Source organism: Tripterygium wilfordii, chromosome 19 (genome assembly GCF_013401445.1).
Source record: "Tripterygium wilfordii isolate XIE 37 chromosome 19, ASM1340144v1, whole genome shotgun sequence".
Taxonomy (NCBI): domain Eukaryota; kingdom Viridiplantae; phylum Streptophyta; class Magnoliopsida; order Celastrales; family Celastraceae; genus Tripterygium; species Tripterygium wilfordii.
This window is the reverse complement of record NC_052250.1, coordinates 4,561,034-4,698,913: the sequence shown is the minus strand read 5'-3', so window position 1 is coordinate 4,698,913 and position 137,880 is coordinate 4,561,034. Positions and strand designations below refer to the sequence as shown.

Sequence of the window (137,880 nt, the reverse complement as noted above, 5' to 3'; positions counted from 1 at the left end):
TACCTTTTAATCAATCTCTCACTCTAACGATAGTTTTGAAGAACTCTAAAGAAGAGCATATGCTAGAATAAGATGGAGGTAGAGCTGCCACTGGTGGAGAAAGCCATTCCAAACTTAGGCACCTAAGCAAATGCAAGTGAGGCTACAGGTGTCACAAGTACTTCGAAGCGAAAAAGAAAAACACCGATGTCTAGGTCTGTAGTGTGGTATGATTTTACAAAGGACAAAACCCGTGAGACAGCCACTTGCAATCATTGAAGGATTGTATGCAAGAACAACTCATCAAAGAATGGAACATCCACATTGAAGCAACACTTGACACGATGCCCACGCATACCTAGGCCAAGTAGTCAACAAACTGAATTGTCATTGCAAAGCAATCAAGCAGGAAAGGGGGACCTTTCAACATGGAGGTATGATCCGAAGGTTGCACATGATGAGTTAACTTGCATGATAGTTGAATGCGAGTTGCCTTTCAAGTTTGTTGAGCGGCCACGATTTAGGAATTTTGTGCATTCATTGAATCCAAGATTCAATGTGCCTTCAAGGCCAACTGCTAGAAAGAACGTTGTTGATCGGTATGAAGATATGAAGAAAAACATGATGCAGGTGTTCCAGAACAATGGATCAAAGGTTTCTTTAATCACATATGCATGGACATCAGAGCAAATACAAAACTATATGGTCATCACTGCTCACTTCATTGATAGGGGGTGGAAGTTGTAGAAGAAAATTATCAACTTCGCCACAATTAAGAGCCACAAAGGTGAGGCTATGGGTAGAGTAATCGAAGAATGCTTAAAAGAATGGGAGATCAAGAAATTGTTTACTATTATGGTGGATAATGCTAGTGCAAATGATAATCTTGTCAATTATTTGAAGAGGAGATTTGCAAGTATCATGCTAAGTGATTATGAGCATGTGAGATATGTTACACACATAATCAATCTAATTGTTATGGAGGGCATGAAAGAATCCATTGCATCAATTGATCGGGTTCGTGCAGTTATTAAGTTTATCAGAGCTTCTCTTGCTAGGATTCAAAAATTCAAAGAACGTGTAGAGATGGAGAGAATTCCAAGCAAGGCCTCATTATGCTTAGATGTGTGCACTGGGTGGAACTCGACTTATTTGATGCTAGATACTGTGATACGGGACTACGAAGAGGATTCGCAATCTCGTATCTAAGATAGAAGAGAAATTATGAACAACTGGGTTGACAAGAAAAGTAACTTGATTTTGTTGAAGAAATCCTCCGGATACAGAACTCACCACCGAATGATTCGACACAAAGTCAAGGATCTAGTGATGAATGGATTCGATACAGAAACACCACGAGTCCACGCTCATTATCTAGCCTAATCGTTGATACAGAAGCACCACAACGATAAAACTAGGGTTTTGGAAGTTTTTCACAACCAAGGAAGAGAAAGCCTCTCAATTTTATTAAGCACCAGAATTCTAAATCCCATACAAACTAGGGCCTTTAAATAGTTGCGAAATAAATCCCCACACATTAGGTTTAGGAAAACCTATAAAAAAAACAACAAAAATACCAAAATTCGTGCTAGCTAAAAAAAAGGAAACAAACTCGAAATAAAATAGGACGCAACATGACAAAGTCAATCGTAGGCTGATTTGGCTCGAGCTACCAAAGTTTACCTCGAGCTAAAACACACAGTTCTCACATGAGCTGCTACTGACGCAGATTTGTTATGGATCCGACGTCCGCGTCATTCTCCTCCACTTGAAAAAAAAAACTCGTCCTCGAGTTATGATTTGACTAAAAAGAGTTGTCTTCTCCATGATACTCAAAGAGAGTCGATCCTTTGAAGTCTTCGAGTCCATTGGTTGAATTTGTATTCTTCCATCCCAAAGAAACAAATATTTCGAACAACACAATCTGTTCAATATACTCACGAACTCAACAAATTCCATAAAATTTGGATGACCCAAATTCGTAGTTCTCAACATCAACTCCTTGACAATCTCTAATATTGAGGCGCTAATAATGAAATTAGAATCCTCAACCCCAATAAAATCAACATGTTGCATCTCACACTTTGTTGCCAATTTTATAGAATTTTGAGACTGGTGAATAATATGGTCTTCAATTGAACCTGCATCTTCAATCACAACAATTTGTCATTATGGTGCAGAAGTTCTTCTCTAACTTCTTCTTCCGAATACTCTGCATAAGCCGTCTCCTCCCCCTCTAGGATAGTAACCACTCGTCGATTTGGGCAATCCGACGTAATATGCCCAAATCCTTGGCACTTGAAACACTTCCTTCCCTCCGGCTTATTGATAGGCCTTTGGAAAGTCTTAGAGGAATTAGCTTGTTCTCTTGGGACCTCCACCATTTTAGAAGTACTTGGAGGTGTAGTGTTGCTGGAAGAACTCGTTGTCGATCTAGAATTGGACGGTTGATAAGGTGTTTGATATCCGGGTTTGTGACCCCTTTGTTTTTCTACCTTAATAGGCAACCTCTTCACCTCAGTGTATGTCCAATAAGGTTGAAGTACCACCGAATCCGCAATCTCGACCCTCAACCCCTTCAAATACCTCGCAATAGTTTGCTCATCTGGTTCGGATATGTCACACTTGAGCATGAGATGATCAAACTCCCTTGTAAACTCTGCCACAGACTTTTCCCTTTGCCTCAAGTCATACAACTGCAAATAATTGTTGTGCATGTATTCTTCACTCAAGAACATCCGTTTCATAACACTCTTCATCTTTTCCCATGTCCGGATTCGCTCCTTGCCTTGCCTACGACGATCTCTCTTCACATTCTTCCACCAAATTGAGGCATAACCTTTCAATCGGATGGCCACAATTTTTACTTTCTTCTCTTCGGCATACTCTTTGTAGTCAAATATGCGCTCCACTGTATGCAACCAATCAAGGAAGGCATCACAATCAAGCCTTCCATCAAATTCAGGAAGCTCAATTTTTACATTATCAAAATCCTTCCGCCTACGGTCATACTCAAAATCAAGATCGGGTTCGTCAAAATCCTCCTCTTCACTAGAAGAATTTTCAAACCCCCTTCGTGGCCCCCTAGGCCGAAACCTAGCCGGTCGCTCCTCATCAAATTGGGGTTGTTGGTTCACTCGTCCCATTGGTCGTGGAACCGGCCCGTGGGCTATCCTCAACGCGGCCAACTCCCTCCGTAATTCTTCAATCTCAGCTCTCAAGGCGGCTTCGTTATTGCCTTGCGCCCATGTACATCATTCCTTGGATTAGCGGCTGCATCATCCTTCTTGTCTTCGGCCATGGTTCTTTGTTCTATGCGAACAAGTCTCTTACTATTAGTTTCTCTTCTCCACATAAACAACCTGAACAGCTTCGATACCAAGATGATACGGGACTACGAAGAGGATTCGCAATCTCGTATCTAAGATAGAAGAGAAATTACGAACAACTGGGTTGACAAGAAAAGTAACTTGATTTTGTCGAAGAAATCCTCCGGATACAGAACTCACTACTGAATGATTCAACACAAAGTCAAGGATCTAGTGACAAATGGATTCGATACAGAAACACCACGAGTCCACGCTCACTATCTAGCCTGATCGTTGATACAGAAGCACCACAACGATAAAACTAGGGTTTTGGAAGTTTTTCACAACCAAGGAAGAGAAAGCCTCTCAATTTTATTAAGCACCAGAATTCTCAATCCCATACAAACTAGGGCCTTTAAATAGATGCGAAATAAATCCCCACACATTAGGTTTAGGAAACCCTATTAAAAAGAGAACAAAAATATCAAAATTCGTGCTAGCTAAAAAAAAGGAAACAAACTCGAAATAAAATAATCGGCTGATTTGACTCGAGCTACCAAAGTTTGCCTCGAGCTAAGACAAACAACTCTCACAAGAGCTGCTACTGATGCAAATTTGGCTCGAGCTAAAACACGCAATTCTCACATGAGCTTCTACTGATGCAAAACTTTGTTATAGATCCGACGTCCGCGTCATACTGCTATGAAATTTGACACTGCATTTAAAAGATTCGAGGAGTTAGAGCCAAAAATTACAAGTGAGGTTGCGGTGGAAGGTGGCATGCCTAAGCAAGAAGATTGGTGGAATGTGAAAAGATTGGTAACTTTTCTTCAATACTTTTATCAGCTTACTTTGAAGGTTTCTGGCACTTTTTACGTTACTTCGAATCAATTTTTCCATGATTTAAGTGTACTCTTTTATGTATTAAAAAAAGAGATGAAGTCTTCAGATGATCCTCAGATGAGCTCGATGGCTGATAAGATGATTGGAAAGTGTGAGAAATATTGGGGAGGAGGATCAAATAAACTAAACATTTTGCTGATTGTGGTAGTTGTGTTTGATCCAAGGTACAAATTGCAATATGTGACTCTGGCTTTGAAAGAGATGTATAAAGAACAAATTGCAATGGAAGTGGCTGAGAAGGTGAAGTCCACCACATTCAAGTTGTTTAATGAATACCAAAATGAGCAATCTTTGCAAAATCCAAGTCGATTCGAGTCTTCTTCAGTAGCTAGCATTAGAGATGAGGAGCAAACGACTGAAAATAGAGCAAGAGCTATATATTCAAAAAGTTACAAACAGTGGTTGGAGGTGGAGAAAGCCAAACTGAATTAGATAAATATCTAGGAGAAGGTAATGAAATTGTCAAGGATGGTGAGGATTTTGATATGCTGACTTGGTGGAAGATTAATTCTGTTAGGTTTCCTGTCCTCTCGACTATAGCCCGTGACCTCTTGGCGATTCCCATTTCTACTGTGGCATCTGAATCGGCTTTTAGCACGGGTGGATGAGTTCTTGATACATTTACGAGTTCCCTCACTCCTAAAATTGTTGAATCACTTATTTGTGTGGATGATTGGCTTGGAGGTCTACCTCTTCTTCAAACATTAATGGTGGTGGAAGATTTGGGATCGCAAGAGGCCTTTGAACAAGGCAAAATAAATTACACTTTATTTTTTATGACTGTTGAAGCACTTATTCATGATTATCTAATTGTTGCCTATGCACTTTATTTTTGATTACAGAATTGGCAAAAAGCAAGAATAGGGTTGGTAGTTCAAGAGCAACCCAGCCTCGAATGTGAAGATATTTTACAAGTACACTAATTTAGAGGATCACTGTAATGAATAATAAGTTCTTTCTTAGTTTCTTATGCTGTACATAGTACATTAGCAACTTTAATATTTTTATTCTTAAGTATATACTAATGTTTGTTTCAAATTTATAATTAGGTGGTGGTCCCGTGCCTATCGATTACCATAGCAATGGAGTCTGAATGTGTGTGATTGTTTTTAGCTTTTCATGTTCTGGACTTTGGATTAATCTAACATTTTGAACTATTGAACTTAAGAAATGTTTTCATGTTTAATTTTTGTGATTGTTTTAATGTTTTTAATTGTCAAGGACTCAATGAGTGAAGGATTAGTGGATTATTGTAACTCTGTAGTTGTAATTCATTGATTACCTTCTATGTTTGTCTGTTTGACTTTTGAGTGAAGGATTAGTGTTCTTCACTTCTTAATGTGATTTACTAATTTGTTTATTTGCATTTGAAATGTTATTATTTGAGAATTGAGGAAATTCAAGAATGTATGTTTGAGAATTGTGATTTACCAATTTGCATTTGAACATGTGATCAGTGATTTCCAGTTTCCACAGAATGCAATTTGCATTTGAAACAGATACATAATGTAGGTAACAGTAGCAGACTAGCAGGTTCAGAAATTCATAAATACAAATAATTATCCGGTTTAAACAGACAAAACCAAAAAGCAGACCTAATTTTTCGATCCGGCTTAAAACGGGTTGTATAGATTAAACGGTTTCGTCCGGTTTATAAAAAAGAGCAAACCAAAAATATTTGATTTGGTGGTTTCCGGTCTCAAACCGAACCGTCAAACCGAACTTCCACCCCTACTCCATTCTATGCCTCAGGCCAATGGGCAGATAGAGGCTTCAAATAAGGTGATCATCTCTATCTTGCAGAAAACCATCGAGGATAATCCCAGAGCATGGCACAGGATACTACCAGAGACATTATGGGCATATCGCATATCCAAGAGAACAAACACTACAACCAGCCCTTTTGCTCTCACTTAAAGGCATGATGCAATGCTACCTATGGAGCTAGTGGTTCTTTGAGAATCATGAAGCAACATGATATATCTGCTAGAGAATATTCAGAAGCTATGAACATGGAGCTGGAACAATTGGATGAAAGCAGGATAGAGGCTTTGAATAGGATGATAGTCCAAAAGAAGAAGATAGCAAAGGCCTACAACAAGAAAGTGAAGAAGAAAGTGTTCCATGAAGGCCAAATGGTATGGAAGGTGATCCTACCACCGGGAATCAAGGACAGAGAGCTAGACAAATGGTCTCCAAATTGGGAAGGACCCTTCAAGGTCCATAGAATCCTCAAAGGCAATACATATTGGCTGGCAGACCTAGATGGTCAGCCACACAAAATATTTATCAATGACAAATACTTAAAGCCATATTTCCCAAGCATTTGGGAATCTACATTTGTAATGATATAAAAAATGTAAAAAACAGATTTTTTAGCCGTAGCCATGAGCTAGCCTTAGCGGCCGCATATTATGAATAAAAATATTAGATGGCCACAGGCCACACAATAGAAATTATAGATAAATGATTAGCAATTATAAAAGAAAATATCCGAAATTAAGGCCAAATAATGGCCAAAGTCAACTACTTGTTGAATAAAGAAGCCAATACAAATGGCAATAAAATTATTTCTAACCAAGGTAAAAAGGGCGAAAATCCAAAAATCAAGTCAACATATGTTTCAAAGCCGATCAGGTATTTAGATGTGCTTGAAGGCGTGCTTGAGTTAGCTGAAAATCTGAAGACCAAGCTTGTGCATCTGATAGTTGTTACTTGATGGAAGCACCCAGTGTATTGAGATTTTACTGAGCATCTTGGAATTTCTCATGCACCTGGTTTCTTGCATCATATTGCTGCAAAATCTTATTTTTCAAACATTTGATCTTGAGTTCTAAAGCCTCAATTTCTTCTTAAGCAGCAATGATATAATTCTGAATCCCAAGGTCTTCAACAGCCAGATTTTCAGAGTTGGCAAGTAAAATTTCATAAGCAGCTCAGTCGTTAGATAAACCTTCCAACTTGCTAGATAAAGCTTGTTCCAAGGAATAATCCTGATGGAAGGTAGTTGGTAGATGATGCAAATCATGCTGCAGACGAATGAGCCTACTTTTACTATCGGGAGCTATCTGAGGATCTACCAGCAAAGTATTCACATGCTTTAAAGCTTCCTTACCATCTGCTTCTTGAACATCTGGAAGATTTTTCTCAAAAAGCTGAACCAACCTATTAGTAGCATGTTGTAGTTCTTCCTCAGTAGACACTTTACTAGAAAGAGGAGGTGGAGTCAAGAAGGAGAAATTCAGACCTGCCAATGGATTTACCACGCTGGTTGGAATGATGGAGGTAAGCACTTTAAATGATGTTGCTTCCTGCATACATAAAGTATTGTCATAAGTATCAAAGAATTATTTGTGGTAGCAAAATAAAGAAAATGAAAGATATCAACCTGAGAAGAGAGAGGAGTAACTGAGCCAGAAGGTTGGTTAGAAATTTTGGGAGTGACAATTGGCTTATCTGATGAAGGAACTCCTGTATAGCTGGTGGAAATCTTTTCATTCTCATCTCCAGAAGCTTCACTATCATCATCTCCTGAAATTGTAACAGGCTCTGAACTGGAGTAGAAGATCGTTCAGATCTTCTCACAGCCACCACCTTCCTATTGATTTTTGGCTTCTTCTTGGGGGAGATTAGCTCACTTTTAATGTTCAATTTTCTAAGAGGAAATTGGAATAGCAGGAATAGCTATACAGTATGTCACCATATCAGAATCTCATAAATAGACAAACAAATAGAAAAAGAAGTGAAGAAAGCATACCAGGTGTAACATCTACAATGTCTACCTGAGATTCAGTATTGAGAGGAGGAAGCGGATCAAGTGGAAGCAGACCTGTGTAATACCTTTCCCTCCAAGATAGATAGTCAGAAGTACAACCATGACTAAATGATGGTAGCAGCTGAAATACAAATCTTCTCAAAGCATTATTATTTGCAACCACCTGGTTCTCAATCCTTTCTCTGGACTGAATACTGGTCCTATCTTCTCCAGGAGGGTTGTAATGGGAGAGGCAATTAAGAGGTACATTTTGGGTATAACCCAACTACCTAGCACAAATTTGAGGATTGTAGGTCTCAAAGCAACAAGTAGGGTTCTTGGGGTTATCAATATTGGCACCTTCATGGAGGTATTGGGGTGTAACAAGATTGGCCCAAAAATCACGAAGGATATGGTCCATTACCATAGATATGATAACTTTGGAAGATAACAATGGCATCAAAGGACCACCAGACAAAGTATCAATAAATAAGAAATATTCAGAATTAGGTCGATCTGAAAGCAAGGATAAGAAAAAATTGAAGATTTCTACAAAAGACCTATCACTGGTGCAAGCTAAAACAGACTGCCCATAAGAAGTGAATTTGGCAGGTAGTCGATAGCCAGAAGCACGTAAAGCAGGGAAATAAGTAAACAACCAGGGCTGAAAAATCCAAAGGCTACCAGAAAAATGATGGTAGTAGGGGGTGATAAAGAAAGACTGTGATAAATACGGCCTCTCCATCCCAGATGTGGTTTGGGCCGAGAACGATGTCGTTCCAATAGCGCTAACTCATTTGCACGGTTGGGAAGGAGTTCTTCACGAGAGAGTGGTGAAACGCTTGTCATCTTCTCGATGGAAAGATGGGAGTCAATGGGAGCAGTATTTGGAAGGAAGGAAGCCATCGATTGAAGAAGAAGAGAGGAAGAGGTCAGGGCTTTCTCAAATAAATGAAGAAGTAAAGAGGCGTGAAAGATTAAGAAGCAACAGCTCAAATTAAATGAGGTAAGTGAAGAGTTTGAATTTTAAATAGATTTTATTTGATAGTAACTGATATTTGAGAAGGATTTGAAGAAGGGCCGAAAAATCAGCTTGAAATCCAACTTTGAATAGTTGAAATTCAAGCTGGGGGGGGGGGCAATTGTTGGCACCAAAAATATGTTGGGCCTAATGGGCTTAGAACATGTGCAAGGCCCATTGTGCTATCTATTATGATTTGGATTGTTATGGCCCATAAGCCCATATTATTAAAGAAGAAAACCCAGTTGATGAGTGTAGTAACCGGTTTTCGTCCGGCCAAAAATATTAATGAAAGAAAAATAAAATTATGAAATCCAAACTTGTTTCTTTGCTTAAAAACCCGTGGACTCACACACTCAAAATTTAAGGCCCAATTCTTAAGTTTTGACCCAATTACAAAAAGCAAAGCCCTAGAAAATATCTGGAGAATGAAAAAAATAAATAAATTAAGTGGAAAATTAGAAAATGAAAAAGACCAAAAAGGGTACTCATCTTGGTTAAAAGGAGAGAAAAAGTAGGGGCAAAAATGAAAATTGAAAGAGATAGGGTTTTAGTGGAGAGATAGTTGCATAATATAAAGAGCACACCATAGGGTTTGAGAAAAAAAAAGGAGAGAGGCAGCTGCACAACACAAACAAAAGGGAGAGAGCAATAGAAAGTAGCCGCCGGAAAGAAGAAAAACAGAGGAGAAGAAAAGGAGAGGAAAAAGAAAGAAGAGAGAGTAAAACAGAGGAGCTGCACAACGGGGAAACAAAACAAAAAGAGAAAAATCGCAGAGAAGGAATCTGCCACAGAGAGGGACCGCTGGGAGAAGAAGACTGACGGGAGGAGCTAAGACGAAAATCGGGATTTATCTCCTGGCAGGACCGTCTCTACCATTTTGGAGGCCCTAGACAAGTTAAGAAAATGAGGCCCCCATCCCCTAAAATAATTTTTTTTATAAATCTGAAATCCAGCATATCTAATAAATCCAAAATGCAATATAATTAGTTCTTGAATACACATAAATTATCACCAATATCCAATAAATTAAGCAACTCAAACTTATAAATTTATTACATTAAATGAAACCAAATAACGCTAAACCAAATAACTCATGGGGGAGGGGCCTTACTTGTACGGTTCGGATTTGATTTGTTACATGGCAATCAAAGTTATAGGTCAATGAATTACACTTTTTAATTTTTATATATGTGATAGCGTGTCATTTTGTATTTTGGTTAATAATCTTGTTTTCTTAAATAACAATATATTAAGATATTTTTTTCTTATATCAATTGACAAGTACACTGTACTATCTGCACACACCTAAAAAACTATACAACTTAATAAAAAGTGAGGCCCCTCCCCATGAGAGGCCCTAGGCAACTATTTGTCTGGCCTCCCCAAGAAGCCGGCTATGTCTCCTGGGAAGGTAGTAATTCATCCCTCTGAATTTGATTTCATTTCTTTGTTGTGCCTTGCTTCTAGTTTGCACTGGTTGACTTTCATATCTGAGGTAGTAAAAAGCTTGCCCATATGTCCATCCTTTCTTTGACTCTATGTTTATGAGGATATTTGTGAGTTCATTTCTGTAAATTTCTGGAAATATATTTGCTATACCCCTGTGTGCCATTCTATGCCATTGTGCTTAAGTCGGGTTCATATTGTGAGTATGTGTTTGTTATCTAGTGATGATGAATGTTTGAGACTCTGCCTTTTGTTTGTGATATATTAATTTGAGTTTGATTTTAACTATGTCCGAACGTGTCGAAGTTTATAAGTTTGATTTGAATGAAATATGGTCTTTGTCAGGGGCGAAGCCAGAACTTTAGATGAGGGGGGTCGTAGTGATGGACAACGGATTTTATACCTTTGAAAGTACAAAAAATAACACTAAAAATAAAATTTTTATCAAATATGATAAGTAATATTTGTAACAGGTCTTATTGTTTCAACCATGAGTATGATTTTTTATAACAAGGGGGGTCTAAATTAAAATTAGTATATAAATTAGTATTATTAATTTTTTTTGAGGGGGGTCAGCTGACCCCCCTTGTCTCAACGTGGCTTCGCCCCTGGTCTTTGTTATTCTTTGATCCGAATATGTATGTGTGTATATAGGCACTGTTTAGGATTGTATATAAGTATATGATATATGTGTTTATATGTGCCATATGGGTGATATGTATACGGTTTAGGTTTATGTATATGTGTTACGGTGTGGGTTTGTATACAGTATGTTTCTGTATGTGTAGGTGTTTGTGTGTGTATATTATATAAAGTATATGTGCGTGTATATATGATGCGTTTGTTGGTATATATATGTATATATAGTTTATGTGTATATATATATATATATATATATATATATATATAGTATGTGTGTATATGTGTGCAGGGTGTGTGTGTATATGTGTGCAGTACAGTGCGTATGTATATGTACAGTGTGTGTATGTGGGTATAAATACCGTAGGTTTGTGTGTATATATTGTATGTGTTCATATATGTATATGTGTGTACGCCTATGGGTAAATGTGTATATTTGTACATGTGTTTATATATGTATAGGTAGGTATACATGGTTTGGAGATGAATATGTGTATGATGTTATCATATATGTTTATATGTGTATGTGAATCTTTAAATATGGGCTTGGTTTGATATTATGTTTGGATATCCATTTGACCCCTTTTTTTTCTGTTTGCTTGTTGGACTTTGGTCGAGTGATACCACTTTGGCCGAGAGGCAATTTAGATGACTTGGGCTAAAAGACATACATGGAGGAATTGGGTTGGATTTGAACATTGACCTTCATGGGTTATATTTGTATTATATTTGTATTTGTTCTTTTATTATTTTTTAGTTTGTATATAATTGTAAAATATAAACCTTTGTAATAGTGTAGTGAAAAATAGTGAAAATGCATACATAAATATTTTAGGGTGCTAGAAGCATATAGACATTAGGAAATGATTTTGTGAATGATGATTGCATTAGAATGCATGCTTAGGACTTTGAATTCTCACATTATGCCATGATGCTTAGATGTATGCTAGGCCATGTTTGAATGCCATGAAAATAAATGTAACACGTTAGTTTTAGGACTAATCCAAGCCGTCTCACTTTAATAAACACACCAAGATTAATTTATGGAACCTCTATGTTTTGTTTAAATACCAAGGAGCCTTCAAGATATTGGGGTTCCATTGGCATTCATCCAAAACATTTGGATTTCGTGGACCCGGAAAGCAAATATGTTTTTAGGGATTAGGAGAATTTATTTAAGGACTCAAAGGTGGGTTTAAAGATATTTGACCCATTCAATGAGCCATAAATGGATTCTTTCTTTTCTCATGAAGAACGTAATTGTAAGTAAGGCTTGAATTGAACCTTTTTCATTAATTGTGTGCCTTTTTGGTGCATCAAACGAGTTCCGAAAAATCTCTTCTCCAAAATCCATTCCAATGTTCCTATCCAAATAGCCTCTTTTCCAAATCATCATGAACATTCGATGTGTGATTTTTCATCCAAGACCAAGTCAAATATTTTTGACCAAGCCAGGAATGGTCATAGTGATCCCGTGTACCTTTTTATCAAAAACCACTTCAGGTGGAATCTTTCATTAAACATTTTTGGCCAAGCCGGGATCCCGTGCACCCCTTTTTATCAAACACCACTTCAAGTGGAATTTTTCATTAAACATTTTTTGCCAAGCCGGGAATGACCATAGTGATCCCCGTGCACCCTTTTTTATCAAACACCACTTCAAGTGGAATTTTTCATTAAGCATTTTTGGCCAAGCCGGGAATGGTCATAGTGATCCCATGCACCTTTTTATCAAAAACCACTTCAAGTGGAATCTTTTATTAAGCATTTTTGGCCAAGCCGGGAATGGCCATAGTGATCCCGTGCATCTCTTTTTAAAATCAAATCTTGGTCTAACATTAATGGAACATTTCCACCATTTGATAATACACGATTTTCCGAGCATATGGAAAACTCATCAAAACATTTGGGACATGCAATTATTCCTCAAAACAAATTAGAGCCAAATAGGAAAACATTTTTGAAGGTAACCGATTTCGGGAGTTGTGGGGTACCTAACACCTTCCCCATGCTTAATAGAACCCCTTACCCACTTTTCTCGTAGACTAAAATGGATGTCCAATTGCATCCTAAAAATCAATTGGTGGCGACTTCATTGTTTTTTTCATGCCGGTTGCTTCAATGAGTAACTACCCAGGTGGAGTTGTGCTGGAAATGGCCCATGAAAAGTGGACGAAGTTGTGACAGTTACCACAAGGTGGTCCAGGTGGCAACTTATGAGAGAAGTAAGGAAAAATGGTATGAAGGGGTGGTAATGGCTTTCAACTGACAAGAAATGACACAAATGAGAGGATAACTACAGTGGGATCATGGTTTATGGGGGAGAATTTTGTGCAAGACAAAGGGTATAAAAGCGGGTAGACAGACAGAGATGGGACACACAAACAATCAGTCAAACAAACAACAAAAACTCAAGCCCAAAGGCACTTTCAAGCTTCCTAGCATTCCAATTACTTTCCAAATTCCTATCAATTTCGAGCAAATATTATGTTGTTCATTCCAAATTCTCTTGTATTTATTTCTTGTCAAGTTTCAATGTTAACTATCGTTGTGTAAATTGTTCTTGGTATCTATTTATTCTTTTTCTAATCTCAACAAAACGTACTTCAGTGGAGTTGGGGAGCCTAGCACTATTGAGGTCCCAAGATAGTTCGTTCAATTGTCTAGATAAAAGTCTTATTTACATTTGGTGCATTTCATTCAAATTAGTGTAGGAAACTATAAGCCTTGGCACACATGCAAATCATCATCACCTTGGGCAACTTTTTGGTGACAACAATTATATTTTTTTCTGAGATTTTTTTGGCGATTATCAGTCCACATCAGCATTAGACCTAATGGTCAATATGCCATGTAAGATGTTTGACTGATCAGATTTTGTGTAATATGCCCGAATGATGTAGTTGAAACAAATATGAACTTTGGATGACTGAGTTGAAACCTTTTCAAATTGGAGGACTGAGTTGGAACAATGGTTATCTTTCAAAGACCAAAAGTTCAATTAACTCCATGTAGTTATATAAAACCACACCATAAGTGTTGGCTACAGCTAGGGCTCGGCATTGAGCAGGGCCGAGTCTCGTCGACTTTTTTAGGCCAAGGCTCGACCCAGGCCTGGTTTAGATCTTCGGGCCTCGAGTTGGGCTCGGGCTGGGTCAAATTGGGAATATAAGGCCCAGACTCCGCCCGGGCCTGGGCCCGAGCCTGGGCCGGGCTTAGGCCTCAGGCCAGGCTCTGGCTTAGGGCCTTGACTTTTTTTGACTTTTTTTTAAAAAATACATATTATTTACAATTGATTAATGCCATAATTGTATTTTAATTTTTATACAGTTGAATAATATTTTATAGATGGTGAAATATATACGTATTATGTGTGTACATATATACATATACATATATATATTATATACATATATATATATATGTATATAAATATATATTACATATATATGTATATATATATGCAGAAAGTGCATGCACTGAATGCATATGTATATATATATACAAATACACAGACAGTGTGCACTGTCTGTGTATGTGTTTGTGTGTATATATATATATGTATGTGTATATATATATATGTATGTATATATGTAATATATGTAAATATATACATATTATATATATATATATATATAAATAAATAATGTCGGACTTGGCTCGGGCTCGGGCCAGGCCAAAATTAGCCTGAGGTGTCGGCCAGGCCCCAAAAATGGAGCCCAGGCCCACCCAGGTCAGGTCTACTTTAGGTCCGGGTCGGACCGACATTGACCCTCAGGCGCGGGCCGGGCTCAGGCTTGGGCCTAGGCCCGCAGGCCAAATGGTGAGCCCTAGCTACAACAAGTATGGGCCACATGCTCATCGTGCTGCTTAAAGAGGAGTCACTAAACAATTTTGTTTACGGACGTCTGTGTGGATACTTATTGAAGTGTAAAAAATGATATATCTATATAGATTTGTTTCAAAACTTGAATTTATTAATATATATATATATATATATATACACATATATTTCAAATATTGATTTTATGAAAATTGATTGCAATAATTTTGAATGTGCGTAAAGAAAACAACGAGAACATATTGAATTTATTAAAATTGATTGTCATATTCATATGATTCCATTAATATTTTTTCCCGAACGCCTTATGGGCAGTGAGTGAATTAGAACTACATTTTATACCCTAATAGCCTGTACGATTTCTCTCTAATGGCCAATAACAAAACATGTATTAGTACATTTATTTTTTTAATTTTTTTGTGAGTATTAAGAAGTGTGAAGTTTTTTTCAAAAATTATTATGTATATTAATTAAATATATATCTAATAATTTATTATGTTGAACCGTTTAAAACCTATCCAACTTTGGTTGAATAATTGAACCATGAATCAATGAATTTTCCGATTCGATAAGAAAGTGAACTATTGAGGTATTAACATCATTGTGACTCTGTTTTCAATTTTTTCGAAGGACAATGTAAGAGACCCCCAAAATATGACCCTCAAAATCCCCTAAATCTATGTGACATTAAAATATCCATTAATTAAAAACATACGTATGACCCACTTCACATCCGACACTCCACTTTAAATGACGGTATTTTGAGTCACTTTTTAAGAATCTCAAACATTATCCTTTTAAGAATTTCTTGGCAAACCCATTTCTTCTCTCATAAGGTTTCTCTGCCATTGAAGAGCGCTACCATGGGTATACCAACGTAGTCTCGTCCCAACAGCTGTTTGGAATTTGTAAAACCCCCTTTCCCTCCGTTATACTCTCTCCCTCTATCTCTCACTCACACAGCCAGTCACACTCGCATTCTCTCATGAATCTCCCATGAATTTACCTCTTATTAACTTCCTCTCTGTTGATCCTCAGAAAATGGCATTGGGATTTTCTGGCGGAGGTACAGAATTTTATAGCGTAAGCAGATCCATCAACACCGCCATGCATAGCAATGTCTCTCAGTCTCCTTATTCGTCCCAGCTCTCACTCAACAGAGAGCAACAACATTAAGGGTGATCAGAAAGCGAAAAGCTCACCGATTTCCAATCACACCAGACATACCCATATTGAAATTTCACACCAGAATACATCTCCCATATCACTCTGTCTCCAATATTGAAATTTCACACGCTACCACCACACATGAATATACATATATAGATAGATATAGATGGCCAGTGCAATGTTGGTTTTTAGTTTCTCTACATGCCGACTCTGTTTTTGTCCCGACAATGATCTTATACGTTTTGCACCGTGGGTTTTGCCCGCACACATCTCAAGGTGTGTTTTTCACCCATGCACTTATCTCAAAATGGGGTGTAAAACACATTTTCATGGGTGCGAATACCCCCTCCCTTCCTCTATCCAACACTGGAAAACCACGATTCACACAGCAAATCACAAGTGAATGAACTGAACAAAATGGAAACAGCAGGTCCAAAAGCAAATAAGAACAGAAGCCAGAATGATATAAGACCAATACAATTCATCAGCAGCAGCCCCCAAACCATGTTGGGGTTTCTACACGAATCCATTAACCCAAACGACCATGGGAAATATAGTCTTTATTCTGTGATATTAAACAAAGAGCAGGAGAGCATTGATTTAACAATTAGAAGCATGAAATGAAATGCTCCAAGAAGATGATATACTATGTAGCAGAAGGCAGTCTTTAATGATGGTGATCCTGGACGTAGCGTAGGCCACAATACTTGCAGACAGCTGGTTCCTTCAAGTCGAGGCATATGAACTCAATTGGGTGCCCAAGTGCAGGATTAATATCTAAATCCAGAAAGTGGAACAAAAACGCCACAGGATGTATAAACATTCAGCTTAAATAAACAATTTGAATAGCTTGGTTAGAAGTGTTAAAAGGCAATAAGAATGACTCACCTCCTTCACAAGCGGCAATCCTGCCCTCAACCTTGATGGGTGGAACTTCGTTGATCAACTCCATTGGAGATTTCTTGCTTGTATCCTAAGTGTGAAATAAATGCTTATTAATTTTTTGTCTTCCTAAAACAGATCTCCCAGCAGGAGCAAATAAAACTATTTGAATGACAGAACTCACAGAAGAATCATTCAAGACAACAAAAGTTACTGAAACCACTAAAAAAACATTCAGAGACCTAGGCAAGGAAAAGAACAGTTGTATCATATATACAATTAAATCTCTCAATTTATCAACTGGCTGAGGAGAGATAGAAAACAAAGGTGGTACAGACCATGGGATTTAAAATTTCAGTAAAAAATTTGTACTATTTACAATGCAGCAGTTCACAATGAAGGGTTAAGAAACCATATGTTACTACAATTTATTTCAAAGGTTTGTCAACGATTGTTACAACATAGGCTCGGAAAAGGAATCACTTCACTGAAACTTCCTAACATTCCCAGCATCAAACCAAAACCGAACACCATGTCTGCTTTATTTTTCGCCATAAAAAAAATACAGGGAACTTACTAATCTTTCTCATGGGAACAAAAAATCCCATTAGACGCACCTGCTCAACGGATTCTAACTGGGTTAAAGTCATGTAATCACTGCTCTATGTTTACTGATATATTAAGTATTTGGTCAATAAGGACGCTATCTATTAAGTATAACATATCTTCCAAACACAAATATTCAATCGTTAAAAAGCACATCAGATAATAGACAACAATAAAATACCGTCATGAATCATGATATAAAAATGACATGAAAACAAAGAGATCTCCTTTCTTCACAGTAACCAGCACAGGTCATACACAGCCAATCCATCATTAGCAAATAGCAATGTAGCAAACAGTTACACAAGGCCAATCCAGTACTTTCACGTGAAAAAACTGTCATAAACAATAATCAGTCTATGAGTACAAAATGTGGTCACAAAATGTGCTGTCATCTATGATATACCCAAAAAAGGAAGACATTGGCAGAGAACAGATCTCAGGAAAGAAGTCAACCTCCACCCTAAAGCAGTTAATGACCTGGAACAAATTTTAATGAGGCATATGGGAGTACTGTAAGATTGGGAAGGGTGATGAATGAGCAATACCAGAGAACAAACAGATTCCATATGCAAGTAAAAAACTTTGTACTAAGGCCTAAGGGCAATGTAAAGTTACAATTTTCATAGCTCTCTATTATAAGTAAACATAGGCAACATTTACGAGTTCAGCAAAAAAAAAAAAAATTGACCATGTGTTTTAAGTTTAAAAACAATCAATTTAAAGTCTAAATCTTACCAAAAGGTTAATAATCTCACATGGACATTCTTACATCACATGCTTTACACATTTAATGGAGGTTCCCCATGACATATCTGAATGCATGTAAACAACCCCATGAGTAGGCCAACAGTTTGATCCACGAAAACTACATGGGACAGGGAAAGCGGAAGAAACTTTTTCTTGCCTAGGAAGAAATTATTTTCACATGTAACAGATACAGAGATATTGTCAATGCAATATTATTTTTTCTCATGTTAACACATTAGCCACACAAATGTAGCTTGGAGTGAAACAATTTTCGGGTGTGTCTATATGTTCTTGTACTTTCAACAGATTATTATCTTTGAGTGTCTTAGCCCCCCTTGTTACCAGGGTTGTTTCACATTGAGATAGGTTCGTGCTTCAATATACATCCCCATTTGCCAAACCAAGTCCAAGCTCCAATGTGTTTTCCTTTTTCTTTTCATTTTTGACGGGATGTGTTCAAACATTCATGACAGAAAAGTGCCAGAATTGTCAAATATTTTTCACTTTTTCCTCCATCCAAGTATAATTAAACTATTAAACGTCTCTTTGATATGAAATTAACTGAAACACATCCAAATTCACTAAGTCTAGCTAACAGTTTCGATCCCTGTAAGTGAGAATGCACATTTCCATTAGCTTTGGCGTTAAGGACAGGCAATCTAAGATGCATGCTGATTCTCTACTTAGTTAACCACACATCCAAATCATAATCACCTCCATTCTCTTTACATTCAAAGAACTTCTAAACTGGCGTTTTCATTCAAACAAACAAAAAATTCTAAACTGGTGTAGCTCCTTCTATAATTATTATGCTATTCCACTTCCACAAGATGCGACATTCAGTAATCAAACAAGAAGTGCACCCTTGAGAAGCACAAGGGGGTCACACGAACTGTTCTGGATTAGGCAAATTACACCTTTTGAGGACAAACAACTCGAGGAAAGATAATTTCATTGTCAACCTAAAAGATATAACATACACTTCAATGTCCGTCCTTGATTCATGCTATCAACTGTCTCCTTAAAGTTGGTTCAGACTTCAGAGCTCTGTCCTCCCCACTTTTCATTAAATCTCCATTCATAATGGACATGAACTAAGCTTGATCTTCAGGAAAAGAGAAATAAAAAATTCTAAAGCATACCACATACGCTATCTCTTTCTCTAATAGATGAAAGTAAAGGAAAGCATCAGATAATGAATAAGAAACATTATTTGTAATTTTGTACTATCTCTCTTGGTAACTAAAATTGCAAGAGACAGAAAACATCTCTAAACAACCCTAAAGTATATCAATTTTATGACAAACTATTAATTTTATCTAATGTCATAAATGAAGATAATACCATAGAGATATAACCCTAAATCCTAAATGAATTCCAAATTCAGCCCCAAAAGGGATAGAGCAGTACCATCCAAACCACTGAATCACAAAATCTTAGATGAAAAACAAGGAGTAAACCGTGTGTATATAAATCAAAACATATACATAAATTGCGTTAGCTTCTCTCTTCTATCTTCCATTGACACTGAAGGAAAAGGAACAACGAGGGACTCATACCTGCATCCATTTGGCAGTGTGGTTGCTGATTTGACCGGGAATGAGGCTCAGACTTCTTGTATTTTTTCTCCCCAAATTTGATGATGTGCGTAGGGCTCGCAACAGACTCAACGCCATTCTGGTTTGCTCGAGATCTTCCGGGACACTGAGAGACGATGTACATGAAAAACAAGTTGCTGGCCTATATCGTTTTTTGGGTACTGGGCCTAGAAAGATTCAGATGGGCTTAGGATGGAGGGCCCAGCTCATAAGGCATCTGTGAGATAAATTCAAACAGACCCCTACATTTTACTTTTCGTGCATACACACCCGTTTGAGGGGGCAAAAAAAAACTTCTGGGTCTTCAGAAAAAGAAAACAGATATTTATTGCTTCTCCCTCCGTCTTCAAACGGCTTACACTTCATCACCAGCATCCGCCAGACCACCTCCACTTCCTTATCAAATTTTCCCTCCAAAGTGTTGGTGTTTTCCAGGTAAAATCCATGATTTTCCCACCAACCAAACAAGAATTAAGAGCATGAAAAATGGACTCCCTCATCTTCAAGTCCACCTTCCTCCCTCCTCCACTCCCAAACCACAGAACAAAACCGCACAAATCGTCAAAACCACCCAACAAAACCCGTAGAATTATCATCTTCTCGTCGGTCTACCGGGACCCTTGGTCTCTCAGTGACGGAGACCCCGCAAGACCAAAACCCAAATCCAAAAACCCCAAGCACCGACTCTCCGACGACGACGCACGGCGAATAATCAAGAAGAAAGCTCAGTACCTGAGCGTGTTGCGAAGAAACCAGGGACCACAGGCTCAGACACCCAAGTGGATCAAGAGAACACCCGAGCAGATGGTGCAGTACTTGCAGGACGACCGGAACGGGCATCTCTACGGGAAGCACGTGGTGGCGGCGATTAAGACTGTGAGGGCGTTGTCGGAGAGGAGAGGAGAGGAGTATGATATGAGGATGGTGATGAGTAGCTTTGTTGGGAAACTGACCTTTAGAGAGATGTGTGTGGTGTTGAAGGAGCAGAAGGGGTGGAGGCAGGTCAAGGACTTCTTCGCTTGGATGAAACTGCAGGTAGGTTTTCTATTTCTCATGAAACAAACAAGCAGGGCTTTTAGATAATGCACTCGTCTTGTTGAATTTGACTTCCTCTTTTCCCAACTCTCTGTTTGTGTGTGAGAATGTTATTGGCTTATTGCAGCTGAATTTTCTTTCTTATTTCATAGGTTCAAATTATATAGTCCATGATACAATTTTCTGCCCTTGTCTACTGAATGTTGGAAGTTATGTTTTTTGATAGGTTGCTTTTAGTATTTCATTTTCAATAATAGATTTTTGAGCTAGATTTTACCATGTGTATAATTTGCTATTTATAGCTTTTGAGTTTTATGTTATTCTAGTTTGTTTCCACTACATATCAGTAATAACTATATTAGATTTTTATCTGGTGCTATCTCAAGAACTTAGTTTGAGTTCGGCATTTTAGTTTTATTATGTAATCTATAATCCCTTTTAGAATATATATATATATATATATATATATATATAAGTGATGTGAAATTAGCTTCCGCAATTTAAACCTCCATTTGTTGTTCCCCCAAGTGTGGGAATTTGTCAGAGTAGCCGTCGGATTGTCCAGCCCACACTTGAGAGGGATTGAGAATATATGTAAATGATGTGAAATGCCCCAATCCAACATGTTAACTTATTGTGTTGATTGACAAAGTAACTAATCTAAAAATCACGTTAAGAGACCTTTTCTTTTCCAGAAATGGTTTGTCTTGAGTCATGTATGATTTTATTAGAAATGATCTTGACATGAATCTAATTTCTTTGTCCTTCATAACCATAGATGTGTTACTTTTTGTTGTGATTCTGTAGTTCTAATGCTTTCAAAATAATGGTGGAGATTTGATCATATTTTTCTGCTCTCTGAGTACCTGAAATTCAGTGCTTTGTACTGTTTTCTTCCATGTCATGGTAATCGATCTGGTGTATTGACAGACCTGTGCTTGAAACAGTTTAGCTATCGCCCTAGTGTTATTGCATACACAATTGTCCTGCGTGTGTATGGGCAAGTTGGAAAGATCAAACTTGCAGAACATACTTTCTTAGAGATGCTTGAAGCTGGATGTGAACCAGATGAAGTTGCTTGTGGTACCATGTTATGTTCATATGCTAGATGGGGACAGCATAAAGCCATGCTATCATTTCATTCTGCTGTACAAGAAAGGGGGGTCATGCTTTCTGTTGCAGTTTACAACTTTATCCTGTCGTCTTTGCAGAAGAAGTCACTCCATGGAAAGGTTATAGAAATATGGAAGCAGATGGTGGTTAATGGAGTGGCACCTAATAATTTTACATTTACAGTGATTGTCAGCTCACTTGTCAAGGAACATCATTACGAGGAAGCTCTCAGGACTTTCAATGAGATGAAAAATCTTGGACTTGTGCCTGAGGAGGTAATTTATAGCCTGCTTATTAGCTTAAGCACCAAAACTGGAAATTGGGATCAAGCACTCAAGTTATACGAGGACATGAGATCCCTTGCAATAGTTCCTAGTAACTTCACCTGTGCTTCACTTCTAACTATGTATTACAAGATTGGAGATTATTCTAAAGCCCTCTCTCTCTTTTCTGAAATGGGAAGAAACAAAATTGCAGCTGATGAAGTCATTTATGGTTTGCTCATTAGGATTTACGGGAAACTTGGTCTGTATGAAGATGCGGAAAAAATGTTTGAAGAGACGCAGCAGCTGGGTATACTTAGTGACGAAAAGACTTATCTAGCAATGGCACAAGTCCATCTTAACTCGAGAAATGTTGAGAAAGCTTTGGATGTTATTGCGTTAATGAAGTCTAGAACTATCTGGTTATCGAGATTTGGTTGTATTGTTTTGTTGCAATGTTATGTTATGAAAGAGGACTTGGAATCTGCTGAAGCTGCATTTCAGGCTTTATCTAAGACAGGATTTCCTGATACTGGTTCTTGTAATGACATGCTCAACTTGTATGCAAGATTGGAGATGACAGAGAAGGCTAAGGATCTCATTGCCCATATACGGAAGAATCAGGTCGGTTTTGATTTGCAGCTTTTGAAAACAGTAATGGAAATATATTGCGAACAAGGTATGCTGAAAGATGCTGAACAGCTGATAGGAGAGATGGCTACGAATAGATCATTCAAGGGTAATAACTTCATTCTAACATTGCATGAGGTTGTTGGTGGACAAAATAGCCAACATTCAGATTCTGAGGAAAATCCTGAGGCCTCCAGTGAATTGGACACCACAGCTCTTGCTGTAATGCTTCGATTGCATTTGGCTGATGGAAAAACCACTAAGACAGGAGATATATTGAAGCTGTTGCTTGAGACTTCTGGTGGCTTGTCAGTAGTGACTCAACTTGTTAGCCGCTTTACTAGAGAAGGCATGAATCCTTATGTTTCTCCTTCATAATAATGCATGTTAACTCTGCTTGGCGACATATATTAACTGCTAACATTGATCTTCTATGTAGGTGACATATCTAGAGGAAAAACACTTTATGATCTAACAGTCAAGCTGGGGTATAAACTGAATGATGGAGCAGTTGCTTCTTTGATCAGTTCATATGGGAAGCTACAAAAAGTGGAACTGGCTCAAGAGGTGTTTGCAGCATATGTAGATTCTCCTGCATGTGGGAAGTTAGTGTTTAATTCGATGATTGATGCTTACGCCAAAGTTGGTAGATTAGAGGAGGCATATTTGCTTTACAAGGAAGTGATTAAAAAAGGGCATGATCTGGGTGCTGTTGCTATCAGCATAATTGTGAATGCTTTGACTAACTGTGGTAAGAACACAGAAATAAGTAAACCAGTAGGCAGTACCTTCCTTTTGACAGTTTTAGGAATTCATCGATTCGGAGTAGCTAAATAGTTTCAGTAGCTCAAGTAAGTTTAACAATTAGCTTCAGAAATTTTAGATTTTGTTGCATGTTTTCTCACCCAACATTGTTTGCTGTTATTAGGTTTACTTTCTCGAAAATTTGAAAATATGATAAGTAGTAGTATGGTTTGGATTTTAACTTCCCAAATCATTGTTTTCTTAAAAAAACCGTTTGCATTGGTGGAATGCATTTTGTAGCCAAAAACTTGTATACTTTGTTGGACTAATAACATTTCACCACAGCATGTCTAGATTTCAATTTCATGGTCTATGAGCTGGTACAATTTATGGGAGTTCCAGTAATCTGAGAAGTAACCTAAAATAAAATTGAGGCGCCCTTCGTTTATAACTGAACAACATCAAATGTTTAAATGCTGACACAAACATAAAATTACAGTGAATTAGTGAAATATAGAAATTTTAGAAGTTCTCTCATAATGGTTATTGGTTGAATTTACAGTTATTTTTGTGTCAATGATAATTGTACCTTCCTCAGGCAAACATCAGGAGGCACAGAATATTATTCGTGGTACTCTCCAAGATGGTATGGAGCTGGATACCATTGCCTATAATACCTTTATCAAGGCAATGCTAGTAGCAGGTTGATATAGAACTTATACCTGAGATACCTTTTCTCACTACGTGAATTATGTGTTGACATTCAATGTGATGATGCAGGTAAATTGCATTTTGCAACCAGTATATACAAGTGCCTGCTTTCTTCAGGATGTACTCCATCAATTCAGACATATAACACCATGATTAGGTAAGACCTGATGGATTAGATGTCACAGTTAGACATGCTGCTATGTATACTAAATAATTATTAATGCAGTGTGTATGGACGAGGTAGAAAGCTGGATGATGCGATTGAAATGTTCAATTCTGCTCGCAATTTGGGTGTCTCTCTGGATGAGAAAGCTTACACGAACATGATTAACTTTCTTGGCAAGGCTGGTAACCATCTAATTCTAGTTTCCTTACAGCCAACCTATTTCCTCATAGGCCCCATACATAAGATCTGAATATACTGATAAGTTGTCCTACCTCTATGAACAACAGTTTATGATTGTGGAATTGAAAAAGAAATTGCAAAGTTTCTGAAGTATCCTTTTTCAGAGGAACTTTAGCATAATGTTTTCTTCCTTATTTTTTTACATTGTAACCTAAAGAAGTGAACAAAAAAATTCATGGCACTTGAACTACAAGTTTGGTTATGGTTCGTGTACTTCCAGCCTTTTTTTGGGGTAATGAACATTTAAGGAACATCACTATTTCTGGCATATTCGGCTAGTCTTTGCATTTGATAAATTGCATAGGTACATGAAAGATGGTTTCAGATACTGTAGCCAGAGTTCCATTCGTGGTGATAAATGCTCTTTGCCTATTGAGGGATTTACACAAATTTGAGACAGATATAAGGCTTCTTCGCTGCTTTGACATGGTCCATAGGCTTACTAGTTCGTGTAATTGGCAGGTAAGATCCATGAAGCATCTCGCCTCTTCAGTGAAATGCAGGAAGTGGGGATAAAGCCAGGGATGGTATGCTCACATGAATCGCCAGAACATAAGAACTTATATATGTTTTCAGAGATCTGAACTTAATAAATTTGAGATTTATTGGAAAGCATTGCTACTTTTGAAAAAAATTTCCTTGGCTCACATGAATCACCATAACATTAGAACTTATATTATGTTTTCAGAGATCTGAATAAAATAAATTTGCGATTTATTGGAAAGCATTGCTACTTTGAAAATTTTCCTTGGCGCCATTTGCACATGAATTTATCTTGTTCACGCTCCCTTTTAAAGTGGGGTTCTTAAGAAACATTTGAATTTTGCATCTAATTAGGGTTTGACTGCTCCTTTTTTCATGATTCAAATTAACTTCCAATGAGTTCTTTAAGTTTCATGTAATTGTTAATCTTCAGTTCTTCACCTTATAGTATCACTAAAATGCTTATACCTTATGTCCACTTGAGAAATGCAGGTTAGTTGCAATATCATGAGCAATGTATACGCAATGGTGGGACTCCATGGTGAAATTGAGAACCTATTTGTAGCCATGCAAAGAGATGGTCCCTCCCCAGACTCATTCACCTTCCTCTCCCTCATTCGAGCATATGCGGCGAGTTCGAAATACTCGGAAGCTGAGGAAACCATTAAGGTTATGCAAAAAAAAGGCATTCGTCCTTCTTGTGGACACTTTAACCACTTGCTCTCTGCTTTTGCCAAATCAGGCATGATGGGGGAAGCGGGGAGGGTTTATAAGGAAATGCTGACAAGTGGTTTTAGTCCTGATGTTGCTTGTAATCGGACAATGCTAAGAGGCTACATGGACTATGGACATGTAGAAGAAGGCATCAGATTTTTCGAACAGATCCAGAAATCGTTACAACAAGACAAATTCGTCATGAGTGCAGCTGTTTACTTGTACAAGTTTGCAGGAAGGGAACTTGAAGCTGAAGCTGTTCTGAATTCGTTGAACAGTTCAGGTGTCAGGTTCCTGAACGACCTTCAAGTTGGGTCGAAAATAAAACTTGGCTAGCATGTAACAGAAACTGGATATTTGTTACTGTTACATAGACGAGTGGAAAGGCATTCTCACCATTTGGGGATGGACCATCAGCATCTACCAAAGCAGCAAGGTGGATTACTAGTCAGTGACTTTACATGAGTTTAAAGATGCATTCTGTGACTAGTAACAGACACCGTTATTGAATGAAGAGCTGAAGCTGCAATACTTGGTCGATGTAATTGTTATTTGATAATTTCGTTGTAAATATCCATGTAAAATCCCCTCAACTTTTGAGGGTTTTGAGCATTCATATATATTTTGTATCTCGACTAAATCGTTATATTTGGAATGAAAATATTTAGCTAAATGAGTATGAGGAGTTTTTCTCTTGTACAGGACTTTTAACCCTTCCTTTCCATTGATTCTGATTGTTGTTGTTGTTGATCCGTTATCGGACTGATAGGAACCTTGGTTTAGGCTCGTGTCGTTTGTGTGCTTCCATTATACCAGCTGGGCAAACTAAGTGTAAGTCGGTTAGTCTTGCTAGTATAAAAGCGGCAAATGTAATATGTAATTGGTAGTTACGAAATTTGTTACGAAATGAACATCCCGTTCTTCACAACTCTGTGTTTCTTTGTGTTCCTTCTCTATATTTTCTCTTCACCATTGTTGCTAGGTTAAGGTTTGAAACGGGTTCATAACAATTGGTATCGGAACAACTCGATTCTCATTGGAACCTATTGTTCCCTTCCTACACAAGCCTCAACACCGTATTCTTGCAATAGCCATAGAAAACAGACTCACAGTGATTGAAGAAAAGCTAGAAAAACTTCGAGAGTCGATTGTGAAAATGAATTCGAACCTAAAAGCAAAGTTCATTACAGGTTTCGATCTAGTGTCTCACCATGAATCAGGTATAATTGATGAAACCGGTCGATCTGAATTAGGGCGTCGCGGTGTACATCGATTCAATGGACAAGTTCAAAGAGGATCTCAACAACGAGAATCCTGGAAACAAAATGGATTTCCTCATTTTACCGGTGGAGATGATCCACTTGTGTGGATTCACAAGGTTGGGAAATATTTTGGATTTTATGGAACTCAAGATCATGAGAAAGTTGTTCTTGCTTCTTCCAATTTGGATTTTGAAGCCTTACAATGGTTTCAATGGATGTACTTCCGTCAACCTACACTATGATGGGAAGCACTTACGGTCAGGGGCGGAGCTAAGATTTTTTGTGAGGGGTGGCAAAAAAGTTCGTGGGGGGATTCGTGTGCAACCCCTCCTAATCCAAGTGATTCATTGCTGCTTGTGAGAATAGAACATGGGTTGCTATAGTGGCAAAACAAAACATACTGACAACTAGACCAACAAACATATTTAAACAACATGTGTACACTAATATATATACTAAATATTTTTCAAAATCCAGGTGGGGCAATTGCCCACCCTTGTCCCTATGTGGCTCCGCCCTTGCTTATGGTAGCTTTTGTGTAAGGAGGATGGACTTGGTGAATTTACAAATCCGTTGGATGCGACGTATAATGCTGACGATGAAGAAGATGTTGTTTCTGATGTGGACCTTTCAACCTTGACCTTGCATAGACTCAATATATGGAAATGGAGAACAAACACAGAGAAAATATGAAAATGAAAGTGAAATAGAATTTCTTTCAATCAGTAATACCACCAAAAGAGAAATGTTTTCCCTTTCAAAGGGAACCACAGTTCACGTGACACCCACATGAACAGTAATACCACCAAAAGAGAAATGTTTTCCCTTTCAAAGGGAACCACAGTTCACGTGACACCCACATGAACAGCTGTCACATCACTATATCTGTTATAACTTAACTAACTACTAACAAACTGAATTACAAAGTATAACAGTATTTGCAGAAAGACTAATTTGCCCTTGAGATCATATCAGCTTCTCTTCAAGATAATGATCCGCTGATCCTAGCAGTTCTTATCGAGGAATCAGGATGAGTTCCTAATTCTAGATCAAACTGATGCACACAAGATGTTTGAGGTAATTCCTCAACCAGTTAATGATATGGTTGGTTGTTCATATAAGCTTAAAATGAGAAGGAAGTCACGAAAAACAATAAGAAACTAGAGAATATTAATTTTTTCCTCTTACTCATACCTGTTGCCGAAAAATTAGAGAACATTATACTTGAAAAACCTGACAGTAACTTTGTTGTAAGTATGAGTGGTGGTATTGCTTGCTTCTGTTCTTGATGAGGATGGAAAGTTTAGTTCGCAATGCAAGTATAAATTGTTGAAACAACCAGAGAAGTCATTGGATGGTCTTGTGGACCTTGTTCAACCGATTATAGCTTTCCATATGAAGCACAATGCTGCACCTGAAGCTGTTGACAACATGTTTGATCAAAAGTCTTTTGATCCCGGAGGCTGCAAGACTTTGGGAAATAATTCAGGTTATTCCTCACATAACAAATTCTATTAAAGATTGGAATGAATCAATTGATTTCCTCCTTGTTGATGGAAAGGATCAAAACCAACCACTACTTCATAACCAGGTGAACATGTCTTTAATCTCTGAACATGTCTTCAAGTTGTTTCTACAGCACCATCAATTTCATTGGGCAAAAGATTCCAAAATGGGGATCATAGAAATGGTAGTTTCTGTGGGACATTATTGTGAAAAATCTGTAGAAGGGATGTCTCAATACATGATTTACAAGGTCTCTGAGTTTCGTCCTAATGATTGGAGTCTTGGAAAGAAGCTGATTTTGCAGGGATGTGAACCTTTGCCAATAAAGATATGCTTGACCGGCTAGAAGTTCCAACTTACTTGAGAATTCAATCTATCCATGATATCTTGAACAGATAGTATATTTTATGTCTAACTCAGCTAGATGGCCATGTGATACTTGGAAAAAAATAATCAAGCTTAAGGAACTATCTACTTGGGAGCTGAAAAGCTAACATTGTTGTCATGTTTTTCGCATAAAAATTGGCAACTTGGTGAGTGGTGCATGCTTAAAATTCCAGATCATAAGGGTGTGATTGACCATTTGTTTCCTGGTATCTCTAGCCATGGGCCCTTTAAAGAACAGAAGAAGAAAGGGAGAGGATTGATGATAGAAGATCTTCAGGAAATCCTTGTCATTGTGGGTATAAAAAACCTGGTTGTTGTTATGTGGAAGGATAGTAGCCACACCTTGGGGCTAGAATCACAATCTTTAATCCCTATAAATATTGTTAATGGTCATGAATTTTGGCTTGAACAATTTGTGGTGGAGAGGGGTAATTGTGTTGAGTCACCTATTTTGGGCAACCAAAGATTAGGAATTATGAATAGTGCAAATGTTATCGTAAGATGTAAGCCTTTTGTTGCGAGTAACATGAATGGTATGGGGCAAGAACTCATGGAGAAAATTGATATTGAGAAAGTAAACCAGAGTTCTTCCAATTTTGGTGACAGTTATGTACCCTCGTTCATTAGGATGCTAGGGCTAGACCATGATCCTTTTGACAGTGAGCATGCAATAGTGGCATTTTGGAAGTATTCAATTAGAGAAAAGACGTGCATTGATAATGTCATGCAGTTTAGTGGATAAATAAATGCTCTCCTGCCATTATTAGTTAAGTCTTTGAATGATGAAGACAAAAGTGTTCAGGAAGCAACTGGAGGGGTACTGGCAAATTTGGAATTGACCACCTCTACTTACAATGTCATGGTTGTAGCATATGCAATTCCAAAACTAGCAAAGTTTTTACAGCGTCATTGTTCTTCAACGGTTATTACTGAGATATATACTAATTCTGTTGAAGCTAAGATCCCTACAGTTCTTGATTATTTGGAAAATGTGTTTGAGCTTGGCTGCAAGTTTCTAGTATTTGCTCACCATCATACCAAGATTGATTCAATATATCATATTATTCTTAGAGTTGGTTGCAATGGAATTGATGGTAGTAACCCACCAACTTTAAGGCAAGATTTGGTTACTGATTTTCAAGAAAAATATGCTGTTAAAGTTGATCTGTTATCAATCAAAGTATATGGATTAACTTTAACGGCTACAAAATTATATGAGATGGTGCATCATCATCAGAGCTATCTTAGGTTGTTCATTGCAAGAAGACTACAATGGGATATTGTCCAGAAAAGTGTGAAGACAATAATGGTTTGTCCAGAAATTCGTCTCTCGTAACAGCTGTTATTTTTTAAGACAATAATCGTTTCTTTTATGTTGAATGAGTTTTCTCCATTTGCTGGTTTTGTATTTCCTTGAGGACAAGGAAGTTCTCAAGGGGAGGATATTGATAGGAACATTGGTTTAGGTTCGTGGCGTTTGTGTACTTCTGTTATGCCAGCTGGGCAAACTAAGTGTAAGTCGGTTAGTCTTGCTAGTATAAAAGCGACAAATGTAATCTGTAATATATAGTTATGAAATTTGTTACGAAATAAAGATCCCGTTCTTCACAACTCTGTGTTTCTTTGTGTTCCTCTCTGTATGTTCACTTCACCATTATTGCTAGGTTAAGGTTTGAAAAACGCATTCCATCACAATCACAACACCAATAAGTTTAGATAGCGGAAATAATTTTGATTCTTCCGAGTTCATCATAATGAGGATCGATGATTTCCAATAATAAGTAGTCAATTTCCTTATTCAATGCAGTTCATATTCTTTTTGGCTGTTCTTGATCATCGTTGTCATTATTGGTAATCAATGATGTACAAATCTGGCTTGTCTTGCAAACGTCTTAGGCTTTGGTGTTGCTTGTGAAGATTCGACTGAAAGATGAATAAACATACCCTATAGAGTCTTCCCAAGGTGTTTTCCTTGGGAAAGACACTTCGATGCATAAATTAGTAAAGCGGAAAGAAAAAGGTAAGAACTCTTAAGATCATAACTCTTAAGAAAAGCACGAAAGTTGTGTCTAAATCAATTTACTTGACCGGAGTGTCCTTATATGGTGATGGATGTCGTGCCTAGAATATACATATATTAGGTACCCCTTTATATGCATTTTCTTGCCATTTTGAGTGAATTGAGAATTGATATTGCCTAAGTATTCCATTTGTACACATTTCAAGTGTTCGAGGCATGCATCGATTGGAATTGATTCTCGATTGATCAGGCCTCCTGAAGTAACTTTGAGGTTTTGGAGACAACAACAATTTTTGATCAATAGGAATCACTATTCACATCATAGCAAATTTCCTTAAAAAGTCCTAAATTTAAGTGGGTCCAAACCAAAACGACCACAACTTGTTAGAGAAATGACATAGGGGTTTGGGGGTATAAAAGGGGTAGAAAATAGGGTTTTCTCTCATTCTCTCCCATTTGGGAAGAATCCTTGAATGCTAGGCTTAGGAGAACAAGAGGAGGCAGCTTTGGAGCTTGGAGAAGAAGGGGATTTCAGGGGGTGTATTGATTTCTTTCTCTAATCTTTGTAACAATGACTGCTATTCTTGATTATATAATGTATTTTCACTCTTTAAGGAATTAAATCCTCAACTAGGGCTCTAATGGAGCCGCACCTTGAATATTGAATGAACTTGCTTTGTGATTATATATTTATCTTTCTTATTGATTGTCTATGGTTGTTTTTAATGCTTTTGGATGCTTGATCACCATCCGAATGATTTGTTGCCTAGGTTAAGAGCAGAAGGAGATTCCTAGGGTTGCTTCTCAGCATAGACAACATAGGTTGCATGAACCATAGGAATATAGGGGCATGGCCTATGAAATCACTACACAGTTAGTCCGTAAATCTTAATGAGTCTTTGTCTCTTTAATCTGAAAGGGTTAGGGATAAGGGCACTTTGGTGTAACCAAACATGGAGCATCAAAGAGGATAGGGAAACCGATTTTCAACGATTGAATAGGGAATTAGGGATTAACGAATCAAGAGAAGTTTATTGGATAGGTGGTGGTGACATTAGGTACCCTAATGCCTTGTCTCCTTGATTTATTTGTTAATTGCTTTTAATTACTTATTTTAGTGTTAATAAATCAAACTGACTCCAATCTTCCATTCTCCATTTAGTGTAGGATTTGATCTTAATTAGTATTAGATTTAATTGTCAATACATTCTTGTGGGATGATAACTCTACTCATTATTTTATTACTTGAAGCGATTCATATGCTTGCAAATTTGACCAACAAATTCTTGGCACCATTATCGAGGATTGAAGCAATTTTTATTTGATATTAATTTAGGTTATTTCTTGTGCTAATTTGGATTTTTCTTTGTACATATATTTTTTTTATTTGTTTGAGTGTTTTATTGGCCTAGTTATGCTACTTTTGTGTAGGTGGTAAGATGTAGAAATTTGAAAATTGGGGTCAGAGGCCATTTTCAATCGATCGGAGCCTCTGCCCGATCAATTGGTGCAACAAGGAAGATTTTCTTTTTTATTTTTCAACCATAGCAGCTCCTGCACCACATGATCCAGCACTTCAACCCTTCTCGATCGCCACTCAGGTCGTGTTGTTCCTTACCTCCCTCTTTTATACCTATTGTTTTAAACACTGAGGACAATGTTCGTTTCAAGTGTGGGCGTGGGAATCTAGGTTTCCACTCCTAGGTCTTTACTTTATTTTGTTTGTACAAAATAAAATTCTTGACTTTAATGCCTTATGCCATGTCATTAGTGAGTATATTTGGATGAATTTTGTGATCTTTGATGCATTGATAAATCTTGTTGTGGGCATCTACCCAATTGAGTTTTTCCAATCTCGATTTTAGTTTTATTCATTATGCCCTTTTGAATGTGGAACACTTGTTCGTGGAGTATGAATTATGACTTGACTTTGACTATTTGTGGTTGTTTGAGATCAATTTGATTCTAAGTAGCACTATCTGAGAAATGAAAAGGAAAAAAAAATAGAAGAAGAAAAGAAAAATATATATGTTTATAAATAATTGGTTTCTTTCATGCGTTTTCTGCTAAGTAACCAGGCTTCTTGCCTAGCAAGCAATGAGTTTCACGTAAAAGGGGAGGAAATGAATGTTAGAGTACCTTGGTGGCTAGTTTAACCTCGTAGCCTTTTTGGCTCGAGCAATTAAATCCTTTGGGGTGTCTCAACACCTAGTGCGCAAAGCCAACTGGATTGGGAGTCATTGGTCAAAAAGACATTACATGAGTCATTTAGAAACATTAAAGGGGTTGAACATTGCACAAGTCACCTTTGAAAAGAAAAGAGAAGGAAAAAGAATGTATATGAGAATGAAGTTTGAATAAATGTTCATTTTGTTTACTTTTTGATTCTTATTGTTCTTGGAAGACTGCATGACCTTTATTTAGTTCATTTTGAAGCCAAAACATGTAAGTGCATTCCATTATGTGCATCATGAATGACATAAGACTCTTGAAGGATTTCTTTTATTCGTTTGAGTGCCCTAATACTTTGTTTGTTAGTGTGGATAGGGTTACAATTATGAGTTCATTTTATACTCTTGTCGATGACATGACTTGACATTGTGGTAGCATAATGTTTCTAGGTATCATTTTTGATAAACCCTCAAGAGACACAACTCCTCCCACTAGAGACACATTGGGGTTGAAAGGCTTGTGACACATGCTAAGTGTCATCGTGAGTCCTACGAAAGTATCATAGATTAGTTTCTTATTTTGCATTAGTGTTAGTTGTTTTGTTTTTCATTTGAGCTTCAATGAAAATCCCTTTTTCATTCTCAATTTGCTCGAGGCGAGCAAATGTTAAGTGTGAGGGTGTTTATTGTGCCTAGAATATACATATATTAGGTACCCCTTTACATGCATTTTCCTACCATTTTGAGTGAATTGAGGATTGATATTGTAATACCCCAAACTTCTTTTTCTTTTAGAAATTAGGTAGGACCAACATGTGTTGAGTATATATATATATATATAAAATGATTAGAAATTAATACCAAGTAATTTGGGGGTGTACGAGAGGTTTTAAAACTGAAATTTTTTACTATAGAGGTAACTGTCCAGACGGCTTTTAAAAGCCTTCCGGACAGCAATAGAGGAACTCAAAACAGAGTGATTTCAGGCATAGGTGTCTGGACACCTCCCTAAAATCAGCACGCGAGAATTTGTTTTAAAACACCCATTTCCCAATTTCTTTCAAAATACCCGACCTAAACAAACCCTAAACCCCATTTTCTCTCAAATTTCCTCCCTCCCATCAATCTAAGATCATCAACCAAGGTAAGATTGTCCTCTTTCAAGTTGTTTCAAGTTTGATTCATGACTTCTCTCTCTAGCTTACATATTCTTAAATTCCCCACTTTGTTCTATTCTTTCAAGGTTTGAACTCAAACTCAAATCCATGAGTCCCTACATCAATTGAGGCCTAAAGGAAGCTTGAATCTCTTCCTTCTACTTGTTTTTACAACCTTGATAAGTTTCTTAAACCTAAAAGCTAGTATTTAGAGATTGGGTGATTTGGGATTCTAGGGTTTTATGGGTTTTGTAGATTTGGGGGAAAATCTTTAAATTAGATGAAATTAGTGATTTAATAGGTTGATTTAGACTTGTTTATGGTTGTATTGCTAGATTCTATTCTTGATTGGAGTAGCAAGCTTGAGTAGGTGAAGTTCAAGAACTTGGAAAGTTTTGGGTAAGAGAAGGTAATGGGTTCTTGATTCATTGGATTAATTTGTGTTAGATATGTGAAATTGAAGTTGTTTGTATATTGATTGGAGGATGGACTTACCGAATAATAGGTTGGTTGAGGCTGGGAAAATTCAAAGTTGAGTATTGATTTACATAGCAATTTTTGGAGTGCAAGGTAGGGAAATTCCACCCTTTGCTATTCTCTTTGAATATGTCTTCCTATTGAGAACATTTATCCTTCCTCATCATTTATCCTTCCTCATTGTTCATTATGATGCGTTCTCGCCTTAATTGTGCCTAAGGGAGAACAACCCCACTTTGTGTTTTCTTTGTTGTATGATTTGAGTTATATTGCATACCCTACTTGTTCAATCTTCCATTGAGCGTGAATTATTCTTGAACATGCATCATGTAGTATATATATATATGTAGGTTGTATGTATACCCTATTGCATAACCATGTTAGACATGCATTGTAATTGCATAGTAGATGTCGGGTATGGACCCGTATATCTCCTAGTTGTGTTAAATGTGGAATGTGGAATGCAGTTGGGCCGTTCAAGGTTCCTATGAGTACAGGAATGCCAGTGGGCTGAGTCAGGATTCCATATGGGTTCGAAACATCATATGATGATGCCGTTGGGCTGTTCAAGGTCCCGATATGTAAAAGGATGTCGGTGGGCCAAGTAAGGTCTCGTATGGTGTGATTATTTACTTGTGCTTGGTGGACATGATGTTAGCTATCATATTGCTGCATTTGTGCCTTTTTTTAATATTTCAGCTTTATGTTATTCACTTACTTTTTACTATTCCCTACTGGGCCTTTCGCTCACCTTTTCTTTCTCCTATTCCCTCATCGCATGTGAGTCTAGTTCCGGTACTAGGGTCGCAGATCAGGAGGAGGGTGCGTGACATGGATGGACCCCTGGAGAGTGATAGGACTAGATGGTTCTAAACCTTGATTATGTTATTACTATTTTATCGTACTTATTTTCCTAGTTGAGACACATTGTGTGGTATCCCTATTCAATGGTGGGATAGACGGTTGGGAGGGTACTCCGTGTGATAGGGACTCCCGACCAGGTTTGTGGACTTTATGTCCTGACGATTTCTTATGTTTGTTGGATTGCTATTTGCGTTGGATGTTGATTATATATGTTGTTGTGTGGAGAAATGTTGTGTGACTGTTAGGTGGCTTGAGGCTCTGCTTAGATTTGAGAATTGATTGATTGTATGATTTGTTAGGTGGCCTGAGACCCTGCTTAGACTTGAGAATTTAACGGTGTTATGAATTGTTAGATGGCCGGAGGCCCTGCCTAGGTTGTGAATATATTTGTGATTCCGCTGCGTGTTTATTCTAGGTTGGCATCCTCCGTATTATGGGGAGGTGCTGTAGAAATTTTCGGTGGTGTGATGATTTAATTTATTATGGTTTGATTTAGACGATACCAAAAGTAACGCATTCCGGGTCGGGGCATTACATATATTGCCTAAGTATTCCATTTGTACACATTTCACGTGTTCGAGGCATGCATCAAAGAAAGGGAGTGAATTGATGTAGGAATCCTCTTATAGAAGTCCTACATTATTTCGGAGATCGTCATTGTCTTAAACCGAGATGAGCTTCGTAATTCATAGATAGGTTTCTCGGGACAAAGGTAAGCCTTGATTGAGCTCCAAAGAGGAAATCAAACACGCCAGGATAACATAATAAAAACACACCAGGAAATCAAACACACTAAAAGGAAATTGTTCTTGTTCAAGAACGGTTAGTCAAGTATTATGGAACGTGCAGAATACGTAAATAAAAACCAAACACACCAGAATAACGAGGAAACCCCAGTAGGGAAAAAAACCCAAAGTTTATCAAGCGACCAGCCTCGGAAACAATCCACTATATGAATAAAGATTACAAAGTATCTTACCCTAAGACGCCTAAGTACATCAACTATCCAGCATATGTTTCCTAAGACACAATAATTACGTTAGCTGTTCAAACTCTGGCCGCAACCAAAGCATTCATGTTGAGAAGAAGTTGTCTGATACTCCACCAATAAGTGATACACTCCACCAAGAGCTGTATCACACCAGGATTCTTTTTCAACTGTCAAAACATATGAAAGTTATAACTCCGAAGCTCAAAAGAACCTACTTTGTATTTGTGCACAAACTTCGATAATTTTGAAAGTCTTGGACAACAAGTATATATAGCTTCCCTGGAACCCTAATTGCCTTATACTTCAAATCTTCTGATATCCAAGTTTCCTAAGTTGACTACAATTACAGAACCCCTAATTTAAAGGACCTTCCTTAAAACCGAAACTAGGAAACTTACAACACAAGTATTTTTTTAATTAAAATCTAGACTTAGTGTTTCTAATTAAAGATAACTCTACTCTAGTATTTTACAAACGTCGCAAAAGTCCATAAATCTTCTAATCCATGTCATTGCTAAACTGAAATACTTAGACCATGTTTGCCCTTATCCAAAGCACAGTTGTTATGGTCTACATCAAATCACTTGAAACTGTCCAGTAGGATAGGCTATTTCAGGATATATCGTTGCACAAGAATAAGTAGAAAAACATAAGTAAAACATAGATATAATAAGCAATTATCAGACGATGCATGAACACTCAAATTGTCATTACTAGTAAGAGTAAAAACCCCAACAAAGGTCATTGAGATTCTAAATTAGTAATTTTATTTCATCTAGAAACCTATGTTTTAGTTTTATACAATGATAAAACCTTGCTATGTGTTTTTCTTTCTTTCTTTGAGAGCGTTGATAATGATTGGTTGACTACCCAATGAAGTTTACTTATTTTTCTCAATACCTCTTGTAAGCAACTTGATAGGAAGAAAAAAATTGTAGACGGTGTAAAAACAAGAAAAAAATAGAAAGCAAAACAATTTACTACTACTTTTTCTATTCATATATTATCTTTTCCCTGCAAAGACCTTTAAATATGACTATTTTTTGTTAAATATATTTAATGTCCTTATAGTTAAATTGACATCATATATTTTATCTATATGTTTAATCAACATATTTTATAGTTTCACCAAATATCTTATCAGCGTATACTTTAACATATATCGACAGTGTATATTCTGTCAACCATACTCTCTACCAAACGCATCGGTAACATCAAACAAAGCCTAAGACATTTCCTGTTTATCAAATCGGCGTTGCTATTTTCACCCATCTAATTTGTTTCTTTTACCCCCTACGTCATGTCAAATATATAACCATGTCACATCATTTCATGTGTCATAATATGATAATTAAAAGATTCCATTTTATTATAATTTTTTGTGGTTTTCCAACATATATATTCACATATATACATATATATGTAATTCCATTTAATTAATATTTTTGTTTTATTTTTATTACGGCAAGCATAAAAATGTTTCAATATACACATAAATTTTTATTTTTATTTTCATTTCATTCTTTATTTTAATTTTAATTTTAATTTCAATTTAATTTAATTTTTATTTTTATTACTGCAAGCATTATTTTTTGTATTTTTTTATTTTTATGCTTCAATAATTTTTTTATACATATATATGTTTTGATGCACTCATTGATTTTCATTGGTTTCACTTATAGGCTGGCTCTCTTTGTGCCGTACTTTTAGTCTCTGACAAATACCAAAGGAGAGGTAGAAATAACTAGAATGCAGTAGTAAAGAGACTGAAGTTGTGGAGAGAGAAATTTGAGAGTGAAAATTTTCAATTAAAAAGTCAAACTATTTTTGATTTCATGTGACAGAGAGATAGAGGGTGGGTTCCACACGTGAAAGTGATTGGCAAAAAACTCATTTGGTTTAGGTGCTTAGACTTATCTTTTCAATAGGGGTTTAAATAGCAAAAACGATGGTGCCAATAGCAGAACCCAATTAATGTATGGTAAAGCTCCTGTTTGTATCAAGATATTAAAGTATCTTTTTGAAATTGTCTTTTTTTGTCCTTTTGTTATTATTTTTGTCTTTTTATTTTTTATAATAATTTCAATAAAATGATGACTTGATGTGAAGAGAGAGATTCATAGTGTAAGTTTCTCAGGCAAAATAGACAAGTTACAAAATTTAATTGTTTGGTTTTCTATCAAACTTAGATATTCAATGTAATCTCCCACCACTCTTACAAATTATGTAAATTATAACACAATAGTTTCAAAATGAAATATAGAACGAGTACACTGAATGTATGATGCAAGTTATTCTGTATACGGTGTAACCCATGCAGCTGCGTAATCGTACCTGTACCTAAACCATTGAATCATAATGGGAGGCATCGGATAACTCTCTGTCAAGGTAACCTAGACAAAGTGATTATTATTAACGAACCTAATAGTGATAGTAACATGTTCATGCGACGGTGGAGGCACTAATCGCAGTGGCAAAAATGTCAAGCATTGTTCAAAACTAAGAAAATGTAATATGACATTGTAACTTGAAGCAATCAAGTGACCCATGTCAGGCATCGTCATCCAGTTCTGAAGTGGTGCTGGTCTATCTGATTCCCAGAAGTTCAGTGAGTTGTAAATGGAACATGCTCGGAATTGCTCTGTATTGAATCGATGTTGGACAATATTTTTGCTTTTTCCCAAACTAGCTTTTATTGATGTGAACTGACCTTGGAGGAGCTGATGAATAGATGACACTGCTGACTCCAAGTTTGACTGTGATGTGCCCAAGTATCGTTTCAACTTAGAATGTTCTCAGCTCTGTTAGTTATCACATTTCCGAAATGCATATATGTATCTCTCCAGGCGGATATGAGCATCTCCTTATATGACGTCAACCATACATCTTTAATATAATTCACGACCTTGGAGTAGCTTTGTAAATTTACCTCAAGAAGAGATAAATTGTATAAGGTCGCATTTTCGATTTTTGATTCCAATAATGTGTGCCACATGGAGTAGAATGCATCCTAGGATTGCTTGTCTTGAAATGATTTTTTGCAGTTGGCTATAACAGCTCTGTTGATGTGCCATGTACAAATCAGTTTCATCTCTTCAGGAAACACTTGGGCACACAACCTCATCAACGCCAAATCTCTATCGGTGACTATAACTCTTGGAGTAGTGCATTCATTCATGGTTGATCGCAAACAATTCAGTGCTCAAGTATAATTATCCACTATTTCTGATTGCAATAATACAAATGCAATGCAAAATGTCATCTTCGTTGAAGTCACACAGACAATCTCAAATAGAGGCATCATGAACCTGTTAGTTTTATAGGTAGCATCCATCAGTAACATATGCGAGAATGCACACAATAGTTCCAACGAGGCTGGATGTGCAAAGAATAATTCTTCAAGCTCATCTGTCTGAGCATTGATTCGATTAAAGAAAACGTACATGTACTGGTGTAGGAATGACATGAGTTGTTGCATTTGGGATTTATCAGCTTTCTCTACAGTCCGAAACTTCTTACGTGCATTGTATGTGTAGTACCCGATTTTCGTCCGGCTAAAATACCAAAAAATACAAAAAATGAAAAAAACACAAAAATGCAAAAAAACACATTTGTTGTTTAACAAATATTCTCTTTCTTGGATCCTTAAGCCCACAAATACTCATATCTTAGCCCAATTTATACCAACCTATATTCAACATTTGTTGGCCCATTTCATGAAGAACTAATTTGCTTGTGACCACTACCATTTTGACCAATTTCTTGATTATCATTTGAAAGCCCATCACATGATTTGTCAAACCCATTACTATTTCCACCTATACATATATGCACATATATGTATATCTCTCTTGACATCATTCTATGCATCACCATCATTTTAGTGCAAATTGATGTGCAACTCCACTTAAATTCAATGGTGATGGTTCCACTTAAATTCAATGGTGGTGACTCCATTTACATTCAATGGTGGTGAATCCACTTACTTAGTGCAAATTGGTTATTCAATGGTGGTGACTCCACTTATTTTGTCATGGTTGGCCATTCAATGGATGGATAGCTCCTAATTTCCTATAAATAGAGAGCTAGGGGAAAGAGGAGAAAAGAAGAAGAAAACACAAGATAACATTGAGGGAAGGACACAAGACAACATTAAAGGAGAGGAGAAAGAGGCAAAAGGAGAAGAAGAATTAGAGAGTGAGTTCTTGAGTTTTTATTTTCTTTTTTACAACAATTCTCTCACATATTCTTTCTAGAATTTTGTGAGATTAATTGTTGGTTGTGTAAATCTAGCATGAGGAACTAATCTAGGGTAATGATGGATCCACTCGATTGTATCTATATGTGTTCATATGTGTTTGTATATGTTTTGTGTGTATATATATATATGGTGTGACGCCCATTGGTATATGTGTATATATGTACATAAGTTTGTGAGTTTATATTTGTATATGTGTGTAATCATGGTTTGGAGATGAATATGTGTATGATGTTATCATATATGTTTATATGTGTATGTGAGTCTTTAAATATGGGCTTGGTTTGCTATTATGTTTGGATATCCATTTACTCCATTCTTATGTTTCACTGGTTGGGTTTGGTTCGGACTTAAACTAGACTTGACTCCATTTGGATCGAGTTGGACTCTATTTGGGTCGGGATCAAGGAGAGTTTGAGTAATTTTAGGATCTTGTTTGAGTTATTCTTTGTGTTTTATTTTTCATATGTATATTTGGCCCTTATGTTGTGTACATCATTCACATTAACATGTATAACTTAAACATTAATTATTTGGATTTTTTTTATTTATTTATTATAAGTATATGAGTTTAAAATTGCATATAGGTCATTTCAATTAAGGAAATCATAAGTTGATTTCCTTTATTTGGATTATGAACCTTATTTGATTTCACTTATGAATTTGCCATAAGTTGGCAATAAAAGATTAAATCGATAAATGAAACTTTTCCAAATAATCATTTATACCATAAGTTGGTATTTAAAATTAAACCTATCAAAAGTTGGTAGGGTATTTTATCATTTACATCATAAGTTGGTGTTCAAAATTAAACCTACCAAAAGTTGGTAGGGCATTTTATCATTTACACCATAAGTTGGTGTTCAAAATTAAACCTACCAAAAGTTGGTAGGGTATTTTATCATTAATACCATAAGTTGGTGTTCAAAATTAAACCTACCAAAAGTTGGTAGGGTATTTTATCATTAACACCATAAGTTGGTGTTAAAAATTAAACCTACCAAAAATTATAGTGTGTCTCCAAGTAAAAACTATCATAAATTGATAGTAATATTCCAACCTATTTTTTTCAAACATTATCATAAATTGATAAGTGTGTTGAAAGTAATAATTCAAACTTTAACAATTATATCTTGCAAAAAGCAAGTATCCATAAGATAGCCATGAAATTAATTAGGGTAACCGTTTTCAAACGGGAGTTGTGGGGTGCCTAACACCTTCCCCACACTCAATCGATCCCCGTACCCTTTTTTCTGGTTCGCAGGTTTTTTACGGTGTCCAATTGCACCTTAAATCAATTGGTGGCGACTCTAAACATTTTCATCCTCAAACGCCGGTCTGCGTCGTGACCCCGGTTGCGACAGTATGTAGTGTTAATAGTGGACATGTTGTTCGGATCCCTGTTCTTCAACGTATACAAGATGTTTCATGGCTTAACCAAATTCTTAGACAAATCCACCAATATAGCATTTTCAGTGACAGAAAGTCTACCCACATATGCATGACCCTCCATATATAATGCCACGAAATGGTTATGCGTTCCACATACCACACTTACCATCCAGTCATCATTTGTGTTCAATTTCAACCCTTTAACTTTGAATGGACATTCTATTTTTTTTTTTTTGTCAGTTAACCTTGTGGAGGTTTTCTTACTTTTGTAGGTGCCACCACGTTCACATTGTAACAATAATTTGTGTCTCCTCCCAAATCCACCAATCTCTGACCTTTTCGTAACAATAACAAATCCCAAATTGAATCTAGTATTTTGAACCCATTCAATTAGCGATTGACGTGAATTGAATACCTGAAAATGTAATAATTTAGGTATGAATTAACAAAATATAACATATATTAATTTAGTTATGTAGCATACCATGTCAGTGGTAAATTCATTCGTAACATGAACTTCAATATTTTCTTCGCTCGTATCCAGAAGTTCCCCAAAGTTTTTGATGATCCATATTAATGTGGAATCTGCATTAACAAGTAGCTAAAATGAGTGTCTAATCGTTTCTACTAAAATCATACAGATGCCCCTTTTAAATTAAACCAAAAAGAAGATATACTGAGCTCAACTATCTCCAAACTCAGGAAGGACCTCTAGTGATAATGAAATCAATATTGATGTTGCAGGTTGAAGTAGAAGTTTTAGCTGGAAAAGTAAACACTGCTCTTGTGTAGAATAATGTAAATGTTTTTATAGAAGAGATATTAGGGGTTTTATAGGAATAAAAATATTAATTTTAAAATTGTAATAAAAAAATAAGAGTATGGTAAAAAGAATCTCTGAAAAGTAAAATGAATATTTGAAAAGTAAAAGGATATCTGAAAAGTAAAAAGATATCTGAAAAGTAAAATGACTATCTGAAAAGTAAATAGAAGCTCTGAAATGTAAAAGGAATATTTGAAAAGTAAAAAAAATCTCTGAAAAAGCAAGTAAAATATACCTAACAAAATTTTTATCATCATTAAAAATTAAAATATATGATTCATGCGCATCATTGAATAAGAGAAGTAGTTGCGGGTCCCTGTAGTCAATCTACTGCAAGGCCCGCAGTAAGGCTATTAAAGCCTCTAAATTTTTTTTAAAAAATGCATAAAAATGATAAAGGTAATGTTTGTAGTGTTTAGACGATTATTGTGTATTCTTTTAGGAGGGAAAAACTGATTTGTTGACAAAAGATTAATACAAATATGAAATATTTTCTACCATTGGATCAAACACCTATTTAACGTGTTATTATTTATCAATGAATTTTGTTTTTTTGCCTTAAAAAAACACATGATGTTGATCTATACACTAAATACTTTGTATTTAATTTTTTTGATAATTTAATAAAATTTATTTAGGCCTATATTAAGGCTACTGCAGGGCCTCCGAACTCAAGGAATAAGACCGCACTGACTCAACCAATGACTAAGAAACCATCCTTTTTTTTATTTTCTCACTTTCAAAATAGTGTAATAATTAGAAAAAATGATGTGTCACTTCCAAAGGGGGTGTAACAATTAAAAAAATGAGTGAAAATATCAACACCCTTATCAAATTGGGGCTAAAAATGTCATTGCAATTGAGGACACCTGTTGGACATTGAAGTCTCCATTAATCAAGCAACAATTGACTAAGCTCCTCCCTCATTCTAGGGTCAATGATACAAGTTGTAAATTACATTCACACTTATCTAGAATCATGGGATACCATACGTAAATCATGTGATATAATTGTACTCTTGTGTTCTATATATACGGGTAGAGACATAATAAATGTTATCAAGATAATTACTACATCTCTCATCTTGCCCTATCTCTCCCCATTATTACTCTATAAAATCGTTCATCAATGTCCTTATAAGTAATTTGACATCTTATGCTTTATGTCTAATCAACATATTTTATAGTTTCATCAAACATCTTTTCCGCATATACTTTAGCATATATCGACAGTGTATATTCTGTCAATCATACTCTCTATCAAACGCTCTGGTAACATGAAGCAAAGCGTAAGATGTTTCCTATTTATCGAATTGGGGCTAAAGATGTCAGTGCAAATTATGTTTATTTATGCTACAAAATTACAAAATATACAGTCAAAATGTTTTTATATCGATGCCCTATACATGTGGACACCCTTTATTGGAATCGTAAGGTCAACTACTCAACTGCATGTATTGACAAGTCATATCCTCATGACATCAAGATAAGATTTGCTATTAAGCTTGCGAGCAAACAAGCCCTTAAAATACTCCTCCACCGATACACGCTTAAACAATGCTGGTTTGCCTTCGCCAATCAAGCTGAGTGCGGGTCCCACTTCGCCGTCATATCTGGGGGAGTAAAAGGTGGCGATGGAAAGTCTTTCTTTCTCAGAGTTCACGGTCGCTCTGTGTTCAATGCTTCGATATGTCCCATTTGTTATAATCTGTCATGTAAACAAACATGCAACGGTAATAATAATACTATCCTGCATTAGATAAAGTTATATCATCTTTGCAACAACAAAACTTCATGGTCATATATAATTATAAGGATAAAATACAGCAACACCCTCTTAGTTTAATTGGCATTGCTAATTGTGACCTTAGTTTTCAAATTTGAAGGTCAGATCCCTGAAAAGTTAAATTTCTCTTCATACCTTATGTCATGTGACTGACAAAGTAGGCATGTGAGATGAATGTGTTCTAGGTTTTCATATACCTAGCAGACCCTTTAAGTTTTTGTCAGAAATTCACACCCCAAACAACCAATTATATTGTCCGCTTGGGAGTTCCGATTGCAATGGATGTATCAGATTGCCCTCACGGGTTTGTTTCCCAACAAGTAAGCTAATTAAGACCAACTCACCAAACTAGAGAAAATGCCTAGTTCATTGTTAAGGGGTGTGCCTGAATTGTTACGACCACATAAACCACACACCGTTGGGTCTTTCAACTGATGTGGAATTCTCAACAGTTTTTCTAATTCGTTCAGGCGACCACATAAATACGAACATAGGACTTCACGTACTTAATATGATAGTCAACTAATGGATCAGATTTAAGAGAAATTTTGATTGGTTATGGAGGTTTGACTGTCAAATTTAGAAACCAGGCGATTGAGTTGGCAAGAGTGATAAACTTAGAGGGTGTCTATGCATTTTACCCTAATTATACTATACCCTAATGAGCCGTAGAAGATTGCATTTCAAAACTAACTAAAAAGAGGTGGGGGGGAAGAATAGTTGTCACGATCAAATTTGATTTTTAAAAGCAAACAAATTTGAAGAGTTCACCTCTAACATGTCTCCAATGTTGACAATAAAAGCATTAGGAAGAGGTTTGACAGGAACCCACTTGCCATCCTTTTTAACTTGGAGACCTTCCACTTCATTGACTTGTAGGAGGATTGTGAGAGCTACGGCATCCGAATGGGGAGTTAACCCAATGACTTTCTCTGGTTGTGGACATGGAGGGTAATAATTCATCCTTATTGATTGATATCCTTCTTCAAAAAACTCTCTCATTTCCTCATCTTTCATGTTTAGTGCTTTTGCCATTAATTCCAGGATCTCCATTGCTTGATTCTTCACCTCCAACGAGTACAACTCCAAAGTGTCTCTGCATAAAATTTTGAATTGTTAGTGTTAAAAAATAATACAAAAATGATAAACATTCCAACAGTTTGGTATCCCACTTATCTCAGCTGCTGAGTTGGACGCATAAGATTCAACTGAATTCGTGGGCTCAAATTTAAGTGAATTTTGTATGCTCCACATGTTCCACATGATGCATATGAAATGATATGCGTACAACTGAGCAATTGGAATAATTGGGAAACCTATGATTATTGAAAATAATATATAATAACATATATGGATACAAAAATATGAGGAGATATTTTGCATGCACATTCAATAAAGCTAGAGATAGAGGTACAGAGAATTATAACCTTAGAGGAAGAGGAAGGTTTGGGAATAAGTGGGGTTTCCTCATATAAACAGGTAGAGTGCCCAAGAAGAACATGTCCCCCCAATCCAGCTTCTGCTCTTCAGACACGACAAAAGCTTGTCCAAAACCCTCGACTTCTCCAGGCGACTGCCATAGTTTCTTCTTCTCCTCCATCGGAAGGTTGAACAATTCTCTAACCTCTCTCTTTATTTTTTCTAGTAGTGAGGTTGTCACACCATGGTTCACCAACTGTGGCAATTAATGCATAAAATGTGAATGATAATATTCACCATTAAAAATCATTTTAAAAAGAAGCAAAACAATTCAAGATATCAATTCGGCAATCACCTTCTAGAGACACAATAGGTCACAATTTTAAAAATTGCTATATAACTACTTCTAGGGGACATATACCAAAAAATATATCCAATTTCATGCCACAAGAATTGACCTTGCACATTTTTTTAACCGAGAAAGCTCTAACTCAACAATCAATTTGTGATCCCTGGACCAGTTTTAAACTCAGGCATAACTACCACAACCTGCATCACGATTACATGCGTTTTAGACCAGACCGAAACCCATGCGGGTAAGTGAGTTGAAACCCTTTAAAAGTGGGCTACAAGACCCACAGAACCAGGGAACCACTTGAAAATAGCCCAACTAATTTTGAAGTCCCGACCTCAGGTACATTTAATACTTAAGTCTGCAGAGGTAACCATCCAGACTATCGCCTAGTTGTTTGATCTATGATAAGATGATACCTTCTCATTGACATTGACAGCCACAAGAGTTGTTAGTAGAAGATTATAAGAACCAGCAAAATTAGAAAACGATTTTCTTGTCTTTTATATTTGTTTTGTCATACAAGAATTATATATTAACATATTAATTACATCAAAACGGAAAAAGACATTTTTTACCTTTTCATTGAAGCATAAATAAATATCCGAGACAACTATATATATAAATATTAAATTAACTAATCATAACAACGAAACAAAGTATATTAATCATACAATATAATGATAAAAAATGATGAGAAAACGCTTAAGAATTTGAATCAGCTTAAGAATTTGAACCAGATTCAAGACCCCTCTTGTCAATAATAGTAATAAAAGAATTAATAAAATTAAGCACATAAAAAATTTGATGAAACAAACCATGTATACCTGAAAAAATCCCCAATTTTTACAAGCAAAATGGAGCTTAGCCAATTCAGAATCGTTGAACTCTTGAGAATGCAAGCGTTTCATGTCGATGACCGGAATTTCAATCGCCGGAACATCGTCGCCGTTGATGGGTGCCAGATCTTGGTGATCATGGCGTTGATATCTTGGAGGAACCGTCACAAGGGATTCTTTGGCCAACTCTTGAACACAAGGCACAAGAAGAGAGCTTCCCAGCTTGGCCACATTTGGTTCCATAATATCTGCTTCAACAAAAACACAAGTGTTTATATCTGGGGATCTATATGTCAAAGTTGGCATCTCAAGACCAATATATATATACACAAATATGTATACAAGGGATATCCTCTACCTAACCTATAATTAATGAATAAAATAAATTAATGGTGTTAAGAAATTAAAATAGAAGTTCAACGTTGAATATATTACCTAATTTGCCATACATTTAATGGCGAGAAAATTCAATGGTAAAAGGAAAATAGAAGGTCAACAATGATTATATTGCCTAATTAAGCCATATATTGATCATAAGAAAATTTCATACAAATTTTATTTTTTTTCGTTTATCGGTTTTTAAAAAAGTATAAATAAATTAGCATCTAGAACTAATTATATGATTCATACCATACACTTAAAAATTATAAGATATTTCCTTGAGGATGAGACAAAATAATTTTTTGCCACATATAATTAATTTGGTTAATAATATGAAATTTTAGTATTACCAATTAAAATATTTTCATTTGAGATTATAATGTGTTTTTCATTTCTTCGCTCATAATATTTTATTAAAAAACTATTAATTAAGGATATTAATGAATTTGATATTTACGTGTTGTCAAAACTTAAAGCTTTATGAAAAATTTCACTTATTGTAAAAATACTGTGAAACCGTGCAATATACATGATTATTATACTAAATAATATAATTTTTTATTATTTTTAACTGAAAGAAATATTATGTATCAAATTATGAATAACACCACTACAAGAAAACAAAATTTTTGTGATGGAATTTGTTCGTCGCAAATGATATATTTTTGCGACAAAAATTCTAACAAATTTTCGTCACAATGTTGGTTGTAATTTTTGCCACAGAATTTTTTGTCAGAACTAATTTCTGTCACAAAATTGGTTGTACTTTTTGTGATGGAATCGCAAATTCCATCACGAATTGTGACATGAATTCCTGCCAAAATAAAATATCAAATACCAAATTAGAGAGAATCTAGAGTAACTATTTTCTCTCTTAAAATATTTATATTCTTACGAAGAGTTTTATGATAAATATTTGTTATCATATTTGAACCGTTGACAATATGTCTTAACATGAGTTAAAATAGCATATTTCATTATTTTTATATATATATTTTTAATTATTTTGAAAGAATACTACAAAAAGATTGGATAGTCATAGTTATAAGAAATTTGAATTGCAATAAGAAAAAATCTATAGAATTTTGATCAATTAAAATTTTTAAAAGTAGTTTTTAAAGTATAGAGATCTTATTCAAACCCTAGGTTTGTCACACTATTAAACTTTAAAGAACTCATTGACAACGTTGGTTTCAATATTAATAAAAAATTCTTAAAAGAGTGTTAATAAAAAGTGAAACTACTTTAATAAATTTAATAATTTAAGGTAATTATTGTGCATTTGGCCTAATATATTCTTCATAATTTATATATTATTGAAATTTATATACTGAAAATTATTTTTCAATTATGGTTTTCAAACTATTTGTAAGATTAAGTTTTAAATAATCTAATCATTTAAATTAAAAATAAATAAATAAGGATAGAAATCGCCAACAAATGTTTATTAAAAGTTATATTTAATTAAATTAAGATTCTTACTCTTTCTATAAATTGAACTTATAATATTTAATTAATTATTTTAGGGACACATGTCAAAGAATTAGGTATTCAAAAAGTACATATATGACAAAAATAGTGTTGGGATGGTAAGAACTCCATTCTTAATAACTTCCCATGCGCACGGACCTGACAGGCTGAGTTTAGATCTAAATGTCCAAAAGATAAATCTGTATGATGTCATTTTCAATTAACAAAAAAAAAACCTTCATTATATATGATTCAAGACAAAATTAAAGAAAAGAAAATTTTTATTTACACCATAAAATCTACTAAGTTTACACTATTTATTTTATATATATATATATATATATTCCTGGTTGAAATGACAAATATACCCTTTATTGAAAATAAATTTTAAATACGTATTACTATATTGAATTAGAAATTTATAAGTTTACACACCAATTCCCTAAAAAACATTTACAAGGGAAATTGTAAAATCCTTACTAGAAAGAAAATTCTCTCAAATTCCTACCTAGAAACAGCCCTAATTTGACCTATTTTCCCTCTTCAAGGGAAATTGTAAAATTTTGCCATAAAGAAAATTTTGCAAATGAATGGTAGTTTAAATTATCCATTAAAAAAATTTAGTATAAACTTATAAAATATTAATATAAATTTATAGAGTTAAAATAAATAGTATTAACTTAATAATCAATGTGTCGTGAATAAAATTTCTCTAAAGAAAATCGTACTTTGAACATGTTTCAGTTTGACCATGTACGTGTTGTACAAAGTCCAACTTTTTTTTTCTAATTATTAGCAACTTTCGTCATAATGACGTACATGATGACATCATGTTAGAAAATAATCTTATTTCATGGATATCATCTTCATTTTGGACTTGTCATGTTTTTCCAGAAGACTCCAGTTCGTATGTGTACATGTTTAATAAAGTGTTGATGGATGAAACAATAAAAAAAAAGTTATCTGGCGGAAGGTTAAGGAAAAACAATAAAAAAGCTTTAGGTGCATGAGCGGGGACGGAGCCAACATTTGAGGTGGTAGAGCATTGATTCAGGGGTAACATTCTCACAAAATTTTTGAGTTATTTATATGTCCTATGTTAATATCGAGTCCATTAAATATAACTTGATCAGCAAGACTAGAGTCATTATAATTGAATTATATAGATTATTATATATTACCAAGAAAACAAGCAAAATAAAAATACATTTCTAATTATTAGCATCTTCCGTAATAATGACGTACATGATGGCATGATGATAGAAAATAGAATGTTTTCATAGATATCAGCTTTCATTTTTTACTTTGGCATGTTCTTCCAGAAGACTCCGGTTCGGTTCGGTTCGGTTCGGTTCGTACGTGTACATGTTCAATAAAGTGTGGTGGATGAAACAATAAATAAGGATGAATCTTATTTGCACCCCATTTTTTGCTAAGTACACCTCATTCACCCTTTGAAAACACACTAAATTGGGGTGTACTTAACAAAAAATTGGGTGCAAATAAGATTCATCTAAATAAGTTATCTAGTCGAAGATTTAGGTAAAAAAAAATATAATTAAACAATAACAAAGCTTTAGGTGCATGGGTAGCTACGTAGCCAAGATTTAAGATGAGGGATACTCGCTAGGATTTAGGGGCAGCATCTTCGAATTTTTTTTCTTGATTATTTATATATTGTTTGTTAATATCAAGTCCATTAAATATCACTTGATTAGCAAGATTAGAGGCATTCTAACTGAATTATATATATTATTTTATATTAATAAGAGAAAAAGAAAAAGACAAATATATTTTAGAATCACTGGTTTTTGATTGTGGTTTACCGTATGCCGCCCAACATAAACAAAATAGTTATAAAAAAATACACGCTGCTCAAGAGGTTCGCCATCTTACCCTCAAACCACTCATTGGTTTATGTATAAAATGTAGACAAATATAAATGTACATAGTAAAAATATTTTCAAAATTCAGGGGATACGAGCCCCCATTGATTCTCTGTAGCTCCATCCCTGTGCATACGCTACGATTATATAAACCGATTCACAAATTATATAAATCTGGTCTGGAAACCGCACAATGCGTAGTAATAAAAAATTTAATTTTTAATAAATACTATATATAAAATTAATTTATTATATATATATATATATTATAGGTATAAAATTATAATCAAATTATCTATGTTTATAGAGTCCAAATATAATTATTATATAAATCACATATATTTTTTAGAAAAATTTTTTGACTAATTTTTTTCTTAGCTAGTCATATAACGCCATGTATAAACTATAGACATCTTTCTAAACATAATACTTTGTATACATAAAAAAGCTAAGCTTTATAATTATATATTTTAGGTCTATATTTTTTAAATTTTAGTACATGCATTGGTTCTCAGTATTTTTTTTATTTGCATATATAAGTATGTGAATTAGTCTAGAAAACTTTATAGACTTAATATTTAAATTCTTTTAAGATTTTAATTGATTATAAATTAACGGCACTTCCTTTGAAAGCGTCATGATTATATTTTATTAAGGACGCTTCTCTCTGAAATCAAAAGTGATAGAGATTCCAGAAAAAAAAATCTCAATCATCCCAATAGTGAATGTGTTACTATTTGGTTCAATCATTAGGTTTTATGGGATCTTACTACATCAAAACATTGAATATTTTAAGTTTATATCCGATGGTGTAGAATTATCATGTCTTTTTTATGTTGAATTTGATTTTTGTTTCTAACAAAAAATATATCATTGTGTTCGTTACGATGAACACTACATATTTATGATTTTTAAAAATAAAAATTTTTAATGTTAAAAAAGCTTATTACAGTGGGGCCTGCTGTAATTTTATTACAGCAGGCCCCGGGCTTCCATCTAGTGTGCACCGTACGGCAGTAAACCAAATGATTGAATTTTCCAAAGAAGTTTCTTTTTGACAATTAATGTTATGAAACACAGGTTTCTTTATGACAATTAATGTTATGAAACACGGGCCGCGTTTTCAACCTTTCTTGGTATGAAACATGTTGAATTTTCAGCATTCTTTCGTGGATGGTTTGAAAATGCCTGCTTTTCAAAGCAATAAATATCAATATTGTCAACCGAAAATGTAGTCAATTGAAGCCTTCCAGTCAAAGATCCAGAAGCTAAGCTAGTAATCAAACGGTATGTATGATGTCACACATACGAAGACGATCCCAATTTCCTTTATTTGTTCATTCAATAAAATACTAAATAGGATCTCTCATTGCACTCTTGATTTTAGTGAAAGTACTACTGCAACTGATAATTTTAGGGAAAATTAGTGATAAGTTTCTTCATTAAAAGTTTTGTTCCAATAAATACACTACAATAAGTTTTGTTCCATAAGGTCCATTAAGTTTAAAAAATATTTCATAAAGGACAAAAAGTTATAAATATTTATTTTATTGACATAAATACCATCATCTTCCCCATTTGACACTCAAATTGAATCTTCCTTTTTCGGTGACTATTCCGACCAGCCAATGAGTAGGAATGGTGCGTCTAGGTGTTGGTTACACTCCCGTGGTGGTTGCTTGTGGCGGCAAAGTCTCTGGTGATCAGATCAGACACTTTTCTTCACTGTTGGCCACAACTTCAAAGTCAAAATCCAATGGAATTAGCAATTGATGGTAGCGAATGACGGCTCGGGATTGGTCGTGGTGCTCCGACGCTTCATTTTGGTGGGTCGGCGACCTTGATCGGTGGTCGGACGATGGTGGTCCACCATTCCCACGACTGGTAATTTGTTATCTGTTTCGACCTGCACCTATTGATATGTTATATGTTTCTAATATATAATATCTGTTTCTATATATATCTTATTTTTATAGTGGAGAATGAAAATTTTGTGTATAAGATGTGAGAAGTTAGGAAATCATGATAGAAGGGCATATAATATTGCCATCTTATTTTTTGTGACTTTTTTTGATTTTATGATTGTATTTATGAACATATTATGATATATAATGAAATTCTGGATTGTTGAATATATATGTTATATGTAAATTTTTAGGCAAGTGAAACTAATTTGGTTTAATTTTGTTATGTTTTTTAGACAAATTTCAATTGAAAATTTATGACAGATGAAATAGATAATATTTTGGAAAAACAGATAAAATTTCAACATATCCAAAATTGATAATATATAAACAAATCCATCATAACCAGAATCAGAAGAAAAAAATACAAAAAATGAAGAAAAATAATGCGCCTTATCATATGTAATTGCAGCATATGCAAAACAGATATAATATTAGCAACTCCAAAATAAATAAAATATCAGATCTGGTGATGACAATCGAATGATGACTTTTTCATTTTCATTCTCTATTTCTCTCTCTAGATCAAGAGCTCTGCTTTGCAGATTTGTCTTTGTCCCAAGCAAAGGAAGAAGAAAAACCTCAATTTTAGTCGCAAGAAAGAAGAAGAATAAACGTCGATCTATGTTGCAAGCAAAGGAAAAAAGAGAGAAGAAGCAATGAATGAAGAAGAGAGGAGGCACCGATCAAGGAGCCTCCTCTCAAGGAAGAAGAAAGTGGAAGAAAGAAGAACGAAGGAGAGTATTTGTTGCAGAAAAGAAAAAAGCAGAAGGAAGAAGAAGAAGAAGAATACGAAAGGAGAATGTATGTATATGTAGGGGCATTTAAGTCACTTAATATCATTTGTCCTCTTTCGTAAACTTTTTCTCAGTTTGTCCTTATTGGAGTACAAATGTTGTATTTTGTCCTTCTATCTAATTTCCTAAAAAATATTGATTCTAAGATATGCTGTAATTTCACTAATGACAATGTCCGCATAAAGGCTTCGTTTGGTAGATTTTGTTTGCTTTCAAAGTATGCATCAAACTATGGTTTGTCGAGGAGATTTCCTGACTCAGGAGTTTGACAAGTACAAGGCTCACATTACCTTCTTCTTTGCCTTCGTCAAAAGGAGTAGGTTGAAAGTTGTTATGTGATTCCCTTAGTGAAGGTGGCGGAGAAAGGTCTCCAGTTGGTTCACCTATTGTTGCCTTTTCCAGTACTCTTTGTCATGATTGCATGTAATTGACACTTCAGGTCCCATTAAGTGTGCCAAAAATATATTGGTTATCCTCTGCTCTAGACAACAGATCTTACAATTTTGACTGTTGGAAACATGAATTTTATGGATGTCGATGATGAGTTTGCAGGTCTGCCAGGGCTTGCTATCAGGCCAAAGGATTTGATAGGATTATTGTAGGATTCTGCATCGAATCTGACCTCTGCATCAAACGAACTATGTGTAGTTAGAGAACACAAGGCTGTTGGCTCGAGGTTTGCCTTCTGGAAAAATGACATAAAATGCCTAGGGTGTCAATCTGGAAAAAAAAGTAGGAAATAGAAAACTATCACTGGAATGAAAAGAGCTTCTATTGAAAGGAAATAAAAAGCAACATATTGCTAGAATGCATCAGCATCTTCATTGAAAAGGGATACATCTTGGGATGTAGGCGTGCTTTACAAGCTAAAATAAGACATAGCTACAGGGGTTGAAAAGATAAATTTAAGAACTAGTTGGCACAGAGCCATGTTAAATAAAAAGATAAGTGGACGGAGTCATGCCTAAGGAAACAAATAAATATTGAAGAAGCTGGGCCAAGTGATGGGCACTTCTTCTGTTCTCCTTCAAGTATTTGTTGTGGTACATCATGAGGATCGTGGTAAGACCACTTTCTTGTTGCTGGATCTAGCGACTGGGTTAGTGGACTTCATAACCGCAACCATCTCCAAGAAATGAGAATGATAGCGGCATCTCTCTAGTCGTGTTTCTTCTTCAAGGAGGAAATATACTCTCTTGGAAGTCATGGAGTCTCCGCTTCATAAGTTTTCAGGCTTCATGGTTGAAATATTGGAACATAGCTAACAATAATCATCTCGTTGTTGCTTCTACACGAAATATCGTGTAAAAATATGGCATTATGAGTTGTGGAGAACGAACGTGGTTTGAAACTCGTGGAGTCGTGCTTCAGCTAGAAACAAGTTTGAGAGAAATCTGGGACATTCAACTAACAAACTTTCATTTCTCCAGGGCTCTCTTTGATATAATCCTGCTAAAATCTCGGTAGTTATTCAACAAACCATGTTTAAAAAGAATTTATTTTGGACAGTGGATCTTGGACAGTCTTGATTTCTGGGAACTAATTCCTACATTTCAGGTCAACAACCAATTATAATCCTACAAAATGAATAACAGTTGGAAATAAATTTTCCTTGCCTCTGCCACTTGTCATCGGGAGATGGCCACTCTTTGTGCACTATGGGACCCGCATTGTCATATGTTAGTTGACGTGTAGGGTTAGATTTGGTACAAAACAAAATTATAAACACACTTTTATACCATATACAATTTCCTCCAACGACCACTAGTAAAACTTGCATTATTATATTTGGTCAAACATTTTATATTATTTATGGGCAAATTTGTCAAAATCGGGATCTTACTTAAGATCAATGGAAAGCTAGCAAGCTCGAATCATAAAATTGTAAGATTTTATAAATTTTAAAAAATAAATAGAAAATAATAAAATAATTATCTCTATATAAATAATAAATATAATATAATATTTTATAGATAATAAAAATAACAATACGATTATTATTTATTTACGGACATGTCAATATATGTAATTTTGAAGACCTCCAAAGAGTTATGAAAAACAAGATGTAAAATCTTTTTTTTATTACAAAAATGGGGAGGCTCGAACTCCAGACCTCTATGAGTTACACACATGAGTATCATCTGATCTACTCGTGTTTCTCACAAGATACAAAATCTAAAGCACAATAATCATGTTCCACGCGAATTATCAAAAGGAAAAAAAACACAATTCATACAAATTAATTTATAGTGATCGACGTCTGCAATTTTTAAAAATTCATGATCTAAGTTTATGAAGGACAAAGAAACAAGAAAGTCCATCACCACCGTCTGATTTAATTGAGGATATATATAGATGATGATGCTGATCAGTCACGCATTTTTTACCCTCTGACCAGATCAGGACCCACAATTCCTTGGGCTCTTTGGCCATAATTTGAGTTACAATTGATGGATACCCAACCCATAAGCCAATTTACCCATAAGTCCATAACTAATAAATCCATTAAAGGTAAGATCAGTAAAATTGATAGGATTAATAAGATCGGTAAAATTAGTAAGATCGTTGATAGGATTAATAAGATCGGTAAAATCAGTAAGATCGTACGATCTTACCAAATTTATGATTTTGAATCGATCCGGATCGTTTTGTTGATCCAAGATCATACGCTCTATATCGTGATTTTGACAACCATGTTTGTGGGTATATTATAGGGTCCGTTTGGTAGAGTGGAAAGATTGATTTTCAATACTAGCGGAAAAGCTGTGAAAAAAAAACTGAGCTTAAAACTATAAAATATACTGTGAGTTGTTTGGCGAACTGAAAGTTGAAGCTAGAGGATAAACGATTGAATAAAATTATTAATTTAAACCTTATAATATTATATTTAATGATTTTATAACAGATTATTTTATTAAATTTAATCTAATAAATTTATTTATTATTAGATTAATTTTAAGCATAAATTATAAATATCAAATTTGGAAATTATTTAAATTTTTTTTATCATTACATTATATATCTTATATGAGCTTTTATTATATTTAATGTGTATTTTCATTTTTATAAATATTAAATTTAATTTTATAATATTAATTAGAACAATAAAATATAAGTTAAACTAGCAGTATATTATTATTAGCAAAATATTAAATGTTTCTCAAAAAATTATTTTTAAACTAAATACTGTATTAAATATATATTATTTAAATTGTGGGGCCCACATTAATTTCTGTAACAAACAAAAGATATCATGATACGTGAGCCCCGCAATTAAAAAAATGAAAAAAAAAGCTTTCGCCTTCAGAACCTCCATGTAGGAGTGTAACACCCCTTTTAGAGTGTTACATGGCATAATAAATTGTCCAAAAGTCAACTTCATGATCGTTGACCCAACCACCATAAGCCTTATCGAGCATAAAATAAATACATACAACCTCAATTATTAAACATATGTTTTATTCTTATAATATCTCAAATTTATACAAACTTAATAATAATAATATTCTAAAGTCACGATCATTGAGGCCACATCCTCCTTATTCTTCTCCGAAAGTCTCGAATTATTTTTCTACACGATTGAAACGTGCAGGAGAGGTCAACCCGGCTATATTATCAATTAAAAATATTAAAGATGACATTTCCAAAATACACTTTAATTCAAAAAAATAAATATTCAAAACATCTACAAAATTACTGTTCATGACCATAGAGAGCACACAGAGTAAAGGTTAGTCATAGACTAATCCTTTACTAGGCTTAGTCGTAACTAACCTTCTATCACATTTCTGAATATGGTTTAATCATAGACTAAATCCATACTAGGTCTAGTCGAAACTAGCCTCGAATCACATTTCTGAGTATGGTTTGATCACAGATTAAATCCATACTAGGTCTAGTCGAAACTAGCATCGAATTCAATCAATCGCTTGAGTCTGTATAAAACCACTCATTTGGCGAAATCAATCCCACAACCGGGCCAGGGTTGAGGGTAGCTATGTGCACATGCTAACTTCATAAATTTCCCAAATCACTTCGCTAGATTCTCAAAATAGAATCAATATGTACATGAACAGTTTTAAAAGCATCAATATTCATAAACAAAAAATCAAAGGCCAACACTTTCCATGGTTCAAACTCAACATCATTTTCCAAGGCTTGTTTCACTAAAAATTCAACAATCATTTCCAATCTTGCGAGTAAAGAAATCTATTATAATACCACAAATCAACCATCAAAAATAATCCAAAATTTATACACATAACTCACAAAACGATTTTCTTGTTCTTCGTAAACATTTCTTATGTCATATCGAATTCACAAATAAAGATTCATAAAATGTTTCCACATACTTTTATAAAACATTTTATAAGAACTCATAAAATAATTTATTTGTTATCGCATAAAGGTGCCTCACCTTTTTCGTGTTTACCAAATTTTTAGGCGGGTGTCTTTCCTTTACGTGTATCGAACACCAAATCGGGACCTTTGCCCTCTTGTCTTATATAACCAAAACATAATACAAATATCACAAACAATCCTAAATCACTAATCAACACTAAACATATCCCATACAAATTGTACTAATCACCAAGAACCCATCTTACCAACCCATGCTCCTATCCGATATTCCACCTTGATCACAGTTAAACTTTTCTATCTTAAACCATCATCGAATAATCCGAAACAATTAAAATCATATAACATGTGTAATCCACCTCACCAGAACAAATCCCATACCCTATCACGTTACACCAAACCAAGAAATCAACACAGACTTGCCACTTCTTCTTTTTCTATATATATATATATATATATATATATAATATTATTATGTACTATATCCACAAGTGAGCCAATCAAAAGCTATACACACTACTTTTTGAACTACACACACAATACTGTAACCCTGTTGATTAATATGAACTAGTACCCTCAATTTGAATTAGAATGAACATCACGTACACATGACCAACACAAAACTATCTTTAAATATAAATCAACTCCCCGGTCAGTCATGAAAATAGTCCAAAGAAGCTTACCAGAAATCAGTCCTCACACAAAAGCTTGATCTGAGTCGACTAGTACATCAATGCCGAACAAGTCTATATCAGCAAGCTCTTAGACTCAGCCCTTGAGAAACAAATCCAAGTTCTTGATAGTTGTTACATACCAAACCAATTAAAGAATTCATCGAATCCAAATACTATGCTATCCACACAAAAACAAGTCTTCAAAAACCTTACCTTACCTCCTTCTTAACCCAGTTGCAAAGACCATGAAAACGAACATATGGGCTTTACCCCTTTATTTTTATAGGCCAACCATTCATCACAGCTATTAACCTATTGGAATGCCCGAACGTTTCTCATCCTCAAAACCACTACCATACGTATTAACTTTGTTCATAATCTCTCCAAAATAGCTTTGAATAGACCTCTTTAATTTGCAACCCAAAAGCCTAACAACCATTGGTATTCCCTCATCCATCACTTCTCAACCAAAACCACCAAAAGCTCATAAGAATCTCCCATAATCTTAAGCCCGTAATAGTCCCATACTAAATTTTGGTTAAATTCTCTCAAGTATCACATGTTTAGGATCCCACTTAAACTAATCAAACTCAGTATATTTTATACATATATATCTTACCATAATAATTTATTTAAATTATTATTTTTATTATTAATATTTAGTCACAGTGTAGTACATGTGGCACCTCCTATTTACACGTGGCACTAGACCACTAGTCACCAAATTTTTGGAATGTTATAGCGGAATTGCTGCTGCAGCTGCCGCTTTGCCGTTTGGCAAGGCGATGGCTACCAGCGGAGACGCCGTGGCCGATGCCTTGCCAAACATGTCGATAGTATAAAAAAATTTAAATTATTATTTATATTTAAAAAATATATCTAATAATTAATTATGTTGAACCCGTTTCGAATCCGATTTGAATTCTAGTTGAATCTTTGAATATTGAATTGATAAATTTTTAGCTCAATGATCGATTCAGTTTTCAAAACTTTTAAGTAAAAGTGTTGGTTAATCTAGACATCAAACCCTAAACATGCTAGGAAAATCTAAATATCTAACATTTCTAATTTTAAACAAATATCCATCAATAAACTGGCTTGATTAGTGCCACAATTTCCTACAAACATACTAAGATCATAACATTGAAAAATAAAATTCAGTCATACTAGAAATCCTCAAAAGTCCAACATACAAAATTTGACAAAAAAAATACCTCCAATCAATTAGCCTAGTTGGTGTCCCAACTTCTTACATTCTAGAATCGTAACATTGAATATCCAATTTCAATCGTACTAAAATTTTCCAAAAAGTAAATATACAAATCATCATACAAAAGATTTAGAACTATACGTCATAATATGCCTTGAATGAGTAACCCATTACATTCATTTTCTAGAATTATAATCTAGAGAGATGCCTGCCACAATCATTGACCAATAGAGTTTACACACAGATTCAAATGAATAAACAAGAAAAACCTAAGTAGACAGAGACTAAATTATGGAGGGGAGGGAGACCTCACTCTCCTCTCTAAAAGTCTCAAGAATGCCGTAAAAAGTGAATGTGAAATTTGGCTCAAAGTTGAATTTTTCATTTAGATCATACTGTCCTTCCTTGAGGAAGTCAAGGGTATGACTTTTTTTTAGTTGTAAAATAAGAATTCTATTAGGTCTTGAATTGGAATTAGGATTTGCTTATCTTTTGTTATGAATAGCCTATTAGAGTTAAGATTTTTGTAACTTTCTAAGATGTCCTAGGAAGTCCTAGTGTTCAGGGAGTCCTAGAGATGGGTTTGAGGTGTGAGATTTCAAGGAAAGGGATTTAATGATTAGTTATTGAGTTTAATAGCTCATCTCTCATAATCTTCTTCATATTAGTAAAATTCTCCATTGTTTTTCGTCTGAGGACGTAGGTAAAATTACAAAAATATAAAGTCAAAATGTCTCATCGATGCCCTATATATATAAATATATATGGACACCGTTTATTGGAATTATAAGGTCAACTACATGTGTTGATAAGTCATATCCTCATGACATCAAGATAAGATTTGCTAATAAGCTCGCGAGCAAACAAGCCCCTAAAATACTCCTCCACTGATACACGCTTAAACAATGCTGGTTTGTCTTCGCCAATCAAGCTGAGTGCGGGTCCCACTTCGCCTTCATATCTGGGGGAGTAAAACGTAGCGATGGAAAGCCTTTCCTTTTCAGAATTCACAGTCGCTCTGTGTTCAATGCTTCGATATGTCCCATTTGTTATCATCTGCCATGTAAATTGTAAACAAACAAACAAACAAAAGAAGTGAAAGTCACTAATACTATCCTGCATTAGATAAAGTTAGATCATCTTAGCAGAAAATTAAAATAATTCATTGTTTTCTTTATAAAACTAATCTCCATATTATTTTATTCTATCATTTATAGTTGTTGCACAACCACAGGACAACAAAACTTCATTGTGGATGCGTATTTTAACATTCAGATATAGTCCGTTCCGGATTTTCTTACCCTCCCCTCACGGTTTTATCCTAAAAAACTTGATGACAAGAAAACTTTATTGTGGATGTGTATTTTAGCATTCAAGTATTATCCGTTCCAGAATGTTTGTGCGGGTTTTCTTACCCTCCCTTCACGATTTTATTTTATTGCAAAAAATATTCCTATTTTTCCACCTTCTCACTGTTAGAACCCATAACTTTTTTGTTTAGTTATAAAGAGTGAGTACACATCTTATCATCTAGGCTAGATCCCTTAGTTTAAAGAGTGAGTACACTCTCTTAGTTTAATTGACATAAATAACTCACTTTCGTAATTGACATAAATAACTCTTACTTTCGTTTTCAAATTTGATGGTCAAATTCTTGAACAAATCAAAGTTACTCTTAAAATCCCTTATGTCAATTGACTAACAAATAGGCGCGCATGTGAGATGACGTGCTCCAGGTTTTGAGATCCTTCCAGTTTTTCTAATTTTTTAGACCACCTAAATAAATGTGGAAATGTGACTTAAAATGAATTTCGATTTGTTCGGGGGCTTTTCTCAAATTTAGATTAAATTTCAAGTTAAATTTGGTTGTTAAAAATAAACAAATTTGCAAGTTTGAAGAGTTTACCTCTAACATGTCTCCAATGTTGACAATAAAAGCATTAGGAAGAGGTTTGACAGGAACCCACTTGCCATCTTTTCTAACTTGGAGACCTTCCACTTCATTGACTTGTAGGAGGATTGTGAGAGCTACGGCATCCGAATGGGGAGTTAACCCAATAACTTTCTCTGGTTGTGGACATGGAGGGTAATAATTCATCCTTATTGATTGATATCCTTCTTCAAAAAACTCTCTCATTTCCTCATCTTTCATGTTTAGTGCTTTTGCCATTAATTCTAGGATCTCCATTGCTTGATTCTTCACCTCCAACGAGTACAACTCCAAAGTGTCTCTGCATAAAATTTTGAATTGTTAGTGTCAAGAAATATATTTCAGATTAATGATAAGACTCTTCTTTTCTTTTCTTTTTTTAATGTGCAATCCACCCAATTGTTCACTGGACAACTGAATGATAAATCTTGGGTCGTCACATGGAAGACCCTGCAATCATTATGAACCAGTTGAGACCTAAACCGAGGTCTAGTGCGGGAAGATAACGTAAAGTGACATTCGCAGATGTTGGGTGAAGCGAGGGTTCATCTCGAAATTACGATAATGAAAACAATCATATTACTTGAACTCACCACCTCCTCATTGTGCTAAGAGTTACCGAGGTCAAGTTCACCGTCTCAACCACCAACTCGTTGTTTAAAAATGACTCTCTCTCCTTTGTTGCATATTTCTTTTTCTTCTATATTTTGCATGCAAATTCAATAAAAGCTAGAGAGCTGAGAATTATAACCTTAGAGGAAGAGGAAGGTTTGGGAATAAGTGGGGTTTCCTCATATAAACAGGTAGAGTGCTCAAGAAGAACAAGTCCCCCCAATCCAGCTTCTGCTCTTCGGACACAACAAAAGATTGTCCGAAACCCTCGACTTCTCCAGACGACTGCCATAGTTTCTTCTTCTCCTCCATTGGAAGGTTGAATAACTCACCAACCTCTCTCTTTATTTTTTCTATTAGTGAAGTTGTCACGCCATGGTTCACCAACTGTGGCAATGAATAAAAAAAAATAGAAACAAAATGAGAAACTACATCTTATATAAATCTTCGAGAAAGAAACCATTATGAGGGGTTCAATTTCGGGCTGTTGAGGTGGTTCAGGAGGATTCACGAACCACACCGAACACCTCCCATTGTCAAACAAGACTTACAGACTTTTTTTTTGTAACGTGAAATTCATCCAATTACACATCACCAGACAATTGATTAAACAAAACAAAAGTTAAGACCCAACCCTCACACCTTACCCTCCTGGCCCCCTTCCAAGCACAACCTTTAATAACGGAGAAAGAAAACCATGATTGAGTAACAAAGCTAATCACATATTCTTAATTGACTCCAGTACTCTGTAAATTCGAATATTTAAATCGTCACAGTCTTCTCTAGTGCTGAAGCAAATTTCTAGATGTCAATTGATTTCTTAAGTTAAAGGTAAGTTCAAGGTTTTCTTCTGAATCAATTCGGCAATCACCCTTGGGATGTGGATAGAAGAAAAAAAACACTATTTCATGCCACAAGATCATACCTGGTCATTGATCTTGACATGATACAAGACTTGTTAGCAGAAGATTAATAAGAACCACCAAAATTAGAAAACGAGTTTTTTGTCTATTATATTTGTTTTGTCGTACAAGAAATATATATATATATATATAACATATTAAATAGATGAAAGCGGAAAAAGACATTTTTTCCCTTTTCATTGAACCATAAATAAATATCAGAGACAACTATATATATATATATTAAATTGACTAATCACAACAAATTAGTCATACAATATAGTAGGAAAAAATGATGAGCCAACGCTTCAGAATTTGAGCCAGCTTAAGGTTCCAGATTCAAGACCCCTCAATCATGTTAATACATATAATAAATCAAGCACTTAAAAATTGGATGAAACAAACCATGTATACCTGAAAAAATCCCCAATCTTTACAAGCAGAATGGAGCTTAGCCAATTCAGAGTCGTTGAACTCTTGAGAATGCAAGCGTTTCATGTCGATCACCGGAATTTCGATCACCGGAACATCGTCGCCATTGATGGGGGCCAGATCTTGGTGATCATAGCGTACATATCTTGGAGGAACCGTTTCACGGGGTTCTTTGGCCAACTCTTGAACACAAGGCACAAGAAGAGAGGTTCCAAGCTTGGCCACCTTTGGTTCCATATCTGCTTCACCAATCTTTTGATCTTTCTTACAAAAACACAAGTGTTTATAGCTGGAGATCTATATGTCAAAGTTTGCATTGCAAGAGCAATATATATACACACCAATATGGAGACAAGGGATATCCTCTACCTAACCTATAATTAATGGTTTTAAGAAATTAAAAATGAAATGTCAATGTGAATTTATTACCTCATCTGCCATATATTAATTGGCGATAAAATTCAATGGTAAAAAGAAAAATAGGAGAATAACCATCTACTCTCTTAAAATATCAATATTCTAACGAATAGTTTTTTGATAAAACAAATATCGGATTTTTTTAAAAAAATTTGTAATAAAAAGTTATAACAAACTTTTCAATTGTTTTTTGAGAGAGACCACATTAAATTAGGATTTTTTGAGGACATCTATTTATATTTCAGAGTATTTATACAAATTATTTATTTGTAAAATTATGAAAAAGTACTAATTACATGAAGTGGAATTACTTTGATGAATTAATTTAGGACGTATGCGAAACAATTAGGGGTGCCGGGGCTCTGCTGTAATAAAATTACAGCAGGCCCCGCTGTAATAGTAATTTAAGACAAAAAAAATTTTATTTTATTTTGAAAAAATTATAGAGGTGTAGTTTATGATCTAACGAATCCAACGATATATTTTTTGTTCAAAACAAAAATCATATGCTACATGAAAAATGCTTAACAATTTTAGACCGTCGGATATAAACTCAAAACATTCGGTGTCTGGATCAAGATGAATTTGAATTTTGTTTCAAACAAAAAATATATCGTTGGGTTTGTTAGATCATAAACTACACATTTATAATTTTTTCAAAATAAAATAAAAAAATTTTATCATTCAAATCACTTACAGCGGGGTCTGCTGTAGTAAAAACTACAGCAGACCCCTGCCACCCAACAATTAGATACTCAATAAAGTACACATACCAAAGATGTAAGAACTTACAAATATACATGTCACACTAATATAGACCTTGTTTCGAAGGATTCAAACTTTAAAGTTTATTGATATTGATTTCACTATTCATCCAATTAAAATTCTGAAATAGTGTTAATGCGAAGTAGAGCTACTTTAATTAATTTATTGTGGATTTGTTGTAGTATTATTAATCCTAGTGATTATGATAGTTGCGTAGTCAATCAGATTTTTATCTAACTCTGTTGTATTCTTTAGCCATGCCTGAAACCAAAATGGATAGTATATATGCTTATATCAAATTCTTGTTTACCCAGAAACTAATCTTCTAATACAAAATAGGAAAGAAAAGACATTAAACATTGATGGTGAAGGGCACCTGAAATCCTTTATAGTTGTCTGGAAACGCGGTTTTCGTTGCGGTTGCTGTAATCCTTGATGCCTACTAGCATGACTCTTGTTGTGAATTCTTGGTATATCATCTGTAGTCACTTTCCTCTGTTCTTCCTCCTGTGATGTTGAACAAGTGTCTTCACTGATTAAGGACAGTAAAGTATAATTAGGAGGTTCAGGTCTCGAAGAAAAAGAAGAAAATGAATGTTTCCATCCTCTTCGCCTTTCGCTTCCTCCTCCTCTGTTTCATGGATTCTCTCTTTCTCAGATTCTGCCATTTCTATGTTATCTGTGTCGTCCATTAACAGTGAGATTGACCCGTAAACAATTGATAGAACAACAGAAGAGAAAAATCGAAGAGACTTGGTAGAAATTTTGGGTCAATAAACCCTAAGAACACGCAGGTTCTCATTACGTGTGGACCGGATTCTAACGTAGTCAATCAGATTTTTATCTAACTCTATTCTTTCTAGTTTTTGATTTAATTTGTATACTATCCATTTTGCTTTCTTGAATTAATCTCTTTTTTGATAAAACTTATATTAGGAATAGTTAATATTATCTAAGATTTAAAAAATCTAAAAGATGATTCCAACTGCAAACATATTTCTCTGTGTTATTTCAAAAAAAAAAAACTCTAAAAGATAAAGATAAGAGAAAGGAAATAGATCAGATAAGTTGTTATCTCTTTATCATTAAGTGATTATACCTTAAATCTTTTAGACTTTCTACCAAGTAGATGATAAGGTAGATTTGTGTCTCATCATCATATTTGTTATCTACTACTTATCACAAGCTCTACAGGTCAAGTACATAACATGGCATTTGACCTGAACACATTATCGAAGCATTTGAACAAAAAGCTCAAGATCTTGTCATAGCTTTTCGGGTTCTGTACCATTGTTTACTCTCTAATATTTTTGAGTGTTAGAACAAATGTATAGGTGATTGAGAGAGTATTTGAGTGTGAGAGAAAAACATCAACATTTTTGTGAGATTCTCTGGTGACACTAAATTATAGACGGTCACCCGAAGATCCTTGGTGGACTCCAAGGATGGTTTAGCTAGGTGGATTCCCGACAAGATTGTCAAGTGAAAATCCTTGGTGGATTCTGAGGTACAACAAAGGTGGATTCTGAGGTACAACAAAGGTGAATTCATGTTCTGGGAAACATACGTTTGTTAAACAAGTCAACATAATATTCTCTTATTATATGATTGATTTCCAATTGATTTCCAGTTTCCTTATCAAATGATAATTGATACCCTTGAATCACTGATTGGTGATTAATTATAACTTATATATTGCCTCCTTGAGAGAGAATAAACTACACACTTTCAATCAAACCTTTAACATGGTATCGAAGCCTTCCTTTAACCCTCGCCGTCCACTTCGTCTTCTTCATTCTTCTTAACCAAAACCACAACAGTCTGTAGTGTCTCAAGACAAGAGACATGACAAATGACAGTGGAGTACTTCCACTAACCATTCCAACTACCACGATGAGTGGTTCTAATGAAACAAAGAGTATTTCAAACGAGCCTCTTGAATCCACCAACATGACTGCGTTCGGCTTCAAATTAGGTGATAGAAACTTCAAAATCTGGTCGAGGATGATGGAGGTCCATGCAGCAAGCCAAAACGAGCTTGGGTATCTCACTGGTCATACAAAACCGGTTGACGAGAAGGACCCTGGCTATTTGCGATGGATGGTTATTGAGGACCATGGAACAACACATACTTGGGTTGTTTATTAAACTTCCAATAGCAAAAGAGATATGGGATAGCGTCTCTCAGATGTTCTATGATGGTGAGGATGAATCTCAATACTATGAACTACGTTGTAAAGCAACAAGAACACGGCAAGTGGGCCTCCAGGTAAATCTCTATTTTGCAGAATTAAAGGGAGCCTGGCAGGAAATTGATAAGAGACGTCCCAACAAGATGGTGTGTGCAGCCGACATAAAAACCTGGAAAGAAGTGATCCAACAAGAACGAGTATATGATTTCCTTGCAGGACTAAATGATGGCTGACTCAATCCAGAGTGATCTTCTCCGGATGAAGCCAATCCCGAAGATTGAGGAGTGCTTCAATACAGTCCGACGAGAAACACAAAGACAGATAACTATGCTTGGAGGTAAAGAAAGTAGTTCATCCGTGGCCATGGTTACCAAGTCTTTTCCTAAAGACACCTCTCGGCCTTTATGTGACTCAGAAGAAGCTGAGAAGGACAAGCTTAAATGTAGCCACTGCCATGGAACTCGACATACTAAAGAAACCTACTTCGAAATTCATGGGTACCCAGATTGGTTCCTCGAACGAAGAAAGCATAATCGAGGGAAGGGTAACAAGCGAACAAATCCAGAAAAAAATAGCTCAGGAGTGGCAGCCATAGCAACCGGCCACTCAAATTCAACAGCTGCTGAGATAGATGGTCTCAATTCTGAATTATCTCTCCTCATTATGATTTCTAAAGGAGATGACAACCGTGATAAAGGTAATATAGGCACTGCCCTAACTATCTCTGCACCCCATGATACATGATGGATTATTGACTCTGATGCTATGGACTACATGACATATAATCCGGCTTTTTTGAATTCCACAATTCATCCTCCTCGAGATAGTATTATTATAGCAAGTGGCAGTGTTATCCCTGTCACTGCAGCGGGTTCTGTAGCCCTTACTCATACTCTTTCTCTACACAATTGCTTACTTGTACCTGCATTATCCAGTAATTTGTTGTCTGTAGGACAAGTAACTACTCAGTTAAATTGTGTTGTACTGATGTTTCCTACGTTTTGCTTACTCCAGGATATTCGGACTCAGGAGATCATTGGGCGTGGTTCTAAACGGAGGGGGTTGTATTACGTGGAGGATATTACTTCAGGGCGTGCTTATCAAGTCCAAGGTAGTGATAATGCCGGTGTCAAAACCATCCAGCTATGGCATAGAAGGTTGGGTCATGCATCCTTTGGATATTTACGGAAATTATTACCTAAGTTATTTCAGAATATTTTAGAGTCTTATTTAGATTGTAATATCTGCAAGTTGGCCAAGAGCCATCGTACTCATTATCCTATCAGTTTTAATAAACAAGTTATTCTTTTTGAATTAATTGACTCTGATGTGTGGGGACCGTCACCGGTTACTACTTTGTCTGGAATTCGGTGGTTTATCACCTTTGTGGATGATTGCACTAGGATGACTTGGATCTATACGATGAAAAATAAGAGCGATGTCAGTGGCATATTCAAAGCTTTCTATTACATGGTTCAAAACCAATATTCACTCCCCATCAAGGTGCTTCGTTCCGATAATGGTGGTGAGTATATAAATTACAACCTTGTTAATTTTTTCCAGGACAAAGGCATACTTCATGAGACTACATGCCCTCAAACCCCACAGCAAAACGAGATTGCTTAATGGAAAAATCGGCATATCCTTCAAACCACACGAGCACTGTTGATTGGCGCAAGTGTTCCCCAAACATATTGGAATTATGCCGTCACCTACGCAGTCTACCTGATGAATCAGATGCCTTTTAAAGTTCTAGATTTTCGAACTCCTTTGGCAACATTGGCTGATCATGTCTCTATTTGCTCTTCCTTAACTTTAGAACCTTGGGTTTTTGGTTGCGTTGCTTATGTGCACTTACCCAAGAATCAACGAAGTAAACTAGATCCCTGTGCAGTGTGGTGTGTATTTCTTGGATTTAGTCCCCAACAGAAGGGGTACCGATGCTATCATCCTTCCTCTCGTCACATGTATGTCTCAATGGATGTTACGTTCTCCGAGAATTCATTATTTTTTCCTCCTACCTGAACTAACCATGATCCTCAGGGGGAACCTCAATGTAATGATGAGGGTTATGGTCAGTTCGGTATAGTGTTAGAAGAACCCACAACTGAGATTGAAGCCGAAAGTGAAGCTAGGGAACGTGTTATAGTGGAGAGTGAGATTGAAGCAGTGACCGTGCCTGACGTAGTGCATGAAGCTGAGATTGTAGCATCAGAGACTCTGCATGCAGTGCCGTGTGCAGCAGATGAAGCACAAAAAACCCCTCCTCTAGTATCACCTCCAAGATCTGCTGGTCCTACCAATATCCCAGAGGTAAGTATCCCTGACCCTGAAACTTGTTACAATTGTGGTCCTGTAGAAAGTACATATGTGTTACCTCCTAGAAAAAATCGTGGGAAACCACCTGAGAGGTATTCTCCGGAGGAGAAAGTAAAGTATTCCATTACAAACTATGTATCTACTCACCGGTTACCACCATCGTATTGTGCTTTAGTTCACCATATTGATGCAACAAAAATTCCTACAAGGGTGGAAGAAGCTTTACAAGACCCACGATGGACTGCAGCAATGAGAGTAGAGATGGAGGCCTTAATGAAGAATAGAACTTGGAGTGTAGTTTCTCTTCCTTCGGGTAAGAAAGTTATAGGTTGCAAATGGGTGTTCACAGTTAAACACAAAGCAGATGGGTCAGTTGATCGGTTCAAAGCTAGACTGGTAGCTAAGGGCTACACACAGGCTTTCGGAGTCGATTATCATGAAACTTTTGCTCCTGTTGCAAAAATGAATAATATTCGAGTTTTATTGTCTTTGGCTGCTAATTTTGATTGGACTCTTAAACAGTTTGATGTAAAATATGCCTTCCTACATGGAGACCTACAGGAAGAAGTGTACATAGATTTTCCACCAGGATTCGGTGTTCCTGATTCAAAAGGAAAAGCTTGCAGGCTTCATAAGGCGTTATATGGCCTCAAACAATCACCCAGAGCGTGGTTTGGGAGGTTTACACAAGCTATGAAGAAATATGGATATCGGCAAGGAAACTCAGACCATACACTATTCATCAAACATAATGGTAAGAAAGTAACCTTGCTTATCATATATGTTGATGATATGATCGTCACAGGAGATGATGTACAAGAAATTGAGAGATTACAAAAGCACCTTTCGTCAGAGTTTGAGATGAAAGACCTAGGAGGACTCAAGTACTTCTTGGGTATTGAAGTTGCACGCTCTCCGAAGGGAATTTGTCTATCACAACGGAAGTATGTTTTGGACCTTCTGTCTGAAACTGGTATGCTTTCATGCAAGCCGACTGATACTCCAATTGTGTAAAATCATCATCTGGGTATTTACGAGGATCAAATTCCTACAAACAAAGAAAGATATCAAAAGTTGGTAGGAAAGTTGATCTATTTATCATTGACGAGACCCGATATTGCATATGCAGTAAGTGTTGTCAGTCAGTTTATGCATGCACCAAGCGAAGATCACATGGAAGCAGTTACTCGTATTCTGAGTTATTTGAAGGGAAGCCCGGGCAAAGGATTACGTTTCCGAAAACATGGTCATATGAAAGTAGAAGGGTACATTGATGCAGATTGGAGTTTTTGAAAGCATGGTCATGTGAAAGTAGAAGGGTACACAAATGCAGACTGGGCTGGTAACATTGTTAATCGGCAGTCTACGTCTTGTTACTTTACATTCGTGGCAGGCAACCTTGTGACATGGACAAGCAAAAAGCAGAATGTGGTGGCGCGGTCCTCTGCAGAAGCCGAGTATAGGGGGATGGAGCAAGGGATTTGTGAACTTTTGTGGATTAGGATTTTGCTCACTGAAATTGGGTTCAAGCCAAAAGAACCAATGCGCCTATATTGTGACAATCAAGCAGCGAGGGAGATAACAGATAATCCAGTACAACATGACCGTACTAAACATGTTGAGGTAGATCGGCACTTCATCAAGGAGAAACTAGAAGATAAGTTGGTGGAGGTTCCATTCGTAAATCAGATCAACAATTAGTAGATGTTTTAACTCATGCCATATCTACAAGGGTATTTCATGACTCGTTGGACAAGTTGGGCTTAGTAGATATCTACGCACCAACTTGAGAGGGAGTGTTAAACAAGTCAACATAATATTCTCTTATTATATGATTGATTTCCAGTTGATTTCCAGTTTCCTTATCAAAGGATAATTGATACCCGTGAATCACTGAATGTTGATTAATTGTAACTTATATATTGCCTCCTTGAGAGAAAATAAACTACACACTTTCAATCAAACCTTTAACAACGTTGAATCTACGATGTATTAAGATGTTGAGAAAGGTTAAGTAAATCATTTGTAATCTTCATTCAGTATAGTAGATTATTTCAAGGTTAGTGGCTTTATTGACTTAAGATTTTCTCCCTTTTGGATTTCCTCTTAAAAATTGTGGTGTTCAATTATTGTTTATTATTCCACAAGTTCCCATAATTTTTGATTAACTAGTTGTGTCAGCACACACGTTTTCAAATGTCTTCTTAATAATGTATATATTATTGAAAATTATATTCCAATGATGTTTTTCAAACTATTTGTAAGAATTAAGTTTTAAATAATCTAATATTTAAAATTAAAAAAAAATCAACAAATTTTGAGTTTGAAAAATTATATTTTAATTAAATTGGAGTTCTAACTCTTTTCATAAGTTGAACCTATGATATTTAATTAATTGATTTAGACATTTAGGGACACATCAAACAATTAATTACTCAGAAAATACCCATAAAAAAGTACTCAAAATAATATATACAAAAATAGTGCTTGTATGTTAATAAGTCCACTTTTAAGCAATGTTTTAAAATATTGATTGGACTAGTCAATTGAACCGATTAAACCAGAAACCAGATCCTCCACCGGTTTGATATGCTTAAATATCAATCAAATAACGATTTGACCTACACTATGTCGATTTTCTTATTGGGTGTCCTGCTCATTTAAACCCAAAATTCAAAAGTCAAAGATTTAAAATAATGAAATATTGAAAATTAAAATAAATAAATAATGAAAAACTAACAAATAAAACAAAGACAAAATAACAAAGTCAAAGATAGAAAGACTCAAAATCGAAAATTGGAGATGAAAGAAATACTTACAGACCTTAGATCTAGACTTTCGCTCTCTCTGCCAGTTTGCGACGGTGCCGCTAGACGCGACGATCTCTCACCCTGGCACACTAAGGTCTGTCCCGTTCTCTTTCGCTACTACTTTATTGAATCCAATGTTTGGTTTTATTTGAATTTTCTGGTTTACAACTACATTTGTCAAAGTGGAGATTAAGTCCTCTCTCTGTCAGTGATGGGGGTTCTAGTCAGGAATTCTTACTATTTTAGGCCTAGTTTTGCTTGTCTCTCTATTATAATTTTCTGCCATTATCCGCTTATCTCTATATTGCTCTATTTTGGTTCTTCGTTTTGTCACTCTTCTAGTACTCATTGAGGTTTTGAACTTTTGATTGTTGTGTATCTGCTCTGTATGTTTGATTTTGTGACTTTGTCTATGCTCTATTTCTCTGTTTGTTTGATTTGTCTTGACTTTGGTGTATAGAAGATGGAAAACTCAAGTGATATTGCAACATCTACACAAGATGCATCAACGACAAGTAATTCGCAGTCGCTTTCGGAGAAATATCTTACCATTAATTGGTCGCCTTATGAGGCTGATTGTCTCAATTTAATTCTTAAAGACATTGCTAAATTCTCAAATGTGTCAACTTTGGCATAACGTGAATCTTGTGTTACTGTATTTGTTTACAATGACAAATGGACTTTGGATTGATTGAGGAGGAGAAATGGGTGGAAGGAAATTTTAAGGCCCGATGAGACTCGTTTTGCTACCACTTTTATTGCCTTGAAGAGTATAAGCAAACATAAAATAGATTTGTAAGATATGGTGGTATCTAAGGAGTATAGTGATTGGAGCGGGTCTAGTACAATGAAAACCAAACAAATACAAGATGTATTGCTTGATAGCAAGTTTCTGGAATGATTGCTTGGTAGTGTGTAAAATTATGGAGTCATTGTTACGTTTGTTGAGGATTGTTGATTCTGATGAAGGACCAGTTTTAGGATATGTATATGAAGGCATGTATAGGGCACTTAAGGGAATCAATGATACATTCAAAAATAAGAAATTACTCTATAAGTCCTATACTAGCGTAATTAAGAAGACATCGGACAAAAAGTTGCATAAAGATATCCATGTTGCTACATATTGGTTGAACCCTGCTTTTTAGTATGACCAAAAAAATTTCTACACCAAACCAAAAGTTATGCGTGGGTTAACGAAGGTCATTGAGCACAAAAATGCGTGGATCCTCAAAATGAGATGGTGAATAAGAATAGTATATTTAGGAATCGATAAATGGGGTTTGGTTCTAGACTTGCCTTTCACACAAACAAAACTACTTGACATGGTAATTAATTAATACGATATTTTATTTATAATTACGTAGTTTCATAGAAATTTTGTTAATGAAATTATATTTCTAATGTTCATTATTAGATGAATGGTGGAGAACACTTGGATATGATGTTTTAAATTTTCAAAAAGTTGGTTGTATGTCTTCTTAGCCAAACTGCCTAATCTTCTGGTTGTGAGAGGAATTGGAGTGTGTTTGAAAGGGTACATACAAAGAAGAGGAACAAGTTAGCCCATGAAAGACTAAGTGATCTTGTCTTTGATCACTACTATCTTCGTTTGCAGAAGAGGTTTGATTTATTGAAATATTTATTCATCTTTTTTATTCAACTTTTTTTTTCTAAATAATGACTCAGTAGCGTTTCCTTTTTTTTTTATAAGTTTTACAACAAGAATAACCTATTTGATCCCTTGGATTATGACAACATTAACAAAATAGATTGTTGGAGGAAATGGCAGCGCGACCGGAACCAACCTTGTCTCAAGCACAAGGGAGTAAGTTAAAGAGTTTAATTATCTTTTACTTTGTACTATGTCTCTTGAGTTTTGACAATATTTTTTTTGCATAGATGAAGGAGCAATTATAGTTGTTTGGGATGGTGGTGATAATGGTAGCGGTAGCCGTAGTGGTGTTGGCGTTGGCGTTGTTGGTGGTGGTGGTGGTGGCGACGGTGGTGTTGATGGGATGATGATATACGAGAATATCGAGAAGATGACCTTGATTTCACCAACTTTGAATATCAATTGTAATATTTGAAGTGTTTATTCTTGTTATTATGTTTGAATTCTATTGGCTTCTAATTTCTTAATTTGGGAATGATTATGTTGGACTTGTATTGTGATATTTTTGTTAATTTGAGATTATGTTAGACTTTGACTTTAAAATTTAAATGGTGACGTTGGACTTTCTTATTTGGATGGAATTTAATTTATAGTATTTTTTATTTTTCTACTATTTTTCTAATAATTTATATTTTTTTGTAATTTATTATGAATTTTTAATTAATTAAATCAAATCGGTTTGTCAATCAAACTGGTTGAACCAGTTATCACTGACCTAATCGACACTATTCGAAATCTAATTTTTAAAACAATGCTTTTAACTAGTAATATAGAATTATATGAGTGCCTCCTTCACTACAACTATGTACATGTTTTAGTTTGACCATGCATGTATTGTTTTCTAATTTATTAGGTGCTTCTGTGATAATGACGTACATGATGACATTATGTTAGAAATTAATGTTATTTCATAGATATCAGCTTCATTTTTTACTTTCGCTTGTTCTTCCAGAAGGCTCTAGTACATACGTGTACATGTGCAATAAAATGTGATGGGGTGAACAAAATCTTGAATATAAAAAGTTATCTAGTGGAAGGTTGAGGTTAAAAAAAATTAAAAAGCTTGTAGGTGCATGAGTTACCATTTATATAAAACTTGTTGGGAACCCCCATATGGAGTTAATAGAAATGAATGAATGTATGATTCATGATAGAAATGAATGGAGAAAACGAATACAGGTGGTGGATTCTCGCTATGTTCTCATAAACTCATGTAGTTGACCCTAAACTTTTGAGATAAAGACTTTGACAATGACGATGATGATGGTCCGAAATCCATGGAACTACGCAATGCATACTAGTAAAAATGTCTCTCTCACCAGAACAACATTTTTCATCAAAAAAAAACTATATATAAAATTAATTTATTATATATATATATATATATATATATTATAGGTATAAAATTATACAAATAAAATTTCAAATTTAAATTTTAATAAATACAATATATAAAATTAATTTATTATATAAATATGGTTATAGAGTCCAAATATATATAATTACTAAATAAATCACTTTTTTTTTTAATTAGGTATAGCAAACTGTCATGATGTATGAACGATAGAGGTTGCTGCTTTTAAGTATTGTATGTATAAAGAGGTTTAAATTACTCTCTCTTATAAAATAATAATAATAATATTCATAGTGAAATAAGTAAAATATAAAATATAAAAATATAAAATTATTAATATTAAGATAATTAGCATTAATATAGTATTATAATATAATTTTATTATTAATACATTATTATTGATATAAAAATATTTATAATATTATACATAAAATTAATTTTAATAATATATTATATTTATTAGATTAAATTTCAGGTTAAATTTAATAACAAAATGTATTATAAAATTTATGAAAATCATAAAATATAATATTAAAAAATTTAAGACAATACTTTCATTCAACAACTAATAAGCTAGCATAAGTTTTTAGTTGGGTTTAATGCATATAGATCATTGAAAAATACCCCCGTTTGTAATTAGGTTACTCAAAGAAATTTTTTTAAAATTTGGTCACTCAATGTTCTAAGTTTAAACAATTAGGTCATAAGGCTTCAATTCTGATCAATTGGTTGCCGTAACTTGCAAACATGTCTGATTTTGTCCTATGTGGACCAAAATGACGTGGATAAAAAACTCATTTTCAAAAAAAAAAAAATTAATAAAGAAGACAAAAGGTTAAGAACGGATCCAGAAGACTGCTTTGTCATCATCATAATGCTCATGGAAGCTCCTTTGCTTGAGCATCAAAAGACCCAAAAGGACAAAAGAAAAGTTGCAGAAAGCATAAAATACCTTTACCTTCTCTACACAAGAACCAGAGGACAAGGTTAAGAAGGCTTGGCTTTCTCTACACAAGAACCAGAGGACGATGCACACCACAGTTAGATCTCTACCTTTCCATCCATGACCATTAGTTTTTGAATCTTGCGATTTAATTCACCAAGATTCGTCCGGGTTGATCGTGGGCACTGACTTGGGTTTGTTGTTGTGGTAGGTTCTGGAGCAGCAAGAGGGAGGAATGGCCGAGGATGGTGTCTCAGAGATCGACGATATCAGATGTGTTTGGATCGAGAATGTTCGAACGGTACAGACCAGATCTGACTCTCCTAGAATCAACGACTAGGAACGATGAGGAGAATTCCTTCGCTAGGTTGCTGAAGCAGGCGAGTGCTGCCTTGTCGAATTCGTATCTTAAAAATGAGTTCTTTTATCCACGTCATCACAAAATTCCACGTCATTTTGGTCCACATAGGATAAAATTGAACATGTCAACAAGTTCCAGTGACTAATTGGCTGGAATGGAAGCCTCATGGCCTAATTGCTTAAAATTGAAACATTGAGTGACCCAATTTAAAATTTTTTTCCTTGAGTGACCAAATTACAAATAAGGGTATCTTTCAGTGACTTATATGCACTAAACCCCTTTTTAGTTTGTCAAACACCTTACAGCATATTACATAACTTTTAAGCTAGCCTTGAAAATCAGTTCAACCGCTCTACCAAATGTACCCTTAGAATATTAGGGTGACAACAGCATTTAAGGCATATCTACCTATTTCAAAAAACAATACAAATATTTTACTTGTTGTGGCTCCTAGACGAGGTTAAGTAATGTAATTACCAATATATATTGATGATACCGAAAATATCTTTCACTAGAATGACGACAAGTGACAGAGAGTACGACACGTCCCCCACTAAGCTGCCGACCAAGGCATACTAGAAGTGCCGAGTTGAGAAAATGGTACCCAATAAATCAACAAATAGTGCACCTAAAAAGAGAAGACATCTCGAAAATAAACAAATAGCAGCATCACCTCAGAAACCCTGGTGATCGAAGACCAAAGGAAATCGAGAATCATGAAAAAATCAGGAGAGGATTCGATCTCCCAACAATCCTCCTGAAAATCTTCTTAGAATATCTCACTCATACTCATATAAAAGGGGGCCTCTAGTACCAAGTAAACGGTTCCAAACTCTTCACTTTGAATTGCTAAAAGCAAGAGCTTTGAACATCGTGAACACCCAACTAATAGCATCTTAAATTAACTTGAGCATCGAAGCGTCCCCTAAAGGATTCACCTCTGGACCCCTTAGCTCACATTTTCTCATGTGTGGATCCTCAAAGGATGAATGCAGTCGAGAAGTCACTTACTGATGCTAGCCCGACCACTTGATATGTCACCAAGACCGAGCTTGATTCAAACATCATCAATTTGGTATCGTTTGTGGGTACGACTAACTTACCAAAGTAACAATACTTAGGACTAGATGTCAGCACATTATGGACAAATCGAGGTCAATTGTCCCACATTGGGACAACCTACGAAAAACAACCCCGAACAACAGAACGCTCAAATTACTTTTGAGCAATTTGCCCATCTCTTGCAATAGGTGCAAGCTTTAGCCGAAAGGATGAACACACCTCAGCAGCCTCAGTATGAGAACCCAACTTCTCTCTAGAATGAGGAGGACATAAGCTCTAGCTCGAAAATCTGAGATAGAACGTACGAGGAAGAGACTTCGTTGGGAGCACCCAAGTAGACCTATCTTGAAAAACCTATGAAGATGATATAGAAAAGTAATTGGAGGATATGATGGAATGAAAGATCATAGCTTTGCAAGGGCAAGCACTTGTGGATGCAATGTAGATAACTCGCCAACGCTCTTGTCACCCGAGATGCATGCCCACTTTAAGGTTCCAACCTTGGACAAGTAGGACGAGAAGACATACCCTTTCAATCAAGTCATCGGTGTCAAATCTATGATAAAATTTCGAGGGGCAATTGAGGTAGTTCTCTGCAAGGCTTTTCTATCCTATGTCACTTGAGCAGTAAATACATGATTTCTAAACCTTCCTCGTCACAGCATCACCAACTTCATGGACTTATCCAAAGTTTGTGATCAACTTTGCAAGTGCGAGGAAGCTGAACCTTAGCTTGATAAACCTCAGACAAGACAAGGATGAAACTTTTTGTGTATTCATCACCATATTCAATTGAGAATACCTTGATGCATCGGATCAATAAGTGTCAATTGCCACTGCGACATTGATAAGAAACGTCGGCCACGAGGGTTCAAAGGTCTCAATTCCTATTTTCTTTGCAAGTTTACTAACTTGAGCGTTGGAGAATCTCAGGCCACCAGTGGGCTCATGGTCTTCCATTGCAAGTCTTGAAGTGTCAAGCTCCGTGTGAGCTCTCTAAGTTCAGTAGTGAGCTCACTCCGATGGTGCGGTTTCTTACTCCCACATTTACCATAAAAAACATCGAGTGACTAGAGGTCCAACAGTTTCACCTTTTTGATATAAAACAAGAAATGCAGCATACTATGTTAGCACAAATATGAACATATACATCCACTATTTTTAGTAACTCCCCATTGCATTGAGTTGCATCCTCTCAAAATTTATTTAATAACTAATTAAAAAATAATTCCAAGAAGGAAAAAAAAATCAGACTAAATTTTTTTTGATGTCGATTGCATGTCACATGCTTCGAGACAAATGAAATTACCCTTTACAACCCAATTATTTTCCATTATGATTAACGGATATTTATAAAGTCGGGCCCTATCTGGTGTGCGCCGTACGTCCGTAAAAGAAATGATTGAACTTTCCAAAGAAGTTTTTTTTTGATAATTAATTTTATGAAACACAAAATTCCTTTTTGACGGTTAAGTTTTCTTCAGCTGCTGCGTTTTCAACCTTTACTGGTATGAAACATGTAGAATTTTCAGCAGTCTTTGCCGGTGGTTTGAAAATTCCTCAACTGCTTTAAAGTAATAAACATCAATTTTGTCAACCTATAATGTAGCCAAGTAATGACCACTTTTTTCACCATTAATTCCGCATGTTCTAAATCAATGGTGAAAAAGTCGTTCTTATATAACTGAAGCCTTGAAGACAAAGATTCAATTTAAAAAAAAAAAGATTTTTCCCATAAGAACAAAAATTAAAATTTTATTCCAACAAGAACAAATTAAAAAAAACTTTAGAAACAATGACAAAGCCTACTGACTTACCAAAATACCCTCCATCCTTCTTCTTCCTTGCGCCACTATATCGAAAGTTGGTAATCCGGCCATCGTTTTCGACTAACGAACTATCGAAATGAAGCTTTAGGTTAGGCCGATCAAAGCCCAATCATCATCGACAATAGAAAATCACTTGAGTCGTCGGAAATAAATGTTGATTGATCGAAATTTGCATCTGTCTTAAAAAATGACTAATTCTGACTCAATTTCGCTCCCTTTCTTTTTTACATGCCTCGAACACCCTAAATGTATACAAATGGAATACTTAAGCATATCCATACTCAGAGGCGGATCTGATATACAATCATTGGGGCTGGCTCCCAGTGAAATTTTGCAAATTGTTTTATTATATTGAACTTTAAGTATAAGCTCAAGCCAAAATTAATAAGTTTCCCAATGAAACTTAATCGGGCCCAGTAACAATAAAGAGGCCCATTCTTTGTAGTTATTTGCATCATTTCTTTTTTCTAACTTCTAATGGGACCGCCCAAATGAAAAGACAAAATCTTTCATTAATTAAAAGCCACGCAGTCAGTAATTTATTTATTTTTTTTGTATAATGAAATTATGCAATTGTTTAATTTAACCTTTTTGTCTTTCTTAATTTTGTATTCCATCAATTGCAATTCCAAACACTCATTTGTACAGATGCTCTTCTCTTGATTTTTTTTTTAAATTTCTTTGATCAATAATGATCTGTTTGTTTAAGAAGAATTATCTAATTTGATGAAATGATTAATACTTTTAATAATGATTTGTTTGAAATGTCTTGTTTCATTGCTTGAAACTATTATATTATATCCGTCCCATATAAATAATCTCAAAAAAAAATTTGGGGGCAATCGGACCCCCACTACTTAATTGTGCCCTCAGTGAATTTCAATCTTGGATTTGTCACTGTCAATACTCAATTCGCTCAAAATGGCAAGAAAATGCATGTAAAGGAGTACCTAATATATGTATATTCTAGACACAACAAATACCCCCACACTTAACCTTTGCTCGCCCTCGACCAAATTGAGAATGAAGAAAGGATTTTAATTGAAGCTCAAATGAAAACAAAACAACTAATACTAATGCAAAATAAGAAACTAATCTACGTCACTTTCGTAGGACTCATGATGACACTTAGCATGTGTCGTAAGCCTTTAAACCCTTAGGTGTTCCTAGTAGAAGGAGTTGTGTCTCCGAAGGGTTTACGGGAATGATACCCACAAACATTAAACAACTACAATGTCAAAATTCATGTCATCAACAAGAGTATAAAATGAACTCACAATTACAACCCTATACTCACTAACAAATCATGCATTAGGGCATTCAAACCAATAAAAACAATCCTTCAAGAGTCTTATCTCATTCACCATGCCAAAGGATATCATGAAATGATGCACATAATGGAATGCACTTGCATGTATGGCTTCAAAAAGAACTAAAGAATGGTCATGTAGTCTTTCAAGAAAAATAAGAATGAAAAAGCAAACACAATGAGCATTTATTCAAACTTCATTTTTATTTACATTCTTTTTTTTCTATTTTTTTTCAAAGGTAGCTTGTGCAATGCTCAACCCTTTAAACTTTCTAAATGACCCATGTAACGAGCTTTCGACCAATGACTCTCAATCCAGTTGACTTAGGGCATTAGATGTTAAGACACCGCAAAGGATCTAATTACTTGAGTCAAAAAGGCTACGAGACTAAACTAGCCACCAAGATAATCTAACACTAATTTCCTACCTTTTTATGTGAAAGTGAAACTCACTGCTTGTCAGGCAAGAGGCTCGATTACTCAACGGGAAACTCATGAAAGAAACCAATTATTCATAAACACAACTTTTTCTTTTTTTTCTTTTCATTGCTCAAGTAGTGCTTCTTAGAATGAAATTGATCTCAAACAATCACAAATGGCCAAAACAAGTCATAATTCATACCCCACAAACAAGTGTTCCACATCACAAAAGAGCACAATGTGTGAAACTGGACTCAAGATAGGAAAAACTCAGTTGGGTGGATTCCCACAACAAGATCTATGAAAGTGTCAAAAATCACAAAATTCATCCAGATATACTCAAGAATGACATGGCATAAGGCATTGAAGTCAAGAAAATTTTTTTGAAACCTAGATTCTCACCCCCCCCCCCAACACTTAAATTATGCAATGTCCTCAATGCATGGACTAGGTGAAAATAGAACAAAAATAAAGAGATAAGGATGAAACAATAAAACCTGGATTGTCTCCCATAAGCGCTTGGTTTAGAGTCTTCAGCCCCAACTTCCCGATAGGAATTCAATCGGTGTCCTTGAGAGTTGTGGTGTAAACTCCCCTCAATGGCATCTTTGGGTTGACATTTGATGGCCTAGGTGCCATGCAAGGAGCACAAGTCATCACTATTCCACTATGCCAAGAGGGTATTTAATGGATCTATCCGCCATTTACAAAGACATCATGGTTGGACTAATCTCCTTCAACCCAATCTGCTTAGCAAACAAAAATGACATCAAATTAATGTTAGCTCCTGGATCACACAAGGATCTCTCAATCAAGGTGCTTCCAATGGTGCATGGGATTGTGAAATTTTCCGAATCCTTTTGCTTGATTGGAAGCTTCATTTGCCCAATGGAGCTACATTCTTCTATCAATTATATCTTCTCATGCTCCCTTAGCTTCCGCTTCTTGGATAGTATGTCTTTCAAGAATTTAGCATAACAAAGAATTTGCTCAAAGGCATCGACAAATGGGATGTTTACTTGAAGTTTTTTGAATATCTCCAAGAACCTGGAGAATTGAGCGTCCACTTGGTTCTTTTTCAATATCTGAGGGAATGGAATTGGAGGTACATATGGCTTCACTAGAGGGGCTGTAAGTGAATTATCGGGCCAATCAAGCTCACCTGCATACCGTGGCTATCCTTCACTGTTGTTTTTCAAACCTTTTGCATTTTTTTCCCTTTCCTGATCTATCGGGTTCTGCCACTGTATCCATTTTTCAACTTCTAGTTCCTGCAACTCTGCATCCTTTAGTTTCTCTGCTTTTTCAGCATCAAGATTAGTTGCAGTCTTCGCTTGATTGCCATTTCGAAGTGTAATTGTTATGCATTGTTACTTGTCCTTCCCTTTAGGATTTACCTCCATTTGACTAGGTAACTACCTCTCTCCCTAGCTGACATTGCATTAACTAGTTGTCCCATTTGCACCTCAAGGTTCTGAATGGAAGCCCCTTGGTTTTGAAGAATAGATCATCGGTTCTTACCATGAATTGGTCGGTCTTGCTCATAAATTGGGTAGTATTGGAGAGAGTAGCCATACTCCCAGTCAATCTAGCAAACATCTCATCAACATCCTTTTATTATCTTGAGGCTGAAAAACTTGTGGATTTTGAATGTTTTGAGCATTGCTCCAAGAGAAGTTTGGATGATTCTTGGATCCCGGATTGTAGAAATTTAAATAGGGATCATTCCTTGGCCTATTGAAGTTGTTCATCCCAATTTGATTTGCTTGCTCAACTTGAGAAAAGGAAGAAACGATAAGGCACTCTCTATTGGAATGATTTCCACCACAATAGTTGCAATAAACACTACAGAACCCTGGTACCGCATTCACCCCTTGAGTGGAATTCAATGTCAAAGCATCAATCTTCTTTACCATGGTGGCCAAAGTAGTCATCATATCAGCATCCCTCTGATTCCCTTGCTTTTGAGGAAGTCTATCCGTTGGCCAAGAAGCATTGGTATTGGCTATCTTGTCTAGTAGTGTTCGGGCATGCCTCGAACACCTAAAATGTGCACAAATGGAATACTTAGGCAATATCAATCCCCAATTCACTCAAAATGACAAGAAAATTGATGTAAAGGGGTACGTAATATATGTATATTCTAGGCACAACAAAGCACTCCTTACTTCGTGTCTAACCGAGGTAGTTCTTGTGGACAATGTAACTGAGATACATTTTTAGAGTTCCAACTTGACTGCTACATGTCCACTATTAAATGGAGGGTGTTTTGGTATTATGATGAAAACCAGGGTCATCACCTTAAAAATGCATACAATCGAGCTAGACGTTTGCGTATCAAGGAGGTTGGAGAAGGTTCAGGAGTACGTTCCATGCATGGGAACATTAATGTGCATGAGAACATTAATTGGGGTTCAAGGGTCAATGATGTGGGGCATATTGGTGAGAAAGATTCAACAATTAATGAAGATGCTGATGACGTGATTCAAGGAGCAGTCAAGGAAAAGAATAGGGCTAATGAAAGTGGCTGATTGGCAACTCAAGATCCCGAGCAATCATGGATTCCTAGGAGTTGGAATTCTGATTTAGTTAACTATAATTAGCAGCAATAAGGGTAGCTAATTGATGTTACCATCACTAGAAATATTTCTTTCTATAATTATCTTTCTTATTTCGTTCAGTGCTGATATATATAGCTATGTATGCAACGAAGGAAGTTATGAAATAATATCAACGAGATCTTATTCTCAACAATTGTTAGCCTTGCTTACCTGAGTTTGAAGGTTAATTAAGGCTCAAGAATACTACGGGATTCATCATTGGTGCTTTCATTGAGAGGACTAGTCCGAATCCCCAGTTCTTGAGATGTCTCATAAGGAGCGGATTGAAGCTTTGGAGGTCCACATGCAAACCCTCAGCATGGAGATGCGATAGAGGTTCGATCAGCTAGCTATCATGTTGCGTGGTAGAAAGAAGGCCAAGGAAGAAAAAGAAGGGAGACACGGCAGTAGCAGCACTTCCAACTCAGACAATGAAGAACAATCCGGAAGTGAGTCAGAGACTACCGACGAAACCTCCGTAGATGAGAACAAAGATGAACCAACTCAAGCTCCATACAAGAACAAGGAGGGAAATAAGCCCAAGATGGTCTTTCCATTATTCAAAGGTGAAGATCCAGTTCGTGGTTATGTCAAGATGAACAATTTTTTAGCTTTCAAGAGGTCGAGCCAATTGAGAGAGTGGAGTACGCTTCCTTCTTTCTTGAAGGAGAAGCAAACCAATGGTGGCAATGGATTCGTCGGATTTATCGCAAAAAGCATAAAACAATGAAGTTGAAAGACTTTGAAAAGGAGATAATCGCACGATTTGGCCCGACTGGGTATGTTGACCATGACGAAGGGTTGTCCAAAATTAAACAAATAGGGGATTTCAATGACTATTTGAAGGAATATGAAAGGCGTTCCATGCTAGTGGAAGGATGGCCCGAAAAAGCCCTTCTGGGTACTTTTGTAGGAGGACTCAAGCCTGAATTAGCCAAGAACATCAAAGTGGCTAAACCACGGTCTGTGCGCAGGGCCATTGAGATGGCAAGACTGAAGGATGAACATTTGGCCGACGTCCGAAGGAGTTGGAGATTGGATACACGAAGAACAGGGGCCAACCCCAATGGGTGCCAGAGTAGTAGAAGTGCAGAATCATCTTCGAAGCCTATTCCAGCAAGAGTAAAGCGGTTAACATGGGAAGAGATGCAAAAGAAGCGTGAGAAAGGGCTATGTTTCAATTGTAGCGAAAAGTTTGTCCTCGGACATCGATGTAAAACCCCACAATCCTTCATGATAGAAGCATGTATTGAAGACGCTGAACCAATCTATGATACTGCCGAGGAAAAATCCAAATCTGATGAAGAGGAACCCCAAATATCCATCCACAACAATGTGTATCCAGGCATATGTGCACAACAAACCTGTCACGATTTTAATTGACAATGGGTCAACCCATCATTTTGTCAATGAACTTGTGATGAGTTCATTGAAGTTGGAGATTTCACCCATTGAACTCTTTGCAATCAAAGTCGCCAATGAAGAGTATTTGAGGTGCAAGGAAGTGTGCAAAAAGACAGAAATCTGGATGCAAGGAGTACGGATGAGGGCCGATTTATTCGTGATTCCACTAGGTGGACTCGACATTGTGTTAGGGGTACAATGGTTGGTTGAATTGGGCCAAGTTATAACTGACTACAAGGCCATGACAATGGAGTACCAATGGGGAGATGGGAGAGTCAAGCTAGCTGCAACTCCAACGGGGCACTCGCTGGTAGTGGGAGTAAGTTCTTTGGAGAGATTATGGAAGGGAGGAGGTCAGTGCTTTACCATCTTTGAAGTGAACAACTTGGCAGCACCTATCCAGGAGAGTTGGCCACCAGAAATAGAAGAACTATTACGAGAGTTTAAAGAAGTAACTGAGGAGCCTAAGTCCATTCCACCCAAGAGGTACTTTGATCATCGTATACCGTTGCAAGACGAATCCAAGCCAGTTAATGTACCACCCTATCGGTACGCTCATTTTCAAAAAAATGAGATTGAAAAGCAAATACAGGAGATGTTAAACAATGGGTTGATACGACCAAGCAATAGTCCTTTCTCCTAACCAGTCTTACTAGTAAAAAAAAAGATGGCACGTGGAGATTTTCTAATGATTACCGAGCTTTGAATGAAGCAACAATCAAAGACAGGTTTCCCATACCAACCGTGGATGATATGTTGGACGAACTACAGGGATCCAAATATTTCTCAAAATTGGATCTACGAGCAGGATATCACCAAGTCCGCGTCCATGAACCCGACATTCACAAGACTGATTTCAGAACCCACAACGGCCACTATGAGTACCTGGTAATGCCTTTCGGTCTCTGTAATGCACCATCAACTTTCCAATTTGCCATGAACCAAATTTTTTCTTCACAAAGAAAGTTTGTCCTCGCCTTTTTTTAGGATATTCTAGCATACTCTAAAAACTGGACTGACCATGTAACACACCTGCGAGTAGTGCTTGAGATACTAGTTTTCACAGGTTTTATATTAAGCCCTCCAAATGTGCGTTCGCACAGGAAGAGCTAGAGTACTTGGGGCATATTATTTGCCGGGAAGGTGTTAAAGTGGACCAACGCAAAATTGAAGCTATGCAATCGTGGCCTCCACCTAAAAACATCACTGCCTTAAGAGGATTTCTTGGCTTGACGGGCTACTATTGCAAGTTTGTGGAGCACTACGGGCATATAGCTAAGCCATTGACCGATTTATTAAAGAAGGGAAGATTCAGTTGGTCCGAGGCCAGCAATGAGGCTTTTCATCAACTCAAGACAGCCATGACAAAAACTCTTGTATTGGCCTGCCTCATTTCACGGCAAAGTTTGAAGTCCACATTGACGCTTGTGATGAAGGGATAGGTGTCGTTCTCACCCAGAATGGAAGACCGTTAGCCTACATAAGTAAAGCACTAGGGCCGATGAAGAGAGGATGGTCTGTTTATTCCAAAGAGATGTTGGCAGTCAGCGAAGCAATCTGTGTTTGGCGACCATACTTGATAGGTCGAAAATTCAAAATTTTCACGGATCAACAACCCCTCAAACACCTCCTCGAGCAACGTATTGTTACACCCTAGCAACAAAAATTCATTGCGAAATTGTTGGGGTTCGAGTTTGAGATTCATTATCGGCCAGGGAAGGAGAATGTCGTCTTGGATGCCCTTTCCAGAAGGTTGAAAGCCCACTGCCACATGACATAACGGCACCCACTTGGTTGATATGGGATGAAATTAGAGAGCACTGCCGCACTTGTATGTATTACTCTGAACTTCATGATAAAATCAAGGATAATCCATAAAGCATGCAAGATTACGGAGTTCAAGGAGATATGATTCGTTACAAGGGAAGGGTTGTGGTGCCCAACAATGCAGATCTCCGAAAGCGGATCCTCCATTACTTTCATGATTCTGCAATTGGTGGTCACTCGGGTGTTTACCGGACTTGGATGAGTCTGAGCAAGAATTTTCATTGGAACAGTATTAAAGGTGATGTCCAGAGATATGTTGCTTCATGTGATACTTGTCAGCGCGTCAAAAGCGATGCTCGTCGTCCTGGCGGGTTCCTGCAACCGCTAGAAATCCTGGACCAGGTTTGGGAAGATGTGACGATGGATTTCATTGAGGGACTACCCCAATCTAATGGTTATGACGGCATTATGGTAGTCGTGGATAGATTAACAAAATTTGCTCATTTTATTCCCATCGTTCATCCTTATATTGCGAAATCTGTGGCCCATCTTTTTGTCTGCAATGTGATCAAATTACATGGGGTGCCTCGCTCGATTGTGACGGATCGTGATCGGATCTTTACCAGTAATTTTTGGAAAGAAATATTTCGATTACAAGGGTCCAAACTAGTGATGAGTTCTCCTTACCACCCTCAGACCAACGGCCAAACTGAGGTGACTAATCGGACACTAGAACAATACTTACGAGCATTTGTGTACCAAAACCCCAGGAAATGGGAAGATGTTATTGCTTGGGCGGAATATTGGTATAATACCACATACCATGCCTCCACCAAGCGGACTCCGTTCAAATACTTATATGGACGGCCTCTTCCTTTGCTGCTTCGATATCATGAGGATCGTTCGCTTAATGCGGAGGTAGATAAGGAACTGACGAGCAGAGATGAACTCTTGCTTGAGTTGAAGAGTAATCTGGAGAAAGCCAATAACCGCGCAAAAGCTTACTTTGATAGTGGAAGGCGAGATGAGCAGTTTGACCCTGTCGATTTGGTGTTCTTTAAGATCCAGCCCCACCGTCAAAAGTCTGTCACCCAGAAGGCTCTATTTAAATTGGGAAGCAGATTTTATGGGCCGTTTCGCGTACTCCAACGAATCGGAGAAGTGGCTTACAAGCTTGAGCTTCCCCCTACGGCACACATTCACCCAGTATTTCATGTCTCTCAACTCAAGCGTCGGGTAGGAGATTCAATTGTGGTGGAAACGCAACTACCTATGGTGGACGACGATGGTGACATAATACTGCAGCCTACTAAGGCATTGGAGTATCAGCAAATGAAAAGGGGTAATAAGGTGAGGTGGGAAGTGTTTATTCAATGGCAGTCACTACCTCCTGAAGATGCCACATGGGAAGATCTCTCTTTGATGCAGGTTCAGTTTCCTAATCTTGCCCTTGAGGACAAGGACAAACTCAAAGGGGGAAGGAATGATGAAAACCAGGGTCGTCACCTTAAAAATGCATACAATCGAGCTAGACGTTTGCGTATCAAGGAGGTTGGAGAAGGTTCAGGAGTACGTTCCATACATGGGAACATTAATGTGCATGAGAACATTAATTGGGGTTCAAGGGTCAATGATCTGGGGCATATTGGTGAGAAAGATTCAACAATTAATGAAGATGTTGATGGCGTGATTCAAGGAGCAGTCAAGGGAAATAATGGGGCTAATGAAAGTGGCTGATTGGCAACTCAAGATCCCGAGCAATCGGGGATTCCTAGGAGTGGGAATTCTGATTTAGTTAACTATAATTAGCAACAACAAGGGTAGCTAATTGATGTTACCATCACTAGAAATATTTCTTTCTATAGTTATCTTTCTTATTTTGTTCAGTACTGATATATATAGCTATGTATGCAACGAAGGAAGTTATGAAATAATATCAATGAGATCTTATTCTCAGCAATTGTTAGCCTTGCTCACCTGAGTTTGAAGGTTAATTAAGGCTCAAGAATACTACGGGATTCATCATATTATTTAGAACTTTTCATCAGGATGTCTGCTTGCCTCAAACCCCATTTTGGTCGAAAGAATCTCTTGTACAAAAAGTGCCATTGTGCAGCAATCTTAACGTAATTCTACTAAAATTTAAGATTTTCTTTAATTACCATTCGTTGTTAGACAAAATAAGTTTATTAAAACACTAATGATTGAATTTAATTTTGGAATCTTAAGTCCTTTCTTCATCCTTATTTCATAGAGGTTTTGTGTGTGTTTGGATTGAGAGATTTGGGGGAGAGGGAGAGAAGGGAAAGAAGTTTCCTCCCAATTTTCTTCTTTTGATAGTTTAGAAAAAATAAAAGGAGGGATTTGGAGAGAATAGTCAACCAATTTTTATTCTAGATACCAATTTTTTGTCAAAATAGAATCATTTGGAGGAAAGGAATAGATAAATTAAATAATTTATAAGTGAAAATATATTTTGCCCTTGTAAATAGCTAATTTGAATAATTACATTTCCTCCATTTTCTTTTATGATAACTATCCAAGCAAGAGAAATAACAAATTATTTACTTTCATTTCTTTTTTTTTATCTATACAAACATAAAAATAAAATATTTTACCTTTCATTTTCTTCCTTCCTTTCGTTTCCCTTCCCTCCTCTTCCATTATCTTCCCTCAATTCAAACATGCCCTTAGAGTGTGTTTGGATTGAGAGATTTGGGGGATGGTAAGAGAAGGGAAATGTGGTTTCTTTCTAGTTTTCTTGTTTGGATAGTTTATAAAAAAAATTAAGTGAGAGATTTGAGGAGATTTGGGAGGAAGATTTCAGTAAATTTTTGTCAAAATTCTTTCTCCCCAAAATAGAATAATTTGGAGGGAATGAATGACTATTTAAGTTATTTATAAGTTAAAAATCTATTTTACCCCTTGTACATAACACTTTAACATAAAATTAAGGATAAATTAGTAAATTAAACTAATTTTCTTTCCCTTGCTTTTATATTTCTAGCGAAACATGGGAGAGGAAAAGTATTATTCATTCTCTTTCTCTTCCCTTCTCTTCTCTCCCCCTCCCCCTCCTCCCAAATCCTGTGTTTGGATTGAGGGATTTGGGGGGGAAGGGAAGGGAAGAGAAGAGAATGAGAGGGAAGGGAATGAATAATACATCTCTCCCTCATGTTTAGATAGATGAAAAAAGAAAGAAAAGAAAATTAGTCTAATTTACTAATTTATTGTTATTTTTATGTTAAAATGTTATGTACAAAGGGAAAATAAGTTTTTAACTTATAAATAACTTAATTAGTCGTCCCTCCCTCCAAATGACTCCATTTTGTGGGAGGAAGAATTTTGACAAAAATTTAATGAAATCGTTCCTCTAATTCCCTTTAAGTCCCTCCCCTTAATTTTTTTATAAACTATCGAAACAAAAAAATTTGTTTTCTTCCCTTCCCCCAAATCTCTCAATCCAAACACACTCTAAGTCTCTCAACTCAAACTTAAGACAAAAATAGACTATATTTGTCTTTTTTACATGATTATTAATTAATTTAGATAAATTTTCAATTTTCTCAATTGAAAACTTATTGAAGGAGTTACGTCTATCTTTTAAACGAAATAACAAATTTTGTCAACTTTTGGAGAACACCACGTTTCTAGTGATTTTTCATGTCAAAGAAGTCGGTTACTTCTTTTTTTTCTTACTTTATTATGGATTTCAATATTCTTCCAAAAAGTTATTTTTGTTATTTCTAATAAGAATTCACGTGTCTTGGTTAGTTTTTTGTTTTGTTGTCGTTTTCATTTTTCTTTTCCATAAATAAGAATTCTTTGTCATTGAATAGTTAAGAAAGAATTCACATCTGAGTCACTAATTAGAGTGGTAAAGATGGTATGTATTACCAAGGTGATAAAAGTTCGAATCTCCTCTCTCCCGTTTCCAAAAAACAAAGAGGAGTTAAGAAAGAATTCTTTGAAAATTTAGTAAACGTTTAAAGAGTCTTCCCAAATCTGTGTCTAAAATATTGACTATAAGCTTTAGTCCTTTTTTCCATATTCAATTAGACAACCACACATTTTTAAATGTTTATGGATGTTATTGAACTAACACTTGTTAAAGGAAAATAACTATAAACATAAAGTATTTAAAATGAGAATTAATGAAAAATGTAGAAATTAAGTCATGGGGGTATCTAAAGAGTTCAACAGTAGTTTCACTACACAATGAGTTTCAAGTTCATTACAAGATATAGACTACGATGAGAGGGGACTGCTGCAAATTTTGACAGGCGCTATTTTATGGCACTTAAATTTTTTTAAAATTTTTGAAAAATTATAATTATATTTTGATCGATTTTATGAATCTCACGATATCTTTTTTTGTTCAAAATATAAATCAAATTCAATATAAAAAACGCATGACAATCCTTGATCATTGGATATAAATAAAAAATATTACATACATTTCTCATGTCGAATTTGATTTTTATTAAAAATATATCCATCGATTAATAAAACCGAACAAAATACAAAATACCCGTATAGACTAGCTAAACAAAATCTACAATGATTTCTATTCAATTTTCACTGGTAAACATTAATTTCCGAGTTGTCCTGATCGACCGAGAGCTTTACACTGTGTAACATTTGCATATTACACAGCGAAATGTTTCTTAGGATATATCGTACAAAGAGAAAAATATTGCTAGATTCTGGGTAAGTAATCGTAATCTGCAGGTATTGGGAAGTTTTGATGAAGATGGCATGCAGACCTGGGCTTCAATAGTAGCATCTGAACCATGTATCCATCCATCCCTCTGCATTGAAGGATAGATAAAATTAGAACAATACAATAAATATTCATACATCAATGATATATATATATATATGATTCACATGGTGAAAAAACTTATTTGTATAAGAAATAATTAAGAAAACTTGATTAATTTTATAATCTAAATTTTGATTTATGTGGGGAGATTTTTCCTAGGTCCAAGCGTTGCTGATTCTTGGAAGTCCGTCCACCCACACTTTTAGAACTTGGGTCTAGCCCAGGTTTTTAATTATTGGGATCTAATCCCCACCTCTCTACTCAAACCCACGACTTTTTGGGGATGACAAAGTGAGTATCCAAAGCGGACAGTACCTTAAGTAAGATTCATACCCAAAGATTGACGAGGGGTGGGTTTCCTAGAATCAATGCTTCGGCCTAGGAAAATCATTGCACCACAGAGATTGTTGTTACCTAATGAAAAATGAAGAATCTGGAAAAATAAAAATAAAAATTGCACCTGAAAGATTAAGAATTCGCAAACTTTTGCTTAAATGCCAAGAAAAAGATGTTACTAAAAAGCATTTAAGGTTTTTCTTAGAAATTTATGAAGCTTACAAGAAAGCGGATTCCAATTTATAGAAGAAATGAAGGGTTATTATCGTCAAAGCAAAATAAAGTATTTGAAAATTCGTATGGAGAAAAACAAAAGAAAGAGGACGAATATGCCTTATTTAGACCTACTTCTGTTCTGTTGGAAAAAACTGACAAGTTCACGTGAATTGTTTTTGAGAAGACGACAACATGTGCCACGTGAAACTAACCACTCCATTTGAAATTAGCAACAATTTATAAAAAAAATTTTTGGGTGATTGTTTATAAATGAAGTGAGAGGCATGGCCATAAATAGAGGTGTCCAAAATAGATCCACAATCGAGAAAACCAATCCAAACAGATGATATAGTATTTAGGCTACCAATCCGAGCAGGACACGGGGTAATATTGGACAAAGCAAGAAGCCATCTCATTCTACGTATGTCAAAATTCTTCTTGTACTAATTAAACAACTAACAATTATTTGGAGAAGTTCAGTTCATCCCGGTCCCGAGATGAACAACATCTCAGTATACTCCATTAGTGGCCGTTGGAGCAAAGTGACATTACTGTAGGAAGACTCCTACTCAAACAAGGAGAACAAACACAGACGTCTCTTAAATCATATAAGGGATAGGAGTCCAACTTCAATACGAATTAGGGTTACTCCAACACTATATAAAGGCACTTTTGTAGGGTAATTGATCCATTCACAGCTTTTCATACTTTCTGGTTAAGAGCTGTGCATATATATTCAAGTTCTTGGCTTTATTCTTCATGTTTTTTATGACTTAAGCATAGAGTGTCTTTCCCAAGAAAAAACACCTTGGGTTAGGCTTTGTAAGTTATGTTTGTTCTATTCCAGTTCAGAGATATTCGTAGCAATGTCGTATCCAACCTAGTTTCGAGTTACCTGAGGCGTTCATGAAGCAAACCAGATTTGTACGTCATCAGATTGGTGTCGTTTGTGGGAAGAACGAGAAACTTATCATATTAATCATGGTTCAAGCTAGGTCAACCCAGATCCTGAGAGGCGAAGCGGATGGTCATCAAGGAGACAACTGAAATCCACCACCTCCGCCTAAAAAATTATATTTACAACAATCTAAAATGGATTTCATATTATATAATGTCCCACATAGTCCAAAATTTAAAATTTATCTCTATCATCATACTCAAACATCAATTCCAATGGAATTATCGTCACCACTAGCACGTAACAATTCATCATCATCTTCTTCTTCAAAAACTTCAATCTCTTCATTCTCATCATCAACTTCAATAACTTGTTTTTCTTTATTTTTCTTGTTTAAATATCAAGGCCGTGCAAAAAAGATTAAACAAAATTTTACTAGGAGATTTAATTGTTATTAAAATCAAGATTCAAGAAAAATAAAGGATTAATGCATAAATGATATTAATTATAAATATAACATCTCTCTTCCTCTTTCGGTTTGACCCTTTCTCTTGAACTTCAAAACACTCATTATTCTCCATCCAATTGGTTTCTTCAAGTAATACGGGATCTTTTCTCTCAGTTATCCACTCATCATCAGAATCTATATTCGATAAAGAAATCGGATCATAAGCATCACCTTCTTCTATCCCTTTTTTTGATGTCTTGCCTCCAATCGGAGATTATACTTTGTAAATACAAGGGCTCTAATCGGTTACGCCTCTTAGTCTGCATGGACATATATATATATATAAAAAATGAGCAATTGATATTTTTCTATAAATTATTTAGGAATAAATTATAAAATTATAATCCTCACTTGAAAAACCAAAAGTAATAAATATAATTTGGAAAATACAAGCTAAATGATAATTAATAATTACCTTGGGTTCAAATAGTGAGCAGCTGCATGAAGGAGGGGCTTATGCAATTACATCTCTCATCTCTTGTCAATAATATCCCAAATAGGCTTGTACTTCTTTTCAATTTGTTTAAAATTTTCAACAATTTTCTCCTTTGCCTTGTCCATTGCTTAATATATATATATATATATATATATATATATCCCATGGGAGGTTTTCCATCACCATCCACAAGTCTCAACACCTTCACCAAATTTTTCCTCTTTTCTTCCAACATCTCTCCAGCTTTCACATAAGCCGACGCACTATCAGTTATAACCTGCACTACATTTTCTTCCCCAATTTCCTCTATCATAGAATCAAGGAGTTGAAATAAATTATCTGCACTCTTGTATATGCCAGCCATATGTGTCTACACTTTTGAGTCAGGTCCTTTCGAGTTGTTAACAAGAAAAATAGTAATAGATCGATTTTTATTATCCATCCAACATCAAAGTACATCATGTTTTCTTCCATTCATCCCTGTACTTTTGTATCATATCTGAAACCGACTTAACTGCCTTTTGCAAAAAAGGAGACTGTCACACCATGATAAGAAGGGAGTATCAACCCCTTGCCATATTCGGACACAGTTTGTAACATAGTTTTAAAATGAGGGTCTTTGATCAAATTGAAAGGAATAGGAATTGCATTAGCATAGAAGAGCATTAGTATTTAATGCAGTCTTCAGAGAAGAGGCTTGACCAGGTTTTTTCACAAAATCAGTCAGTGTCTTACCTTTCCCTATCCCACCACTTTCTCTATCAATATGTTCATCATCTCCAAAAGAACTAGCAATTTTTTTTTCTTCTTTTGTGAATCTTCCTAATAATTATTGAAAAAAAAAATCCATACTTCCTCTGGACATTGAGTGCATGGCTCAATATCTTTCTTCGTTCCAGCCAAATGGTGTTTGAGTCTAAAAACACCACCCCAATATTTATTTCCACAATATTTACAGTGGTATTTGCTCCACGAATTCTGTCATAGGGATCATGGTACAATTGCCTTGAAATTGCTTGCTTCAATGGCTGAGTTAATGGTCATCAACGACAACTCTCTCCTGGATATAAGGATCATGATAACCTCTCTCTGGCATGAGTCTTCTTCAAGGAGGATGTGGACGCTCTTGGAGGTTGTGGTAGCCTTCACGTTGCGGGTCTTCAGGTTGCATGCTTGAATATGTGGGAACATGACTAACGACAACCATTCTGTTGTTGCTTTTGCATGAAAAATCGTGTAAAAATGTGTTATTCTTTGATGTGCATGAGGAACATGACTTCGGCTTCGTGGTGTCGTGTTTTAGGTAGAAACAAGTTTGAGAGAAATCAGGAACGTTAAGCAAACAGACTCCCATTTCTCCTGGATTTTCTTTGAGATAATCTTGTTGAAACCTCAATCATTTCTCAACAAACCACTTTTGAAAAGAATAATCCGTTAAAACCACAATTCCCTGATTTATAGCCTTTTGGACACTGAATCTCGGATAGTCTTGATTTCTGGGAACTACCTCCTAAATTTCAGGCCAGCAACCAATCAAAAACTTACAAAACGAACAACTGTTATTGTAAAAAAGATCTTGCCTCTGCCATGTGTCACCAATAGATTGGCTGTCCTTTACAAACTACGGGACCCCTCTGACACATGTTAACTGTCATGTGGAGGTCAACTTTGGTATAAACAATAATACAAACACCAGTACTAACATACAACAAAATTAAAAATTAAAAAAAAATCAAGTCCATGCTCCAAGGCTGTCAATGTTGTGTTTTGGCCCCGAGAATGATATGTATAGTCTAGGTTGGAGAAAGAAAAGCTAACATCTATCCAAAAAATAAAAAAATCGAAAGAAGACAAACCTGTCAATGTTGTGTTTTGTGCGCACAGTAGAGCCAAAGAAGGTACATTGAGGCTATGGAGGAAATAAATTAAAAGTGAGCGTTTTTGTTCAAGGGTTTCACACGATTTGACCCTTTTTTTTCAATGAACTTCCTTCTAAAACGATGTCGTTTTGGATGAATTTCATTGGACAAAAGCAAACTCTTTTTATTGCAGGTATCGTCGATTCCGACGATTCAAACTCCAATTTAGATGATTCCTTCATGACGGCAAATTCAACACACGAGTCATATCGTGAAGCATCAAAGTCAAATCGACCGCAATTTCTTCAAGACCCGCCATTTGGATAGTAATTTTTAACCGTTGCTTCATCCTCCCTCTTCAAATGGATAAAGAAGAGGCTGACAACGAGCAATAAAAACACTCCACTGTGGATGCTCTAAATTATTAGACATATTACCTTCTCTGTATTAAAGAAATTTAAGGCTTACTTGAATTGATATTTTCAAGAGTTAAATGAAGAGGGTTAAGGAGAGAGGGATAACTCCACCTTGCTTGCTTGAATTGATGTTCATAAAATTTGTTTTCACTCATCTCAATTTTAATAGGGATATTTTTATAACTCACATCACTTTACTTAATTCTACCTTCTTTTATCCAAGTGATGGTGAGTCAATGTAACCCTTCTCCCTTAACTCCCCCTCCCATAACTCTCCCTCCATTAACTCTACTCCACTCACTATTTTTGAAGCAAAGCCTTACCACCGCAAGAAGGGTGTTTCAGAGCCAAATGTGGCGGTCACTATTGAACTGAAGCTAGCTAACAAAATATTGACAAAAGAAGATAATGAGTTGGAGTCCCAGCAAGCATTCAATATCTTTTCATCAATCCATCAGAACCCAAAATATTTTCCGAATGAAGATAGAGAATATAAGAAAACCAAACAAGATTCAACAAAAACTGCAAAATCAGAAAATTGAGGATCCCCAGATGTATTAACATCTTAATTTCGCAAATGAAACCTCAACTCAGATTGCAATTACCAAAGTTTCTCTTCTCGAGAGCAAATTGTTAAGACATATAGGAGCCTCTGTATCAAACAAAAAAAGGGGGTTTCAGGCAAGTAATAACTATCCCACATAATGCTAACTACCATTCATTTGAAAGTGTCTTGCAAACTACACCAATCCACATCTAGACGTAGTATGTAAAATGGCTAAAACACTGACCAGACTAACACCACAATTCCTTTTATTCCTTTTGGTTCACCAGAACTATGCATAATAGAACTTCCAGCAAACATTCAATATCTTTGCACCAATACTTCAATACACCAAGAAAAAAACAAGTGACTAATGCGACGAAATTACTGGAACAAACAAAAATTGTGTCATTGCAAGAACATTAACCGTAATGTGAAAACCAAAACCAGAAGAAACACAAATGTAAAATCAGCTGAATTTATGTTCCAAAATTTCACCAAGAAGACTTGACACACAGACAGATCAATGGTAGCTGTATATAAGAGGAAGCAACAGATGCGTCATGCAGTTCAAGATCAAAATTAATAAGATTCAGAACAGGACTGGAAATAGAAAGCGACACGAAATGTGAAAACCAAAACCATTCATTTTTACTAGACCAATTCTTTTGGTTCACCAGAATTATGAATAATGTAACACTTTCAGAAAACATTCAATATCTTTGCATCAATACAACAAGAAAAAAACAAATGACTAGTGTAACAAAATTAGTGGAACAAATAAATTGTGTCATTGCAAGAACATTAACCATTAAAATGTGAAAACCAAAACCGGAAGAAATCCAAAGTAAAATCAGCTGAATTTATGTTCCAAAATTTCACCAAGGAGGCTCGACACGCAGAGAGATCAATGCTATCTGGATATAAGAGTAAGCATCAGATGTGTCGAGCAGTTCAAGATCAAAATTAATAAGATTCAGAACAGGACTAGAAACAAAAATCTAAACAGCAACGAGAATTTGAAGTCCTATACGCTAACATACCACAGAATCTGTGTTAACCACTACAAATCTAACTAATCTGGTGCTCTTCCCTGGCAACAATCTTGAACTTGCCGGTTTGTTGTTGCTGCAAAAATGGAACAAAGCCCACCATGAATAACTTCAAACAACATTATTCAACCACAAAATTTTTAGATTACATTCAAAGATCCATCCTGAATATAACATTACCTTTTTCCACAATTCAGAGTGGTCCTTGCAGAATCCAGCCACAACAGCCCCTGCCTTTTTCTTTCCTTCTTTGTACTCAATGATTAGATCCTCATTCAGCCCACAAGTGACATGAAATGCCAAAAGACACTTAGGCTCAGAGCAGTCGATGGCACAGCCACTACTACTCATACAGACATAGCACCTCTCTTCAAACCTCCTCTTAGGCACCATGGAACAATTGACTCCTTCACGGCCTGTTGGGTCTTCAAAAAACACCTCAGGGACAAACAGCGAACACAAAATGTGCGCCCACCGCCCGTCACTGGTGGGTTTCATTGCACCCTCCTTGACTGGACACAAGCAGCAAGAAAATGGTGCTGGTTTTTCTTGATTCTGATCTTCGGACGAGCGAGAGGCCAAGCATTGTGCGCAGAACCAGTCACCTTCCGGGATACCCTTTATCAAAGGATCTCCATAGCAAGTGGAATGTGCCATCAAATTACACCCATCACAAAACACAATTGGATCTGATGGGTCACCATCGGTGCTTTTACAAATTGCACACACAATCCCATCATCCTCATCGTCACTGATTTCTTCATTCTGTTCTTGCAGACTAATATCACTATTTTCAAAGGATTCGCCAATGTTTTCAAGACCTGATACTTCCTTCACCTCTGATTGATTGGCAGTATCTGCAAGTGGGATCTCCTCTGTCACTTTAACCTCTTCATCAATAGAAGGCTTGTACTCGACATTGAGATCGATAGGTGAGAAGGGCATCTCAAGGACTAAATCGGGAGGCATTGCCCATACCCTTTTCTTCGCTGGCAAATTATAGGTAGTGGTTGTGGCAGCAGAGCGACAAGGCGCAAGTGGTTCACGGGATTCCCTTCTCTTCTTTGCCGGTAAGGTTGAAGGAATGACCATATTTTCCTTGTTTTCTTCCTCTGCTAATTTCTCCTTCTGCTGCCGCTCTTGCTGTTGTTGAAGTCTGAATCTCTTGAGAGGAGGCAAGGACTGGAATGTCGCATCCATTTTCATCTGGGTAAGACAGGCGGTGTGTGCGCGTGTTTCCTGGTGGTGAAAATGAAGGTTTAGGGTTTGAGTGAAACAGGCAAAGAGAGAACTAATAACAAGGAGGCAAGAAAACCCGGGAAAATGGGACTCATTTTCACAATTTTTAGTTTACGAAAACGTTATTTGTCCCAGGCGATACAGTCCCAAATCATCCCAGATCGAGTTGGCAGCTTAGCTGGCGTGCTTATTCAGCATGCCAACCTGGAACAAGACAAAATAAGGTAAGAGATTGGTTCTTCTATGAGTTGTTCCCCGCCCAAATAAAAAAAATTCCCGCTTCTCTCTCCTACTTTACAAGGTTAGGTCAAGAATGGATTTCGACGATGTGAAGTAAATCAAACCGGTGCATACTTTGTTACAGAGCTGTGTATCTTTGATTTTGTCGTTGTTGTGGAGTATCTTCCAGTTTGTCATTGTAGAGTGGGCAGATACATCCGACTAACAAGGTATGGTTGATGTATATCCTCTATGGTCGGCACCACATTGTTTTTTAGCAGAAACTGATTCATTAGTGTTATGGTTCGGTTAATCTCGAATCGTCTAGTGTACATTGTTTAAATGCGTTTTACTACACATTATCAACACATTGTTATATTATTCTTTAGAACAATGTACGTTTGATTATCTGGATGCACATTGTTTATAAATCAGACATTGATTTATTGGGAATATGGGGGGGGGGGCACATTGTTTTGAGGGGAAACTGATTCATTAGTGTTAATGGGTTTGTTAATTGGGAATAGTTTGATGTCCATTGTTTATAACTGATACATTGATTTTATTGTGTATAACTGTAACAAGACATGGATGTCAAGCTTACCTATGCATTATCAACTCAGTGTTTATAACTCATACATTGATTTATTGGGAATATGGGGGGGCACATTCTTTTTATGGGGGAACTGATTCATTAGTGTATATGTGGGTTATAATATATGCATTTCAAGATTATAATGGATCTGATATGAATTGGCAGGGTAATCCATTGATTTAGGTGAATCCATGGAAGTAGTGAATGATCGGCATACACTGTGTGGGGAAGCAATTTTAGAGGGATCAAAGAAGATGATGTACAATGGTTCTGAAAGTTCAGATTCAAGCGTTGAAGGGTTGGGAGCCATTGATCTTGATGATTCAGAGGCACCGATGGTTGGAATGTTATTTCAAGACTTGGATGAGGTGTTTGGATATTACAAGAGATATGGTCGAAGGAAGGGATTTTCTGTGAAGCGCAGGACTGTTAACAAGGATAAGGATGGTATGATTAAATATGTTACATTTACTTGTGGTAGATCAGACAAGTGTATTTCAAAGTCAGGGAATTTTGTGAACCCTCGGTCAAATGCCAAGAATGAGTGTAAGGCTAGAATGAGTGCGCGTATAGCCAAAGACGGGAAGTGGGAGATAAGCAAATTTCTGGATGTGCACAATCATGCAATGAGCCCAACTCAGTCAAGGTATTTTAGTTGCAATCGCGACATTAACACACATGTTAAGCGACAACTTGAGATTAATGACATTGCGGGGATTCGTCCTAATAAAAGTCACAATGCTCAGGTGATAGGGGCTGGAGGACATGAGAATTTGAATTTTTTGGAACAGGATACTCGTAATTTGCTTGCAAAAGTAAGGCGTTTGAGGCTTGGTGAAGGAGATGCAAATGCAATTCAAAGTTATTTTATGAAGATGCAATCGCATAATGATGGGTTTTTTTCATTGATAGATTGGGATGACAATGGCAGACTTAAAAATGTTTTCTGGGCTGATCCAAGGAGTAGGGCAGCATGTAGGGAATTTGGGGATGTTATCACCTTCGACACGACATATCTTACGAATAAGTATGATATGCCATTTGCACCGTTTGTTGGTGTCAATCACCATGGGCAGTCAATATTGCTTGGGTGCGGGCTGATTTCCAATGAAGATACTGACACTTTTATTTGGCTATTTAGTGCTTGGCTTGCGTGCATGCATAATGTTCATCCAGTCGGTATCATAACTGACCAAGATAGGGCAATGAAGAATGCTATTGCCATAGTCTTCCCTGAAACTAGGCATAGATTGTGTTTGTGGCACATTTTGAAGAAAGTGCTTGAGAAGTTGGGATCATACAATGAGTATGAACAAATAACATATGCATTGGGGGAAGCGGTATATGAATCACAGAGCACAATGGAGTTTGAAGGGAGCTGGAATATGATGATTGAAAATTTTAATTTACAAGGTAACTCTTGGTTGGGAACAATGTATGCAGAGAGGGAAATGTGGGTTCCAATTTATGTAAAAAATTTCTTTTGGGCTGGTATGTCTACCACACAGAGGAGTGAGAGCATTAACGCATTTTTTGATGGTTATGTAAGCTCAAAGACAACCTTGAAACAGTTTGTGGAGCAGTATAACAATGCATTGAGGAACAAAGCTGAGAAGGAAAGTGTAGCAGATTTCAATTCATACCACAAGCATCTAAATTGTGCCACATCATATTTAATGGAGAAACAGATGCTAGACTTGTATACTGAGTCTAAGTTTAAGGAGTTCCAGAAGGAGTTGACGGGTTTACTTTACTGCATGATAAAATCTGTGATGAGGAATGAAATGTTCGCACAATTTGAAGTGGAAGAAGATGTTTTTTATGGAGATAAAGGAAGAAAAAAAATTGCCTACATGGTTTGTTATGATAGCAGCACATCCACTGTTTTTTGTACTTGTTGCAGGTTTGAGTTCAGAGGCATATTGTGTAGGCATGCGTTGACTGTGTTAATTCGTAATGGTGAAGAAAAAATTCCACCTCATTACATTTTTCGACGATGGCGTAAAGATATCAGGAGATATCATACTCGGGTTAAAGTCCATTATGAAGGCATGAAAATCACAGACGATCAACAACGATATGATGAGATGTGTAGTCTATTCACTAAATTGGCGGATTTGGCTGCAGATAATGTTGACAACTATAATTATGTAACTCATTGGGTTGAAGATGCCACGAAGAAGATGAATGTAAGCCATGTGGTTGGGTTTACACCAGGTAGTAGCTCTAATGATCCGATTCCAAAGAGAGGGAAAGGACGTCCACCATCTTTAAGGAAGAAAAAGATATTCAAGAAGAAGAGATTGCAACCAGGGACACCAATACAATGCACAAATGGGAATTTGGTACTAATTTGTTAACACCATTAATGTCGACATAGCTTCTTCAGTTATAGCATATTTTGTAGTAATATTTTACTAATACATTGTCATTGTTTTTTTTGGCAGGACTCAAGTAACATGGGATGATGAAGTCAATTGTAATGAGAAGATGATAATGCTCAACTTTCATTGTTTGTTCGCAGAAATGTATTTTGTTTGATATATTGCACGTACTTATTAATTCAAGGTTGTAGTGTGTTTAAACAAATTTCATATGAGAATCTGTACTATGGTTATGACTTAATTGGAATGAAGATTTTACTAATTCGCAATTTACATATTTCACATTCATTTGTTTACACTTTACAGGGAAATGTAGCAATTCAATGTATGACATTATAAAATATTCAGATAGGGTTTGGACACCAAGTTTGGACAGGAATTCATTATATAAAGTTTCAAAATGCAATGTATGTGAACAAAAAGCTATCCACAAATAAGATACATTGTTATCCAGAGTTGAGCTACAATGTTACTAGTTCCAATACAATGCACATTGGTCATAGAGACCATGTGTATACAAAATAGGCACAGATGCACTATGTTCAGAACTATATCAGCGCAATTCAATGTATGACATTATAAAATATTCACATAGGGTTTGGACACCAAGTTTGGACAGGAATTCATTATATAAAGTTTGAAAATGCAATGTATGTGAACAAAAAGCTATCCATAGCTAAGATACATTGTTATCCAGAGTTAAGATACAATGTTACTAGTTTCAAAATATGCACATTGGTCATAGAGACCATGTGTATACAAAATAGGCACATATGCACTATGTTCATAACTATATCAGTGCACTATGGTTAGACAATTGATTATCCAACAGTATTGTCTTGATTGACAGCAATGAGTTGGTAATTTGTTTCATCCCACACATGTCCATTGTCATTGAGTAGGACATGCATAATATGAGATCTAAACCGAAGAAGGCTTTCATCTGTCATCTCCTTTGCTATTGGCTTCTTTGTAAACAAGCATTCCATTATATGCATGACGATGATCCCACAATCCACTCTGAAAAACAACATATAAACAGATTACCTATAAACAGATTTCCCATGCACATTGAATTCCAAATATGGATGCAAACAATTGAGTTATATCAGTTTAAAAATAATGTGAGCAGCAGCAAAACAAAGCTATATATGAACAATAGCTATGCACATTTAAACCAGAAACCTCAAGCATCAGATAAGCAAAAATGAACTCATGGGAATCATAATGAAATAAATTCACTGATACTTACGATCCTGATGGTTGTTGTGGTGTGTCCAAGATTGTTGTAAATGTTGTGGATGGCATTGTAGGGTCGCGGGGGAATACTGTCTCGTAATAACCAATCTATTGAACAGAGTAAACATTGTTACTTTCATACTAACATACTTAATTTAAACTATATTTAGCACAACTAATTAATATCACCATTTCTCTTGCATCTTCAGAGTATGGATCTTTTGCATTTTTTCGTCTTGGAAGCAAGGAATTTAATGTCTCCAACTTCCCTCGTTAACATCCAAGACCAACAATGTCCAATGGTTTGGTATTTCATGCGATCCTTTGGCATGAAGTGGGAAGAGTATGTGCCTATGATTATTTACTTCCCGACGAAGTTTATCTGTTAAAAGTACCCTTACCAGGTCAGATCTATTTAATCTGAGGTAAGCCTGTATAGAAGGATCGGGGTTAGTTACTTTCATCTTTTCAATGTACGTATCCAATGCATGAATTAAAATTTACATTACTAACCAGAGAAGAACTTGTCACTGCCATGGCCAATACAGGATGGGTTTTAGATGTGTCTCTATTTAGTTGTTGCTCCCTTGTGAGGACCTCAGCAAATCCATCGATAACCTGCAGGGGGAAATTTAAATAATGGGGTTACATTGTATAAGAATTATAAATAATGGAATTACATAGGACAAGAACTTACATTGTTTGAGACCATACCATTACCCGACAATTTCAACATGTCTGAGAACCTAATTTCATTCTCACCAGACCAAACAATTGTGCTGAAATAACATAAATATTGAATTCTTAAAATCAATGCATCCAATGAAAAATACAATGTGTGCTTTTAGAAAGTATAATTCCAGGAATACTCACCTAGGATTTGCAATTTCTGTAATTCTCTCCATCTTTGCTTGGTCATCAGGACTTAAATATTTAAATGCTGCCCCAAATTTATGCTTTTTTACATTGGCCACAGTATTGGTTTTCTCCAAAGCATCGAGATCAATTGCACGGTCTTTCTCGATCTTTTCCTCCGTGACCATTTTGCTTATTGGCAATTTCTTCTTCGTATTTGCATACTCAAAGTCAGAATCCACTTTTGCTCTTCTTGTTCTCGCCCTCACATTCCTTATCATAGATCTTGTTCTGCATGCCCTTTTTTTCTGCTCCCTTCTCATCTGTTGTGGGCTAGGTGTTACATTTTCTTTCTCTTCTTTTTCCTCCTTAATCTCAATTATGTATTCTTTGTGTTTCTGTAAACTACCTACCAAAACAAGGTCTCTCATTCTCATGTTTTCTAACTTCTCCCCCATTTTTTCGATTTCTTGTTCTTTTTCGATCTTGACAATCTTCAAGTACCTCATTTCCATTTCCTTTTCCTCCAAATCAGCCTCATTCTTTGCAATATCTTGTTTCATACCATTCAATCGAACAAAAACCTCTTTCAATATATCATCATTCTCTACCAATTTCAACTTTAAATCAGTTATTTCCTGCTTCAGTTGTGCAATAGTTGATTCCAACTCTTCCTTTTCTACCAATTTCATTTTTAGATCAGCTATTTCATGCTTCAATTGCGCAATAGTTGTTTGCAAGCCATCCAAAACAGCACTTGAATCCACATTTTCACCTTTCGCATTGATTTCTATAGCTTCAACATCTTCTTCTTCATTTTCACCAGTTTCCTCCTCTTCATCATCATCAGCTTCTTCCTCTTCATCATCATCATCCTCCTTCTCATCCTCATCCTCCACCTCCTCATTATCCTCTTGCTCCTCCTCCTCCTCCTCCTCCTCCTCCTCCTCCTCCTCCTCATCTTCCTCCTCCGAGCTGAGTTCATCATCTGCGTCTTCAATTATCAGTGTTGTTTCCTCATCAGTTTCAACAAGTTCTGAGTTAAAAACCTGAGGGATACGTAGTTATTATGTTGTTACATTGTGTATCAAAACAATGTAACACAATATACACTATATATAAACTATAATTAATTATATAGGGGTTATATGTTTACCTTGGATCCGGTTAGATTGTTTATGTATTGTTCTTTGAAATTCCTTGGCCACTTTTTAAGATCCCATTTTAGGAATCTTGGGAAACCTTTTGTGTCTGTTGGAATGAACAATGTTGTATGCTCGCAGAACCAGTACTGCATATGATGAGGGAAATCAGTTGTTAAAAGCACAAGCAATGTAAACATTGAAATTAACAAGATCAATGTATGCAGCACAATGTAAGCACACAATACACACAAAGATAGCAAACCAATGTTCTCAGATTATTAACCAAACCATGTACATTGAAACCAGCAGCTAAACAATGCAAACCAATGTTCTCAGATTATTAACCAAACCATGTACATTGAAACCAACAGCTAAACAATGCAAACCAATTTTCTCAGATTATTAACCAAACCATGTACATTGAAACCAACAGCTAAACCAGCACCTAAACAATGTGAACAGCAGCTAAACCCGGATGTATATGAACAATATCCATGCACATTGAAACCAACAAACCTCAAGCATTGAAATACCAATGTAAACTAACTTACCGATATAATAGTTACACAGCCGGTCACCTTCTCAGGATTTTGTGAACACTTCTTAATAGAATCCATTAGATTACTCGCAATTGCTTTCGACCAATTGTACTTCTTCATGTTCTCCAAATCTTCAATGTACGGAATGAATCCCCATGTAATCCCATCTGCTGAAGTGGAGAAGAAAAGTGTGAGACATACGTAAAGCATTAGCAGTCGTGCCACATCTTGTGCATCAACCTCTGTATCTCCTGCAATTGCATTGTCTATTGCAGCCTTAATAGTTACTGCCTTCACAGTCCTAACGTCGTTAGCAAATCTCCTTGCCACAAATTCTGATTCTGGACGCTTCCCTTGTCTTGCGATGACCATATCCTCACACCCTGACAACACTCCAAATATCAGTGTGAAGTCCTTTGAAGTTAGATGGACCTTTTTCTTACCTAATATGAATGCATCTTGTTTGTGGTTATAGGTACGAATTATATCACAGATGATGTTGTCATTTTTCCTTATCTTCACTTCAGGAGTTTTCCCTATCCATTGATTGAATAAATTCCAGCAGGGTGTCTTCTTCAGCCACTTTTTATGTTCCCTTCGTAGACACAAGCTTTTCATTAGTGAAGCAATCCCCCCCAGGTTTGATTTGTATTGTAGTGGGTACCCATCTTGCCCTCTTTTTTTCTTCTCAACATCTTCATTAGCCATTGGCAAGTGTCAGACCTGAAACATGATAAAGATACATTGAATAATATCAACAACGTCACGACAATAGCGATTCACAAAGAAAATTTGCAATTCACATTGAAAACCATCAATTCAGCATCTAGAATATATGGACAATAGCCATGAACATTGAAACCCATAAACCTCAAGCTTCAGATAAGCAAAAACCACCTCATTGGATTCAGCTCGAATTTTTAGTTTAAAAACAATGCAAATTGAAACCCAGAGACCATAATCTAAATCAATGTGCGAATCAAAAGAGTTTCAAACACACTCTGTTAGTCACAATGTACGAAAATCATGCACATTGAAAACCATAAATTCAGCAGATGGAATAAATTATAGCCAATGCATAGGAATCTCAATGTTTTACCAACACCAAAAAATCAGATATCACCAATAAAATGTGCCATGCACATTGAAAACCATAAAGTTAGCATCTGCAATATATGGACGATATCCACGCAACCCAAAACTCTCAAACTCCATATAAGCAAATAACAACTCATATTAATCAGCTGGAATATTTAGGTTACAAACAATGTACCCAGATACCATTTACATAAAACACATGCATAATAGTCATCGAAATCGCCATTAGAATTGAAACCCATTACTCAGATGGCATGAGCTGTTTAAAAGACACTAATAGGGCGGAAAGAAACCCAAAATTTTATCGACCAATTTGACGAGTTTAACATCATAGTATCATATTCGATCAAAAGCATATAGAATCCACGAAAATCGAGATGTAGCCTATCACATTTGGTGCAAAATCACGACATACCTTCAAATGTTTCTACGATGATAAACGTCGAACTTATACAAAGCGGCTTCGTTAACAAATCTCCTACAAGTTCTTCTCGAAATCGAAACAATACATGAAAAAGCTTTCACCTTTGCGTTGAGAGAATGAGTTTACATTGAAGTCTCGTGTTTCAAGGTGATAAATGGGGTTACAGAGTGTTTGAAGGTGATAAATGGGTTCACACAGAGGTAACGTGTTTCAAGGTGATAACTTGATTTCAAAATATGTCAAATTTCAAAATATCTATGTGGACAAGGTGAGTTGGCATGACACCTCAGCTTGGGAAATTTTGGGACTATATCCTTTGGGCTATATAGCGGGACCGTTTAGTTTATCTCAAATTTTTTCTCTTAGTATGGCGCGAGAGTCTAAATTGAAGCACCAATAAGCAGGGCGCTTTCGTGTTTTGTCTGACTAGCAAGAATTAGCCAATTAGGACAGTAGAAAGTTTCCTTTTTTTTTTTAATTTTATTTTGTAATAATTATCAATAAAAACACAATTAGAAAGACATGTAGGGTCGGCATCAGACCGACCTGGCTTTGATTATCACACTTTGGGTAGAGCCTCCGACTTTGACTATTTTTTAAATTTTTGATTTTTTTGTTTTTAAAAATTTTTTTGGGATTACAATTGAATAATTATACAAAAAATTTTATATAATTAAATAATATTTTATAGAGAGTGAAATTGCATCATATATATATTATATATGTACGGGTCAAAACTAATCATGCCCAACAAAAAGGGTGAGACCAAAACATAAGCCCAAAAGAGGCAAGGTCATCAAGCCCAATACAACAGACCAAAACATAAGCCTAAAAGAGGCGAGGTCTTTAAACCCAAGACAACACATAAAACCAAAACATAAGTCCAAAAGGACATGGTCAGTAGGCACAATATTTTACATTCAGCCGAACATTCGACAGATAGAAACAGTTGACTCTTAGAGCCGATCAAAAGGCCAAAGAAAGACAGCCGATGGACGAAACCGAAGACCGAACAGTTACATACTAACAGTTATGTCCAAAAGAGACAGTAAACTTCCTCAACAGCTTCAAACTCCTTCAACTACTGTAAATTGACACAACTACACAAGACAAGTATAAAAGAGAGACGATGAGCAGGGGCAAGGGGATCTGGTTTTTTGGGAGATTTAGGGTCCTATTCCTATTTTGAGATCTGATCTTTAGTGTGCATTCTATGTACTAATCATCAAGTAATAAGATAACTCACACTTTTGCACCGTCGATCTAGGTACAAAGCCGAACCACTTTAATCCATTTGTTCTTTCTCCAATTCTCCCAAATCTATCATTTATCATTTTTTGGATTGTTGAATTCTTACATCAACAATATATACGTCCCAACTAGGTTGGCATATATATACAATATACCTATTAATCATTTGCATCAGTCTCATCTCTTTGACTATAAATACATAATTATTAAGGTACAATTTATTATTTATTACTATTCATTCATTAGTATTAGTAGAACTATCTTCAATCCATTCCGGTCTTGATGACTTTTAAGTTTTTTATTTCTTCATTAAGTTTAGCTTTGCGTATGTGTTCTTGCAATCTTTGATTTGTCAAACTCCAATCTATAAGGCAGACTAATGCTTCTATAATTGCTAGACCAAGGTTGCTCCAAGTTGTAGACACAAGTATTCCATCTGCACTAAAAGTTGCTTCTGACGCTACGGTGGAAACTGGAATTTGATTACAGGGAGATCCTATGAATTCCCTCACAACAAAATCCTCCTCATCAATATTGGTAGGAACCGTAGGGTTATAAACATTATCCCCAGGGTGCATACTAATGCAAATTAAATGTGCAAGAAATTATAAATAAGAAACTATTGATAAAAGAAATTAAATAGCAATTACCCTTACCAGCCCATTGCCACTGGTCCACAAAGCCTGCTTGTAGCCCACTGCCTGTCTGCCCATTACCACTTATGGCTTACCCGTATAATTGTAGTCTGTATAAGACTATAATAGAGACTAAGAGAGAATGAGAGATCTGGGAGAGAAGTTGTAGGGCTTTCCTGTTAGTGTTAGACACAATTCACAGTTTCACACAAAGACGGAAGGCAAGATCAAGCAATCCGAGTCAGAGAGAGAAGTTGTGAGACTTGAGAAGAATTTTTGATTTGTGAAGATTGAAATTAGAACAGGGGTATTTGTAAGTTGATAATGCAATTGGAAAGGTTGGATTTCAGAGCCAAACGATCAGATTTCAGAAATTTAGAGGCAATCAAACGGGAGGATTCCACTTCAGAGGATCAAAGGCTGAGAGCCAGAGAGAGAGGAGCTAGCGCGCAGTCCGTAGAAGGAGATATGTGATCTGTCTGAAGTGAAGGCTAAAGAACGCTGAAGCAAAGTAGGCTTAGTAGCAAATGGTCACTGACACAGTGACACACCAGTGTTAGCAGAGACCAGAGAGGCAGAGTAGAGACAAAGCTGAGTTGAGCAGCTGAAACTTGAAGGAAAGAGGCAAAGAGTGAAGACTGAAGAGAGAGACAGAGAGTTGTGTTTTCAAGTCGCGGAGAGGTGGCCTATGGTGGCCAGATTGAGCTCTAAAAGTATCGGTTGGCCGCGACTTCAAGCTGAGATTCCGCGAAGTAGATGATTGTTGGCGGAAAATGAAGGCTAGGGGTGAGTCATGACACTTGGCGCTTCAAATGGGTAGATCGTCGGCCCTCCACAATGGCCGAACGATGGACCTTGGGTTCCGGTAGTGAGGGAGAAAGAGAGAAGAGAGAGAGAAAAATAAAGAGGAAAAGAAAGAGAGAGATGTGAGAGTGAAAGGAGAGAGTGTGAGTATTTGTTTGAAATTTTCAAAATTTCCAAAATTTTCTCTCTCATCAGTCCAGTCACCATGTCACCTAAATTTGAGCTACTATATTTTGGGTTACCTAGCACTATCGTATTGTTAATTGGTGCATGTGCTTGAAATTGATGTTTCTTTATTTTAGCTTTTTATAAATAATTAAAAATACATCAATGAGGGTATTTTGGTCAATAAAAAAGATATTTTAAATTATTTGTGCTTAATGAAATAAATCTTATCCACTAATGGATAAAAAAAATGTAGAGTAGACATATTGAAATAAAATAATTGATTTGAGAGATGTATTACTAATTAACTCTTAATTTTTTTTTGTTCGGTTGCTCCCATTCTTTTGGGACTATTTTCATTAAAAAAAATTTACAAGTCATTTTACATGCCATCGATTTATTCAAAAGGCTTGCGAAAAATTGAAGAAAAGGGCTTTGGGACAAATGTGTATATATATATATATATATATATATATATATATATTTTGGAAGGAATTGGTATTACTTTTTTTTTTTTTGGCAAGTAGGAATTGGTATTACGCTATTTCATTTGAATGAAATGGATGAGATTGGGTCTCTATGCCCTTCAACAGATTTGCATATCAGGCCTATAAAAAGAAAAAGGATGTATATTAGTCACCGGCACTGACAGACTTCCACCACTCGAAAGGAACAATATCAATTTCAGACTACGCCAGTTTCTTGATCAGTTTCCAATGAAAAATTTGTGCACAAACCAAAGAATAAAGTCTCCAGGGTATGAATGATGGCACTTGCACTTTTTATCTCTTGAATATGAAAATGCGTAGAGGAGCCAAATTAAAGTCTGTTTAACATCTGAAACTTGCAACAACATGTCTTTTTATGGTTTCTTTATGTGAAGAGTCACCACAAATTCGAAGTCATTCTCCAACCATTTAAAAAATCCATGTCTTTACAATGGTGACTTTTCAAGGTACTCTGATCTTCTACTGCCGTTGCACCAAGAAGAAGGGGGTCCATAGACCAAGAGTTTCGTTGTATCTTGGAGGCGGATTTGCTCTAACCATGTGCAACCATTTGGTGGAAGCAAACATTGTTTTAAGGAAAGCGACTACGTGCCTTGCTTTTTGTACAACATTTGTTAAAATCACTACTACTCCTACCATCTTACCTGATAATATTAAGATAGTATCATGGCGAGATCATTGCAACAATTGACACAAGACTTTGTCAAGTTGGACCTCTTTGATGGAGGAAATTTCAAAAGACGGCAAAAAAAGATTCACTTCCTTCTCACCACCTTGAAAGTTGCTCATGTTTTGAAGACATTCCACCCTGTTGAGCAAGGAGAAGAGATCACTTGAACAAGCACGTGAAGGGCCAAATGGGAGAATGATGATTACATGTGTAGAGGATGCGACAAGCAAAATGTTATTGATCAGTTGCTTGAAATTCAAAATGTTATTGACCAACTAAAACAAAAGAACATGCATATGGATCAATATTTTGTGGTACCTGCCATAATAGACAAATTGCTTGCTTCTTGGAAAGACTTTAAGAAAAGTCTTAAACACAAGAAGGAAGACCTTTCTCTTGAATAATTAGGTCAACATCTCCATTTGGAGGAAGAGGCAATAAAATTTGAAAGTAAAGAAAATTTAAGCGCTAAGCTTTCAAATGTCCACATAGTGGATGATGGGAAGCAATCCCAACCCAAAAAGAAGTGCAAACAAAGGCCAGAGAAGGATTCCAGGAAAATGACGAAGAGTACATGTTGAAAATGTGGCAAGCCCGGACACTTCAAAAATGAGTGTCACTCCAAGAAAAAGAGAAAGGAAGAGGCAAAGGAATCCAATTTCACTGCAGTAATCTTCGAGACTAATACCCTTGAAGATGTTAGTGAATGATGGATTGACTCGAAAGCAACAAGACATATATGCAACAATAGAAACTCCTTCATCACATATAAACCAATGGAAGAAGGAACTGTTCTATACATAAGAAACTCCTTATCCGCAAATGTCAAGGGCATTGAAAAAGTGGATTTGAATTTCACTTCTGGCAAGACTTTTACGCTGAATGATGTGTACCATGTTCCTGAAATTAGAAAGAATCTTGTATCTAGAGGTTTGCTTAATAAGCATGACTTCAAGTTAAATTTCAAGTTGGGCACATTTTTCCTTACAAATGGTGGTACTTTTGTTGGAAAGGGTTATCACTGTAATGACATGTTGAAAGTGAATATTAATAATAAAGCTAATATTTCTGCTTATATTGTTGACTCTCTATCTTTATGGCATGCTCGTTTAGAACATGTGAATACTAAGAAAATGAATAATATGGTTTAATTATTAGTAATTCGTAAGTATAAAATTGACTTAGTTAATAAATGTTGAGCATGTATGCAAACTAAGATAACTAAAACTTCTTTCCCTAAAGTAGAAAGAAGAACATCTCTACTTGAATTAATTCATAATTATGTATGTGACAGGCATAGCAATCCCCTTAGAGGTGGAAAGAAATATTTTGTTACTTTTATTGATGACTACTCAAAATTTTGTTATGTTTTGTTATGAATTTTGCCCCAGATCCTCATTTGCAAAAAATGTCAAATGACTAAAGAGAAAAATTAAAAGTAAAAATACAAGAATCTCAACACAAGATTTAACGTGGAACACTCCAAAACCGGAAAAAAAAAAAACCACGGGTGTTGTTAGAGACAACCAAAGAAATTTACTATGTGGAAAATAGTTACAACCACACTCTCAGTATTTTTCTCTCACCCAAAACCCAATTACACCCAAGAGAATTTCCCCAAGCTTGTTCTCTCTCAAGCTTGTACTCACCTTGTGTAATTCTTGTTCTCTCTCTTTGCTCTCACTTGGATTGTGGAACATGAGATTATCAATCACCGAAGTTAGAGGCTCCACAATGGTTTTGTTAAATCACACTTGAAGCCCCCTTTCTTGGTAAAGTTCAGCACTAGAGTCCCACAATGGGCCATTTTTGTATACTTGAAAACATGTGGTGTATCCTGCTAATTTTAGCAATACTTGAGTGAAGAAGTATGAGGTAGTTTATGTATAGTAAACTCAATATCCAATCAATACGTGCCACCTGTGTTTTCTTTTTTTTACAAACCTACCACAATATCCCTCTTCGCCTCCGTCTCCTATCCTTCTCTTCAGACAGTGCGCGTAGAAGAATATCATCTCCCTTCGTCGATTCATCGTGCCGCTTCTTCTTCAAGTGAGTATCTTCATCAATATCTTCCATTTTGTATCTACCTGTGAATATAGTTCCTATTTATTCTTCAATATCTGCACGAATTGGCTTTTGCCCTAAATCGATCGCCATTGATTGCCTTCTTCTGGGTGAGATTTAAATCGGTCCACATTGATTTCCTACTTTTGGGTGAGATTTAGGCAGTAACCACATTACCCCTCTTATGCAATCCGATCATTGGTCAGATTCCAAGGTTCTGTTTCATGGTGTTTTCTCTTAGATATATTTGATCTATATCAGCATCATGCTCAATCCAGTGTGATTTTAAAATGGTTTTTCATATATTGATGTTTCATTGATTTTATTTTAATTCATATTATTGTCCATGTGCTATTCATTTCTGGAATCACCATTCGAATTAGTTCAATATCATATGTTATTCTTGTGAATTGATTTTATGCTATTTATTGATTGCATTGCTGAAGCATCAGATACGAAATGGATCCCCCACCTCCCTCCCAACAACATCTCCACTCTCAAGAAAATGATAGCGAAAATAACCCAGAACTGTATTCTTCCAATCCTATCCAATGGCCAATTGAATTCCCATTCGCCCCGCCCTCAATGCATTGGGCTCAAGTAGCAGCGTTTGCACAATTCTGTCAACAACAATTTCTCACACAGCATGATCCTTTCAGTAACTTCTTAGGGGGTGTTTCCAACACCGAATACCAGCCAGTAGATCCTCATTCCTCCTCATGCCCCAATACATATACTAATACAGTAGTTAACCATTCATACTCCGAAGCCCAACCCCTATCAACTCAAAATACTTCACGTTCCACACAAGCTACAAACCGAAAATCCAAAAAACTGAAAAATTAATGAGGATGTGGCACTATGTCAATCTTGGATTCGTATTTTTGAGGACCCAATTGTGGGGAATGGTCAAGCTCATGATGCTTTCTGGTTATCCGTTTGGAAAGAATTCAACCAGCGTGTGCCTGGGACAGAACGTCCTCAACAGGCTTGTGAGAATAGATGGGCTTTGATTCAATGTGATGTAACTAAGTGGAGGGCTATCATAACTCGGGTGCATAGAAATAGGGGCAGCGAGACTAACCAAATGATGAGGTACTCTTCCATTCATTTAATGGTTACTCATATGTTGGATTGTTTTCTGTTGGATTTTTTTCTGGTAGTTGTGTTGGTTAAACTTAGTATATTGAATGTCAATGGACTGATACTCATAATAAAACAGTGATGTAGAATGGTGAAATTAAGTAATATATTTTCTGGATTTAAACTTACTGAGTCATATGACAAAGGAAGTCAATTGTCTCTGTATCTTACAATTGCGGATATGATACTCAATTTCTATTATTAATCATCTCTGTTTTTGATGATCACACCACAAGAATTTTCACTGCTTTGGCTTTGTACGGCAAGATTTTGTTGTTTAATTTTCAACACTGTGATGTCAACTTCCACCCTTGGTGCTGAAGTACTTTTATTGTACTAATTAAGCAGCTATAAGTCTATAAAGGTTTTTTTTGGGTTTTCTGAGTACAGCTTATGCAAGGTTAGATTTATTTCAAAATACCCAACGACCACCCACAATATCTGCATATTATAGATTTTGGAATATATGAGTTTTCTGCTGAGTGTGTGTGCAATTGATTGCAGAACATTTAATTAATGATCTTCCGTTGTGCATGATGTTCCAGTTGATCCTATGTATAGCCATACCTATCATGAATATTTTTTCCCCTCCCAAATATACTCACTCAAGATTTTGAAGTTTCCTTGCAGACAAACAATTTTCATTATTTTCAAGTTTCCATCTGTGAGGCCAATGAATTTGTTTGTACAAAGTTATCTCTGGAAGATGGTGTTTACCAATAATGTGTTGTTGCTGTCATTACTTTCTATCTTTCCAAGTCCCAATTTACTTCCCCTTGTTTATTGCAGCATTTCACATGTGATTGTTTTTATAGAAAGGTTGTAAGGAAGGTCTACGTGCTTACATGGTAATTAGTTGGTAAGGAAGGCCCACATAAGGGTATTTTAAAGAAAGGTCAACAAAACATCTTATGATGCACATGTTTCCATTCATAATAGTCAATAAAGTGACATGATATAATAATGTTGTGGGTATGTAATCTTTTGCTTTCATCTTTTTCTTCTCATGTTTTTTATTCATCTTTACCACACATTTGCCTTGCAACAAGTCAACTATTTGAGTGAGACCTTATATATATATATATATATATATATATATATATATATATATATATATATATATATATGTTCAATGTATTTGTCCATCCCCACTTTCCCATTCCCACCATTTTTAAGGTTCATAGATTTATGTGCTGCTATAGTTATTTTGGTTAAAATTCAACTATATGTCTTTGGTTTGTTTGCCCTGAGTTAATTAGTGGTATATGTATAATGGTGTTTTAGTGTTGAACATTTATAGTCGTACATTTGCAGTAAACAACTGCTGGAAAACTTTTAAACTTAAAAGGGTTGGAGGAGTCGGTTCTTGGCATTCTATGAAACTTATGAGTTTGGGGCTTCACCCCCTGATATTCTTTTTCCTCTTTCGTTTTGTATGTGAATTGATGCTTTTGCTCGTGTTTCACTTATTTCTAGCTACAAATTTAACATTGATGCTTTTGACTCTTGTAGTGGGGAGCATGCTATATTCTTTTTAAAAGTGACCATGGTCGGGATTTCAAGTTAATCTATTGTTGGGAAGAACTATGCAAATGCACAAAGTGGCATCTTTCCATCGATGAACGACAAAGCCGAGGAGATGGTAGAAGAGGTAGACATGCAAATTTTGGAATACATGCATCAAACACTCTATCCAGAATGCCATCAGTCAATCTTTCTGCATCTTCACGTCCAGGTTTGGATGGCATAGGTGATTCTAGCAATAATATTAGCATGCCTACAACCCCTACATCTGGTACACCCAACACTGCTTCCAAAAATTCACAGCCTCTTCACGTCCTTCCGGAAAGGCATATTGAACGACCATTAGGGCGGAAATCTGCAAAGGATAAACGTCGTCGTTCTGTGGGTACAAGCTCCCAAGCCTCTGATGCTACAAGTGAAAGATTGCATTCAACCATCTGTGCTTGGAAGTAGAAATCTGAGTCAAGATTAGAATCAATGAAACAAATAAATGAAGAGCAACAGTTCCATGCTATTAAGTTTGCTAAGCTTGAGGAGATTCAAAAGAGTATACAAATAACAAAAGATCTTGTGAATACTGAGAAGGATTTGCTATCCTTTATCAATATTTTTTGATCAAACATTAACATGTTTATCTTATGCATTCTAACGATGAAGTCTTAGATAAGTTTAAATTATATAAGACTAAAGTAGAAAATCAATGCAATGATAAGATAAAGAGATTAAGGTTAGATAGAGGAGGTGAATAACAGTTTTTTGATTTTTATAAAGATGTTGGTACTATACATAAATTCACTGCACCATAATGGTTACTGGGGTGAGGCTTTACTCACAGCTTGTCATATATTAAATAGAGTTACATTAAAGAACAAAAATATCACTCCAAATGAATTATGGAAAAAGAAGAAACCAAACCTAAATTATTTAAGAACTTGGGGTTATAGAGCAATTGTAAGGTTACCTAATCCAAAAAGGAAGAAGTTGGGTAACAAAGAAATAGAATGTATATTCCTTGGGTAAAGCATATAAGTTTCTTATAATAGAACCAAATGATTCAATTGGTATAAATATCATCATTGAATCACGAGATGTAGTGTTCTATGAGAATATATTATCTTCTTTGATCAAAAACTCTATAAATGAGACAAAACCCAATGAATACAATAGGTTAGAAATAGAAACTAAAGAAGATGAACTTGTAGAGCAAGATGAATCAAATGAACCAAGTGATAACATTGAATTTAGGAGGAGTAAAAGGGCTAGGATTGTATTATAAGTTTCTTATAATACCTGAACTCCTATGGATTTGCCTCCTGATTTCAAACCAATAGGTTGTAAGTGGATTTTCAAGAAGAAATTGAAGGTTGATAGGACTGTTGATAAGTTCAAGGTAAGGTTGGTTGCCAAAGGGTGCACACAAAAGGAAGCTATTAATTATTTTGATACCTATGTTCCTGTAGCAAAAATTTGCACAATTAGAGTGCTAATAACATTTGCCACCATTCATAAGTTGGAAATTCATCAAATGGATGTCAAGACAGCTTTCTTGAATGGTGATATGGAAGAGGAGATTTATATGGAGCAACCTGAAGGGTTTGTTATACCTGGTCAAGAGCACAAAATTTGCAAACTTATTAAGTCCTTATATGGTCTTAAACAAGCTCCCAAGCAATGACATGAAAATTTTGGCAAGGTTGTATTGTCAAATGGTTTTAGGGTGGTGCATGAGTCAGAAAAGTGTGTATATAGTAAGTTTAATGGAAATAAAGGTGTCATAATATGTTTGTATGTTGATGACATGTTAATTTTTGCCACTGACCATGAAGTTAACATAAGCACCTATTCGTCGTCTTCTGCGCTGGACATGAGATGTCACAATTCCAACATTGGGGATTAGAAGTATTGAGGTTGTAGATATTGAAAATGCAAGTGTGTCCGGACTTGCTGTCAGTCCAACGAACTTGATAGGGGTTCGCACCGAGTCTAACCTCTTCACCAAATGGATTGTGTGCAGTTAGAGAACACAAAGCTGCTGGCTTGATGTTTGTCTTTTGGGAAAAGGACTTAAATTCATGAAATGTCAATCTGGAAAAAAGTTAGAGACAAAAGATTATTACCGAAATGAAAAGACTTCTAATGGAGTGAAATGAAAAACAACACATTGTGCATCAGAAATTTCATTGAAAAGGGATACATCCTGGGATGTAGGCATGGTTTACAAGCTAAAATAAATTAGTTGGCCTGAGCCATGCTAATTGAAAAGAAAAATAAGTGGCATGAGCCATGTCTAAGTAAGCAATAAAGAACTGAATTTGAAGACGCTGGGTCTGTAATTGATGCGGGGTTTGTCGATTGACGCGGGGTGTCTTATAAATTCTTCTTTCTCTTCTTTTATAATTCTCATGGTGATGCCTCTTCTCATGTTTCTTTGGCATTTACTTCACGTACTCTGTCATGAGAACGTGATAAAACCACCTTCTTATTACTCGTTGTAGTGACTGGGTTAGTGGGGGGACCATCAAGCACATCCAACAAATAAAGGGATGATGACAGCATTCCACTGGTCGTGCTTCTTCGTCAAGGATGATGTGGTTGCTCTTGGAGGTTGTGATATGCTCCACCTTGCAAGTTTACAGGATTCACATTTGGAATGGTGGGAACATGGCTAACAGTAGTTATTCTATTGATGCTTCTGTATGAAGGATTGTGAAAAAATGTCCTCTTCATTGATGTACAGAACGAACGTGACTTTGACCTCTTAGTGTCGTGTAGTTGTTGGAAACATTCTTGAGAGAATTCAAAAACGTGAGGATGACAAACTTCGATTTCTCCTTAACTCTCTTTGAGATAATTCTGCTAAAATCTCAATTGTTCCTCAACAAATGTGTTTAAAACAAAATAAACTCTTGAGACAAATATTCTCTAATTTGTTGCCTTTTGGACACTGGATTTCATACATTATTGATTTGTAGTAACTAATCTCTATATTTCAGGCCAACAACCACTAGCGTTCTGCAAAATGAACAAATGTTAATGATAAAAATACCCTACCTCTACCACGTGTCACTAGAAGATTGGATGTTTCTTGCAAATTGTGGAACCCATATTGACATGAGTCAACTGATTTGTAGTGGCTATTTTCGGTACAAATAGCACCAAAAGGTTCTTATGTACATGCTTCAATTTTTCTATCGACTCTCCCATATTCTCTATTAGTAAAAGTTTCCTATTATTTTTCTATTGCTGTAGAAATAGAAAGATAAGTATCGTTCTCTCTCTTGATTATTCTCAAAGTACTCTGACTTTCTTCTGCCATTGCACCAAGAAGAAGGTAGTCCATAAACCAAACTTCATGGTATCTTGGAGGCAGATTTGATATGACACAGTGTAACCATTTGGTTGGGGCAAATATTGTCTTAAGGAAAGCGACTATGTGCCTTAAAGTATAAATTTTCATATAACATTTGTTGCAATCACTACTTGTACCATCTTACCCAATAATTTTGGTGCCCAAGTAAAAGTACAGGATTGGCCATAATCTCATACTCTAATAAGTGATTTTCTTTGTAGGCATGTTGACAAGAAATTCACCACTTACTGTTGGTATTGATAAAGCCACATGAGTAACGGACTAAGGGTACAAAGTCAATTATGTTTGATAATATTTTTCATGTAATTGGTAACTAGAGCTCAAGTTGTTTAGAGGTAGAGAACATATCAACACTAAACAAGCGGTGACCAACTTGCCCATCAAAATGAATTGCATGGATGATTCAATCTAAGACTAGTAATGTTTTCTTAAGTTTCACATTTGACTTCATATAGGGTGACCGGAGTGGAGAAGCCACTGTGTACGTCTCTCTGTTCTAGCTACCATGGGATAAAATTTAATTTCCTCCAACTCCTAAAGCTTAGAATCTAAGGTTTTTATCAGACAAACCAACTTAGCATAACAATTATTGAAAGAAGTAAATCACAGGCTTAATTATGTTGAACATGCTAATATAGGAGGATCTTCTATGTGACAACCCTGCAAAACTAGATTTCATAAAAAGTGCACAATTTAGTTATCCAAAGCTATAGAGGCCAAACGAAGATGGTAGAAATGAGGGAGAGGGAGGGGGAGGGGGAGGGGGAGGGGGAGGGGAGAGAGGTAGGAGGATCTTCTATGTGACAACCCTACAAAACTAGATTTCATAAAAGGTGCACAATTTAGTTATCCAAAGCTATAGAGGCTAAACGAAGGTGGTAGATAAAGGAAGGGGAGGGGGGAGGGGGGAGGGGGAGGGGGAAGGGAGGGAGAGCCAATGTGTCACTTAATAGAGATTATAACTAATTTCAATGCCATATAATCTCACAGACCCAAATCACAAAGAAATAATCAAGCAAGAACAAAGATATAAGAGACACAGAGATTTATAATAGTTCACCCAATCAATCTAAGCTAACAAATTATTTTACTTTATTACTAGGTTTCACTAGATCACGAATCAAGAGTACAAACACCACGAACTCTCTCTCACAAGGTCTGGCTGCACTCTTTCTAACTTTTTTGGAGGAATAATCAACCCTTGCCTGCTCCAATTTTTTTTCCCCTTGAATAAGTGCACTCTTCCTCCCTAATGTGCCTGTATAATCATGTCAATTAAAAAAAGAAAAAGAAAAAAGGTGCTAGGAATAAGCTGAAACAAGAAATTATTCAAGTGTCCCCACTCACCAACCATGGATTGCAACCTCTTTACAGTAGCCGTTGGATGAAGGTAATACCGGCCCTTTGATTTCGAGCACTGCTGCTACCCAAAAATCCCTATCGTCTTGCTCTCTCGCTCTCTTTCGCTCCGATAAATCTCTCTCACCTTAGCCCTGATTCCCTCAACTCCACCAGTTTCGTAACATGAAGCTCCTTCTGAATCAAGCTCGCCGCCACTACAGCCTTTACTCACCGTCTCGATGCCTCCAGATCAGATGCTTCTCCTCTGATCAGAACCCCACAACCGCCGAAATTGAGAATCCCCGATCTTATGGAGGGCCACCGTTGCAACAATCACCACGGCTGTCGCCGAGTGAGAACATGCGTTCTCTCATGGATTTTACCGGGATATCGGGATACGTGGTACATGCTAGTCCTTTTTAGATCGTTAATTAGGATTTGATTTTTAGATTCGTTATTCGTACTTTGATGCAGTTTTTCGATTTCTAATTTTCTTAATCCATGTGAACAAGCTTATTAGAGATTTGCATCCGTGAAAGGAGAAGGACAGATTTTTTTGTTCTGATTTCTTTTCGTTCCTGTTAATATTTCGATTCGTTTATATGGATAGATGTATTACATGATTTGCTTAAGAGAGAATTTCGCATTTCTAGCCAGAATATAAACATGTACGTTTTCATCAATTTACCCTGTTTTTTCCAGTCTTTTTACTGTTAATGCTATGTAAACCCTGACGATGCAGATGGCTCGTCCTACCGCCCCTAATCCCAGACTGCCTTTGGGTTCTTCTGAGGATGAGAAGGTACCTCCCGGAACTGTATGGCTTAGCGACTGCATTTTATTTTTTCCCCCCAGTTTTTAAGTATTTTCAGTATTTAATGTATTGTTTTACCATGTAGATGGTTCTTCCTACTGTCCCGAAATCAAGAGTCCCTTTCGGTTCTTCTGGGAAGGTACTTCCCTGAACTCTAGGTTAAAACATGGGCTTGTGCTTAACTTGTAATTTTCTGTGTAATATTTTTATGATGGCAAACTATAGGAATTTGGGTAGGGTATTGGTGATACCCGCCTCGTATCTGCCACCTGCAAATTTCATTCGTGGGACAGATATTATTGTTTTTATGGGACATATGTGTCCTCTGAATCCTATAGATCTGTTTCTTACTTTCTCTTGACCTCTAACACAACAATGGCAACCATGATGAAATTGAATTACATTGAATTATCATATTGGTTTAGTGTTTATGCCTTTGTTAGTGTTTCCATTTTTCCAATTTCATTTAAACGTATTAATCTAAAACATTTGGTGTTTGTAACTATGAATATTGATTTATAGCTATCTGATTGGATAAGTCATAAACCATTGGTTTGGGTACTTTATTATTGGTATCTGGTGTCTGCTGATATAATCTACATCCATATGTTTAATGGTTGATCAACCTTTTTATTGCTCAGGTTTTCATGGAGGCATTAGAGGGCCGACATTATCAACATGTGTCTGGATCAGAAAAACCTTCAGCACTGTCCACCCGCAACTGGTACCACTCCATAATCCGGTCACACCCTCCCTCGACTCCCCCTAGATTTGGGAATAATTTCGCAGCTCAGTTTGCTAGTTTCAGTACAGCAGTTGGAAATACAGAAGTGACAGCTAATACCATGAATACGCTCCGCCCATTATCTCCTCATCTTCCTATTTATAAGCCACAGCTTAGTTCAACCGTTTCTATTTTCAATAGAATTTCTGGGGCTTCACTAGCTGCTGCATTTTTTGCTTTTCATCTTCTTTGTCTGAAAATGGGTCCAATTTGCTTCACCTATTTTCCTTTCTACAAGATCTTCTTTTATACATCACAACTTGCCCCTTCCTTCGCTGGGATTGCTTCCTTAGCCCTGTCCTATCATACATTTATGGGGATTCGTCATTTCTTGGCGGAATCCTCTGGATTTCGCTTTCTTAGAATTGGGGGGAAATGAGCGAAATGGCTGTTCAGGATTTCACCTAAACTTTTTTGGTTCAATAAAAATGAGACTTTCTCATGCCATGACGTACTTTTTATTATTCACTTCGATAGCACTTCTTTAAAGCTTATTCTGCACTCCCCATCATCTGGAGAATCATACCGGTCGTGATGAACTATGCTCCAAGGTGATTAAGTTGAAGTAAAAACCAATGGTCACTCCTAGTTATTGATTATTTCTATGGATGGGTTTTCATGGCTTGTGACTTGTTTTCTGAAACTGTATGCTGACTAGTTTCTTGACCTCTTTTGTTGAATTAAGTATGCAATTTGGTGTTTAGTTTTACTGAAATTGTAGGGGTTGATTCCCTAGGACTAAAGCAATACAATCAGGTTTGGTGCAGATCAGTATACCGACCAATCTATAATGGTGATCAAATCTTTGATCAATATATGTGTCTGTGTATACATGTGCACGCTGGATGTGCCTGCAATTACGTCTTTTTTTTTTTTTTTTGTGTGCATTTTGGCACAGCTATTGATATCTTTGTGTTGTCGAAGAGGGAAAGGAAAGGATAAACTGGGAGTGAGAATCAGAGAAGGTGAAAAATATAGGAAGACATGTAAGTATGGAAATTATCAGGCAAGTATGTAGTAGATGTGAGAAGGGGAGGCAGAGGAGACGGATCATGGAAGGAGTCTTCAAGTATAAGATGAGTGGCTTTTTTTTTTTTCCTTTAATACGGGGATGGGGGAGACTCGAACTCGAGATTTCTATGAGATATCACACATGAATGTCAGCTGAGGTACTCGTGATTCTCAAGTTTAAGATGAGTAACTTGTGTAATGGTGTTTCAAAAGTCTCTAAAGTTTACTCTGTTTGCCCATTATCTGTTCATATGGTCTTTATCATACCACTTTGAGATTCTACCAGGGTGTTGAAACTTCTCAAAAACAGAGAAGACTTGAGCTTTGTTGCTTATGAAGTAGACCTATGTCATTGAAGTGGCCATATCTATTGTGACATTAACGGAATTCATCCATCTTCATATTATATCCACAGTGCTTTACAGTATTGGATTGCAAGGAAAAGCTGTTTTCAACCATTTTTATTTGCTCCGAGGAACTCAAACTTGCCCTTTACATAATATTTGCAACTACTAACCCTAATAGGTCTACATAACTTTTTAATGAAAGAAATTCCTGAGGAAGATGTTGCCATCATGCCACTACCACATAACTTTTTAATGAAAGAAACTCCTGAGGAAGATGTTGCCATCAGGCCATCACGTAGGCCTCAGAAGAAAAAGGATGAAAGTACAACCCAGATAACATCAAAATCTTGCCAGAGAGATGCCAAAAAAGTATCAAAACTAGAGATTAATGCAAATGAAAAGTTAAAACACTACCAAATCACACCTAAAATCACATATGGGAACAATTTTCAGAGACGCTGCAGTTTCATGGATCAAACGAGTCATTACCCAACCATATTACTACTCTAATCCAAGCAGTGTGAGAAATATGTCTAACAAGTAAGAAAAACTAGACCTAAAGACGTTTAACTCAAGCAACTAAATTATCACTGAGCAAAAATTGTAAGTGTATAGAGTGGAGGGGAAACAAATTCAAATGCAAGGAAATTATACAGAGACAATATAACACAATGGATTTTGCATTTCAAGTACTGCAGAGACCAGCCAGCCTACATGCTACATAATGTTATTCTAAACCAATGTACAAAGATATTATTCTTTGATCACTTGAATTTAAATATACCAATAAACTCTCTTTTCTAGATATAAAAAAGGGTCCAAGCTGCAAAACAGGGAAAAGTAGGAGGAAGGAAGAAAGATGATATGCTCTAATGGGAGCACAGAAGCAACAGACTGCAAAGAGCACCAACCAAATGGAAAAATAGCTAGATGGCAAGATGTACGGGCATGCTGCAGCATCAGGAAAACCAAAAGCACTTGTATACCATGAATTACATTTTGGATAGGGAACAATAATAAATTTCTTAAGTATATAGATGTAATTGTTCATTCAAGAGTGAATCTCTTTCACAAGAGGATAAAACTAAACCGAGAACCTCTTGACTCCATCCAAAAAACAGATGCAAGGATCCTTCTAGGCTGCAAATTGAATTGAATTACAAGGAATCACACAACTCAAAATAGCAGGGTGAACAAGCTATGACCATCACAAAAGTGCCCCCTATGACACCCAATACGATGCCAGACTCCGCAGTGGTGATTTGCACAGGGAATACAAAAGAAAATGCCTCAAGTGAACAATGACATAAATGACGTAACACAAAAGAAATTCAAGTGAACAAACACATAGAGCAGATAAACACCAGCAGTAAAGAAATCGTTTTGAACAAAATTTCCGCACAGTAGCTTTACTTACAAACTACACTATCTAGAAACGAGTTCTCAATAAAAAGTAAACTTTTCCTACTTGGCAACTAGAAATTCATGTGAAAACAATCATCACTCAAATGTAGGGAATAGAGAAGAACTGACGCGTATATTTCCATTGATAGACCAAAATAGACATGATATATTGCACCTCAACCTAATATTAATTGTCAAACATTTTACGTACAACTTGAACAGCCGAATAGATAAGCAATTCTCTGAAAATGTCTATTATATCTTATAGTAACAGTTCAGAAACCCAAACAAGTTGCAGCCAAAGACAGTCCAGGAATATCATGCATTAAGTTGGAGAAAATTCTATCTATTTTCTCGAGCTCGCTGCATATCATATGCTCCCCATGGGCCAGGTCCAGCTCCAGCTCCATATGGAGGGAAACTTTGAGCGTTATTTTGTACCTGAAATTTGAGAGGAAAGGATAACATATCTGATTGCCTCCTAAAACATAATAGTATCTTCCATATATATCGTCATATGAGGATATCTGCATGCGGACAAACATTCTGAATGAACATATAAGCACAAACTGAAAGTACGTCAAGTAGTAATACTCACGGTGTTCAATCCATAACCAGAAGGATAAGAATTTCTGGCATAAGAAATTTCAGGATTGCCATAATCTGCGCCATATCCTGCATCTGCAGAACATTTATTAATAAAACTTAAGACTTAAGAGCCACCGAGAGTGTAAATAAAGCTCCACAATTAAAATTATGCATCAAGAATACGACATAAAGCCCCACAATGAAAATGATAAATCAAGAATACGATACCAGCGTCTACTGAGGAATTAATGCTACAAAAAGATCAAGCAATTTTTTTTCTTTCCTTTGAAACATGCACTGCCTCAATCAACTTCTCTTGCCAGTTACAATTTACTCATATCCAGGTTATAGAAGAAACAAATACACAAAGGGCAATGCGAAGGTAATTCGGGCAGGTTAACTTTTTAATTCAAATTTCATATTTCCCTCCCTATTCCCAACACACACTACAAAAACAACATATCAAACATGAGCCACAACATTAGACCTAATTTCCTCACGGTTTTAAATGACGATAAAACATGGTTCTATTATCATCGCCGATTTGGTACTTTTATTATTAACAAAACAAATAATCCAACATTGGACCTAATTTCCTCACAGCGCTAACGGAAATCAAATTCTGGCAGAATACAAGCTAAAAAAACAACACACGGCCTCAACCAAGAAACCTCTAAGGACACATGACTCTCGACACAGATCCTCAGTCTGATCCCACCGACACATTCTCACTATGCCAACAAAATTATCCTCTGTTTCAAGCACCTCACTTATCATAGAAGATGGATATTGTGGTGGTAGCCTCCAAGTTGTTGGGGTTTGTGACCTTCTAGAAATATGAGATCAGCCTAATGGTGCAAATATCCGGTTTGGAGGTCAGGTATTTTGGCTGATCAAGAGGAGGTGGGAGGTAAGGTCATGGGTTTCCTGTTGAGGTGAGCTGCTGCCACCATAGCGGGGCCCAGCTCCTCTCTTCATTTTGTTACCTCTCTCTCACTTCCTCCTATTTGTCTGTTCATTTAACATCCCCTGTTTTCGATTTTTCATTCTCCCAAGACACAGATCTTACCTCTTGACTTTCCTTGACCAGGATTTTCTTCTAAATTCCAATTAACTTTGGAGTCCCCATACTGAAGAGCAGTTGGTCTTTTTCTGTCACAAAGTATTATTGATTATTCTGTCCCAAGGACTATTGCAAGTTCAGTTCAAACTTGAGTCACCTCACTAAACAAGAAGAAATGAAAATCAGGGTGAATTTTCCTGTGAAAATAATATTCTCAAGAAGGTTGCAATGTAATCCTAATTTCTTGGCCAATTGGCTACCACATAGTCCTATATCAACTTCGCCAAAAGTTGCTTTTAACATGAATACTATTCAGAGACAGTAAGACGCCTCTTGTTTCACCGTAGATGGGCAAGTACTTCAGGAAGAAGAGGTTAACATTATGTGGGAGAGGAGCTCGCTTAAAGATGTTCTCAAGGCTTTCCACTTCATGATGATTTTGAAAAAGTGCCATTCAAAAGAATAATTGGAAAAAGTACAGTAGAAGGGCTAAAGGGGGAGGGAGGGAGAAAGGGAGAGGCTCAATAGAACAAAAAGAAAATCATAAATACATATATGTTTATGTTCCTCATTTGAATACACACCTTATAATCTATTTTCTTTATTTATTTCTTTAATGGAAAAAAAAAAGACGTTATTTAAGGGCAAAAAGGACTGTTTCAGCTCAGCTTCTTTCTCCTCAAAAGAAATTGTTGTTTCTTTGTTGCTCTTTTCTCTATTTATTTTTTTTAAGTGCAAAAAAGACATTATTTAAGGGCACTACGGAACTGCACAAGAAAAGACTACAAGCAAAAAGAGAGAAAAGAAGCAAACAAGTAGCGAGGCTAATGTAAAAGAGAGCTAGACACCATCTAAGATGATATACTAAAAGAAATTGTTACAATGTCAAGAAATCTAAAACTTGACTGCAGATAGCCAATTTGTATGAACTGGTGCAGCTCAGGTTCTTTCTCCTCAAAAAAGTTGTTTCTCTCTTGCTAAACCAGCCAACAAGTAATCATCAAGGTACACCGCAAAATTCTTTTCCAAGTGTTAGAATATGTATAAATGATGTGAAGTGCCCCAACCCAATAAGTGAACTTATTGGGTTGAATGGCGAAGTAACTAATCTTAACATGGTATCAAAGCAAAGGTCTTGGGTTCAAACCTTAGCTTCCACAATTCAAAACACTCATTTGTTACTGCCCCAAGTGTGGGCCTTTATGCATGTTGTTGTTGCCCCAAGTGAGGGCCTTGTGTGAGAGTTGCCCTAATGTTGGGGCTCAATTATTGTGCACATGTAGGGCTTTTAGATTGCCTAGCCCACATGTGAAAGGAGCATTAGAATATGTATAAATGATGTGCAATGCCCCAACCCTATAATTTAACTTATTGGGTTGAATGGAAAAGTAACCAATCTTAACACCAGGCATCTCAATAGCAGATCCAAGCCATTAATTTACCATCAAATAATTACTAATAACCCAGCTGACACCAATCAATCTCCAAATGTTATTCCACATCCTCCAAGCCCTGGTGCAGTGAAGAAACAAGGGATTGACAGTTTCGGAGTTTACTTTGCAGTTTGCACAAAGATCATTTGTTGGTGATTGTGAAACCTCTTCTTTGCAGAAAATCAATGGCTAGCATTTTACCACATAGAGCGTCCCACGTGCAAAATACTCTTTTGGTGATGTTTTGGCTTTCTAAATATTGACCCATGGAACATTTGGTCTTCCTCTGTGATAATTCATGTTAATAGATCATTGTAAAATATCTTACTGAAAATTTGTTAGCAGTAGTAAGAGCCCAGCAGATCTTATTTTCATTGTCAAAATTAATGTTTTGACTGTAGATCAGCTGCCAAACCTCACAGAACATAAACATCACCAGCAAGTTAGTAAAAATCGCAATCATGATCATACGATTTTACGATCATGACCATAGGTTCCGAGCAGAATAGTGGTGGAATCATTACCATCTCAAGATCGCTTGGAATCACAATCAGAATCAATAAAATTGTTAAAATCTCCTTCAGTTGTCTTCTTCGCTTGAAATGGCTATACCCATTTTCTTCATCATTTCGTCATCGTCTGCAATCGAATGCACTGAATACAGGCGCTGGATTTGGGTCTCGGGATGGAAGCATGGAGACGTGTAGTTTGAGGGAAGAAGCTTTTTTATTGTTAAATGAAAGGTGGGAAGATGAAAAGGTTATTTGGGATCAAAATCAAAGAAAGATAGTTTCCTACTTTTATATGCCCAAGTGTTGTGTTGTCCACTACTCATCATTCTTTTTAATAACCCCCCACGTGTTCACTGCCCTTCCATCCCTTAATATGTATTTTGGTGATAAGTGTTTTTTGTTGGACAATTAGCAAATATATATATATTTTTCCTTGTAAAAAACATTTTGTAATAAATTATTCCTATTTTTACATAGTATGTAAAATCTTATGGTTTTACGATTCCAATTTTACATCCCTTCTCCGATTCCGATCCGATCGTACGAATTCGCTACCACTCACTGATATAAGCCACCTTATCTCTTACCAGATTATAAATGGCTGGAAATCAATCTTTGAGATAGTATCTGCCAGCCCAGAAATCATAACATGATCTCACCTTCCCACCTCTGCCCACCTAAAAATGCAGAACCTGCACCAATTATCCCATCCTTTTCTGATATGCTTCAATAAGACACAGTCATGAGCTTGTCTACTTTGTTTAGATATCCATTAGAGCCATAGTTAGCGAATACCATTATTCTCCACAAACGATCAGTGTTTTGACAATATTTCCACATCCACTAGCTCGGAGATCCCTATTGAATCTTTGAGAGGAGCGATCTCTAGACAACAACCAAAGATTTTTTTGGAAGTTTGATAATGTGTCAGTTGATTATATTGATCTTTCTACTTCCTTCTTTGTCTCCCCATAAATCTCTTCTGAAAGAGGAAAAGAGAGATAGAATATCCTGGTAGATCGGATAAAGTACTCTTTATCAGAGTCAATCTTCTGGCCTTCAACAGATGCCCTTTTTGCCAACCACCTAGCCTCTTTAAACAACCTCACTACTACTGGACACCATATCAATATACCCTTCAATTACCACCAAGAACTCAAGAAGAACTCTCAAGTATTGACTAGGCAAAGTATCAATTCATCAATCAAGGGCACCTACCGAATCATTGACGCCACAAGCAGGACCAACAGAGACAATTGAGCATTGCTAAGATTAACTTCTCATCCTGTCACAGCTTGAAAACCCAACAAGATGGCAAGGAGTTTAAGGATTTGATCCATAATTGCCACACATATGACCAAAGTATCATTTGCATAAAACAAGCTTGAAACAGTCACTTGATCTCTTCCAACCCCAATTCTGGTACCATGAATGAACCCATGTTCCACCGCCTTATCAATCATCCAGCTTAGGGAGTCCATTACAAAATGAAGATGAAGGGAGAGAGAGGCTGGTCTCCCTGTCTAACCCCACAAGTAGACTGAAGAACTACGAAGCAACACGATTTACAATGACAGGAAAGGAAGCTGTTGTGACATCTTCCAATCCACCAATGTTTCTTTTCCTCTTTCTTTTTCTGTTTTGCTCTCGATTAAAAATTGGAAGCTTGTAAAATCTTTACAGCCATTTTTATCCTACTTCTTCTCTCAACTCCTAAGCATTATTGCAACAACATTTTCCAATAATAAAAGGTCATCTGAGAACAATAAGTTTAAACTTAAAATAATTAACAATTAGACATAACACAGAGAAGTGCGTACCAGGATTCACAAAACCTGCGGCAGCTCGCGCCCTCTTCTCAGAATTAGAAATCTCAGCCCGAAGCTTCTCTAATTCCCGAGCCATTGATATCAGTTTATTCTCCATCACCTGACCATGTTGATAATTCTCCGCGTAGCCTTTCTTCTCGTACTCAATAGCAGCTCTACAAACCAGAAAACTACATAAATCAGCAAATAACAAAGGTATAGGTATACAGTTAAAGTCATAGATTCTGCTCCCCTCAAAACAAATTTTTCGTGAAGTTATACCTTGCACGCTGCAGTTCCAGTTTCATATTCTCAATCTCCGTCTTCAAAGCCGGCACCTGCTGCAAATCTGCTGTAACTCGGGCCAAGTCTTGGCTCATCATTTGCACCCTACCAGTGAGTTCCTGCCTTCCTTCTGTAAGTTCCTTAATGTCACTATTAAAATGCGCAAGCTCACTTCGCATAGAATTGACCCCTCTAACATCCATCTCCAACCGAGCAGATTTATCATACAACTCCCTCATTTGGGCATCCGTTTCTGCCCGCAAAGAGTCAGCAAAGTGTGCCATCTGTTGCAACTTGTGATGGGTAGTCTCCAACTCCTGTTTCAGTGCTACATGGGTTGTGGCCAGACGCTGATTATCTTCCAACAAATTGTGAATATCTTGATTTTGCAGTGCGAGGTGCTCCTCGATCATCGCAGAGTGAGGCGGAAACCCTCTATTGCCACCCATTCCGAACTGGGATTCACGCAGTTCTTCAAGAAGAGCAGGATGAGGCGGAATTCTGTCATAAGGAATTTCATCCATAGCTGGTAAACCAGTGTGACGACCACCTTTCATCGGGAGAGGCGGTCCGCGGTTTCTTCGAGACATTGAGTCTCTACGATTCAGAAATCAAAAAAAAAAAACTGGATTGAAAGATCAGATTCAAACTGAGCAACCCAAATCAACACAAAAATAAACGAAGAAGGTGAACCAGACAAAAATGCCCTAGAGCACTAGAAATTAGGGCTTGGCTACGGGAATTTGTTTTCCAATTTAATGGAGTATTTTGTTTTCATTTTAAATATCATATTGTAAATTTCCTGAGGTTTTTTTTACTAAAATATAATAGTGGTAGTGGGTGTTTTTATACCGAGGCTACCATGAATAAGGACATTGGCCTAAATATGATGTAGTATAACAAGTGTCATTGAATATCAAAGAAAATGAAAAAGATTCTCACAATTGATATTCCCGTTACCGAGTTGGACCATAGGATTCAAGTAAATTCGTGGATTCTACATGTCCTACATAATGCACATGAAATCATGTGCATACAACTCAATAGTTGTGATAATTGGGATACCAACTATTGGGATCCTTATCATAATTGTAAATCAAAAAATACATTGCTTGATGACATTACGAATAGAGTAATTACACTACCACTATTTCTTCTGGGATGCAGAAATAGTACTTCGAGATCTAGAATGTGTTCAATGTCTTTTTTCTTCTTCGCATAAGTTATTTTGGCAAAAATCTTTTTGGTTCTTAAAAAGAGACTGTTTGTGAAGGTTCAATTGTCCAAAATGAATTTCTAGTTCTTTATTAAACAAGTTTGTAAAAAGAAGAAAGTTTTTCTCGACATATATAACTATACATGATGAAAAAACTTTTATGTAGGCTACTTAGGCATTAACAAGGTAAGAAGAGTTGTTTTTTCTTTGCGTGATGCAGTTAATGATACAGCTGCCACTGTAACCCGTAATTGGTGAGGGACATCGTATCATTAAGGTTACAAGTAATAAAGTGAGAGTGGGGCTACCATGGAGTCTTAGATATACAGGAGGTCGAGTATGTGGACGTGGTCATGCTTTCGATGTTGCTGACTTCACTGTGCATCATTTACAGTAATTGACAAGAACGAGGCTAGTCCATTTTCCATCCCCACCACATGGACTCTACGGACTAGGAAGAGGACGTACCAATGAACTTTCTTGATTATTTTAGACATAATTTTGGATAATTGCTTATCGTAGATAGTATTTGTACACGTAACTTGATGTTTTTATGGTGGTTTGGTAGCCACATAGCATTTATGCTAGATACAAGCATAAATGCTTTGTGAAAAATGTTTACCAAATAGACCCTAAAACTAAATATGAGAAATTCGTGAAATTAAACAAGAACAAAAATAAGAAGCAGAGAGAATGCGGCTCTCCAACTCCCCCTCAATTGTACTAGAAGACTCCCTTTTATATTGTCCACAAAAGCTTCCTTCAAATTTGGCACTCCTCCTAGTTGAATTCATATTCTTTGATTTCATAATTTCTTTCGAAAAGGTTTTTTTCAATTGCTCATCTTTTACTTTCCATGTAAGTCTTCCCCCTCCTTACTTGACTTTGTTTCCTTCTCTAATTCTCTATCTTCTTTCCTCTTACGGTAGTGATAGTCATACATAGGTTTGGTGTACATAAGGATACATAATGAGATGGCATACTGACTGGGATTGCTTTTGGGAGGCTGACTATGCAATTTTAAAATTCAAAATCACAAAAGGAAAATAAATTTTTTAGCTGGTTTTGTGATTTCCAAGACCAAAACCCTCCAACCTCTGTAACCGCATACGAAGCTTCCAAAATCCTCCCAAGCTTCTCTCAACTACTCCGCCCATGCTTACACCTCAGACAACCATTTTTCTTCTCCGACGAGAATTGTCCGTGACAACCGTGGTCGGAATAGAGCGTATTTATAAATTTGCATCGAAGAAGGATCAAATTCTGGCCTAGTCTTGCTGAAGTTGGCTTCATATCGACTAGCAATCCACAACCAAGGTAAAGTTATTCACTTTGAAAGTTGCTTTTGTTTTTAAACAATGTATTTGACGTTTTTATGTTTTTTTTTGGGTATTCAATTAACGGAATAAATTTTGTAGGTTTGATTTATTGAACAAGAAATTTTCAATTTCTTGAACCTATACTGGCCATTATTGAATGGTTGAGTTTTTTTGTTGGATTCCATTTTATAGGTAGAACAAATCTTTGATTACACTATCACTTTGTTTTGGGTATCTAACTACATTGCCCATTATTGAATGCTTTAATTTTTTTTGATGGGATCCATTTTGTAGGAAGAAGAAATCTTTGATTACACTACCATTTTGTTTTGGGTATATAACTACACTGCCCATTATTGAATGCTTTAGTTTTTTTGATGGGTTCCATTTTGTAGGTAGAACAAATCTTTGATTACACTACCATTTTGTTTGGGTATAATATTAATGGAAGTGTATTTAGGTATTTAGTGTGGGTTTCTGTTGTTCAATCTTGTTTGTTGGATTCTCTATACGAAACCTATAATTTAGTTTGCCATCTGGTCACAATCTGGGACAATTGCAATGGGAACAATTTGCTGGGCCAGCCAAAATCAAGACTGGGTCCTATTTACAAAAAAAGTCAAGCCAAACACGTATCTCAATACAACCACATCAACAAAACACATCTCTCAATAAAGCCACATCAGCAAAATACAAATTTCTATACATTTTTCCTTCCCACCCAATATGGAGGCCAACAAATTCTCATTCCCTCCATATTGTCCACAATAAAACTACACCAAAACACAATTTTCCAATACAACCACACCAGCAAAACACATCTCCCAATACAGCCACATCAGCAAAACACAAAACCCAATACAACCACATCAGTAAAACACAAAACCCCATACATATTTGTTGGCCCAGACAAAATAACACCATTGCAAGTGCTCTAAGTTCCAAAATACACTGCCAGTATTTTGTTTAATGGACAGCTGATCGTACTATATTTTACATATTTTTTATACCTCAATTTACACTTATTTTTGTCTCTATTTATGGGAATGGGACATGAATATTGCATAATTTATCTTCGGTTTCGTTTGTAGGTTAATTTGTACAAAATGGTGAAAAAAGTATTTTTAGGACCTATGATTTAAGCCCAACGTAGAAGCCCACAAGTTCAAGGATTTTTCAAGTTCAATCCTAATCAAACAAGAAAAGAGGGATTTGTAAGGTTTCCTAAAAAGAAGAATAAGAAGAAAATCAAAAGAAGACAAATTAAGCAAGGAAAGGTGGCGTTACTGTTGAAGGAAATCAAAGACAAGTGGAGAAATAGGAAAGCAATAAAGAGAGAAACTATATATGTGGCCGTTTGAGTAGACACATTCTCTAGCTTTTGTTCTTGTTTTTGTCTCTAGCTTTTCTCTTGTTCTTGTTCTTGTTCTTGGTTCATGATGTTCTCATGTTTAGTTTCCTTGTGTTCTTATAACATGAGTAGCTAAACCTCTTTGCTAGGGCTTGATGTAGCCTAGTATGATTATTGCAAGTACTTCAATTAATTGAATGCATAATTTTGGTTCATAATTCTTGTCTTTAATTTCTATGCTTAAAATCTATTGTGTTGTTTGGTTGATTGGCCACCAATTGAATGCTCAATTAGATTCATCTAGCTAGGACTAAGGAACGAACCGAATTCACGTGTCTTTGTAGAACTGGAATTAAGGAAATCAATTGTCGACTACCATGAACAAGGTTTAGGGGATTGATTGGTTGTTATAATTCTTTAGATTGTAATGAGTTGTTAGCCTTGGGTTAAAAACTACGAACCGAACAAGATTAATCCATTGTTAATAATATTTGTTGGCACCGCGAATGAACGAACTAAATGTGTTAAATGTGTTTTTTGTAGGGTAATATATTTAACTACACTGCGAATTTAATAATGTATTTGACTTGATTTCTGTAGTTTGGTTTCTAGGTTCCATTTTATAGGCAGAACAAATATTTGATTAGAGTACCAGGTTAGTAATGTATTTATTTTGTATTGACAAATATATAACTACACTGTCTTTGTGCATAATGTGGTTGGCTTGAATAGTTTAGTTTCCTTACTTGATGGGTTCATATTTTCATTTAATCATAGCTTTTAGTTCACTGCTACTGTGCATAATGTTGTTTTCAATTTTCATAGGTTGTCTTGTTTGGGTATACTATTAATGGAAGTGTAGTTAAGTATATACTATGGGATTTTGTTTGTTCGATCTTGTCTGTTTTTCATGATGGGTTCCCTATATTGAGCTCACGAAACTTGTACTTTAGTTTGCTAGATTGGTCCAATTTTTTTAATATGAGCAATGCTATAACTTCACTTTCATATTGCGTAATGTATTTGTGATGTCTTATTTGTTTGTGATGTCTCATTCTATTATTTAGTAGTTTATTTTGTTTCATGGTTGGTTTGAAAAATATAGTTAACTACACTACCACTCTATAATGTATTTGGGGTAATTTTTCCTTCCATTTGTTCTTTAGAAAAGATATATAAAATTACTGTCACGCCTCGTTTCAGGTGGGGTCGTGAGATAGAAAACACACATATAAAATTCGACGAACGTGGCGCAACATTGTAGTACAATGAGCACCAACCTGCACACAAATCAACAATTGTCCTAAGGAGGCCTCAAACGACACTAAGCCTCTAGAAAACTAAGATTTCATACTATCAAATACTTGAAGACCTTAATGGTCAATCTCAAAAGAAAGTAGCAAAACATCCAACAAAATCAGAATACTAAACCTCAGTGGTCAATATCGCAACGGAACCAAAATAGCTCAAGTCAATGATGACGAAGAAGTATGCCCAATTTAAATAGTTTAACAAGTCTAAATCCTAATAAAGACAAGAAATATAAATCTAATAGACACGGACTACACTGCATTGTCACGTCTCCGGCAGTTGATCTTGAACATCCTCCTGACCTGAGGGGGAAAGAAGAAGAAGAAAAGAAAGGGGTGAGCAGAAGGCCCAGTAGGGAAATAAAATTTAGAACAATAAACAACAAGAAAATAGAACTACAATACCAGAAGGAACTGTACTAGATTCGGGCCTCTATTAAGATGTACAGCGCTCAAAGTGCCAAGAGAATATAAACATGGCATGTAACAACAAGAATATGGATAAACAATTGCAAGGTACAATAACCAATATGCATCAATGAATGCAATTTACAACATATATATACATTTCAATACTTTTTATATTTAAAACAGCATGTGGAACAATTGAGGCACACCGAAGTACTCCTTGACCAAGTGTATACAAGTATACGTAAGGTCACAATCACACACAAGGGAGGATCCATTTAAGGAAAGTGTACTCCCAAACAATAAGGATATTCGGACACCTAAACTGGTAGTGGGTTGCACACCCCACACCGAACAATGTGATACAACAACACA

General features: G+C 36.1%; 8 protein-coding genes across 10 annotated transcripts; 3 read left to right on the top strand and 5 right to left on the bottom strand.

Moving 5' to 3' along the window:
- Window positions 1-16,457: 16,457 nt before the first annotated feature.
- LOC119985823 (NADH dehydrogenase [ubiquinone] iron-sulfur protein 6, mitochondrial-like) lies at window positions 16,458-20,025 on the bottom strand. Of its 2 annotated transcripts, XM_038830242.1 has the most exons (4): window positions 19,862-20,025; window positions 16,953-17,037; window positions 16,712-16,841; window positions 16,458-16,629 (listed from the first exon to the last, which is right to left on the bottom strand). In XM_038830242.1, the coding sequence occupies exons 1-3, from the start codon at window positions 19,976-19,978 to the stop codon at window positions 16,732-16,734; spliced, it is 312 nt and encodes a 103-aa protein (XP_038686170.1). In that variant the 5' UTR covers window positions 19,979-20,025; the 3' UTR covers window positions 16,458-16,629; window positions 16,712-16,731. The 2 variants fall into 2 exon arrangements, with proteins under 2 accessions (XP_038686170.1, XP_038686169.1); XM_038830241.1 differs by having other exon boundaries at window positions 16,493-16,841.
- Window positions 20,026-20,204: 179 nt separating this feature from the next.
- Window positions 20,205-26,672, top strand: LOC119985822 (pentatricopeptide repeat-containing protein At5g27270). 2 transcript variants are annotated; one of them, XM_038830239.1, is made up of 8 exons: window positions 20,205-20,935; window positions 21,799-23,290; window positions 23,381-23,692; window positions 24,284-24,388; window positions 24,466-24,553; window positions 24,623-24,744; window positions 25,265-25,329; window positions 25,778-26,672. In XM_038830239.1, the coding sequence occupies exons 1-8, from the start codon at window positions 20,387-20,389 to the stop codon at window positions 26,333-26,335; spliced, it is 3,291 nt and encodes a 1,096-aa protein (XP_038686167.1). In that variant the 5' UTR covers window positions 20,205-20,386; the 3' UTR covers window positions 26,336-26,672. The 2 variants fall into 2 exon arrangements, with proteins under 2 accessions (XP_038686167.1, XP_038686168.1); XM_038830240.1 differs by having other exon boundaries at window positions 20,209-20,935; window positions 21,883-23,290.
- Window positions 26,673-44,690: 18,018 nt separating this feature from the next.
- LOC119985310 (protein SRG1-like) lies at window positions 44,691-47,991 on the bottom strand. Its single transcript, XM_038829570.1, has 4 exons — window positions 47,691-47,991; window positions 46,520-46,767; window positions 45,864-46,188; window positions 44,691-45,014 (listed from the first exon to the last, which is right to left on the bottom strand). Exons 1-4 carry the CDS (start codon window positions 47,943-47,945, stop codon window positions 44,772-44,774), a joined length of 1,071 nt encoding a protein of 356 aa, XP_038685498.1. The 5' UTR covers window positions 47,946-47,991; the 3' UTR covers window positions 44,691-44,771.
- Window positions 47,992-61,135: 13,144 nt separating this feature from the next.
- Window positions 61,136-64,611, bottom strand: LOC119985311 (protein SRG1-like). Its single transcript, XM_038829571.1, has 4 exons — window positions 64,302-64,611; window positions 63,125-63,372; window positions 62,350-62,674; window positions 61,136-61,499 (listed from the first exon to the last, which is right to left on the bottom strand). The coding sequence occupies exons 1-4, from the start codon at window positions 64,554-64,556 to the stop codon at window positions 61,257-61,259; spliced, it is 1,071 nt and encodes a 356-aa protein (XP_038685499.1). The 5' UTR covers window positions 64,557-64,611; the 3' UTR covers window positions 61,136-61,256.
- A 33,872-nt stretch (window positions 64,612-98,483) lies between these two features.
- On the bottom strand, window positions 98,484-99,981 carry LOC119986045 (protein Jade-1). Its single transcript, XM_038830577.1, has 2 exons — window positions 98,817-99,981; window positions 98,484-98,712 (listed from the first exon to the last, which is right to left on the bottom strand). The coding sequence occupies exons 1-2, from the start codon at window positions 99,840-99,842 to the stop codon at window positions 98,656-98,658; spliced, it is 1,083 nt and encodes a 360-aa protein (XP_038686505.1). The 5' UTR covers window positions 99,843-99,981; the 3' UTR covers window positions 98,484-98,655.
- An 899-nt stretch (window positions 99,982-100,880) lies between these two features.
- LOC119985506 (protein FAR-RED IMPAIRED RESPONSE 1-like) lies at window positions 100,881-103,157 on the top strand. Its single transcript, XM_038829796.1, has 3 exons — window positions 100,881-102,475; window positions 102,593-103,034; window positions 103,137-103,157. The coding sequence occupies exons 1-3, from the start codon at window positions 100,881-100,883 to the stop codon at window positions 103,155-103,157; spliced, it is 2,058 nt and encodes a 685-aa protein (XP_038685724.1).
- Window positions 103,158-121,915: 18,758 nt separating this feature from the next.
- Window positions 121,916-124,252, top strand: LOC119986096. The gene is made up of 4 exons (XM_038830647.1): window positions 121,916-122,254; window positions 122,595-122,654; window positions 122,752-122,805; window positions 123,308-124,252. Exons 1-4 carry the CDS (start codon window positions 122,036-122,038, stop codon window positions 123,827-123,829), a joined length of 855 nt encoding a protein of 284 aa, XP_038686575.1. The 5' UTR covers window positions 121,916-122,035; the 3' UTR covers window positions 123,830-124,252.
- A 2,067-nt stretch (window positions 124,253-126,319) lies between these two features.
- On the bottom strand, window positions 126,320-132,668 carry LOC119985963 (protein FLX-like 1). The gene is made up of 4 exons (XM_038830467.1): window positions 131,899-132,668; window positions 131,629-131,792; window positions 126,811-126,893; window positions 126,320-126,653 (listed from the first exon to the last, which is right to left on the bottom strand). Exons 1-4 carry the CDS (start codon window positions 132,489-132,491, stop codon window positions 126,555-126,557), a joined length of 939 nt encoding a protein of 312 aa, XP_038686395.1. The 5' UTR covers window positions 132,492-132,668; the 3' UTR covers window positions 126,320-126,554.
- Window positions 132,669-137,880: the final 5,212 nt, after the last annotated feature.

What these genes read in the sequence shown, in the direction of transcription:
- LOC119985310 (XM_038829570.1), bottom strand. Translation starts at nt 47,945, where the DNA reads ATGGAACCAAATGTGGCCAAGCTGGGAAGCTCTCTTCTTGTGCCTTGT. An exon ending in AAAATTGGGGATTTTTTCAG is followed by an intron (nt 46,768 to 47,690) that starts GTATACATGGTT and finishes TAATTGCCACAG; the next exon opens with TTGGTGAACCATGGTGTGAC. An exon ending in AACCTTCCTCTTCCTCTAAG is followed by an intron (nt 46,189 to 46,519) that starts GTTATAATTCTC and finishes AATTTTATGCAG; the next exon opens with AGACACTTTGGAGTTGTACT.
- LOC119986096 (XM_038830647.1), top strand. Translation starts at nt 122,036, where the DNA reads ATGAAGCTCCTTCTGAATCAAGCTCGCCGCCACTACAGCCTTTACTCA. An exon ending in CCGGGATATCGGGATACGTG is followed by an intron (nt 122,255 to 122,594) that starts GTACATGCTAGT and finishes CTGACGATGCAG; the next exon opens with ATGGCTCGTCCTACCGCCCC. An exon ending in CTTTCGGTTCTTCTGGGAAG is followed by an intron (nt 122,806 to 123,307) that starts GTACTTCCCTGA and finishes TTTATTGCTCAG; the next exon opens with GTTTTCATGGAGGCATTAGA.
- LOC119985311 (XM_038829571.1), bottom strand. Translation starts at nt 64,556, where the DNA reads ATGGAACCAAAGGTGGCCAAGCTTGGAACCTCTCTTCTTGTGCCTTGT. An exon ending in AACCTTCCTCTTCCTCTAAG is followed by an intron (nt 62,675 to 63,124) that starts GTTATAATTCTC and finishes AATTTTATGCAG; the next exon opens with AGACACTTTGGAGTTGTACT. An exon ending in ACATTGGAGACATGTTAGAG is followed by an intron (nt 61,500 to 62,349) that starts GTAAACTCTTCA and finishes TTTACATGGCAG; the next exon opens with ATGATAACAAATGGGACATA.
- LOC119985823 (XM_038830242.1), bottom strand. Translation starts at nt 19,978, where the DNA reads ATGGCGTTGAGTCTGTTGCGAGCCCTACGCACATCATCAAATTTGGGG. An exon ending in ACACTGCCAAATGGATGCAG is followed by an intron (nt 17,038 to 19,861) that starts GTATGAGTCCCT and finishes TTTCACACTTAG; the next exon opens with GATACAAGCAAGAAATCTCC. An exon ending in GATTGCCGCTTGTGAAGGAG is followed by an intron (nt 16,842 to 16,952) that starts GTGAGTCATTCT and finishes TTCTGGATTTAG; the next exon opens with ATATTAATCCTGCACTTGGG.
- LOC119985963 (XM_038830467.1), bottom strand. Translation starts at nt 132,491, where the DNA reads ATGTCTCGAAGAAACCGCGGACCGCCTCTCCCGATGAAAGGTGGTCGT. An exon ending in CGCAGGTTTTGTGAATCCTG is followed by an intron (nt 126,894 to 131,628) that starts GTACGCACTTCT and finishes AATGTTCTGCAG; the next exon opens with ATGCAGGATATGGCGCAGAT. An exon ending in CTGGTTATGGATTGAACACC is followed by an intron (nt 126,654 to 126,810) that starts GTGAGTATTACT and finishes CTCAAATTTCAG; the next exon opens with GTACAAAATAACGCTCAAAG.
- LOC119985822 (XM_038830239.1), top strand. Translation starts at nt 20,387, where the DNA reads ATGGACTCCCTCATCTTCAAGTCCACCTTCCTCCCTCCTCCACTCCCA. An exon ending in ACATATAACACCATGATTAG is followed by an intron (nt 24,554 to 24,622) that starts GTAAGACCTGAT and finishes TTATTAATGCAG; the next exon opens with TGTGTATGGACGAGGTAGAA. An exon ending in TAACTTTCTTGGCAAGGCTG is followed by an intron (nt 24,745 to 25,264) that starts GTAACCATCTAA and finishes TGTAATTGGCAG; the next exon opens with GTAAGATCCATGAAGCATCT.
- LOC119986045 (XM_038830577.1), bottom strand. Translation starts at nt 99,842, where the DNA reads ATGAAAATGGATGCGACATTCCAGTCCTTGCCTCCTCTCAAGAGATTC. An exon ending in ACTCTGAATTGTGGAAAAAG is followed by an intron (nt 98,713 to 98,816) that starts GTAATGTTATAT and finishes CCATTTTTGCAG; the next exon opens with CAACAACAAACCGGCAAGTT.
- LOC119985506 (XM_038829796.1), top strand. Translation starts at nt 100,881, where the DNA reads ATGGAAGTAGTGAATGATCGGCATACACTGTGTGGGGAAGCAATTTTA. An exon ending in TCTGTGATGAGGAATGAAAT is followed by an intron (nt 102,476 to 102,592) that starts GTTCGCACAATT and finishes TACTTGTTGCAG; the next exon opens with GTTTGAGTTCAGAGGCATAT. An exon ending in AATGCACAAATGGGAATTTG is followed by an intron (nt 103,035 to 103,136) that starts GTACTAATTTGT and finishes TTTTTTTGGCAG; the next exon opens with GACTCAAGTAACATGGGATG.